A 123,377-nucleotide genomic window follows, 5' to 3' on the forward strand; every position below is an offset into this window, starting at 1 on the left:
GACTAACATAACATAATAAAATTAAATTAAAAAAAAAGGATCAATCCAACAAAAGGACCTAACAACTGTAAATATCTATGCATCCAAAAGAGGAGCACCTAAATAAAGGAAATATCAAGAGACGTAAAGGGAGAAACTGACAGTAATACAGTAATAGTAGGGAATTTAACATTCCACTTACATCAATGGTGAGGTCATTCGGGCAGAAAATCAATAAGGAATCAGTGTCTCTGAATGACACATTAGACCAGATGGACTTAAGAGATATGTACAGAACATTTCACTCAAAAACAACAAAATACACATTCTTTTCAAGTGTACATAGAACATTCTAAAGGATAGGTCACAAGTCAGACCACAAAACAAGTCCCAAATATAAGAAGATTGAACTCACATTATGCACCTTTTCCAACCACAACAGTATAAAATTAGAAATCAATCACAAAACTATAACTGGAAAAAAATACCAACAAATGGAGTCTAAACCTATGAACAACCAGTGGCCAACAAAGAAATAAAAGAGAAAACCAAAAAAAAACACATACAAATGAATATAAAAACACAAGTATTCAAAATACTTGAGACACAGTGAAAGTAGTTCTAAAGTGGAAATTTATAGCAATGTAGGTCTACCTCAAGAAACAAGAAAAAGCTCAAATAAACAATTTAACCTTACACCTAAAGGAACTAGAGAAAGAATAACAAAGTTTAAGGTTAGTAGAAGAAAGGAAATCATGAAGATCAGAACAGAAGTAAATGACATAAAGACTAAAAAGACAATAGAAAAGATGAATGAAAGCAAGAACTGGTTCTTTGAAAACAAAACTAAATTCAACAAGCCTTTACCCAACCCCATCAAGAAAAAAAGAGAGAAACCCCTATAAATAAAATCAGAAACAAAGTAGAAGTTGTAGCAACCAAAACCATAGAAACACAAAGGATTATAACAGACTACTATGAAAAAGTATATGTCAAAAAACTGGACAACCTAGAAAAAAATGGATACATTCCTAAAAACATCAAATCATCCAAATGTGAATCAGGAAGAAACAGAAAATCTGAACAGACCAATTATTAGTAATAAAATTGACTTAGTAATTTAAAAACTCCCACCAAACAGAAGTCCAGGACCAGATGCATTCACAGGTGAAGTCTACCGAGGATTCAAATCAGAGTTAAGACATACTCTCCTCTATTCCAAAAAAACTAACAAAAACAAAAAAGAAGAAAAAAAGAAAAGCTTTCAAATATATTCTACCAAACCAGCATTACGCTGATACCAAACCAAAGACACTACCACAAAAGAAAACTATAAGCCCATAGCCCTGATGAACACAGATGCAAATATCATCAAAAAATATTAGGAAACCACATTTACCAATGCATTAAAAGGATCTTTCACCATTCATTATCAAGTGGGATTTATTCCAGGTATGCAAGAATGTTTCAACATTTGCAAATCAATCAACATGATATACCACATTAACAGAACAAAGGATAAATGAAAAAAGAAGTACACACACACACACACACACACACAGAGGATTTTATTCAGCCATTAAAAAGAATGAAAGCTTTCCATTCACAGTAACATGGATGGAGCTAGAGAGTATAATGCTAAGTGAAATACATCAGAGAATGACAAATGCCATATGACTTCACTCATATGTGGAATTTACAAAACAACACAAATGAGCAAGGGAAAAACAATAAGAGAGAGAGAGAGAGAGACAAGCTGAGAAATAGACTCTTCACTACTGAGAACAAACTGAGGGTTACCAGAGAGGAGGTTGTGGGGTGGGTGGTGGGGGATGGGTGAAATAGGTGGTGGGGATTAAGGAGTGCACTTGCTGTGATGAGCACTGGATAACCTACAGAATTGTTCAGTTCCTATACTGTACACCTGAAATATATAACACTACATGTTAACTATACTGGAATGAAAATAAATGAAAATAAAATTTTAAAAAATCTTCAACAACTTTTAATTTAATGTTATGAAATCTGATTTAAATTGAAGGTACTTTCATTTTGCCGGATTCAGCTTTCACATTTTGTAATAGTGGCATGTCAAGAGATGTGCAGCAGAACAAGATATATTAAAAAAGCAGTTTACATACCCAATTTAATATTGATTATTTTCTCATAAAATAAAAAATAATTGGGAAGAATTACATTTATAATTCAGTGTGCTAGTATTTTAAGAGCATACGTTGCCCATTCCATTATAGTTTTCTAAATGATTATTTTGCTGCTACCCAAGGTTGCTGTGAAAATAAATAAGAGATGAGAACAATGAGAATCTCAATTAAAACTTAAAACCCTGAGTTTTAAATGCCTATCTGCAAAAGAGAAGTATTATTCCTCTTCTGATTGGTATTGTAATAAAACTTTCTGTGTCCTAAATAAATTAATTTAATTAAATGAACAAAAAATAAATGTATATATTTAAAAATATAGATATTGTTCTAAGTCTCTTAAGATTTTACTTATTTTATTTTATTTTTTTTTAAAGATTTTATTTATTTATTTGAGAGAGCGAGAATGAGAGAGAGCACATGAGAGGGGGGAGGGTCAGAGGGAGAAGCAGACTCCCTGCTTAGCAGGGAGCCTGATGTGGGACTCGATCCTGGGACTCCAGGATCATGACCTGAGCTGAAGGCAGTCGCTTAACCAACTGAGCCACCCAGGCGCCCTTACTTATTTATTTTAAAGAGAGAGAGAACACAAGCAGGGACAGGCAGAGGGAGAGGGAGAGGTAGACTCCCCGCTGAGCAAGGAGCCCAATGCAGGCCCAGTGGGGGACTGGATCCCAGGACCCCAGGATGATAACCTGAGCCAAAGGCAGACACTTAACCGACTGAGCCACCCAGGCGGCCCTGTCCTAAGTCTCTTAAACCAAAGTCTTTGTGTAGACCAGTTCCACAAAGAGGACAAAGACGGAAAAGATGGGCATCAATTATAACCAGGGCCTATGTCCATATAAATTTATACACTTACACCCTTTTCTTAGGTGAATTAAGGAAGGACACTGACACATTCATTTACAACTTACTCTAGGCATCTGCCCTTACTCTAGTAACTCCCCTTACTCTAGGCCAAATGGTTTTTGAAGTTATCACCCCTGCTGGAAAAATATGGACTTTTGACTGCCCAAACGCCAAATGGACATTTCACAAAACAGAAATTTAATCTACACACACACACATCCGAAATTTAGAGAGTTAGTGCCAGGAAGTTATATGCTGAAAAAATACTGGGATATAGAAATAGAAGTAGGCTAGCGGGAAGCATAAACATGATGGAAACACTCTCCTCCCTACAAAGACCTTGGTGAGAAGAATCAGGAAGGAGCTTATGACTTTTCTCCTCTGGTACTCCCACATTCAAACACACTTTTCGGAGTCCCTTATGATATGTTTTCAGGAGAAAAAGACTAAAATGTGCTGGAAACTGTCCCTTAGGACACATTGTCAGGTGTTTGCTCAGCTCACCCCTTCACTGTGTTCCCACCCACAGGGACACTCCCCTGGCTGCCATGTTTTCACTCTGTGCCCCCAACGACTGGCCACAGCCACACAGACCAGGGTACCATGGCAAGACCTTTAAGAAAAGCCTGACCCACACTTGGAGGCCTTAAGATGACAGTTCACTTGGTCTGGTTTCTTGCAGCAGGGTGCGGACTTGCTTGCTGAGGGGAGGCACTCTGCAGTTGCCATGTGAGTGACAGCCATGCCTGCCCGCCCAGCTATGTGGTAGCAGTCTGGCAGGAATCAAGAACAGAAATGCAGAGTAAGTAAACACTTAGGAACCCTCAGAGCATTTTGACAGAGTAACTTTATGACTACGGAATCTAATAATAAACACGAGGACTCCTTTGTTTCATTTTGGTGTAATTCTTTTTTTTTTCTGTGTTTCAGCACATACAATTTGAGAAACACTGCATTTCAATGAGACAGAAGCAGATCAGCAAAGGTACAAGACAGAGGCAGATGTTTGTGCCAGGGTCCTTGGTTCCAGTCCACTCCTGAGGCCTGATGATATCCATGCCCTTAGAGTCCCAAAAACACTCCTGAATCCTTATAATGCGCATGTGGTGTTTTTTTTAAAGCTTGCTCAGGCAATTTTATGGGCCTTGAAACTAGTCCTAATGAATACATTCACATGAGTTTCTGAAGAGGCAAAAAGCCCTGCTGGTCTTCATCCTAGTTTCCTCAGAAGTTCTCCTAACCCAAGATGTCATCAGAATAATCCAAAGCAAGTGTCACCTTTTTGCTCTCATCCTTGGTCGGACCCTTCACTCTAAAATAAAATCATTCTTTAAGTGGGACTCACGGAGAAGAGAAAGAAGGGAAGTGACTGAAATGGGTGAGTGAGTCAGTGAGTATGCACGGAGAGCCTGCAGTGCGCACTCACTGAGCTCAGCCATACGGGCGGGTACACTGGGGATTGCACATACAGATCCCCACCAGATGCAGCTTGCACCACAGTGGGAGGAGAGATACACCCAACAATTAAACAAACCAATCAACAAACAAGGTAGTTTTAGAGAGCAAAAGGCGAGGAGGGAAACTGTACACAGCAAAGGAAACATACCAGCCACTCCAAACTACAAGCTAAGGCAAGGAAAAAGGTGAGCCAGAGGAAAGAGACAGATTCTTATAATAAATATCACTTACTAAATGCTAACTCTGTGTCAGGCCTGCAAAATATTTTAAGTACCCTCATAACATCCCTAGGAGATGCCATCGTTATCCCTATTTTACAGATGGGAAAGAAAATTCAAAGGTGTTCCCTCAGTTGCCCGAGATAACAGCTGGTAAGACAAGAAGACATGAATCTTAAAAATCCTACCTCAAAACCCATACTCTTAACCACCCATGGAGAACAAAAAAGTGAACTTCAACCCCACGAGTATTTTCTTGGTTACTCACAACAGTCAGGCTCAGCCATTCTCACTTCTTGGCAAAAAGAACTGTGAAATCCCTTCAAATATACATTCCCTTCTGAAAATCAAATGACAGGGCCTCCTGCTCAGTGAGGCTGGTCTGCATTGGTTAGGAGAAACCAACAGTAGCCAAGGGCTTTGGGTCACATAAAAGCTATTTTTGCAAGAAGCACCTCACAAAATGGAACACAAAGAAGATTGGATCTTATGACATTATTTCCTCGAGCCATGACAGGGAATGGCTTTAAAATGTCTCATAAAATCCTGTCAAAAGTACAAATGGCACAGACCTTCAACAAGTTGAACAGCACTAAGTGAGTCACTGAGTATCTGCGTGGGCTTGCCAACAGCCAGAGGAGCCTGGGGCTCAGATCCTTGTTTACAGGTACTAACAAATCCATCACAACCCTCTATTTGAGCCACGCCCTCCTTCTCTCTAGGGCAAACCTTTCTCTCCCTCCCTCTCCTCTTGATAGGTTAGTGCACCTGTTTTCTAATAACGGTTTCAGATGACTGAAATCATCCATCTTTCTGGACCTTCCTGGTAGGCAGATTCTGAATTTAGGCCTCCATAACTAGCTCGAGGCAGTTTGCTTCACATCCAAGCAATGAACAAAGATGAATGCAAGAGCCCTGGGTACCAGGAGATATCAAATAGATTTATAGATTGGTGGTTCTCATGCAATTTTAAAAAATAAAACATCCAGAGCGCCTGGGTGGCTCAGTCGTTAAGCGTCTGCCTTCGGCTCAGGTCATGATCCCAGGGTCCTGGGATCGAGTCCCACATCGGGCTCCCTGCTCAGGGGGAAGCCTGCTTCTCCCTCTCCCACTCCCCCTGCTTGTGTTCCTGCTCTCACTGTCTCTCTCTGTCAAATAAATAAATAAAGTCTTTTAAATAAATAAATAAATAAATAAATAAATAAATAAATAAATAAATAAAAATAAAACATCCATTCCAACCCCACTATTGTAGAATTCACAGCAGTCTAAGATGATTTTTATTAACTTTACCTACATACTGTCTATAAAATCAAAGTACACTAAAGCAATTAATATTGTCAAGTACTTTTGTAGCTTTCAGCAAACATACCATGTGCTGTTCATCTAAGAGCTAGAGTTGACCAGATATAACTGATAAAAATATTAAGTGCTCAATAAACCTCAGTTATGTACCAGATCCCATCAGACTAAGGGTCACCACAACTCTATGGTGAAGGTAGTATTATCTCCACATTAAAAGGAAAAAATAAAATTGAGGCTTCAAATGTTTTCCAAGGGTTAAAAAAAAAAAAAGAGGAAGCATGATTCAAATTTGAACCCAGCACCTTCAACCTCAATCCTTCTGCTAGAGTGCCCAGGTATATCTATTTTGTGAAACTATTAGCAACAGCTACTTGAGGGAAATCAAATATTTTCAAAACCACTTCAAAATCCACAGCAGACTTGTTTTCTCCTAGCCTGGAACAGAAGGAAAGTTTCCCTATGGTTAAAAGGCTTTGCCAGCCACGGAATGTTCCAAGCCATATCCAAGCCAATTCCCTCGCAGAGCTCTGAAGTTCCTCTTAACAGTAACCACATCCTTTGTCTGTTATTCATTCTGATCAGCATTTCCATAGAGAGGATGGAATATCAGAAATTGATGGCCCAATAGGCCTAAGTCCCACCATAGCCACCAGTTGAGGAAGAACCTCCTTGTAATTCCCAAGGGTCAATTCTTTCCTCAATGCTCCTGGGCCAGATGAGGCCCACCTTCAATGCAATCTTTGCACCAGGTTGGCCCCTGGCTCCCTGGGGCTGTAGAGTTCACTGGCACCTCATCCTCTGAGCCTTTCTGCTTTCTCCACAAACATCCCTTTCCCTAGGATGCACAGGCCATGCCATGACCCCACATTTTAAAGATAATTCTTCAAGTACGGTGTTCTAGCCCCTACAGGAAACAAACTCCAGGTTTTACTGATTAGGTGATACAGAGCCTCTGGTCAGGTTAAGTAAAGTCAGATTTTGGTATCTCAGGAAAAATGATACTGACCAAAGGATCTGTTCATCTCTTGGATTCACTAGTGGACCAAAAACTGGAAGCTGAACCAACTCCTGAAAATAAAGCCTATGTAAATCTCCTTTACACACTCCTTTACATACTCAATCACACACTCCTTTACTCTCTGTCACATACTCCCTCTTCCTCCCATTGGTCATGTTATCAAGCAGAGGCCAGAGGCAACTATGAATCTGTCAAACCACCAAGCAGATCCCAGGAGAATGGATCACAGGCAGGGATGCAGCAGAGAGGGTCCTAAGTAGGGTGGAGCATTACATAACATGATCTCTAAGATCCCTTACATGATTTAAGGTCTCAGTATTTGTTAGATGTTTTGCTAGAAACCGTTTGATACGCTCTCAAATACTTCCAAACACATAAACACATGAGCAAGTCCCCAGGCACACACGCAGCAAGCCGTGTCACCTACTGTCTTAGAGCTTTGAGCTTTGGAGTTGGATGATCCCCTCTTCTGCCACTTTACAGGTTGTGTGACCTTGAGCAAATCACTTAACCTTTCTGAGACCGCCCTCATCTGTCCAGTGGAAATATAATGGAACCTGAATCCTGGAGTTGTTGGGAGACTGAGGGAGAATAGTATACATTATGAACTTAAACACAGTAAGAATCTAATTAATACACCATAGTTACTGATAAGGCTGGTCTCCTTGTAATCCCCTGACATGCCATATTGCTTTCTAAATCTAAGTCTTTACCCAAATTATTCTCTTCTAAAAATTACATTGACATCCCTCATTATTTTCCCATACTACAAAGCCCAGTGCAAACAGGGATCATGTAGACCTAGGGAAAGAAATCTAACTCTAGTATAGTCCTTGATTTTATCAAAACCTGAAATCTACATTTGCTTTGACCCATAAATTTTACTTTTATGAACATAGATGGATACATGAAGACATATGCTTGAGGATATTAAAAACCACTGTTTTTAGTAGCTAAGGACTAGAAACAACCTAAGTTCATCAAAAGGGAACTGGAAAGTAAATTATGATACTTGTATACAATGCATAGTCTCTGAATTTTAAATAGGTGGAGCAACTCTACCTGTGTGAGCAGATAACCAGCAGTCAAACAAGAAGTGGTGGGAAAAATGAGTAAGAATAAATGTAGTATAGTAATGCTTAGGTTTTAAAAAGAGAAGAAGAAATCCTACATGTATATGCTTTTATACGTTTCTAATACCTCTGAAGCTAGCTACCTCTAGGAGAAAAAACTGGGATGCTGGGGTCCAAGAGAAGACATTATTTTTTTACTGAATACCTATTTGTAGTATTTCAATTTTTACCATGTATTAGTTTTTCAGAATAGTTTAAGGTTATTAGAAATAATTCTTTAGTTCAAGCATCTCCTTCTCAATGCCACAGTCCCAGTGTACCCTCAGACCCTGGTGGTCTCTCCTTCTCTAAGCCTCTAGAGCCTTGCATGTGCCCTGATCTGCTCTCCTGAGGCCTTGACCAACCACCTGTGGATCACAGTCATACCAACTGGATGACTGCTTGTAAAAGCCTAACACAAAATTACAGTGTCATAGGGATAATACTACAACATAAGTCCATGAATTTTTAAGTGTGCTTTCTGGAAAACTGGAAAGCTGAAAAGCCTTTGAATTAATCTAAGGTCCTTATATTTAAATTTTGTGTGCTCAAGCTCAAATACTTGACAGTCTCTCTAAGACTTTATGAAGCAAAAGTCAACGGTGCTTCTAAAGCTATCAGGTCCCTCTACCTTCCTTAATGGAACACTAGCTTCAAGGGCACTGGGGTGAGCCCCTCTCACCTGCTCTCATTACTGACTCACAATACATCCGTGCACCGAGAAGAGAGTCACTAAATCTTAACACAGTAAGATGCACATGAGTTCAAGCCTGAAATCTGAAAAAGAAAGTATTTCCCCCACACCAAGACCTCTCTTGGTGGTAAAGTAATGAGAAAGAACAAGCAACCTTTCCTGGGATTATCTGCCTCTTTCCAACTGCCAGCCTGTGAAACAGAAACTCCAAGGGAAGTTATGAGAGCACAAGTACGTAACACCCAATCTGCCAGATCATTATTGCCAAACAGGTTTTGTTGTTTGTTTCTCAAATTATTCCATGAGTTTTGTTTTTAAAAAAGGAAATTCCATTTTTTTTAATCCTATTTCCACAGGTTTTGTCTTAGTTGTCAGCTCCATCCAAACTTCCCCTTACCTCCCAACCACACACTGATTGAGAAGACAAAGTTCTCCAGGACCAGGGCAGGGAGAGGACAGAAGGCTGCAGGATGAAGCTCAATTCATTTAGATCTGAAGTTCACCAATCAACCTTGTCAACCTTAAAAATAAAACAGCCAGTAATTTTATTAGCAAAATGAGTTTATTTGGCAGCAGTGGAATTGCAGCTTGGAGAGACATGGAAGCTATGGTGAAACCACAGGCAAGTCTGAAGAGACAGAGAGAGGTCAGATTTTGTTCGGTTTTAGGAGGATATTGGGGAGTGATGTCTTTAACAAAAGCATTTGGAGATGAACAAGAGTTGGAGGTGGTGGTGGTTTCTCATTGGCTGCAAGCAATGGTTAGTGTATAGTTACTGGGGCAGGAAGGGATCTGCCTTCTTTTTTCTTAAAAGCTGGAGATGAAATTCCTAAGTGAAAAATGTCCTTCCTTGTCAACTTAGGAATTACCTTCCCTCCTCCCGCTCGTTATGGAGACTATAAGGAGTGGTAAGTACATCAGAGCTCCCCCTTCAGGGCTTGCTGGCTCCATTTTAAACAAGGTTTCTGGTATTTTCACAACCTACATGGGCAGATGGTGTGTCTTCATTTGTAAAAATTTCTGGATTCCCAACAGATTCCTTTTCCTAAAAGTCCCTGCTGTTCCGAGCTTGATGAGAGATATCATGTCCCAGGTAAGTAGAGGCTTGAAGTCAGAGGGAACCCAGGTGCTGCTGAGGAAGGGGAGGAAAGATCCTCCAACACTAACCGCCTCTCTGTTCCAGCCTTTGGTCAGGAGAGGTTGCTGACATCTCTCTTTCTAGAAAACGTCTCAGGAAACCAAACCTGTTTCAAATGTGGCTTCCTTTAGCTAAACTAGTGTCTCTAAGAATGTTCCAGGGAATGCCTATTCTACAGGATGGAACGGCCATGGACTAAAGATTCTTTAGTCAAAGTCATGGGAAATGCTGTAATAAACAAGGACTGGCAGATTTCTTTATTATAAGACTCAAAGCTTTTATTATACAGTTTATGAATCTACAAGAAGGGAATCTCATATGCAGTATGTCTTGCTTACTGGACCAGGAAGTCTCTGAGCAGATCTTAGCATGGCTCCCATCACTCAAAACACCCTCTGAGAACTATTCAGCCTCAAGAAATCAAAGGGACTTTTCAAATGTGTCTGTCTAGCTACATCAAGGGACTGGGGAAAATGTTCTCTAAAGTCCTTGTCATTTCTGATTCTATGGCCAGCTTAACACAGCAAAATATCAGAACCCACCATTTGATGTTTCATATTAATGGGTCCAAGACTTTTTTATTTAAGTCAGTAAAAATAGTAAGAACAACAGCAGCAGTAACAAGCTAATTTACTTGTTATTGAGCATGAATCTGCCAGGTCCTATACAAGGTCTTCTAAAATCTTCTTCCGTGCCCCAGGAAGGGGGTTTCCCGTTTTACAGATAGGGAAAGTGAACTTTCAAGATGTGAAGATACAACCAAGTGGTGGCAGAGCCAAGACTGAGCTTAGAGCTCCTAACCACGTGTGTTATACAGAACCAGGACTGTGTTAAAGGAAACGCAGTCCCTTGAAAAAATCCTGGGGCCAAAGAGGAGGGGGTGCTCTTCCAAGGAGCTATAGTACCATGGACACTAGCATAACAATGGCTTTGAAAACTCCTTCCACATTCCTATAGGGAAAAGCACAGATTTGGACACTTAGTACACAATGGATAAAAAGCTCTACATAATGTCACCTTTGCTTGAAAATATTCAGCCCTCAGAACAGAGCAAATACAGAGAGAAAAGGAGAAAGCCAAGGAGAAGGAACAGAGGAGACAGGAGATCAGGGCCTATACATACACACAATCAGTGAGAAAATCCCCCAGGCAGGGAAAGACTGATCCATTTTGTGAGCCAGTGTCGCCATTTTTTTCTAGCTTTGGGGATAGCCACAACCTAAAAACTACAAAACACTTAGAAGCCATCCCCTCTCCCTTCTCCACCCTCGTCACATTCAGTACAACAGTAGAGTCTCTCACTACAGATGAGCCGGTACCAAATTCTAGGGCCACCAGAATAGCTTCTGAACCCATCCACGTTAGCTCGTCCAGGATCGGAGCAGAACCAGACCAGCTTCTCATCCCCTTGCTTTTCATGTCCACTCCATGTAAACTAGGATGCCACTTCATCATGTCAGACAGCATGACTTTAACTCCAGGAAGGGGGCAAGGGAGGAAGGGGGTAACAGGGGAAGGAGAAAGGTCTATTTTTTAAAAATAAAGAAAAGAAAACTGAGTAAATCAAGTAATTTTCAACTTCAGATACAACCTAGAAGGGTGTACTCCTCTAACACCAAGAGCTGAGAAACATGCAAATCATGCATCTTTAGGATCCCTGCTGTCCTGTGGCCTTCTAGGACTATTGTGGTGTACTCTGCTCCATCATTTGTCTCCTATATAATAAAAAGACCTTTTTATTTCAGGAAGGAAGGGAGGGAGGGAAAGGAAGGAAAGGAGGGAGGTGAAGGAAGAGAGGGAGAGGGAGAGGGAGAGGAAGGAAGGAAGGAAGGAAGGGAGGGAGAAATGGCAGTTCCATGAGCTTGGGGGATTCAGAATTATGTGAGTTAGATTATCTAATTTACTCCTCACAACCACCCACTGGAGTTGGTATGATCCCTAAACTCACAAAATGAGGAAACAAAGGTTTAGAAAGGTTGAGTCAAGGTCTGGTGGCAGAATCCCTGCACTCCCACATTCTCTCTGTCCACTGCTCTGTATGTTCGGTTGAGTCATATTTACTGGTAGCATTTGCCACCTTCTTGGACATCATTTTTTGTATCATCTAGGGGTAAAGCAAATGCTTCATTGAGGAGCCAACAGAGGGAAAAATCTCCTTTTTCAGACATATCAAAGTCTTGGTGATGTCAGAATTCAGAGTAAGCTTAGGAGGATTATGATTACAGACTTATCCAGTTCTTCTCCTGTTATGGGAAGGTGCTTTTTTGCTGGTGGGATTTAAGCTGGAGAAGAAATATCTCTAAAAGAAAGCCTAACCCTCCTGCATTCCAACAAGACACCCCCCACCCCCACCCCAGAGGAGCTGGCACTGAATTCCAGAGCTGCCAGAAACTATGCCGGGTAGGAATTTATAACCTTTAGTTTTCCTGGCTCCTCTTAATGTGATTTTTCCCTGCAATGATATCTCTGAGTGATGAATAATTGACATAATATTCAACATGTATGAAGATCAATGTGATCCTAAGGCTATCAATCTATCCATTTTAATGCTTCCTTTGCCCACATCCCTGATGGGCCCAGAGATGAATGGGGGAGGAGAGATCCTGCAAAGCCTGGGGGTGAAGGTGACAGAACAGGCTCAAATTACAGTGTTCCCAGGATTGTTTGCGGGTGGGGAGAAGAACTTGGACTCAGCAGCACCTGGTTAAGGCTCCCTGGGGAGCCACTAGTCAGGCAGAGAGGCAGACTCCAGTGATGAATGGACTTCTCATGCCCTTATTTCTTAGTGTCTTTTCTCTTCTGAATCAGAAGATGACTGGAAAAGAATAAAAATGCAGAAATACACATGCACAGGCATGCTTATGCACACAAGCGTGCGTGCACACACACACAGAGGCTTGGCAAAATCCTGCTTAGGTTCAGAATCCCTGCTAGACTGTTCACTCTTTAGGTTAAACTACAGGATGAATTTTGTCTCTGGAGTAAGAAAGATAAGGAGAATCTGTCAAATTTGGGAAACATGCTGTTTTCAACAAATCTTGCATGAATAGAAATATGTCTAAGCCTTCTTTTAATTCTCAGGAATCATGAGACCAATCCAAGAACAAGCATATGTTACACTATTAGGCAATTTATCAGCTTGCTTTAATGAATAGGGTCCCATTTAACTTGTTTTACAGTAATAAAAAGCTTCTTAGCCTTTAGAAGACCAACATGTATAAAGACAAGATGCTGAGGTTACTATTACTATAATTATTCTGTTCCATAAACTTTATTTAACATTTCTAGTATCCCTATAAAACCCATTTTCCCCAGTGGCCAATGGAACACCAAGCATGTTTCTAACTACCCTTGTGCCATTTGGCAATCATGATTTTGAACTTCTCATCTCAAGGTGATTAGATCAGTTATCTTTTAAAATAATCATGAATATGATATTCATCTAATACAATCCCAAAATATTAAGAATCTCAGTCATTGGGGCAGAATTGACAGATAATAAATGATCTCTTACTCACATCAACATTGTGCTTCATTCATTACCTCATATAATCCTCACACCAACCCAGAAAGTACGTTGTCATCCCTACTTTCTAGATTTTAAAAGGGAGGCTAACAAAGTATCAATTATCATGCACTAAGTAAGTAGCAGAACAGAGTTTGGATCTCACTCTCTCGTCCTCTGTCCTTCTGACATCAAGCTCATGCCCTTAACAACTATATTATTGCATATAATTTCTAAGTAGCCAAACACAAATGCATTATTTCAAAGGAAATGATGGAAGGAAATCATTTGTAAGCTTATACCTTCTAACCTGTGCCCCAAAAAGTTGCCATCAGCTTTTTTATTTATGATAGTTCCTAAAGTAATAAAAATGATAGGCCTGTGCTAACAATCCCAAGGGATAGACAACAACAGAACACAATCTTCCTTTATTCCCCAGGCAAGTCAGAGCCGACTGGTTGCTTCAAGAAATTTGGACCCATTAGCTTTAGGTAGTCTATGAACCCCATCAACTTCTCTGTACCTACATGGATTTTTCTGGGATAAAAGTCCACAGCTTTGACCAGTTTCTCAGAGGGTTCTAGACACTAGAGATAGACAGTATTCAGATCCTGAACCAAGAAAAGATACCTAGAATTTCATCTTCCTCACAATGAGGGAGGTACCTACCAACAAAGCAACATTTTAAGGAATTAAGAAAGAAGTTATACGAAAGGTGCCGTGATTTTTAACTTAGTAATAACTGCATATCTGTATTCATGTAAACAATATAGCTCTCTGAATCCCCTCAAGCAATGTTTGAGACTTAGCCTAGTTCATCAAGATTCTTCTGCATCACTTTTGGCCTTGGGCAGTCTTGTTGGCATTGAAGCAACACTTAGCTTTCCCTAACCCAGTTATATTCTTGACCCCTTTGTTACTATTTTAGGAGTAGGAGTAAAATTTCAAAGTATATTGTTAAGTGGGAAAAGCATATCCATCACCCAGCCACCCCATCCCTCCCACCCCTCACCACTCCAGGAACCCTCATTTGTCTCTTTTAAAGAAGAAAAGGAGGAGGACCAGTAGCAGCAAGGGAAGATAGACATTTTCTTGTTTTTTTGTATAGAACATCTCCTGAAGTTCACACACAAAAATGCTAACACTGGCCTCTCCCAAGGAAGACAAACGAAGAAGGACCTATTTTACTGTTTACTTTCAAAACTTGAATTTGAAATCATGTATATGTGTAGCTTAAAAAGTACTTTCAAGGCAAATCGAAGAATAATAACATTTATCTACATTTTCGATTCAGTTAAACTCATCACTTATTTTTTTTTAATATTTTATTTATTTGACAGAGAAAGACACAGCAAGAGAAGGACACAAGCAGGGGGAGTGGGAGATGGAGAAGCAGGCTTCCCGCAGGGCAGGGAGCCTGATGTGGGGCTCGATCCCAGGACCCTGGGACCATGACCTGAGCTGAAGGCAAACACCCAACAACTGAGCCACCCAGAAGAGCCCCATCACTTATATTTTTCTTAACTGAAATACATGCCACTGGAAGTTAAACAGCTTTTTACTAAAATCAATCAGAGGAAGTCACATGAATCAGGCACATGAATTGTCACACCTACTTCTTTGTGCTTAAAAAACTATCAACTACTCCAAAGCATTTAGAAAGACTTGCCTTTAGGTGCAATGGGTGGCGATCTGTATGTACAATACCTTTTGTTTCAATGTTACAGTATAGTTTGACCTTTTTGAAGACATTTTGACCAATAATAAGATATCCACATTTTATACACACACACACACACACACACACACACACACACACACACACACAATGGAATATTACACAGCCATCAAAAAATGAAATCTTGCCATTTGCAAAGACATGGCAGAACTAGAGGGTATTATGCTAAGCAAAATAAGTCAATCAGAGAAAGATAATTATCATACGATCTCACTGGTATGTGGAATTTAAGAAACAAGGCAGAGGCTCATTGGGAAAGAAAGGAAAAAATCGAACAAGATGAAACCAGAGAGGGAGACAAACCATAAGAGACTCTTAATCATAGGAAACAAACTGAAGATTGCTGGAGGCGAGAGGGGTGGAGGGATGGGGTAACTGGGTGTTGGACATTGGGGAGGGTATAGCTATAATGAGCACTGGGTATTATATAAGACTGATGAATCACAGACCTGTACCCCTGAAACAAATAATACATTATATGTTAATTAACTGAATTTAAATTTTTAAAAAAGGAATAAAAGGTATCCACATTTAATTTAGATCTACCTAAAATGGTGCTACCAAACAAATCTCTCAGGCAAGCTTACAATTGAACAGATTCCTTCTGTGGACTCTAAGTTTGAATTTGATGAGTCAGAGACAACCTCTGATCTCTCCTTACTCATTCTTCTGCCTGGTAAATCTCTTTCTTTTGATATTAACCCTTAAAAGTATCTCAAATTCAGAAGTGTTAAAATGGAGGTGAAGAGAACACACACACCCACCAGAATAACAAAATTTTAAAATATAGGCAGTATCAAGTGTGGTCAAGGATACAGAGCTGCTGGAACCCTCATGTACATCCAGTGGGAATATAAAACAGTACCATCACTGTAAAAAACAGTTTTGTAGCTTCTAATGAAATTAAATAACACACACTTATTGACCCAGAAATTTCACTCCTGAAATATTTCTAGGAAAAATGAGTGTATATGTTCACAAAACACATGTATATGAATGTCCATAGCATCACTATTCATAATAACCAAAGACAAAATGATTCAAATATCCACTAGCAAGAGAGTATATTAACTACGGTATATCTTGACAACAGAACACTTCTTAACAATAGAAAAGGACTTCTACATGCAACTATTTGGGTATCAAAAACATTATATTGAAGATATCAGTCACCAACAAAAGAACTGTATACCATATGTTTCTATTTATATGCAATTCAAATCAGACCAAAATATTCTCCAGTGATAGGTATCATAGCAGCAATTGCCTCTGGTGGGAAGGAGGGGGTGCCTGCAAAGGGAAACAGGGGAAGATCCTAAAGTGATGGAAAAATCCTGCATCCAAACCTGGGTGATGATTACTTAAATGTATGCGTTTGTCAGAATTCATCAAGCTGTACATTTAAAATTTGTGCATTTTACTCTGAAAGTTATTCTTCAATAAAGTATTGCTAGCATTTAAAAGTGCAAAAAAAAAACTACTTTACAATCAAGAGAATATGTTATATAGTTTGTGAATACCTAATCCTCCCAAAATGAGATTGAGACAGAGAGATCTGAGCAATCCTAAAAGCAATGAAATAGGAATTCAGTAAATGTAAATATCATCTGAGTTCAGAATTTACTTGACTCTGGCAATTTTCTTTCTTTTCTTTCTTTTGGAACAGCTGGACTGGATTAGTTTTCTCTGGAGATCCTAATCTTTGAGAATCTGATTCACATGATGACCCAAACTCTAGAAAAATAACTATACACACACCACTTTGCATAGGATCCCAGAGGGTCATATATGATCTTATGGCCATCTACAGACGCTAAGAGAGGCTAAAGAGATATTCTTTTCTGACTTTTCAAAATTCAGAGGTTTCTTGTTAAAGCTCTTATCTTCTAAACCAAACCAATGGCCTCTAAAATGCAAATTGGTCCACTGAAGAATGGAAATACATATTAATTAAAAAAATAAGCATTTATATTTTGCTAATATTTAACCTATATGGAATCAGTGAGAGATACAATTTATAAATAAATACATATAAGCTAGTGTTTCCTGCTCAAAATTTTCATATAAAAAAAATATGGGGCCACCTGAGTGGTATGGTTGGTTGAGCAGCCAACTCTTGATTTCTGCTCAGGTCATGATCTCCTGGTCATTGGCTTGAGCCCCACTCCGATGTGCAGTGTCTGCCTGAGTTTCTCTCTCCCTCTCCCTCTGCTCCTCACCACTAGGCTCGAACTCTCTCTCTCTAAAGTAAATAAATCTTTAAAAAAATGTTTAAAAAAATATGATCTAAAAGTATGGATCTCAGGGCACCTGGGTGGCTCAATAAGTTAAGCGTCTGCCTTCGGCTCAGGTCATGATCCCAGGGTCTGGGATTGAGCCCCATGTTGAGCTCTCTGCTCAACAGGGAGCCTTCTTCTCCCTCTCCTTCTCTCCCTGCCACTCCCCCACTTGTGCTTGCACTCTCTCTGTCAAACAAATAAACAAAATCTTTAAAAAATAATAAAAAATAAAAATAAAAGTATGGAACTCAATCTCCTATTTTAGATCTTTGAATTTTTCAGACCTTTGAATTTCATGAATTGTACCCACCCAGCCCCAAAATGGAGATCCACAATATTTAGGGGATTTGTTGTTGTTGTTGTTATTTTGCCTTTTTGTCTTAGTGGGGAAAAGAGAGTAATATCTTACTTACCTTTACTATCATTTTTTTAGAAAGATAACAAGGGGCATCTGGCTGGCTCAATCAATAGAGCATGTGACTCTTGATCTCAGGATCATGAGTTTGAGCCACACTTGGGTGTAGAGATTATTAAAAAAAAAAAAAGATCAAAAAATATAACAAAGGTAGGAAGGATATAGTCTCTGTAAAAAACAAAACAAACCAAAAAGAAAACTTTGAAACAAATTCCACTTTATGAATAACAAGACATTCACTTGATATAGAGGAGCCTGAGAAGATGTCAAAATGGGAGGACACTACGCTCACCTCCTCCCATGGATACACCTAGATAACAGCCACATGAGTGCAGCTAACCCAGAAAACTACACAACCGGCCAAACAGAGTCTCCATGGTTAACTGTAGTGAGAGGGCCACACTGAAAATTGTAGGAGAGGTAGAGGCTGTATAGGGAACCAAACTCCCAGCAAAACTAACCAAAAGTGGGAGGGACACCACAAGCACAGAGAAGAGAGAAGAGACCCCAACCAGGCACCCCAGACACAGGGGACCTGCACTGGGAAGATAAGTCCCCATAACATTTGGCTTTGAAAACCAGTGGGACTTAACTTCTTGAGTTTATACAACCAATGGAGTTTAATTCAAGGTACTTTAATTTTTTTATTATTTAAATTTTGTTAGTTAACATATAGTGCAATATTGGTTTCTGGGGTAGAATTCAGTGGCTCATCACTTACATACAACACCCAGTGCTCATCACAACTGCCCACTCGAATACCTATCACCTATCTAGCCCATCCCCCACCCACCTCCCTCCATCAACCCTCAGTTTGTTCTGTGTCATTAAGAGTCACTTATGTATGGCTTGTTTCCCTCTATCCGTTTTTTCTTTTCCCCCTTCCCATATGCTCATCTGTTTTCTTTCTTAAATTCCACGTACATCCAGGTACTTTAAAAGTCAGCCGACTCAGCTCTGAGAGAGCCATAAGGAAATAGGAAACTGAGTCTTCACCCTTAAAAAAGGCAGCATAACAAACAACCCCACTGAGAGATCATAGAAGCAGCGGTGTGGAAAGCACCTGGAGTATAAGGGAAAAATATTTACTAATCTCAGAACATGTGCAGGAGAGGCAAGGATCCTTAAGAGAACAAAAGAGTTGTCTGGTGCCATTTCTCCCCACCCCCATAACCTAGATAAGCTGACACCTGCAAAAACCAGCTGGAACACTCTCCACCTAGCTTGGTAAAGCTGTATCACACCCCTGTATTCTCCTGCGGATCCACCCCCTCTGGGCCTTCCAAAACAATGCCTCACATAACTCATTCTACAAGCAGGCATGACAGCAACCAGTGCCCCAAAGTGACTCCTGCCCTGGGGAGAGGGGAAGATAACCACACACACCAACTCAACTGCAGCCCCAGCAGTGGGGTGGGGGCAGACGTCTAGTCTGACTGCAGGCCATACCCACCAAGAAAGCCTTTAAGGGGATAATGCAGGGGAGATCCCTGCAGTTCAGTGTGGTCACAGCCCCCACAAATGGGCTAAGGGCAAGCATTTGGTCTGACCCAACTATAAACCCAAGGAGGCCCCAGACTTCCCCCTTGAGAGCACAAGGATCAGACCCCAACCACAATAGGCAAAGAGTCATTGCGGATAATTAGACCAAAGAAAAATGTGGCTCAGCCACAAGAACAGGGTGCATGCAACACACATAGGAGACACCAATGAAGTGCCTGGTTTTGGTGAGCAGGAGTCATTGTCCTACAGGACACTAAAAGCCCCCTTCTTCAAAGGGCACTACTTTCAAGATCAGGATATATAGCAGACATTTCTAACACAGAGAAACAAAAACAGAGTTAGACAAAATGAGGAGATGGAGGATTATGTCTCAAATGAAAGAACAGGACAAATCACAGCAAAAGAGTTAAACGAAATGAAGATAAGCAACATGCCTGATAGAGAATTCATGTAATAGTCATAATGATACCAACTGGTCTTGAGAAAAGAGTGGAAGATGACAGTGAGACCTTCAACCAAGAGATAGAAAATATAAAATAGAACCAATCAGAGATTAAGAACTCTAATTCTGAAATTAAAAATACACTAGAGGGAATCAAGAGTAGATTAAAGGAAGCAGAAAAAAAAATCAACAAGTTGGAAGATAGAGTAATAGAAAGCAACCAAGCTGAACAGCAAAAAGAAAAACAAATAATAAAAAATGAGAATAGGTTGGGGCACCTGAGTGCCTCAGTTGGTTGAGCATCCGACTCTTGATTTCATCTCAGGTCATGATCTCAGGGTCGTGGGATCAAGCTCCATTTCAGGCTCTGTACTCAGCATGGAGTCTGCTTGTCCCTCTCATTCTGCTCCTCTCCCCACTTGTGCTCTCTTTCTCTCTCTTTCTGTCTCAAATAAATAAATAAAAACTTTTTTTTTTAATGAGACTAGGTTAAAGGAATGCAGTGACATCATCAAGGGTAATAACATTCATATTATAGGGATCCCAGAAGAAGAGAGAGAAAAGGGGGCACAAATTTAATTTGAAAAAATAATAGCTGAAAATGCCCCTAATCTGGAGAAGGAAACAGACGTCCAAATCCAGGAGGCACAGAGAGCACTCAACAAAATCAACCCAAGGGGGACCACATGAAGACATGTAATAAATAAAATGGCAAAGAGTGGTGATAGAGAATTTTAAAAGCTACAAGAGAAAAAATAGTAACATGCGAGAGAAACCCTATAAGGCTATCAGCTGGTTTTTCAGCAGAAACTTTGCAGGCCAGAAAGTAGTGTAATGATAAGTTCAAAGTGCCAAAATGAAAAAAAAGTGCAACCAAGAATACTCAAGTCAGCAAAGCAATCGTTCAGAGTAGAAAGGTAGAGTTCCCCAAATACAAGTTAGAGTTCATCACCACTAAACCATCCTTCCGTGAAACATTAAAGTGAATTCTTTGAGTAGAAAAAAAAAAAAAGGCCAAAATCAGGAATAAGAAAATAAGGAAAGGAAAATATTTCACAGTTAAATACTAACATAATAAAAGATGGGGCACCTGCCTGGCTCAGTGAGTAGAACATGCAACTCTTGATCTCCGGGTCCTGACTTCAAGCCCCATATTGGGCATAGAGCTCACTTTAAAAAATAAAAATAAAAAAGGATGTCAAGTATGATATCATATAGGTAAGACCTGGGAGGAAGGGGTGGAGAGTAAAAATTTAGTGCTTTTAGAATGGGTTCAAACTTAAGCAATCATCAACTTAGTATAGACTGCTATATGTAAAGGATGTTACATATAAACTTAATGGCAACCACAAATCAGAAACCTGTAAAAGATATGGAAAAAATAATAATTCAAGCATATCACTAAAAAAAAAAAATTCTATCAAACCACAAGGGAAGAGAGCATGAGAAAAAAAATAAAAGAACTACAAAACCAACTATAAGTAACAAAATGGCATACCTCTCAATAAGTACATTAAATATAAATGAATTAATGCTCCAATCCAAAGACAAAAGGTGACTATATGCTACCTACAAGAGATTCACTTCAGACATAGACACATGAAAACTGAAACTGAAGGGATGGAAAAACATTTATCATGCAAAAGAGGCTAAAATAAAGATAGGGTAGGAATACTTAGGTCAGACAAAATGACTTCAAATCAAAGACTATAACAAACTGAATCCAACAATACAGTTTAAAAATCATTCACTGTGATAAAGTGGGACTTATTCCAGGGATGCAAGAAAGATTCAAATTTCACTAATCAGGGGCATCTGGCTGGCTCAGTCAGTGGAGGTCTAACTCTTGATCTTGAGGTCATGAGTTCGAGCCCCACAGTGGGTGTAAAGATTACTTAAAAATAAATAAGTTTTTTAAAATATTTTATTTATTTATTTGACAGAGAGAGACACAGCAAGAGAGAGAACACAAGCAGGGGGAGCGGGAGAGGGAGAAGCAGGCCTCCTGCGGAGCAGAGACCCCTACGCGGGGCTTGATCCCAGGACCCTGGGACCATGACCTGAGCTGAAGGCAGACGCTCTACAACTGAGCCGCTCAGGTGCCCCTAAATAAAATAAGTTTTAAAAGAACAAAATTCACGAATCAACTGTTTATATATGACATTAACAAAGCCAAGGATAAAAACATGATGACCTCATCAGAGGCATCAAAAGCTTTTGACAAAGTACAACACCCATTCATGATTTAAAAAACTCCTAACAAAGCAGGTTTAGAGGGAACATATCTAAACATGATAAAGGCCAAACAGGAAAAACCCACAGCTAACATCATACTCAAAGGTAAAAAACTGAGAGCTTTCCCCCAAAGATCAGGAATAAGAGAAGGATGTCCACTCTCACCACTTTTAACACAGTACTGGAAATCCTAGCCACAGCAATCAGATAAGAAATAAAGTATCCAAATTGCTAAGGAAAAAGTAAAATTTTCACTATCTGCACATAATTCTATATGTAGTAAACCCTAAAGACTCCACCAAAAAACCACTAGAACTGATAAATGAATTTAGTAAAGTTGCAGGATATAATAGCAATGTACAGAAATTCATTCAATTTCCAAACACTAATAATGAAGCAGCAGAAAGAGAAATTAAGAAAACAATCCCATTTACAATTGCACCAAAAATAATAAAATACCTAAATAAAAATAATAATACATATAAACTTAACCAAGGAGGTGAAATACCAGTATTCAAAAAACTATACAACACTGATGAAGGAAATTGAAGATGATACAAACAAATGGAAAGATATCCCATAGTCATAGTTTAGGAGAATATTGTTAAACTGTCCATACTACCCAAAGCAATCTACAGATTACCTATTAAAATACCGACAGCATCAATTTAAAAAAAAGTAAAATAAAATGCCAACAGTATCTTTCATAGAACTAGAACTAGAACAAATAATCCTACAATTTGTATGGAACCACAAAAGACCCTGAAGGCCAAAGTAATCTTGAGAAAGAACAACAAAGCTGGAGGTAAAACAAAATCTCAGATTTCAAGATATACTATAAGGCTGTAATAATCAAAACAGTATGGTACTGGCACAAAAGTAGACATAGAGATCAATAGAACAAAATATAGAATCCAGAAATAAACACACAATTATATGGTCAATTAATCTACAACAAAGGAGGCAAGAATATGCAATGGGAAAAAAAGAGTCTCTTCAGCAAATGGTGCCAGGAAAACTGGACAGCTACATGCAAAAGAATGAAACTGGACCACTTTCTTACACCACACACAAAAATAAACTCAAAATAGATAAAAGACCTAAATGTGAGGGGCCCCTGGGTGGCTCAACCAAGCATCCAACTCTTGGTTTCCACTCAGGTTGTAATCTCATGGGTCCTGAGATCAAGCCCAGTGTCAGGCTCTGCACTCAATGGGGAGTCTGCTTGAAGATTCTCTCCTTCTGCCCCCCCCACCCCCACTCTTGCTTGCTCACTCGCTCTCTCTCTCAAATGAATAAATAAATCTTAAAAAAAAAACTAAATGTAAGACCTAAAACCATCAAATTCCTAGAAGAAAATATAGATAGTAATTTCTTTGACATCAACTGTAGAAACATTTTTGTAGGTATGTCTCTTCTAGCAAGAGAAACAAAAGCAAAATTAAACTATTGTGGGTATACCAAAAGAAAAAGCTTTCACCTACCATAAGAAACCAGCAACAAACCATCAACAAAATGAAAAGGTAACAGAGTGAATGGGAGAAGATAAATGTAAATTATAATTCTGATTAGGAGTTAATATCCAAAATATATAAAGGATTTATATAACTCAACACCAAAAATAATCCTATTAAAAAACAGGCGGAGGACTTGAAGAGACATTTTTCCAAAGAAAGCATACAAATGGCCAATAGACATAAGAAAAGATGCTCAACATCACTAATCATCAGGAAAATGCAAATCAAAATGCAGTGAGTTAATCACCTCACACCTGTCAGAATGGCTAAAATCAAAAACACAAGAAATAACAAGTGTTGGTGAGGATATGGAGAAAAAGGAACCCTCATGCACTGTTGGGAATGTAAAATGGTGCCCCTGTGGGAAACACAGATTCCTCAAAATATTAAAAATAGAATTCCCTGCAATCCCTATCAAAAGACCAACAACATTTTTCACAGAGCTAGAACAAACAAAATTTGTATGGAACCACAAAACACCCCAAAAAGCTAAAGTAACCCAAGCTGGAGGAATCACAATTCTAGATTTCAAGTCATATTACAAAGTTGTAATAATCATAACAGTATGGTACTGGCACCAAAATAGACACATAGATCAAGGGAGTAGAAAACCCAGAAATGAACCCACAATTATATGTCAATTAATCTTTGACAAAGTAGGAAAGAATGTCCAGTGGGAAAAAGAATGTCTCTTCAACATATGGTGTTGGGAAAATCGAACAGCAACATGCGAAAGAATGAAACTGGATCACTTTTTTACACCACACTACACAAAAATAAATTCAAAATGGATTAAAGACCTACAAATGAGACTTGAAAGTAAAAATCCTAGAAGAGAACACAAGCAGTCACTTCTCTGATATCGGCCAAATTTCTTTCTAGATATGTCTCCTGAAGCAAGAGAAACAAAATCAAAAATACGCAAACAATGAATCATGGAACACTACATTAAAAACTAATGATGTAATGTATGGTGATTAACATAACATTAAAAAAAAAGACTGCATCAAAATAAAAAGCTTCCGCACAGTGAAGGAAACAATCAACAAAACTAATAGGCAACCTACAGAATGTGACAAGATATTTGCAAATGACATATCTGATAAAGGGTTAGTATCCAAAATATATAAAGAACTTATAAAACTTAACACCCAAAAAGAAAATAATCCAATTTAAAAATGGGCAGAAGACACGAAAGGACATTTCTCCAAAAAAGACATCCAGATGGCCAACAGACACATGAAAAGATGTTCAACATCACTCATCATCAGGGGAATGCAAATCAAAACCACAATGAGCTACCACCTCACACCTGTCAGATTGGCTAACATCAACAACACAAGAAACAACAGGTGTTGGCAAGGATGCGGAGAAAGAGGAATCCTCATGCACTGTTGGTGGGAATGCAAACTAGTGCAGCCACTCTGAAACACAGTATGGAGGTTCCTCAAAAAGTTGAAAATAGAACTACCCTATGCACTACTGGGTATTTACCCAAAAATACAGAAATACAAATTCAAAGGGATTCATGCACCCGGATGTTTATAGGAGCATTATCTACAATATGCAAATTATGGAAACTGCCCAAGTGTCCATTGATCGATGAATGGATAAAGAAGATGTGGCATATGTGTACACACACACACACACACACACACACACACACACACACACACACAGGAATATTATTCAGCCATAAAAAAGAATGAAATCTTGCCATTTGCAACAACATGGATGGATCTAGAGAGTATTATGCTGTGAAGTAAGTCAGAGAAAGACAAATACCATATGATTTCACTCTTAACATGGCATTTAAAAAACAAAACAAATGAACAAAGGGACAAAAAGAGACAAAACAAAAAAAACAGACTCAACTATAGAGAACTGGTGGTTGCCAGAGGGGAGGTGGGTGAGAGGATGGGTGAAATAGGTGATGGGGATTAAAAGTACACTTACTGATGAGCACTAGAAATGCATAGAATTGTTGAATCATTATATTGTACACCTAAAACAATATTACATTCTATGTTAATTATACTTGAATTTTTTACAAAGGTATTTGCCAGATTTTTTTCCAGACTTTACTGGAGAAAGAAAAACATCTGAAAGCAGCTCTAGTGCATAGCCTTAAATGCTGGTCTTCTGGAAATCTCAATACTTTTAATCTGCCTCCAACAAGCTCACATACGTGGAAAAGAAAGAGCTCAATTTTTTTAATGTAAAATATTAATTCTTTTCTTGCAGAATAACAGGAATTTTACTTTGACTATAGTTGAGAGAAGGAGTGGATCCAAGGGTTCTTGCTTTCTTTCCACCTCCTATGGCTATTTAGAAGACTAATCGAAAACCAGGAAAATACTTGGTGATTGATTAAAGAGCGCTCCAGGACTTACGAAACAAGAGAAAATTCATAAGCGTCTCCAACGTAATAATCTGGAGTGGCCACAAAAACCCGTTAAATACAAAACTGCTCATAGGTACTTGGGACTGAGTATCAGTACCCATCAAACACTGGAGCAATTGCTCCTCACCTGGATTGCCCTACTTCCCCTGCTAATGGTGGGGTAGGAGATAAATAAATATGGCAATGCCATTTACAACAACGTGGATGGAGCTAAGGTGTATTACACTAAGTGAAGTCAGTTGGACAAAGACAAATACCATATGATCTGACTCATATGTGGAATTTAAGAAAGAAAACAGACGAACACATGGGCAGGGTGGCAAAAGAGAGAGAGGGAAACAAGCTCTAAGAGACTCTTAACAATAGAGAAGAAACTGAGGGGTTGATGGAGGGAGGTGGGTGGGGGATGGGCTAGATGGGTGAGGGGGATTAAGGAGGGCACTTGTGATGAGCCCTGGGTGTTGTATGTAAGTGATGAATCACCGAATTCTACTCCTGAAATGATGCACTGTATGTGAACTGCCTAAAATTTAAATAAACAAACAAACAAAAACATAGCAATGGGAGGGCTGGGAAATTTTTTGTTTTTAACCTGTAGACCAGGGGTTGGCCAAATGCAGCCTGCTGCCTGTTCTTGTATGATCTTCAAGCTGGGACATGGTTTTTACATTTTTATCAGTTCAAGAAAATCAAAAGAATATTCCATGACACATGAAAATTATGCAATTCAAATCCATGTCCATGAATAAAGTTTTATTGGAAGACAGCCATGCTCATTCATTTACAAATTGCCTCCTACTGTTTTATACTCTAACAGCAGAGTTGAGTAGTGGCCACATGGCCCACAAAGCCTAAAACATTTACTATCCGGCCCTTTCCAGAAGTTTGCCGATCCCTGCACTAGACTGGTACCAGAAAGACAAAAGACTATGTTCTTGTTGTCAGTATTTGGTTATTTTGCTGCCCAGCATCCATCTCCTTCCTTCTGCAGGCCCACCCCAGTTCCTTTCAGAGGGAGGCCTTCCCTCTCAGCACAGTCCTTTGGGTGGGGCCCACCTCTGTAAGGCCAATTATTAAGCCAGTCCCCTTGGATTCAATAGTGGGGTTGGAGACACTTGTCTCAGTTAGTCCAGAGAGAATCCCGGGACTTTCAAGGGTTCTCTCACTTTTCCCAAGGACATGAACCTGAGATGTAGAATAGGAATCACTGGTTTCAGGTTTGAACTGAGCTAACACAGAGCGAAAAAAATGCAGGCATAGAAGCAGAGACACACACCAGATGCCTACTACATGGTTGGAGCCTGGATCACACCATATCTGAAGCCAAATACACTCTTCAATTCGAGACAGTTTTGCTCTTATTTGAATTTTATCTTCTGTCACATGAAATTAAAAAAAAAAAGTAGTCTTCACCAATACAATTCCATTTCCATTTGATTCCTGACAGCACCCAGGTCCACAGCATTAACACAGGAAGGCTCTGTAAATGCCCATGAATTGGGATGACAGTTTGAACAGTTGAGAGCTAGGAAAAGGAATCCCTGCAGTCCTTTAGGTGTACAGAGGTTAATAAACACAAAGAATGTAGAAGCCTCAAAGGCAAGTCAAGTTAAAAGTAACAGCAGCAGGGGCGCCTGGGTGGCTCAGTTGGTTAAGCATCTGTCTTTGGCTCAGGTCATAATCCCAGGGTCCTGGGATCGAGTCCCTCATCAGGCTCCCTGCTCAGCGGGGAGTCTGCTTCTCCCTCCCCCTCTGCCTGCCTCTCTGCCTACTTGTGCTCTCTCTCTCTGTCAAATAAATAAATAAAAATCTCAAAAAAAAAAAAAAAAAGAAAAGAACAGCAATATCAATGATCATTGACTGTCAACATGGGCGCCACATTGTGGCACATATTGATTCAATGTGATGTCTTACAACAACATATTAAAACTCCATGGAACAGAGAAACAGATGCTGGGAGGTCTTATTTGTCACACAGTTAGAGGAGGAGATTGAAGCCAGGTCTGCCCAGTTTGAAAGCCCATGCTCACAAATGCTTTGACTATTAGAGGTCCTCTTCCTCAGACACAGGTCCTCTGAGGTAAGGCAGCCTACCAAGGTGACCTAAAAACTGGGGTCAAGGTGTACTGATGATCCCTTCCTATGTGACCTTCAGCAAGGGACATTTCCACATCCCTATTTCCTCACTTATAAAATAAGGTGGTCATCCGCCCATATCAAAAAGTTGCCTTGAGGATTCAAAGACCAAAAAAAAAAAAAAAAAAACACCCATAAAGCTCCTAGCACAGTAATTGACACATCCCAGGAACCTGAGAAGTACCCATCTTAGGTTCCCATGCCTGGGCTGGGTCAGGGTGACCCTGTTGCCCTGAAGCCTCTTCACAACCACAGTTCAGCAGAATTCATTCCAAAGGAACATGCCCACACTTAGCTGCTCTTGTGGGACCCAGAGCAGGCACTAAACGCTGAGAGTGTATCCTTCACTGGCTCCTAGTAATGAATTGTGCTTTTAACCAGCCTGACACAGCCAAGCCTCAAGCTCCCAAGCTGAAGCACATTAGCATACACAGCCCCATTTACTGATAAATACATGTGATTGGTTCCAGCATGTCACCGTTTTATGGCTGCTTCCTGTCTTGGGGCTCAAGTGATGAAGTTTTATGCAGTTGTGGTTTTTTTTTCTTTTAACTGGAGCTTGAGATTTCAAGAAATGCAAAATTTGTGTTTAATTTGAAATCTCTCCTGGGTTTGCAATCCTTTGGTGCATTTAAAGGGAAACGCGAAGAGGGAAAGAATGAGGGTGACATCTAATAGATCAACCCGGCTAAAGAAAATCAAGGCAGCTTATCTCATCAAATGAAGGAAACACCTTGTCACATGTCCTTTGTGAAGACTAGGCCATTCTGTTGTCTTTCTGGGATGCTGTGACCATGCCTAATGGACCAGGGAAGCAGAGCTCAGGGTCCCTTACCCTGGACAATGGATGGTCAATGGAAGCAACTTATTCTGATATCCATCGTCTGTGAGATACCCAGCCCTGCAACATACTTGTACATGACCTTGGTCAATAATTTATGTAAGTTTCAATTTCCTGTTCTGTGAAAGAGGTATAAAAGTTCTCAGTTCATAGATATGACCGGATACTTGGCTGCAGTCAAGAAGACCACATGAGAATCTCCAGAAGTATAGATGTGCACACATGGAAGATCAGCAGGAGCCCCCAGTGCTCTACAGACAGGGCAGTAAGTCTGTCCAGAATGCTACTGACAGCAGCCCAAACAGATTTCATCATCCCCATCTTTGCCCTCTTGTCTCTTAACTCATGCTCAAGTTCAGAGAAGCCAGCCTGGGTGTCTGCTTGGCTAACCTGCCTGCTACAGGCAGAGAGAGAGGAAGTGTGACACCCCTGGAAGTAGGGCACTACCCCACACCACAGAGAGTCCCATGAAGATATGCACCAAGCCAACTCTCCCTGAGTTGAGACATGTCCATGACAACAGGATGGTTCAAGAATAAACAACCTGACACACAGAAAGCCCTTAGCAACCGACTAAGAATGCAGCAGATGGCCAATAAATGGCAGCTATTATTATTGCTATAATTAGCATTATTTTTAGCAACTACCACTCTGGCCACCAGGGGTGAGACAGGCAGGTGATAAAAACAGACTCATTTTTTATGAATTCATGATGAGGGGTCATGAGGAGAGGGTACAACTATAGACAGTCAACAGAGGCCAATGCCTCAGAGGACTAATACCTAAGAATACCAAAGCTACTCCTGGACCATTTTTGGTATGTATCATAGTCCACCTGGACACTAGAGGACCATCTCCAGTTCTGCAGCAAACCTGGTGCTGTTATGCCAGGGCCTTCCTTCCATTTTAGATTCCACCACACCATGAGCGGGGTCCTCAGCTCTGCTCATGAAGTTTCTTCCATTTGAATGATTTGCCTCAAGTCCCAAGTGTAAGCAAGATAGATCTGAGGTCCTCTGAAGTTAACATGAGGGCTCAAACCTTATAATTTCAAAAGAATATGGGTATGCTTGTACACTGTTTGCATCAAAAATACAGAAGTCTCAATATTAGCTCAGTGTAACTAGGCAGAAAATGAAGGTTGACATGGCAATTAATTCTTTGCATCTCTCTGCTGTGTACAATGGGGATTTTTTTAAGGGCAAAATTCTCACCATGGTTCAAGCCCTATTCATCAGTGGCTTTTGAACTAAAATCAAAAATGAAGTAATACCTTGGAAACTGTGGTCTTTGTAACATCCTAAAAAGGGATTATTCTCTTCAGTGTGTGATTTGAGTTGCTTCTAGCAGTCCTAAGATAACTTTGTATTGCTTGGTTCTTCCACATAGCCAAGGTATATGATCATGTGTTAATGATGAACCTGAGGGCTTAGAGGACTCAGAAGAGACATCACAGTCAAGAAAAAGCAAAAACAAAACAAAACAAAAAAACAAAAACACCCACACATTCAGTGTTGGGTAAGATTTAGTGAAATTAATAGAAAATTAGCATTGTGTTTAAGGTACTATAACCTAGAATATATAATTATTTAAAGATACTCCACTTCCCCACTATGCCAGATCTTTCACCCATCGTAATACGTTCAAAGTGTAATCCAAGTTATGATAGTGACAATGCAAAATGATGGGGATTAATTAATCAAAATTTAGTTAAAAGTTAATATACTGGGTACTCATTCCTTCATCCAAACAGTGGCTATTCAGTGTTCCCATTTGCTGGGAGAAGTAATGTGTTCTGGAGATGCAATGAAGAGAAAAGGCAGTCAGGGAATGCTGGAAGTTTCCAGACTTTTGGAAGAAAAACACAGTGATTATAGAAAGAAATGCAAAATGTAGAAGTTATCACTGCTAACAGAAGGGTAAGCTCCCCAGGTAAGACAAATACATTTTCTTCAACCAAGTGTAGCAAACAAGCTGAGAAGCAAAGAATATGAACTCGTACCCGGGTCAGGAGTGGATGAGGTAGGTAGAGAGGAGAAGTTTTATAAGGCAGTCATCTAACTTGCCTTATCCTCATTCCTTCCAAGGAAATTCCAAAGCCTCTGAACATCATTGTTAACTGGGAACTATTTATGTCCCTAGACCCATCCTTCGCATGCCAACCAACTGAAGGACAAAAATTCTCAAGTCCAGTGCTATTGTTTAAGCCTCTATGAATAGGACAAAGAAGATTATACAGATGACAATAAGATGTGGTTCACCCCTGCCATCCAAAAAACCCAATCTAGTTTTGCAAACATATCTATAAACAAAAACCTAACTGTTAAAAATCTAACCCTCATACATTGCTGGAGAGAATGCAAAATGGTACAGATACTCTGGAAGACAGTTTCCAAAGTTGCCAAAAAAGGAAGTTTCTTTCGAAACTAAACATGTTCTTACCATATGATCCAGCAATCACACACCTTGGTATTTACACAAAGGTGCTGAAAACTTATCTGCACACAAAACCTGCACTTGGATGTTCATCGCTGTTTTATTCATAATTGCAAACACTTGGAAACAAGCAAGACATTCTTGTAGGTGAGTAGATAAATACATTGGTACATCAAGACAATGAAATATTATCCAGTAAAAAGAAATGAGCTATCAAGCCGTGAGAAGAGATGGAGGAAACTGAAATGTATAATTCTATGTGAAAGAAGCCAATTTGAAAAGGCTACTTGTAAAAAATCATCCTATATAATTCCAACTATCTAACGTTCTTGGGAAAAAAAAAGGCAAAACTTGGAGACAATAAAAAGCTCAGTGGTTGTGGGGAGGCAGAGCATGTGAATAGGTGGAACACAAAGGAATTTTTAGAAAATTAAGAAAATACTCTGTATAGTATAACAATGGGTACGTGGCATTATATATTTATCCAAACCCATAAAATGTCCAACACCAAGAGTGAACCCTAAGGTAGTCTATGGACTTCAAGTAATTATAATTAATGGAGGTATATTCTTGTAGTTATCTTTGCATTTCAAGGACAAAGCCTTGGCTAATTGCTAGTATGTCTAGCAATACACATTCTGGTGAAATATACACATTCTGGTGGGGGCTGTTAATAATGGGGGAGGCTATACATGTATGGATACAGTGCATATATGGGAAATCTATGTACTCTTGATTTTGTTATAAACCTAAAACTGCCCTAAAAAAAAGAAGAAACATGGGGTTTTCATTGGGTCTTCACAGGGAGTAGAAATTGGTGAAAAAGTGAAGAAATATCCCCAGGAAGATTTGATGGAGGAAATAAAGTCATAGATAAGAGACTGAATATCCAGTGTGATTGTAGCTGAGGAACTGATCGAGTTAGCCAACTTCTGCCTAATCTGTACCCAAGGCAGACAATTATGACTCATCTCCATTCTATTCTTTTCAGATTTCTAAAAATTTTTCTTTCCAGGCAACCAATCCTGAGAAGTTGAAATACAAAACTTACCCAGCAAAATGATGGCACCACTAACAGAAACAAGGGAGAGAGGAAAGAGAGCTGAACTTTGAGGGAAACAGAAAAGACAGATTTAATCTTTTAGTAAGGGTATGGCTAGGAGCAAACTAGTAAAATTCAGCAAGGCCTGTTAACCTGGGAACCAGCGTCAAAAAGGTGCTTCCAGATCAACATTCACTCTCAAGCCCTCTTTGCTATAGGAAAACTACAAACTACAAAACTTACAAACTTTGGATGGGGATGAATAAGCTCTTCACTGAAGAGGCTTCAGAGTTGTGGAGACCAGCAGAAGTATGCTAATGGACTGGATCAGGGTTTTTCAAACTTCATTCATTAACTATTCATCAGTGTGGAAGAGGTAGTAAGAGACATACTAGCAATTAGCCAAGACTTTGTCCTTGAAATGCAAAGATAACTACAAGAATATACCTATGTCAGGGGCACCTGGGTGGCTCAGTCGTTAAGCGTCTGCCTTCGGCTCAGGTCATGATCCCAGGATCCTGGGATCGAGCCCCACATCCGGCTCCCTGCTCAGCGGGAAGCCTGCTTCTCCCTCTCCCACTCCCCCTGCTTGTGTTCCCTCTCTCGCTATCTCTCTGTCAAATAAATAAATAAAATCTTTAAAAAAAAAAAAGAATATACCTATGTCAGTTAAAGGCTACCTAAGTTCAGGCTGTGTGCTGCAACAAAACCATCTATTGGATCATTTCTGTCTCGTATTTTTTTAAACACTGGACAATGTGTAATTGAGTAAAATTTACTGATCATGAACCAGACCATTCTAAAAGATCTATGCTCAAAATAACTCTCTTATACAAAAAATACCTCCAATATATATATATATATATATACATATATAAATATATGTATATATATAAAATATATGTCTCATTTTCATATATATATATATGAAAATGAGACAGAGAGGTTAAGAAATTCCCAAGGGTCACACTAGTGGAAATGGTAGAGTTGAGATTGAAACCCCATCAACCGTGCTCCAGGGGCTACCCTCTAATTATCAGACTATGCTGGCTGGCCAGAGAGAGTGGAGCCCCTCTGTGGAGTGAGGTCATGGGAGCTTGAGCTGTGAGGTGGCTAAAGGGGTCATGCACAAGAGGGGAGGGTCTCTGGAAATCCAGAGTTCTGATGGATGGTATATATGCCATAGTTACACAAACATAAGAAACAGCATTTAACTAATGGAGATGGTTAAGGTGGGAACTTCACAGGTGAGAACATTATGGGATTAAGCATTTTCAAAGAATATAATTTAATATATAGTATATAAACTAACACAAATTCAAGATAGTATATCCGCATGGTGAGTATACGGGGGCGGGGGAAACAGGTTGTAAGGTTGTATTTATTTACTGGTCAGAGTTTGGTACGGAAAACAAAAACCACTCTAGATATCTTGAAAAGACTGGGATTGAATTCAGGGATTAGATGCTTACAAAAAAAAAAAAAAAACAAATCACTCCAAGAGTTAGCTAAGTGTAATTTAAAAGACTGCCTCTAGGCATCTGTGAGGGTCTTAAGTCCTGCTCACCCCAAGGAGTTCAGCTCTCCACCTCTGAGACCACTTCCTTCCCCTTGGTGTTTAGTGAAACTTGTGACTAGCTCTGATCACTTATTTCTTAGAGTAAGAGACATGCATTGCTTCCAGGTCAGAGCAGTTGATTGCCAGGACAACATCCCTCCACCCCGCTTCATCCCTCTGCCATAGCACCCGGCAAAGACTGCGTTGATGGCTACTTCATCTGTCTCAAGATTAGAGTGAGGACACACAAAGCACAGCCCCTCGCCAATCCACATGGGGCAGAGAGCATAAACAAGAAATAAACTTTTGTTACGATAAACCACTTAAGATTTTGAGGTTGTTTGTTACCCAGCAGAACCTCACTTAGACTGACTCAAACAGGTTCTGCCTTGAAGATGATCAGCTGTCACAGCCACCATCCAGGGAGCAGGAACTATGATTGCCAGGGAGCTACCAAGCGGTAGCTGTTTCCGTGGCTACCACCACAGCTGAAGCCAGACAACAAAAGTAAAGAACAAACAGTGATCATGGAGTCCAGCTGCTACCAACAATCACACTTATTGGCAGCACAAAAATCTCAGGGCAAACAAAAAAATGGTCTTTGCCTCCCTACTACCTTCAAATTCTCAAGGTCATCCGCTGGCCAGGACCTAAATTCCATCAAGAATCTGAATGGCCAGAGTGACAGGAGAATGTGGATTTTAGCTTCCTCATCCACATGAGGGAGGAGTATGGGACAGAGAAGGTGATAGACACCAAGGGCCAAAACACAAGAGTCTCAAACTTGCTTCAGGGACCCTCTGCCTCAGAACCACTGGGCGTGCCTACCACCAGATGCCAAAAATACATAGTCAGAATTCCAGGGGGCTGGGCACCCGCATTTCGACAAGGACCTTGAGTAATCCTCATACACACTGTAGCTGAGGTCCTCTTGACTATGGCCAAGAGGATTTGCCTATAAAAGAGAGCCCCCCAAAAAAAATCCAAAGCAAAATGGCTCCTACATGAAAATTATTTTACTATTTTAAAGACTGCTATAAATTCCATGTTTCTTACATAGTTTTAAGTTGGAGATCATGAAAATTTCATTTAGACCTCAAAAAAGTAAAATAAAACCCAACTCTTTCATTTCACAAACAAGGATAATAAAGCACAGGTTAACAATTTTGCTTCAGATGAAGATTTGTAGCGAGACCAAATGATTGAAAACCAAATAAATTAGATTTATCCTCAGAAGTCAAGTCTATTCACCAGCCACCTGAGTATTACCTGCAGAGAAAACAGATCTTGGGAAACCGTTCATCCAAAGCTACAAACGGCTAGGCCTCAAGCCATAGACATATTTTTTTTCTATTTATTTATTTTTTATGTAGTGTTCCATGATGACATATTCTTTTATTATATACTATGTACTCCTTTAACATTTGAGCTAACATCTAAACTTTGGGAGATTTCACATAAAAATCTGTATACCCAGTTGCCTTTTTTTTTTTAAGATTTTATATATTTATTTGACAGAGAGAGAGAGAGACAGTGAGAGAGGGAACACAAGCAGGGGGAGAGGAAGAAGCAGGCTTCCTGCGGAGCAGGGAGCCGGATGTGGGGCTCGATCCCAGGACCCTGGGACCATAACCTGAACCGAAGGCGAATGCTTAACGACTGAGCCACCCAGGTGCCCCTCCAGTTGCTCTTGAAAAATTGAAAGAGCTGACCATTTGGGGCCCACATTCCCACTGGCTCCTCTAGAAAGCAGCTGCCAAACCCCTGCCCCAGCTCCAACATTTGCTGCAACTCCCACCAGACCCACTGTCACCTGGAATTTCAAACTGACAGTCGAGGTCCATTTATCGCCAGGCTTGTCTTTTTTACTACTAAGAAAGATTTCTTCTAGTTCAATCAAAAGTATAGTAACAAATATAGACAATGATGCTGTGTGAATTCCTAGACCTTCCCATTTCTTTCCCCCAACCCACTGCCTGGCCACTAGGGACAATTTGCCACCGTGGCTTGAGAGTATCTGGTGGCTTTTCCCACCTGAGGACAGATTTGAGGCATGCAGTCTGAACTCCAACTGAGGAGAGCCCCCACCTGGTCACCTGCACAACAGCAGCCTGGGGAGCTCACTAATTCTGTCTTCTGGCAGGCAGGGCAGTTAGACGTGCTTCTCCATACAGAATACCACAGCGCTGTGTTTGAGGTAATTAGTCTGGCTCTAAAATTAGCAGTTAAATAAATGTTAATGAACAGCTGTTCCCAATAAACAGAATAAATTGAAATTAATAATTGCCGTATTCATTTAACAAATGAATTACCCACTTTTTAAATACACCGACATAATGTGTAATCTCCTGCCAAGCCAGGCCAGTCTAACAAAATTTATTTAGTGGCAAAATAGGGCAGACTGGGAACTTAGCAGGCAGATGCTGTGCCACCCACCCTAAAGATACCAAGAAAACAGAGGACTGCTTTGCTTGCATCTACTTTAAAGGTAAAAATAGCTGACTGACTAGGATCCAAACGCGAGGGAGAAGAGAGTAATTGCTTTTTGCTGAAAGTAGGATAAAGTTGTGCCAATGTTTCTCAAAGGGACTTGGTTCTGACACCCTCACCCTTATTTTTTATTGAAGGTACTACTTGCTCAGGAATCTTTAAGGAACCCAACTGGACAGTGTCAAAGAGGTAGAAACCCGCTAGAAATCTTGAGTTCTCAAGCAGTGAGAAGGGCATGAGCTTGGGAGGGCCAGCTCTAGTCCTAACTATGCCCATTACCTCAGCTTCCCCACATGCCCGAGGGAAACAACAGGTTCCTCACGGGATTATGATGAGCTTCACCTGAGATCATATAGGTCAAATAGCGTATTTATCTGCCACATAGTAGTTGCTTATTGGAGGATCATTTCCCCCTACACTGATTCCAAGGAACCAGGTTGCAAATAAACTACACCTTGATCTGCTTGAGCCTCTGCATTCATCATTCATACAACCACCTTTCACTGTGTCAGACTGTTCCAGGAAGGGATGCGAACGTGAACAAGGGCTCTGCGTGGAGCTGTTCATACACAGCCGTCCTCATGGGCCAGACACGCTGGTGAAGCCTGAGGACTTGTAGGTGAGGACCCTCAAGGGAGGAGAGGCGGTCAGGGGGAGAGCGGCTGCATGGCTATCACTGAGATACCAGGACCTGGGGGAAACACCTCCCTGCAAGGAGCCCACAGCCTGCCTTGAGAAGATCTCCAGGAAGGGCATTCCAGAGAAAGAGCAAAGGTAAAGATCTTAAAATGAGAACATCTGGCACATTCCAGCAAGAAGACAAGTGTCATCAGAGTATAATGACACTGTATGAGTCCCATTTTTGAAAGGCCACTCCATGTGTGTGAGACAAAAGCAGCAGGAAGGAGAGGGGGTAGGAGGCTCTTACATACAGTGGCTTCAACACAGGTTCTCCAGAAATTGCCACGACCTACCTCCTCCCATGCAAAGGGGTCCTCACCATCCCAGGAACTCCCGTAGCACCCAGCGTTGGCTACACGATACAAGGTCGATATTGACAGAAGGTGGGACGGCGAGTACTAGCTGAGTCCTACACTCTCATCCCCACTAGCAGCTGGCCCCGAAGGCAATGACTGGGCTGTCTGCACGACCCTTAACCCTCCCATTCACTCCTCTGTCCCTCTCCCTACTCACAACATCCACAGCTCTCATTATCAGAGTGCTGTGCATATGGAGAGACTCAAAAGGGTGGTGTGTAAAATATTAAATGGCCACAGGCATGTGTAGCGTTTCAGGTTGCGTAAGAAATCTTAGCCAGCCTGGTTGGAATCCCAATGCTGCCATTTCTTCCTGGGAAACCCTGGCCAATTTACTTCCCCTCCTTGATGTATTGGTTTCCCCATCTTTGGAAGTGGGGAGGACGGTCCCTATCCACCAAGAAGGTCAATGATAACACGTAAGAAGATCTTTGGACATGAGTATGTCAAGCATATAGGAAATGCTCAGTAAGTGTCAGCTGGTACCAATAGGCCCTCAGTACACAGAGTTCTTCTCTGATTCACACAAATCCCGTTGCCCCGATGATGCAGATGTAGCTATGTAGGAAAGAGCTGCCTTCCAAACTAGAAGCGAAATTAGTGGTAAAATTACTTAATAGACAAGAAGTTTGGAGTTGTAGATAAAAACTAATTTATAGATCTCCTGGCAAACTCTTTAATCTCAACAGGCATTTCTTTGAGGCCAATATGAGGGACCCCAAATTTTCCAGTAATGTAACATCCAGTGTAGGCAAAGGTAAGTGAGCCAGAACTCTCACCCACAGATGGAGGAGGTAACCAATAGGATAACCAGCTCAGAGGCAAAGTTGGCCTTAGCTGATAACACTGTGAATGTGCGTCAATTTTGACTCAGCAATTTCACTTCTCAAACTCTCTTCCTTCCGAAGACACCTGATACCGTGTGAATATTTAAGTCCTCCCCAAAATCGCATGTTGGAATCCTCCCACCCACTGTGAGGGTGTCAGGTGGTGGGGACTTCGGGAGGTCATCCGTGGTTAGGTCATGGAGGTAGAGCCCTCAGAAACAAGAGACCTCACGGAGCTCCCTAGCTCCGCCTGCCACGTGAGGACCCAGCAAGCTGTCAGCAGCCTGCAGCGCCAGAAGAGGGCCCTCACCAGAGGCAGACCATGCTGGCACCCGATCCTGCGCTTCCAGCCTCCAGAAATGGGAGGAATAAGTCCCTTTCATTTGTAAGCCACCCAGGCTGTAGTATTTTGTTACAGCAGCCTGAAAAGACTAAGAAAACACCCAAGTGTGCACAAGAAACATCCAAGGGTGTTCATGGCCATACTACTAATACTGAAAAGCTGAAGATAACCTAAGTGATTTCCCCTGGAGAAATAGCTCAACCAATCACAGTATTTTGGCAATGTGGAACACTATGCAACCACGAACAAAATATAAAATTGTGTGTCCTAACATGCGAATATCTCTAAATGTACTAAAAAAAAAAAGATGAAAAATTCTATGTGTGATAATGATCAATAAAAATAATGCGACTTACTTTTATACACACACGTTTGCATGACAGAATTGCCAGTTGCCTTCTCCGCTGTTTTTTCATAGCAGAATCGTGACTTTATTTATTGCAGCAATGAATTTGCCTGAAAGACTACAGCTCCCAGGATCTCTTGCAAATAAGTATAGCCTAATGACTAAATTCTGGTCAATGAGCTGTATTCAGAAATAAGTGCAAGTAAGACCTCCTTCCTTCCTTCCCCGTCCAGCCTTGGACGTGGAGAGAATGAATAATGCTCTTGCCACCATATTGGCCCAGGAGGTGACCCTGAGGATGGAGAAAATGGACAGAGGCTGGCCGACAGGTGCCTGGATCCCTGATGACACCTGCGAGCCTGGACCGCGTACACCCAGACTTTCCTTATGTGACAAAGAAACTTCTAACTTACTTAGGCTATTTGTATCTGAGTTTCCCTATCATAGGCAGCCAAATCTAAATCCTCAGCAATACAGAAGCCAAATCCAACAGTCTGCAGAGAGACTTTCAGTTATCATCTCTGGGGAAAGGAGGGCAAGCCTGCAGTCACAGAGAAGGCCAAGGAAAATCCAGCTCTTTCCCATTTCAGTTTTTTTTTTTTTTTTTTTTTTTTTTCATGTATCTGTACATCTGAGAAATGATTTAAAATAAAAGGGCAGCATCCATGTTAAATGAAAATGAGGGGCGCCTGGGTGGCTCAGTCGGTTAAGACTCTGCCTTTGGCTCAGGTCATGGTCCCAGGGTCCTGGGATCGAGTCCCACATCGGGCTCCCTGCTCAGCGGGGAGCCCGCTTCTCTCTCTGCTCCTCCCCCTGCTCGTGCTTGCTCGCTCTCTCTCAAATGGATAATTAAAACCTTAAAAAAAAAAATGAAATGAGGGAACGAGGCAGAGGAAGCAGCACCTGGCAGGGCTCAGGGCCTCAGGTGCTCTGGAGCTGCTTCTCAGCAAGCTACCCCGCCGCAGCCACAGAAGGGCTGGGCTGTCTCAGCAACTGCCTCCGCAGGGGACTCTCACCCTCACTTCAGCTGGGTAGCCCCTCACACACTGCACCTGCGGACTGACCGCCAGAAACCCCCAGCGGGCAACAAGCCTGGTTCCTTCCAGAGAAATAGGAATCCCAGCTGAGATATTTGCAGGGCTTTGTCGTCACTAATCATTAGGTCCCAGAAGGTGAGAGGTTCATTCACTTGCCCTCTCAGAAGTGTTTTGTCTTTTACCACCACTATTTCTAAGTCAGAGGGAGGCGTATGGATGTCACAAAGATGATGTCATGTCGGACTTCTCCTGTGCAGTAAGAGCGATGCCCTACAATTCCATCCTGAGTCAGCCAAGGGCCTGGGAAGAAAGCGTGACCTACATATTCTGCTGCTCTTGTGGACCCCCACACCCCAACCGACAGAGATAAGGGAAGCAAACGGAGTATGTCACTAAGATTTCACATCCAGTCAACTCACATTCACCAAGTTCAGATTATGTATTAGCAAAATCAGCAAGAAGCCCCAGATGTCTCAAAAACAGAGCAGAAATGAAGAGCAATTTTTCCTGATTTCAACATGTCTGACCTCTTTTGTTCCAGATTTGGCAAAACCCCAAGCCTGAAGAGCCAACCATCAACGTCCTCTACACACACACCTGGGAAGCCTTGCCCGAGCAGACCGGAATCCTAATAAATCAGCATCCCCCATCTCAACTAGGCATTGGACCAGCTCCAGCAATTCTACTGTTTCAGAAGGACCACATCTTCACGCGTCCCAAGTCTCACATCTTCCACCTTCAGTCCCCCTGTTACTCGGCGGTCCCTATCAGAAAGACAGTGCTAGCCAGCAACTCCCCCACCTGACACTGCAAATGGAAAACCTCCCTGCATCTATACCCATCTCCTGGTTCGGCAGTCACACAAAGCAACTGCCACCTGTCTGGTGTGATTCATCTTCCTTTGCATCTCCATCATGCTTCCCAACACACGTTTACTCCAGTGAAGTAGAAAGGCTGGTGTTGTTAAGAGGAGACTGGGTCTCCTAAGAAATATCAGGCCAAGTTTCCCAGAAGAAGCAATGCTTGAACAAAGATCTGAAGAATGAGGACAAGTTAGCTTGGGCAAGAAGTGGGAAGAATATTCCCGGCAGTGGGGATTCACAGGCCCAACGACAGAACAACGTGTTCACACAGGACTTCCAAATTCATCTATTAGAATCACCCATGTATTTTTACTTGCAAAAATAAAATCCTCCTGGCACTTTCTTAACCACCAAGTCATCTTCAGCTGGTAACTATATTCATCTGTTCAGGCTGTTATAACAAAATACCACAGACTGGGAAGCTCGTAAACAGAAATTGATTTCTCACAGTTCTAGACGCTGCAGTCCATCATCGGGGCACCAACATGGTCAGATGAGGGCTCTCTTCCCCGTCATAGATTTCTTCTCATTGTAACGGGAATAATCACGTTCAGGAGGGCTCCACCCTCATGACCTAATCACCTTCTCCCCAAGGCTCCACCACCTAATACCATTACCTTGGGAGTTAGGATTTCAACATGAGTTGGGGGAAGGGGGAGACACAAACATTCAGACCATAGCAGTAGCCAATACACACATGTGGCTAGTCTAGTTAAAATTAAAAAGTTTAATTAAATAATATAATTAAAATTAAAAGTTTAATTAAAAGTTACAACTAAGTATTCAGTTCCTTAATTGCACTAGCCCATTTCGTATTGGGCACTACAAAAGGAGAACATTCCCATCACCACAGAAAGTACTATCAGGAGCTGATCTAAACCACTGGGAGCAGAAGAGTGGATCTAAGATTCAAAATAATGTTTGTTTTTATTTTTAAATGTATTGTTTGGGTTAATTATAGGAAGATTAGTTAACTCCTGGTCTTTGGTTAATATCACAAATTTAGTGATCAATATTCTTCTACAAACGTGTTAACAAATGCTGTTTTCCTTACAAATTCAAGTAGTTTCCAAGATACAAATCCACAATCCTCAGAAGATAACTCCTTAAGCCAACCACTGAGTATTACAGAAAAGTTCTTTGCCCTTTTTAAGTGAACACTTAGAAATTTACCTTTATGCTGAAAAGATGATCAATAGAGATTTCACTCAAATTTTGTTTCCCAGTGTCATTATCCTCTATCTTTTCCTTTATGTCTCTAAATAAAGGATAAAGAATAACCCAAATTCAAAAATACTTGTGTTGGGGCGCCTGGGTGGCTCAGGTCATGATCTCAGGGTTCTGGGATCAAGCCGTGCTTCCACCACGCTCCCTGCTCAGCGGGGATTCTGCTTCTCCCTCTGCCCCTCCCCCCACTAGTGCTCACACTCGCTCTAATAAATAAATAAATTTTTTTTAAAAACCTGTGTCAATATCCCCTTTACTCAGCATTTCTCATCGTGTGCCGCAGAGCTTACAGCTTGTGGTTTCAACTCTAACTAAAGCTCTATTTTGGGGTTTAAAACAGTTTTGTTCCAAAGCTGTGAGAGGAAGAAAATGTGGTAAATACGTGGCCAGGTGGCTGGAGGGCAGAGCGGAGGACACGGTTAAGATCAGTCGGGGGAGCAGACATGGGCCAGGCTATGGAGAGTTTTCACTTTAACCTAATGAGCAGTAAGAAGCCACTCAAGGGTTTCAAGAGTAAGAAGGAACACGGAAGCAGGAAAAATGAGACCAAATTTGAATTGCTGCGCAGAGAGCAAGAACAAAGAACCGTCTGGAGGAAGACCAAAGTAAATACGGACACACCTGTGGGGAGGCAGGTGCAGCAGGAGTTGAGGGTCCACACTGGGGCACGAGCCGGAGGGTCACCACGCTTCCCGAGTCGTGAGTCAAGAAACCACGATGACACATGTGCAGTCAGGGGAAACCAGACAGAATATGTGAAAGACAAACAATCCCACAAACCTAGAGTGTGTGGTCATCCCCACAACAGGAGGCTTACTGGAAATATTGCTAGGTATAAATACTGATGAATACTCAAAAAGGAATATGTTGAAGGAGAATTCTTGACTAATAACTCCCATGTCAGGATTCCAAAACAAAAGTTTATCATCTTGAAATTTTAATCCCCGCAGGATTCAAGACTGCATGACTTTCCCCTGAAATATTAAAGCAACCCTAACTTTGTTTTCTATATGCCACTCTCCTCCCTTATACAGAAAGACCAGGATAATTTCCTTTTCTAAGAAGAGGCGGTAAGTCTGGGCCATTTATAATCCTCGGATTCTATAGGTCTTGGCAGACCACAGGGCAAATTCAACCCACAAACATGTCTTTTTTTGTCTGAATGATGCTTTAAAAGAAATTAAGAACTAGTTTTCAATCAGAAAATTTCACAGAGAAATCTGGAATACTTTCTTCTCTTGAAAAAGCACATCTGACCAAAAATGGGGCTGTCTTCATACAAGACAACCAACAGCTAGCAACGAGTGCAAGCTGGTCCTTTGAAATCCAGAGCCCCGCTCCAATTCGTGGGGGTCTCCACTGCCCACACATGGTGTAGGTGTTAGAATTCATACCTGTTACCCAGCATTTGTGTCCTCGCCAGCAAGGGACTTTTGTCCCTTGCCCTCTGCTGGCAAATCCATGCAACTGCATAAAGCTACCACATTAGTCCAGCTGGCTCATTACCAGCCGCAGTTAGGTCAGCCTCTCAAAAACAAAATTCTTTCACCATATTCTTGAACTTCTTCTAGCATCACATGATAGGTGTTCACGAAATACAAACTGAATTTGACTTTAACAGACAACCATTTAAGAAGCGAACAGGCATGCCAAACATACAAATTGCTCTTATTACGTTTAAGATTTGCGAAGAAAATTCAGAATTTTGACATTTGCATAACAAAGCCTTGTGGGTTTTTCCCAAAATAGTCAGTTTGAAATAATTCCCCCCCATATCCCTGAATGTGATTAACACATACCGATTTAGTCCTCAAGTTTAATGAGCAACACTGCACTTAGCCACCCCAAAGACTGGAAGCGTACCTTCTTGTCCCAACATGGTGCTCAAAGGAGCTGTGTCACAACAGAAAAGGGGCCAAAACACAAGAGGCTCTTTGTCCCTGAACTCATGCTAAATGCAGTTCTCCAAGCAAGGCATATCACTACCTTACAAGGCCTTCCCAATCAGCATGCAAAGATTTTTATAGCCCACTCCAACTTAACACACTTTGACAACTTAATTTTGTTTTTAATTTTTATCTATTTATTATGTTTTTTAAGTAAGGTCTCTACTCAACGTGGGGCTTGAACTCACGGTCCCAAGATCAGGAGTCGCAGGCTCCACCGACTGAGCCCGCCAGGCTCCCCTGACAGTTCTATTTTGAAAGACATATATTTAATTAGAGGTTTCTGCTCTATTTTTACCACCATTCTCTTCTCTCTAGAAGATAAAATATGACAGGAAAGCCAAGCAATGCTTTGATCCCACCCTGCAAGTTAATCACCACATTCCTAACTAGCAGCAGAACAGCCCAAGAATGTAAAATGCCAAATATTTTGCAGCTGAACTGAAAATCTAAAGGTAATTTGCCAAGTGCACCTAATCAAATTAAAATTTGAAGACTAAAATTAAAAGACTTCCGTGGAAATACGATAAACCCCACAGGTGTGTAAAACCAATCCGAATTAGCAAAGCTGAGAAGTCAAACGCTCACAGAGACCATTTCATGCATTACAAGTACAACTCGGGGTCCCAGCAGAGCCCTGGCCCATTAAGCAATTAATTAATCTCAAAGAATAGTTTTTGCCTTCAACTACATCTATTTGTTTACAAAGAATGTATTCTCATCTTTTAAACCACCAGTTTCCTGGGAGTCCCTGAGACCCTTACAGGAGGCCCACGAGATCAAAACTCTTTTCTAATAATACTAAAATGTTATTTGCCTTTCTTACTCTCCTGCTTTCATGAGTGTACAATGGAATTTTCTAGAGTCTACATGATGAATGATACTTCAACAGACTGAATGAGAAGCAGATAGAAGAGAGCTGGATTCTCCCTATTGAACCAGGTATTAAGGAGATTTGCAAAAACATACAATACTCCACACTGCTCACTAGATTTTTTTTCTCTTAGAAAGTGTAGTTATTTCTTACAAAAAAAAAAACTATTATGTATATTAAACATACCTTTAAATGAATTAATCTTTAAAATTTTTCTCAGCTTTTAGTTTCTAATAAGGTCAATATTGACAGACACAACCCACATCAACAAAAGCTCCGAGTGGGGCCTCAATAATTGTGAAGAGTGTCAAGGGATCTTCAGACCAAAAGGTTACAGAACCACTGTTTTAAACAGATATCCAGTTGTTTATTAGATTAAGCAAGATTTCTGAAGACTGGTTTCATCTTAAATAATCTTTTTTGCATCACTAATGAAGAGGGGTCAAGTTTGAGAATTTGGCCCTCAAAGCTTCCCCAAGGCCTTGGCACCCGGGCCCCAGGCCCCACCTGCCAACCCTACAGTCTTTGTGTCTTCTGTTGAAGCATTTCCATTCCATCCGCTTGCTCAAAGACCGTGCTGTAGGAGGATTACAATCATCACGACCCGGCATTTTTTCCACTGGTGAGCGTTTACCGTTTGCTAGACATGCCGCCTGCAAGATCTCATTAAGAAGACCTCAGAATAGTGCCTAAAACGTGTGAGCCCTCATTCGACGTTGGCAGTGACGGGGGTGATGGCTGCCTTACAGTAATCCAAAGTCTTCCTCACTTACGGGTAAGGAAGCGGAAGCACCTGTTACTTGCTCAAGGGCACACAGCTGAGGATCGGCAGAACCCGGATTCCAACGCAGCTCTATCTAAATCTCAAGTCCAAGAGCTCAATGCTTCTGCTGTGCACCAGCGTTTCTCACACTTCACAGCGCAGATGAATCATCTGAGGTTCTTAGTAAATGTAGATTCTGACTCCGTGACCATGGGGTAGGACCTGGGATTCTGCATTTCTAACGAGCTCCCAAGAAGGCCAAACCTGCCGCTCAATGCACAGTTTAGAACACTATACACCTGCCCTCTCATAAGAATCTTTAACTTTTTTTTTTATCTCTGTGTTCGTTTTCCTCTGTCTACAATGAGATGTCTTTATCCCAATTAAAAGTATTTTTCATCTTTGTCCCATTCAACAATAGTCCCTAGCCTTCATTCCACCCCTATTTTTGCCAGTTACTCACAGGCACTCAGCAACTTCCTTTAGAACATCACATTGACTCTTTTTCCCATCAGCTGAACCAATACCTCCAGCTGTCGCCAGGGGGCACTGCTTGCTCATCAGTAGTTCAGGCTCGGCAGCAGTGTCTTGGTAGAGTTGAGTTACCACACTGTGTCATTACATGAACTTCTATTAAAAATGGATGGGAACTGGAAAACTCAAATTGCAGGTGGTGACCAGAAGTATAGGTCTCAAACACAGCACAAATTAAATAGCAAAAGACATCAGTAAGCACACCAAAATGTATTAAAAACTATCTGGCCTTGGTGGAGTGTAGGCTTTATGACCGTCAACTCTGTTTGTCCATGTAAGACAAAAAACAAGACCAAGAACTTACTTGATTCTGGGGCACCTGGCTGGCTCAGTTGGTAGAGCATTCAACTCTTCATCTCAGGGTTGTGAGTTCAAGCCCCACATTGTGCACAGAATTTGCTTAAAACAAACAAACAAAAACTTGTCTGATTCTAGGAAATATATCAATTATTAATTCTAAAGACAAGTTACTGGGTTTTTTATAATATTTATTAATTGCACTTTGAACAGAGCTCTGCCCCACTTTTCCATAGGTCACCTCCATTCACACTCCAGGCATAAAAGCCACTTATACCACTTTGTTACAGATATTACACAGCCAAAAACAAAGATTCATTCATGATGGAATCTACTAGGATCCCATTCACAACTGGATATATATATATATATATATATATATATATAGGTTTATTTCTAAATATGCAGAAATATATATGGAAAGTCTTTATCAAAGTGTTTTATATAAGCAGTCCTGTCTGTCCAATGAGAAAATGTCTAGATTCTAGTCATTATCACAGGAGAAATAACTAATTCATATCAAACACAGAGACAGTGTCTATTACACACATTTCTACCATTCCCCAGGAGCGGACCCCATAGCTCCCTTTGATAATTCATTACTTAGAGTTACAGTTATTAGAAAGAAAATTTATTTTGGAAACATTAATGTTTTGGAGCTCAAATGCCAAAGATAGACCACCTCGGATCAAATCCTAGGCCTATCACTTACTGACCACATGATTTTGAATTAGTTACTTCATGAAATGCAATGCTCAAGATTCAGTGGGCAAAGACCTCGTAATGGATAATGTGAAGAACTCAAGGATTCAATATTCCATTGTCCAGGTAATCCCAGGACCCACATGATACAGGAAATGCAAATGACCGTAGCAAGATTTAAAAACCCAGTTCAATGATCTCCAGTGTCATGTGACATTTATGGGCAACAATGGCTCTTTAGTCATTGCTAAGTCTGGTTCTAAGTAAGGATTATACCCAAGTTTGATGGGAATGGCCTGACTTCAATCAGTGACGTGAAATCCTAAAAAAATCTCTTCCTCCTAAATTTATACCCTGTTCCGTACAAACACGTGACAGAACACTCAGCATCCATTTTAAAGATGTTGATCAATTGTTCAAAGTTATTTATGACAGAATATGAAAAAGCAAATTTACAAAGACATCTAGTTTCATCTTTTCAAAATTACATACGAAATATATTTGAAAATATGCATATAAAGTCATCTGGGAGGTGTCACATCTCTTTTCTCCCTTGCAGCCTCCCCTGAGAAACCCAGAAGCTCTCCTGCCTCTGAGCTTTTAACCTCTGTTCTAGATTCTGTCAGTGACGGATATACCCTAGAGTTTCCGAGACGTACCTCACAAGCCTCTATAGTAAGTGAAGGGGGCTCAGATAATAGGACCATGATTCACTCAACTGCTTCAAACAGAACAGCTCTCATTTTATCTGTGACAGATATTGGGCTCCTGCCTAAGATTTCATGTGAAGAAAGATTTTCCATAGCTAAATTAAGAGTCAGCACCATTGACCACAGTATTAACTTGGTACTTGCTTTGCATTTCTAATGGTATTGTTTTTTGCAACATGACGGATGATCTTTCACCAAAGTACATACTGTCTCCTCAAAGAGACTAGCTTCAAAGACTTTACAAGACCTCAGTCCTACTGCCTTGATTTACCCACAGTTATATAGAACGGCTTCATAGAGTCTTGAACAATTGAGAATACTTCCACTAGGACATTCATGTTTACAGGACACTGTTAGATAACCAACAACCAAGATAGGTGTATCAAAGACTGGGACTCAATGGTCTACAGATCTCCACTGGCTTTTCTCATGACGCCTGAAATCCTGTTTTACTGTCATCTTCCACCCAAAAGCACATCCTTCTCAGAAGGATTTGAGAGAGCCCGAGCGTGCATAAGTAGGGGGAGAGGGAGCGGGGAGAGGGAGAGGCAGGCTCCCCACTGAGCAGGGAGTCTGATGCAGGACTCGAACCCAGAACCCTGGGATCATGACCTGAGCCAAAGGCAGAGGCCTAACGGACTGAGCCACCCAGGCACTATTATTACCCCCACCATGTGACTATTTCTATTTAAATAATTTAAACCAAATAAAACTTGCAATTCAGTTCCTCAGCTATCTTAACATTTCAAGTGCTCCATTGCCACAGGTAGCTAGTGGCTACCATATTGGCAAGTAGAGATATAGAATATTCCCATCATCACAGAAAGTACTACTGGTTAACATTGCTATCAAGGCCACCAAGTTTATCATTTCATAAAGTGTTCTGAAGAACACTAGCCTGGTAAGATGCTATAATGTTGGCTAGGTTCATCTAGAAAATTCTGCATCCACACCCCCTGCCTTACATATCAGAGTATTAACACCATGGAACTTCAAGACTCAAGCTCTAGCATCAGATAGATGTGAGTTTGAATTCTAGCTCCACCACTTAGAGCAGTGTGACCTTGAGCAAGTCATTTACCTTTGAACCTCAGTTTCTTCATTTGATGAATGAGAATAACTGAACTCCTTAGTATCGTCACAATGAGATAATCCACGTAAAATTTAGCAAAGTGCGTCACAAATACAAAAGTTTCAACAAATATAAACTCTAATAGTTATTTTTTTTAAGTGCTGAGAAGTCCTATTTAACTTTGTTTAGTCCGGCATTTCCCAAATTCACTACCACCGAACTTTTTTTTTTTAGAATACATGGAAGAGAGAATAATACCCCTCCACCAAAGACGCCTGTGCTCTAGGAACCTGTGAATATTTACCTTACATGGCAAAAAGGACTTTCCAGCCGTGAAGTAAGGATTTTGAGATGAGAAAATGATCCTGGATTATCCGGTGGGCCTGATGTAATCACAGGGGTCCTTTCTATGAGGGAGGCAGTAGGCTCAGAGTCAGAGAAGGAGACGCCATAAGAAAAGCAGAAGTCAGACGGGGGTTTGGAGGGAGATGCTGTGCTGCTGGCTTTGCATATGGAGGACAGACCACAAACCAAGGAGTGTAGGCATCCTCTAGGAGCTGGAAAAAAAGAAGGAAATAGACTCTCCCCTGTGGCTCCTGGAAGGAATGCAGCCCTGCTGACACTTCGTTTTAGGACCTTTGGTCTCCGGGACTGTAAGATGGTTTGTACTGTTTTAAGGCACTAGGTTCATGGTAATTTATTACAGCAGGAATAGGAAACCAATAGAGAATACCTGAAATCATCTGTCCAGGTACTGATGTCCCACTGGGAGACTTACCTGGTAGGACAAGCTGGAACCAGAATCAGGAATCCACCGTCTAGCCCAGTCCCGCAGTTAACCCACTTTGTAACTACTATCAGGTCAAAATCTCCAGGGTGCTTCACTTTCTTCTACAAAGTGATGATATTATCAACTCCTTCACCTTAAAAAATTTTTATGACAATGAAAATTAGAGACCTACTTCATGAGAGTAATTCCAACTTGCATATTTCAACTCCTGTCAATCATAAGTACTTAGCAGGGGAGTAAAATAATGCATAAAGTAGAAAAGTTTTAGAAGAATGTCCTGAACTTTCATCAAGGATTTATAATGAAGGGCTGAAAAAGATTAATTTTTTTAACGCACTCAGCCTCAAAGCTACCCGAACCAACATTGTATACCCAGTTGAAATATTTGGAACCAACTCCTTGCCTTCCTTCCCCTCCATCCAAACATTTCAAAGATTTGCAGTATGATAGTCATTAAGGATGTTTAACAAAATTTTTTTAAACTTTCTTTTCCTGCCAGAGTCAACAGGAAGGACAAAACCTACAGATCGCAAGAGCTGCCTCTCCCATTTTTAAAAGAAAAACAAATCCCAGACTCAGGGATGGCAACGTCCTTTCTTCTTCCTTAACCTGCTGCGGAAACCGGGTGACCACCACACCTCTGAACACTGCACGTTCCTTCCCCTGCTCATCCTGTGCTGGGAGGTTTGTGACAATGCCAAGCGCCACCTGCTGGATTTGGCGGCCATGGAAACAGCTTTAGTCAGTGCCGAGGAAATCATCCCATCAGGATGGGCACCCAGGTGCCAAGAGTAAATACAAAAAACCACTGAATTGTACACTTGGCGCTGCTCGTATGGCATGTGAATCATAGTTGAATCAAGTTCTTTTTTAAAAAAGGTCGAAGAAATGGACATGGCAAAGGAACTGTTTTTTTTTTTTTAATTAGATTTTCCTCTAAATGATTGGACCTGTCATTCCTTAAGGACCAGCCACAAATGATATCCTAACAAAACAAAAGAGCTGGAGCCAGGGATGGGCTGACTGTGTCCAAAGCAGGATTTTAACCATTCTGGGCCCAAAGAAATATTTCAGTCTTTTACTTGCTGAAAAGACTCTGTCCTCCTAAGACAATGTGCACCAACAAACACCGACCTGTGTCATCTTCACAGTGGTGACATCAATCCCTGAGACTCCAGGGTCTTTTTGACTGGGCCTCTCATGACATTATAACAAAGATCATAGCTACAATTATCATTTGCATTTTAACAACAGAAAACAAACTCATTAAAAAGAGATCAAAGAAAATACATCACGATATCCACCACAGCTGTGTTTCAATGGGACTAGCTAGGAGTGATTTTTTTCAAGTTCTGCCTAAGCAGGCAAGATGCATCCTATATTCTTACCATCCTCATGCTTTCCAAAGAGACTTCACATCCACGTCCAAATTTTATCGTCCATAAAAATCAAAACATGAATTATTCACAAAGACAAAAATCCCTAGCAGGACAAAGTGCAAGACGATGGAAGAAACAAGAAGCCACTTGGCCTCACGGATCCCAGCCCGTGCCCTGCTAGCCAGGAGCCAGTGGCCTTAACAGGACAAGTCACGTCCACGGTCAGAGCATCTGTCTTCACAGCTGGAAAATGAAGCTTTGACCCACACAATGCAGAGGGGCCCCTTTCAGATATAACAGTCTCGTTTTTTCAGGGCAGGGTTCCGATCTCCAGACTCGCAGTCTGTGGAATTTGAAGTCTACAGGATAGTCATCCAGACAGTGGACTTAAGAGGCACATAACCAACAGCAGAAACAGGAGGAGGGGTGCTGTTTTGCAGGAGTGGCCACCTAGACCCAGCCAGACCTAGTCAACACTTACCTTAGAGACAGATTTTCACTCAGCCTGCACCTGAAGCCTGAAACAACCCTCCATGACCCTAAACCCGCAGTAATGGGATGTGCCGGTCAGGAAGACCCCCAGCCAAAGTGACTCCACACCAACAAGGTAACTGTGGTCCAAAAAATGGCATGACCGGGGCACTGGGGAAAGCAACCCTCAACACAGCAAAGCCGTCAGCAAAGAAGCAAGCACCAACAGTGCACCGTGACCCCTCTTCAACAGTGGGAGGGGGAGTGTGGGGATGGCAAGGAATTTGGATCGCTGAGGGCTAACTTAGAGTGCCCGCACAGCCAGAGCGGAGCATGCTCAGCAAACTCCCCAGCTGGCTGCAGCTGGCCAGCAAAGCCCAGCCCGATCCACTCTGCGCCTCCCAGAGCTGCACCTGCCATGTTCAGAGACTGCACCTACAGGCAGAGAGAGACCTTAACTCTCGGAGACCTGATGTCAACCGTGCTAACTTCTCTGATAAGAAAGAGCTGTTTTCTGCTGGGTGTCATACAGGGATACCGAATACACAGCACGCATGAACTCCACAAATGCTCTAGCCGAGACGTGCAGGGAAGGGCAGGGCTGAGGTCCTGGCTTAGATTTCACATCTGCAGGAGGCTTTTGCCAGACGCTCACCACCGACTCTTGGTTTGCTCCAGGTGCCCCCACTCAGGCCCCCACAACAGCCAGCCTCTTACAGCCCTGTCTCTGAACTTTCCTGTAGGTTCATGCCTCTACCTGGATCGCGGCTCCTTAAGAAAAGGGACTCTTCCACCACCTGGGGGGCCAAGGTCTAGCACAGATGTTTGGTGTTCGGCACAGAGGAGTGGCCTGGTAAATATTCACCGAAAGGAAAATACACAAACTTTATATTCCCAGAGCCAATGGGCTCAATACCTGTTGTTGAACTGAACTCTACCAGCTTCAGAATCGTGATGAACAGGAAGTATCCCACAGCTAATTCTTTAGGAGGGCAGGATAGCACACTATTTGTGGACACCACTTCTGGGTCCCTAACTCTGGGTCCTGATCCCAACTCTGTCATCTGTTGGCTGTGAGCTCTACAGACCTACAGGCAAATAATTTCGGGTCTCTGGGCCTCAGAGTCCCCATCTGTAAGAAGGCGGTCGGAGCAGCCCCCTCTCTAAGAGCTGTCCTGAGGATTCCGTGGGTAGAACGTGGAGCACCAAGGTTGGCACTGAGGACTCCCCCAGTAAATGATTGTTAGTATCACTCACCATTCCCTGGACCTGAACTATGGGGTAAGCTTGTCCCAGCCCCGGAAGAGAGCCCACTCAGCTCTGCTTTTATCAAAAGCCACTTTAGCACACCTGAAACTAAGGTAACACTGCAGGTTAACAACACTGGAATTAAAATTTTTTAAAAGCCACTTAAAAACATGGCCACTAGTTTGCTTTGTCTGGGTTCTTTTGAAGTTTAAGCTGGTTGCGGTCCTTTACAACTTGAAATTTTTTTAAAGATTTTATTTAGTTATTTGAGAGAGAGAGAGAGCACGAGTGGTGGGGAGGGGCAGAGACAGAAGCAGAGTCCCCGCTGAGCATGGAGCCCGACACGGGACTCGATCCCAGGACCCCGGGATCATGACCTGAGCCAAAGGCAGACACTTAACCGACTGAGCCACCCAGTCACCTCTGCAAATTGAAATTTTTTTTAAATGTCTATGCCTTAAATTATCTGTTGTTTTATTAATGCTGCTCCATTACCAGGGCTTCCCCTTAACATCATTGCTATAGGTGGTATCCCTGTCAGGAAAAACAGCCTGGCGCCCGCGGAGGCTTTTGCTGGGAAGGAGGTGGTAGCTGCACTGTTTCTGGGGCCTCGCATGAGTGTGGAGTAGAGGGAAAAGACTTTGCTGGGAGTCCATTTCCAAGCTGGGAACCAGCACCAGAGACAGCAAATTCTGAGACGTCTCCCTTTCTCCCTGCTGCCCTCTGATAATCCTCCTTCCCTGCCCAGGACTGTCTTTTGGTTTGGTCCTTCTAAACTGCAATCCCTCTCCCTGGCTCTATCCTTTGTTTTTGTAGAAACAGTCTCAGATTAGAATATCCCCTCTACTGGAGCCTCCTGAGCATTCTAAGAGCAGGGACATATTTGCTCTTTACCTTTACTCCATCCCAAATAACTCTTAAAAAAAAAAAAAAGCTTTATCGAGGTATAATTTACATACCATAATATCCACTCATTTTGAGTGTACAAGTCAAGATTTTTAGCACATTTACAGAATTGTGTAACCATCCAATTTTAACACACTTCCATCACCCCAAAAAGATCCTTTGTGCCCATTTGCACTCACTCCCTTTCCCACCCCTGGCCCCAGGAATCACTATCTACTTTCTGTCTCCAATATTTGCCTTTTCTGAACATTTCATATAAAAGGAATTTCACAACTGTGGTCTTTGTGTCTGGCTTCTTTCACTTAGCATAGTATTTTTGAGATTCACCTCTGTTGTAGTATGTGTCATTCTTTTATATTGCTGGATAGTATTCCCTTGTACAAATGTAGCCATTTGTTTATCCATTCACCAATGTGGGCATTTGGGTTGTTTCCAGCATTTTGGGGGTGGGGAGGCTACTTCTGCTTTTCATCCCATATAACTCTCCTTTTTATTTCTGTATTGTATTTTTTTTAAAGATTTTATTTATTTATTTGAGAGAGATAGAATGAGAGTTAGAGAGCACAAGAGGGAAGAGGGTCAGAGGGAGAAGCAAACTCCCCGCCGAGCAGGGAGCCCGATGTGGGACTCGATCCCGGGACTCCAGGATCATGACCTGAGCTGAAGGCAGTTGCTTAACCAACTGAGCCACCCAGGCGCCCCTATTTCTGTATTGTATTACTCAGTCTACCTCCCCCACATAATTTCTCCCCATGATCCCATCAAACAGGAAAGGGATTCAAATACTAGGTAACTCCCCAAAATAAATAAAAACAGGGAAACCTGACAAATGTCCATTATGCATACAACTTAATCCTGTATTAAAGTTAATGTGTTATCAACAAAATCAACTTACAAATAAGAAACATGCATATAGTGTTTTTTTTCCTTTAGGTTTGCTAAATTACATTTAGCCTTTAAGTGGAAATGATATTAAAATGAAGAAAAAGTGGACACAAGCTACAGATCACACTTGTCAGTACCTAGAGGCCCAAGTGCTGATAGATCAAAAGAGAAACAGAAACTGGGACTTGGTACTGGGGCTTGCCAAAGGAATTTCTTTTTGCTACAAGCACGTAGTCTCATTTTGATTTCTATGGTTAATGATGATTCAGGAAGAACACTCAAAAACTCATTTCTAGTTCTCAGAGGGTTCAGAAAATAATAATATGTATGTGTATTTATACACATACGGGCACATATACATGAGAGAGAGAGAGCAAATGTGCCTAAATGTTAATAACCAGTGAATCTGGATGAAGTATATATGAATTGCATAAGGTCTTGCATTTTTTTCTCTAAGTCTGCAATTTTTTCAAAATATAAAGTTAAAGTGCATTACCTCCAAAAACTGTGGAAAACTCAGGCTTCCCATCCTTCAGGCCAAACATTTGGTCTCTAGCTGGAGCACCAGGGGATCCTTCCCCGAGTCCATTTTAGTAGACTGGGGGAGAACCACATGACTGACGGGCCTTCGTTTCCCTAGCTGTCTTTTAAAGAGCAGACTTTTGTGACGTCAAAGCCTTCTGGAACTCATTTAGCTGTCTGTCACGTGTCTTCGGGAGCCTGGAGCGTCCTAAGCTTTAAGCCATGATGTCAAGGAGTCTCTGTCTCTGGTCCTGAATGGATGTCCTCCACATACACCAGGTAGTCTCTAATTCACACCATGTCCATTTGCTCCAAGTAGTGCTCCAGAAGTTTCTCTACAAGCCCCTCGCCCCTGTTTTCCTCCTTAGAAGATGGCGTGGCCTCTTTACCCCCACAAGGGGTACTTTTGGGGTGTGCGCATATTATTTCCCTGGCCATAGCGCAAACTGAGGGTTATGGCAGTTGCTGGGACAAGGCACTGAGCCAATTATTGTTTCTGAAGTACCCTGACTTTTCAGAGGGAGAGGGAAGGCAGACAGACACAAAGAAACCCAGTGCCACAGACAGCCTTTCCAAAAATCAGGAGCTGTTTATTCCATCCGTTCTTACCGGGTGAGGTTGGGGCTTTGAGGAATTCTGAAGTGTCATCCCCTTACTTTCCAGAGACAAATTGGTGAAAGCAGAGCTAGTACCAGAACCCAAAGGTCGTACTCGCAGCCCAGCACATTCTCAGTGCCCGATACTAAGCATTTCTGGTTCAGCTACACTCCGAGCAGGACGCATCTTCACGGCAATCCCACAAACCCCTTTCCCTGAACAATTCGCCTCTGACTCCTCCAGAGCATCTTTCCACTGCCCACCATAAAGTGTCAAGACTAGCACTAGGATAATTTTTTTTCTAAGAACTTCCTCGTTTTCCAACGTTAACATGTAACTTTTTTTAAAACGCCTTAAATGCCTTCCACATAGAAATTGTTTTTCTTTTATTCCTCTTGTCTCAGTAAACCTTCTAGGAGTTCTCGCTGCAAAGCAGCCTCTCATCACTTGTTTTGCCTTCATCATCATCACCACCTGTTGAAATCGTATTCCACATAGTCTAAGTCGGAGTCTAAAATCACTTCTAAAAAACTCACAATAGTTGGATACACTAGACTAAACCTGTCTGTGATTAGATTTTTACATAGGTCTTCTTTGCAGTTTTCGTTTTCCTTATCCAGCTCTGTGCGCTTGACCTCAGGTGGCGGCTGGTGGGTAGGCTGGGTCAAGGCAGGAGCTCCTCAGTGCAGGCGGAAAAGCAGCACTCGTTCTTGCTTTAAAACAGGGCAGTCCCCCCCCACTTCCCGCCCAACCCGCAACATCCACAACTGCCAGGAACTTGTTGGAAATGCACATTCTTGGGCCTTACTCCTGACCCACTGGATCAGGTATGCAGGTGATTCTGGGGCAGGCTGGAGTGCACGAGTCACTTCTCAGCCGCAGTGTTTGCTGATTTACAGACTGCAGTCAAGATTTTAGAAACAGCTGGTTGAAAATAATTGCCTGACTGGCTCATGACCCCCCAGGAATACATCCCACTTACACGTATGTTGTCCTCATTTATCATTTATGAGTATATGGGGTTTTAGCGCCACAGGGCTGGCAATGTGACACAAAGCTTGCTAATGAGCAGCACCCAAGCGTCCCCACTGCCTGCCGTTCAGTGCAGCGGTGATGTCTCGCATGCAACAGAGCAGAGGTGAGCAATCAACCTTCTTCCACATTCGGCTCTCAGGAAACAAACAAGGGGGAGGGCCCAGAGGTGTCACTGGACACTCATGACAGTGTATTTATTTCCTAAGCTAAAGAGCTGAGGCAGAAAGACAAAAAGAAGCAGACTTCTGTAAGGACAAGCTGTGTGGGAAAGGTGATGCTGGCAACCGCCTTCGCAGGCTCCAACTCCAGCACCATGAACACGTCGGCTCATCTCCACTTTGCCGGAGGGTACCTGCCCTCTGACTCTAAGGACTGGAGGACCATCGTCCCGGCTCTCTTGGTGGCCGTCTGCCTGGTGGGCTTCTTGGGGAACGTTTGCGTGATGAGCGTCCTCCTTCACAGCGCCTGGAAAGGAAAGCCGTCCATGATCCACTCCCTGATTCTGAATCTCAGCGTGGCCGATCTCTCTCTCCTGCTCTTTTCTGCACCTGTCCGAGCTACAGCATACTTCAAAAGTGTTTGGGACCTCGGCTGGTTTGTCTGCAAGTCCTCTGACTGGTTCATCCACACATGCATGGCAGCCAAGAGCCTGACGATCGTTGCAGTGGCCAAAGTATGCTTCATGTATGCAAGTGACCCAGCCAAGCAAGTAAGTATCCACAACTGCACCATCTGGTCAGTGCTGGTGGCCATCTGGGCTGTGGCTAGCCTGCTACCCCTACCCGAGTGGTTCTTTAGCACCACCAGGCTTCATGCGGGTGTGGAAATGTGCCTCATGGATGTACCCCCTGTGGCCGAAGAGTTCATGGCCATGTTTGGTAAGCTCTACCCTCTCCTGGCATTTTGCCTTCCATCACTCCTTGCCAGTTTTTATTTCTGGAGAGCTTATGGCCAGTGTAAAAAACGAGGAACTAAGACTCAAAATCTTAGAAACCAGATGCGCTCCAAGCAACTCACAGTGATGTTGCTGAGCATTGCTGTCACCTCGGCTGTCCTCTGGCTCCCTGAATGGGTAGCCTGGCTGTGGATATGGCACATGAAGGCCGGAGGCCCGGCCCCACCACAAGGTTTTATAGCCCTGTCTCAAGTCCTCATGTTTTCCATCTCTTCGGCAAATCCTCTCATTTTTCTAGTGATGTCAGAGGAGTTCAAGGAAGACTTGAAAGGCTTATGGAAATGGATGATAACCAAAAAGCAACCGACTGCCTCAGAGTCTCAGAAAACACCAGCTGGTGACTCAGAGGTCCCTCCCGACAATGACCCATCTCCCGAGTCCCCAACATCCATCCCAGAAAAAGAGAAAACCGGCTCTCCCTCCTCTGGCATAGAGAGAAGTGAGAAGGCACAGATCCCCATCCTCCCTGATGTAGAGCAGTTTTGGCATGAGAGGGACACGGTCCCTTGTGTGCAAGACAATGACCCTATTCCCTGGGAACATGAAGATCAGGAGACGGGAGATTCTGACAAATAGATTGTTTCAAAGCAAAACAAATTGTGATTATTGTATTGACTTGTCCTGCTGCTTGTCAACACTACAGCCTTTACCATATACAACACAATACAATTACTAACGCTAGGAATTACAAAAATGCTTCCCAGTATGCATTTTCAAAATGTGCAATTTGGTAAGTAGAACACCATGGTAGGGATAATGATTGCATTTCAGAATTATATCCTGGCTATCCAAAGAGTTAAACTAAGTGTTGTGTGAAGAAGATGCTTCCGGCACACACACTAGAAATTCCAGATATTTTGTCCCTTGTTCACAATCGGTTTTACTGGGTACTCCTTAGGTCCACCCTGTCTGTACTGGGTGGAGCAGAGCCCATCTTTGCCAAAAGCTGAACTCCTTTCCTTTTACTTTCTTCCTGAACCTGCTAGCCTTAACGTTCCTTATCAAACTTTCATATAACCAAAACTCAAAAACTACTTCCACTTAAGAGATTTTAAAAACATTAATGAATATTAAGGAGTTACCTTCATTTGCTTAATCCATGTAGAATTTCCATGACTGAAGGTTACAAAATAAGGAAGGACCACCACCTTAATTAATGGGGACTGATTTCAAACCATGGCTTATTTTTGCCTAAGTTTAAGTAAATCCACACTTCGCCTTATCCTAAACAACCTGCTTCACTTGTCTTTGTAAAGCCACCTGTCTTCAGTTTCTAAGTCTGAGGATTTTAGCAGCTTAGCATGACATTCTAAATTCTGATATGGAGAGAGAACTTTTAAAACTGCCCTTCTTTCTCTTCCCAATTACCTGTTCCTCCCAATATCTCCTTTCAGTCAAGATAAATAGAAGCTACAGTTAATGATAAAGGTAGTAATTGCTGAAGGCAACCCTCAAGTATGAAGGAATAGGGATGGTCATCTTTCTTGTTAAATGGTACTAAATGTCTCCTGAACACTGAACTTGAACCCTGCCCAAATACCTAAGGGTCTTTGTTATAAAGATGATCAAGAGTAACAGGAAAAGTGTATATTATTAAAAAAAAGAAAATCAGTAAGAAAAGAAAAACTCCATGGACACAAGACAGAATTTGGCTAAGAACAGAAAACAGCACAAGGGCGATGCAGAAAGAAAAGCAGTGCTATTAAATTTTGTGTTCCCAAACATACTACCAGTATAATTCGAGTAAAAGGCAATTAACTATTCATTTTACAGCAAGGTAAAGTATACCCAATAAACATAATGATTATGATACATTTCTTTTCCTGTTGGCTATAAGGACACTTATCCCCAATTCTTGATTACTTTGTAATGGAACTCTGGGGTATTAAGGGGTTCCCTCAGAAAAAAACTGCCTTTAGGCCAAGCCATGGAGAACTTAAAATATAAAAATATGCCATGGATGGAACTTTTATCTTTAAAAAAACGTTCAGTCTGTGGGTTTTTTGGTTTGTCTTTTGTCTTTACAAATGGTTGTGGTTTGCTTTTTCAACACAGAAGATAGGGCTGTTTTCATTTTACTTAGTTCATTACAAATTTTATTTTAAGGCTCACAAGATCACAAAGTACAATTTAACCCAAATATCCAAATATTGTTTTGTGAGACAATAGTTATACAAAGGGAGTACCTTTAAAATTGTCTGTGATGAACTATTTGATTTCAAGACTGTTCATTATATATAGTAAATGTTGGATGTAAGCTTCCAGTGTTTGACATTTTAACTTGTAAACAAATAAAAACAATTGCTTTATTTCAGATAGTTTTGGAGACTTAAAAAGCTGTCTTTGTCTTGAATGCTCCTTTCAAAATCATCATTTGGCACAATGGAGCTTTACGGGGAGGTCAGACCTTAACACTGATATAGGTCTCAGGGTAAACTGAATCAAGTATTTTTAAGGAGTTTGCTGGTAAGCGCCAAGTCAAGATGGACATTTTGAGACACAGTGTAATTACAATGACCTTTTCATTAAGAACCTAATACACAGTCCTGACTTGATCTTTTAAAGAAATCTGCATAGTAAAGTTTGATTTGCACCTTAAATGAACAATCAATCCCAAATACAACGGAAGTAGGAAATTAGAATAGATATCACCAAACCATTTTTTTTTCACACTTTGCAACTGTGAAAAACAGAAAGTAGTGAGTGGGCAAACAATACTATGTGGAATTTAGAAAAATAAAACATTCTAGAAAGTTCACTTTTGTAGGTTATATTCCTATAATAGTTGTGTTCCTTTTGGCAAACATTGCAGTTTCATTCCTCACAGAACTTAAAAGCCACTCAGTGGAATTATAAAAATGACCTTCGAAAAAAGGGAGAAAAATATCTTAATTTTCAGTTGTAGAGGTTAAGACCTTAGGTAATTTCAGTTTCCTATACATAATTTCTGTGGCACTTAATATGCTTAAGCTAAGTACTAAGTAACCTAAGTGTGAATGAGTCTGTGTATGCACGTGATGTGTGTCTGTGTGCACATGACATACAAATACAGATCTATTGGTTCTTCCTCATTTTATGTTTTGTTGCAATCACAGCTGGTGTGAGATAACAGGGAAAACAAATTATCCAGTTTAACATATTTTTCTTAAGCATTTATGCAGTACTCTGAAATGAGAAATCTATGAAGGAAGGAGACAGAGGAGTCTTTAAACTGGGGAGGTACAGCTAGAAAGAGCAAGTGGGGGTCAAAGGTGGGTATCATGGTATGATATGCAGGACCCACTGAAAGGATGCCAAGAAGGCATCAATCAGCCACATGTAACATAAAAAGACAAAAACAAGAGAATAACAAATCCGCATCTTCTTGCTACGAAGCAATAAGATATTGCTGAGAGACTGAGCACCAAAGTGGTTCTTTACATTCCTTCCCTTTTATACTGCAAATAATTTATTATATTCAAACCTTTAAAAACTACGTGATATTTAAGATGTAAAGTCAACTTTCTTTGTGCCAAATTACATTTGCTACTGCTTTTAAGAACAGGTTTAAAAGAAGTTTTTTTAAAAAATTCTTTAACAATAATCATATACAATCCACATATATAAAAAGGGTTGGTTTATTGTAGTTCAAATACATAAACTGAACATTCAAACATCTTAAAATTAAACTTTAGAAACAAAAGTTTAACATTCAAACAGGAGTATAGTTTACAGGGAACACCCAAGAAAGGTAATTTGTTGTCTAATCCAGAATATTGATAAAGATCACTTAATGGTAAATAAAATGTGTTTAACCAGCAGTCCTATTCTGGCCAATATGTTAGTTATGACCATGGTTCCATACCTGAGAAGACATTACTAAATAAATCTTCTCTTAGGCTAAACAACAAGACTTGGCCTCTAATTCTGAGGGGATAATCAAAGCACATAAGTGAACAAACAAAACTAAAGTGTTCTTTAGAGACAAAGGTAAAAGTATGTCCATTATAATAATCTTAGCCTCTGGAAGATAAGAATTCAATTTTCAGTGTTTTCTCTTTTACCCGCTTTAAAAAACAAAATCAAAACAGAACAACCCCCAACTTAGGTTTTCTTGGAGTATGTGGTATTTGCATCCTGCAAGTTCAAACCACAAATGCTCTTACGTCTTGCATGTTTAACACTGCTAGAAAGAACGTCACCAAAAGTCACTGACTTCCACACCTCATAAAAGGATGATTTTTAGCTTCGAGATTTTAGATTTACTAGAGACAGCCTATATTTGAGTATGTATGTCAGTCATGCCACACAAGAAAAGCATAAATTATTTCCAAAGTGTTCTCTGTTCAGAAACGGTTCACGAATGCTTCTCCTTCTGTTCGTCAGATGGTTCTGCAATAGTTTGACTAATGCACATACATGTAAAAACCTGAAAATTGGCTCATGCAAGCGTTTTGAATGAAGATCCCCCTGTGGAAGAGTACTGAGAATTATTTTGTTGATCGTCTCGTGGGCTCTGATGCTGTGGGAGGCGGGGGTGGACCCCGGCGGTCCAGGTCATCCACATATGCCACAATCAGTTTACGCCTCTCCTCGGGCACACAGTCTAGTACTAGATACCGTTTGTCGTTCTGCAAGATTTTTTCTACATCTTTCAGGTGCTGATCAGATTCCTGGATTAGCTTTTTGGATCTGAAATAAGAAAAGAAGTCCAAGAATTACTGACTGCTGTTCCTAGGTCTTTCAGAAATGAGCTGGAAATGTCCATCTAGTTCCTAATCGTGTTTCCATTTTATTTATTTATTTTTTTAAGAAAAATTTCACTGCAGTGGTCACCTTTGTAAGTCGCCTCAGCAAAGACTCCAAGGAGTGAAAGGGCCTCAGAAGCTGAATTACCCTCCCACCCCTACTGGTGGTCCCTCCAGATCAGGGCTGAGGGTGGGTGGGTAAATCTTGCCCGTGCTGTACCTGTTCTGTGGATGAACAGAGGACTTCAGTCTGCGGGGCTGCCAATCCCAGCATCTCTCACAAGCTTTCACTTTCACATCTTTCACTAAATTAACTATAAAAATGTAGAAAGAAGTCTTACTTCACATCTAATTTAAAAGCCCAAGCTGATGCAAAACATTAAGGATCCTGACCAAAAAAATCCAATGACAAAATACCTAAAAACCACACCCTCAGCACTATCTATCCTCCCGTGCACATACCCTTCATTAAGATGTTTCCAATTTTTCTCTTAAAGGAAGAAAAGCTGGAGCATGAAACAAAACTGTTTCCTGTGCACTGACTGCTAAGCAACGTTAACTTGTTTTCCTGATGGTAAACTGTTGGGAATGTGGAACTACCGGGCATGTTACAGAGAAATCTTGTTTCAAAACTCTGACTTTATCATTTAAAATTTTTAAAGTATCCAGCAAACTGCTATCATCTGGAAAAAAAAAAGTTTTTGCTGAGCTTAAATAAGATGATTTCAAGCTTTCAAACTATTCCACAACAATGAATAGTCTTCACAGGAAGCAAAGATAATGGATAGTGAAGGATTATTTTAAAAGTCTCTTCACGAATACAATTCTTAAATAGTTAGGGGTATTCCTAAAAAAGCAGTGAAGTAAAAACAAAAGTGTGTTTAAAAAACTGGATGGGTGGGTAACACAAAATAAGAATTGACATCTGGGCCCTTTCTTTAAAAAAAAAAAAAAAAAAAGGTAACGTAGATATGGGCTGTATTTGGCCTTTGATAAAAGTTGGCTTCTTCTTATTCCTAAAAATTAATAATGTCAACATGTGTGTGAATGCAAAGAATGCTTTGACCATTAGAGTAAGAACTAGTAAAGACAATGACTGCTGATATGAAACATTTCATTGCACACACCTATAGGTTATAAATTTGGTCTCTTTCAAAAGCGTCCTGAAGTCAGCTTTGGCTGTGATGTATTTGTCTCTGATGTATTCCTCAAATTCTCTTTGTTTTTTCTGCAAAAAGACAGTAAGATTAGGAGGAAAAAAAAAAGTCCAAATTAGAATCAATTATTTATTAAACCAGTTATTTGTAAGTCACATTATAAATAATTCAAAAGAAAAAGGCACTAAAGTGCATTTTTGTTCATGTAACATTTCCTAAAATGCAAGACGCGCAATGTACATTTTTAAGGCCGAAAGAAACCAAGAACAAGGTCCCATACACTGTATTAGTAGTAGCTAAGACTCGAGGGGGGCTTGCTAGGTGCGACACTGCTGAGGGTTTGATGAGGCTATCTCCTTTCATGTTCCTAACAACCTCAAGTGGTAGACACTCTTAAAAATAAGAGATTAAGGGGTAAACGTACCTTTCCTACAGACTGTATTTATCTCTTCCAGCACAAAGACAATAATGTGGTATGACTTTGGGAGAACCCCAACTAACAGTCCTAACTTTACTAAGTGATACTGAACATTTAGCTCTTCAAGTAAGGGAACAGGAATGATGCGTATAAACTCTTTGCACAAAAAAGTAAATAAAATTAAATAAAATTTAAAAAGACCTTATTATTGTCAACTGTAAACAATCAGTGAAGTTAGAAACTGAGACTGGACCTGTCAGTTATCAGTCTACTACTCTTTCCCAGCCGTGTGCACTTTGTGGACCGCACATCTATAACCCAACTTATTAAAGTAAATCTATGGGGGCTGTGCACTCTAGACTCGGAGAAACCAACCAGACAAGGAGAATGAGGGGGACAGGGAACAAATGAAAGGCAAAGGGCTAAAATAAGACAGCAGTCAGCTACGCTTCCCTTGGCCTCATTCACTATTTCAGAAGCCAGCTGACTTCGCTTCCGACACAGGAGGCAGAGTGCGCCAGAACGAAGCTCGGCTTCTAAAACTTCACTCGTCTGGCGTTCCTCTACTCCAGTCTCTGGAGCATACAGGAACAAGAGGTGGTGTTACGGCGTTCCGTCAGCATGGCTCAGGGGCTCGGACAGTCTGGTACCAGCATTAATGTTATCTACCTAGTGGGACCTGACTATACAATGAATAAAAACTACAGCTTCATTAAAGTGCTAACATCCCCAAACACAGGCTTGACCCCAAGGATTAAATTTTTAAGTTTATCCTGTGCTTTCTTGTTTATGTATCATGCAAGACAGAAAATATGAATTTAAACTTCAGATTTGTTTCTCATACACTTAAAAGTTAGTCACTTAAAACCATCAATTTCATTTTGGTCAAGATCCTAGAGGTACTGATTGAAACCCAATTAATATTTATAAACTGACAGTAGCAAATCTCAGACAAAATCCTCTTACCCTGTCACTGGAGGAGAACTTAATGCACCGAGGATCTTCCTTAATGATTTTTTTTACTTCTTTCCATGTGGATGTTAAGGTAATCTTTGAAAGGCAAGTGAATAAAAAACATAAATACAACTCACTTTTATTGAGAGGGTCAAACGGCAGCACATATGGTACGTGGTATCACACACTGACCTGCCATCTCTTGTAATGCCCAAAAGTAATTGGACAGGGAAGCAGCTTTAATGCAATTTCTTTTAGGCTTGCCACAAGTTATTTTCATGGCCACATTTCAATATGGCCTGAGACTATCACCTGCAAACCCTGTGTCTCCATAGGTAACACCATAACTTCTAAAGAAACCATCACCAAAAAGAGATTACATAATCAGGAGAAAACCTGAACAGAGGGTACACACTGCCAAAGGAGCGGGCCATGGTGCCAAACTGAAAATGGAGCAAAAGATGGAATCTATTAAATATCTCCTCAGGAGGGATCAATGATTACACAGCTAGGGACATTATGAACTACCACAGGAGCAGAAACAAATGTTGAAACTGCAGAAGGAAGTAATTTCTACATAGTAAGGATGCCACGAACATTTTACTTTAAAAAGGAAAAATAAAATCAAAGTAGAAAGTGTCATAAAACTCATGAATTCTGGTAATGGATCTAAAGACCATGACGCTAATAATCACATCAATGTTTTACTTTTGGAATTATTCATGAAGGCCCATCTAGATTAAAACAGGGAAAATAAGGGACTTACTGCAGAAGTTTCATCCAGAAGTTGCCTAAAGTGCTCCCTCTTCTTTTTGGTAAGTGCTTCAATGTGTTCATTAAAAAGCTTCTCTTTCTCCTCTCTTTCCAACAAGGATCCAGATTCCCAACGGTGATCTTTCCGCAGAGTCCTCCGAGTATCAGACCATGACACATCTGAAGAACGTACCTAAAAACGTACCAAAAGATTGTATCACCAGAGACTTATCTTCTCATATTTCAACAATAAAAGGCTTATTTACTTAATTTAGGAATGATACATTTAAAAATAAAAGAAACTTCTGCTGATTCCACCTTAAGCAGTCACTGAAAATCTTTTTTAAAGCCAGAAAGCCCACTGCTCAGAGCTTCCCTAAACTGTCAAGTGATTTAGAGGTGGAGAAGGATGAAGAGAAGAACTTCTATTTAACATCTTACCAACTTTCAGTAGGAGAAATGGATACAAACAGAACAGGAAATATCTTACTGTAGTACTAAAGAGGTCACAGGAAAAAAACAACAACAACAACAAATCTTGAGCTCCAATGTGTACTTATCAACCACATACGGGAAGTGACACTTCCAAGTATAAGCAAGAATTAACATGGCTATCGAGAGAAGACATGGTGGATCAGGCTGGCTCAACAACCAGCAGAAAGGTATGCTTCATGGCTTCAAATGGCATCACCAGTTATTACTAGTCACACTGCTGCCAATGCTAAAGAAATATGGGAGGCTGAAAAGACAGGTAAGAAAAAAGAAAAACACGAAAACATTTATTTAACCAACATTTATCAAGCATCTATAAACGTGTCAGCTGAACACGGAGCTTGATACTGGAAAAACAAATAAGACACTATCCCTTCCTTCAAAGGACTCACTTTTTTAAGGGAAAAGAGGCGTATAAGTAACTGCAACTGCATGTAGTAAGGGCTGCAGAGGTGTATGCTGAACACAGGGTGGCCAAGGGGAACAGGAAAAACAAATCCGCCTTAGATGGGTCAAGATCAACCTCACAAAAGAGATCTGAGTGTGATCTTGAACAATGAGTTTCTAACTGCAGCGGGAAGCATCCTACCTGGAGGGACTGGCCTGAGCAATAACAGGATTCATTAATGTAAGTGTGGTTCGTTAGAGGTTAAGTTCAGAAAGGCTGGAGCATAGGGGGCAACAGAGGAAACCAAAGAGCGTAACATAATATGAAGGTGAATATGAATAATATGGGGGAGTCAAGCCTTATATATTATGCTAAGTAGACAGAGTTTTAAATGTAGGTGACCACTAGAAGCACAGAGAACCTTCTCTGCAAGCCACAGGGAAAGTGACAAAATCATTTGGTTTTTATGATGACTTCTATGACGGCGGTAACGGGTGAAGTAAAAGCAGGGAGAACAATCAGGGAACGACTCTAACTGTCCAGAGAACAAAAAGAGTTAAACGAAAACAGATCATCAGAAGAAAGGGAAGAAATCAGAAGACGTGACAGTAGTAATGAAAAGGGCCCTTACAAAAGAAGAGAAGAGAAACAGGAGAGACGGTGACAGGGAGAAGGGATGAAACAAGTAGAACACCAGAACGGCCTTGGGCACTCACTGTACAGAGAAAACCCTACACACCTCAACAACCCTGGGTGATACAGAAGGGTTTGTCAAGAAAATTCCAGGGTATCTCCTGAGGTCAGTACACCTCCAGTCCTAGATCTCACACCATCTACATGTACAATAATTCATCATCACAGTGATGACCCTAAATCATCAAGAAAAAGGTTTAATTACGTTCAGCACATTTTGTTTATTACTACGGCATGTCAGTGTGTGATAATTTAAGATGACTTCCATCAAGAATAAAGAAGTTATCTTTGGGACTAAAAGATTACAAATTTTTATATATACAAAATATCTAACCTCTGAAAATGTTAAATAACTAGGGTTTTCCTATTCTAATGGTGCTAATGCCAAGAACTCCATTTTAAAACACCTTATAGAACTTACCAAATTATATCTCAGAGTCAATTTAAATATGAAAATTTTCACTAACGAGGTAATGTAATAGATCTCTCATGTCCAGTACTATAAAGGGGTGAGGGGGAAAGCAAGAATAATACATACCATGTCAGACAAAAGAGCCTTGAAATTCTGGATAGCTTCTTCTCGTTTGTGTTGCTCTCTCTCTCGATCTATTTCTTTTGTTTGTTCTGAACGAGCCTTTTGAACCTCTCTTTCTCGTTCTCGAAGGCTTGCCTCAATGCGGGCTTGCCTTTCAAGCTCCTTTTCTTTTTCTGAGTCTAAATTCTGTAAAAGTAAAATTACAGGATCAAAATAGGTTTCCACAGAATAACTAGTTTGCCAAAAAGAAAATTTCAAACCTGGTTTTTACCAAGAAAATTCCTAAACGCTATACCTCATTTCCATACCAACTACTAGAGATCTTATATTAAGAATACCAACAAGAAAAATTCCAAATCCCAACCAGGAGTGAATACCTTTATAATATAGCAATTAAGAATTTTATTATTCCATGCTTTCAGTACAAGTAAACACAATGGTTACCTTGGCTATTTTTTCAATATACTGTTTGAAAAGGTCTTCTCTCATTGATGAACTGTCCACTGCTTTGTAACGTGGATCACTTTCTACTTTGTCTTTCACTTTGCTCCATCGAGACTGACTGTCCAAGTGATGATTTGATAACAATTCAAAGAAATCCGATTTAATCTGTATTTCAAAACATGTAGTGGGATGGGGGGGAAATGTGCCATGAGAAATTCCTCCTATGCAAACGTCTGTAACCAGAAAAAACTATTCACTTACCTTGAAGATGGGAATAGTAATAACTTTTAAATGCATTTATTTAGAGTGGAATAATTTTTAGAATTGCTCTTTTAGGAAAAATATAAAGAACAACACATATATAAGCTCTCATTTAAAATCTACCAAGTTCAAGATAAATCATTTTCTCCAGTGAAATTATTCAAATGCAGAAAAAAATCTTAGGTTGTTTTTAACATTTGCATTTCAGAACTGCCATTTTTTTATAAGAAATAAGAACTCACATTTATTTTTAGGTAATATTCAGGCTTATGAACTGACAGTAAACTATGCATTAACATCAAGACACTAAGAATGACTTATTTTAAAAAGTACATGAGTAACATTTTTTGTTACGAAAAGGGGAATTTAGAGCTGAGCACAAATAAAGTCTCATTCATTCGAAACTTGAAACTATACTGAAATGTCTAAAAACAGGTAAAAAACGGTAAATTTTTGTATTTTAGTTTAAAAAAAGCAATGTTTGCACCCTTACATATAAATTACAGAATTTCTATGGTCATAATCAAAGCATTACATAAACTATATTTAGATTTTTTTGTATTTAGCCATTAAATATGTATGCCTTTACCATTATACAACCAATCAAGTACCAAGTTAGTAACATTATACCAAGGGTATGAAATGGTATTAATCCTTTAGTGTCAACATATACAATACTTAGAATCCCTCTCCCAACTGCAATTCTCATTTTTTTAAATAGGGAAGAAAGGGATAAACAAGGCATTTATTTTTATGCACCTTTGAGGACCTGTTTTAAAATTTAGTCTCATTTAAATTATCTTGTACTCCTACCAGGGGAGATACTTGAGGTAGCAGTCAATTCAAAAGAGGATTCTGGCCATGTCAAGAACCTCTTCCCCCCATAGGGGTTAAACATGTTGGCTTCCCACCTGACCAGGGGAAGGAGAAATTAGGAATGGAATCATTCCTTCTGCCTATTCCAACCCTCACTTGAGAGGATTAAAAGGGAGGATGATGTCCTTTCTGGAAAACATGGTAAGGTTGTAAAAAAGAGTTTCCCTATTAAGAGATTTTTTTAAAAAGACAAGAGCTAACCAACTGTGGATTTCTTTACTACTGAACTTAGCTCTTGCCTTTGTTTGGAACAGGAAGAAATACTCATAAACCCAGTATTTCTAGACAGTAAAAAAGAAACTAGTTGATAGAGTGATTTTACAATTTTTCTGTTCATCTTGTCTACTTTGTATCTGACATGATGAACACCCAATTCCTAGATGCATATAATTACAAAGCAAAATTGACAAAATTTGTATTAAATAAAGCATGCAAGCTCTATCAAATAGGAATCTTTCCAAGCCATAGGAATTTATATTGATTTAAGACAATTTTCACATATTAGACACGAAACCTATAAAGTAAGGATTATCATACAGGTTTTAAAAAATGTGTGATGTATAAACAAAGTGAACTTTAAATGAAGTTAAACTTCCTTTCACTGTGCATACTACCGTGACAGGCTATTACATGGCTTACCAAAGCTGCTATTTGTATGGGAATTATTTAACAACTGAGTAAATGTCAAAAAAAAAAAAAAAGTAAGTTACCACTAGCAGCAATTTAAGGCCCTGTATCCCCTATTTTCTTCTGTCTCCAAAAGGAAGTACCTTACCAACTAGGCTGTTCAGTTTAATAGGGAAAAATAGTCTCCCTAGCCTAATAATGTACTGTAACAAAAATATTTAATTTGTTCAAAATGAAATTTAAGGGAGGGCAGAGAGAAAAATGCCAACTTTATGAGAGGATTAACTCTATTATATGCAACTTCAAATGTGTTGTTCCAAAAGGTATGTTACTTGAGCCAGAATTTTATAAAAACTGGTTATAATAAAAAATTGTAATAAAATAAAACAAAAACTTGAGGGTAGCTATTTTGGCAAGCAAAACAGCCCAGTAAAATAAGCAGAGTTTTGGGGCACCTGGGTGGCTCAGTCATTGGGCGTCTGCCTTCGGCTCAGGTCATGATCCCAGGGGTCCTGGGATCGAGCCCCACATCGGGCTCCTTGCTCAGCGGGAAGCCTGCTTCTCCCTCTCCCATTCCCCCTGCTTGTGTTCCTGCTCTATCTCTGTCAAATAAATAAATAAAATCTTTTAAAAAAAAAAAAAAAGCAGAGTTTTAGGGACATTTTTTATAAAACTGAAAATAACCAGTAAAAGCTCCATGAAAATGATTTTACCCTTTAGCTTAAAAATGTCTACTGAAGGAAGCAACTTCACCAAAAATCAATGTCCTTCCACAGGCTTTTGACTCAGCAAGTAATTACCTTTAAACCTTTACTATTCAGCTATTAATTGCATTACCTCAATGCTACAAAGAGCAGCTAGAGAATCACAAGAAGAAAGAAAGAAACTCCAATATACCAGCACCATGCTACTAGTACTAATCCTACCATTCAATCAGTTAAAATGTGATTTTAAAAAAATGGTATAGACAATATACTTCATAAAAATAAACATTTACTGTACAGTAAAAGTCAAGAAGAAAGTGGTAAAACTTCATTAACCAGCTACTTCTCAGAATGTGAATATAAAATATACTATATTTAAACCCTTAGAGATTTTTGTTTCCATGGCCTACTTAGTAATTTTGCATTCTTTAAACTGGCTGAGAGAGTTTCACTTTAGTAATCCGGCCTCTTTTTAAAAAATTAAGTAATGATACAAAACCAAACCTGTAATTTAGAGAATTTTATAATCAAAAGAAAATAAAGCTGAATATATTAGGTTTATTTAGATGTAATGTCTATTTAATTTATTTCAATTAACACATTCTGGGCACAACTCTCATTGCTTCATAAGGAAAAAGACTAAAAAAATGTAAAGTACCGGAACTGTGGGAGGCAAAGTCACCACACAGAGATACCAATTCTTTCCTCACTAGTGAATCCCATAATACTTTGCGTATCAGTGTTTGACAGCGGTCAGACTGAACTGATTGAAAGGCAGTACAGCACAAAACTGTAAAGTCTATCAACTTGTTATAAAACAGGATACACAAAAATAGTGACAAAAAAAGTGTTTAGAAAAAGAACATTAGTTACAAACGCAAAGACAAAAACATTCAATTTGTATAAAAGCAATCACACAGCAGCATTCATTTATTCACTTGGTTTTCTTTAATAGGTTATTACTAAAAGTCAAAAGTAGCAAACAATTCATTAACATGACTCTAATTCAACACTCAATTTTGCACATTTCCTGAGAAGCATAATCATTTGAGAAAAAAAAAGTTGACAGTGAAAAAATTCTGGAAGGATCTACACTGAAGCCCAATGTAGCATATAATCAGGAAGTTTCAGGTATTTCCGACAAAAGTCATTTCACCCAATACTATTGCTATTTACAGTGAAAATGGCTTCTTCTCAGTAAGAGTGGTATTATTTCCCTAACAACATTTCTTAAAAGAAGCTGTGATGTTTTAACTTTCTGGGCTAACGGGCCATTTTAAATGTCAAAAATGATTAGGCTTCAGAGGTCCTTTTTCTCCATTCACAAAGCACACAGGGACACTGAGGAGAGTGGCTGTGTGTTCTGACGGCTCACGCACCACTGGTGCCATCCCCACCAGTCTGCTTCTCCAGTGGTGGGCTCCCCTCCATTCCTGACACTGCTATCACATGACATTTGGAATTTATTAATCTTTAATAGCTGACCTTTATTTCTGATAAGCAATAATTTATATGTAAGATATGTTTACTAGAAGATGAGAAAGTCACTAAAATGCTATCTTTTAGAAAGCAAAAAAGATAAAAAACCTTTTTGAAATTTAAAGGTTACTGCTTATTAAGAATCTTGAAATCTTAGCAGGCACCAGTGAATAAACAGACCTAATAAAAGTCAGTTCTGGGTTTACTGGGCATCTCAGTATTAATAAATTGTAAATGCAAAATAAAATATAAAGTACATCTAGGTAGTTTAGTGAAGTTATTAAAATAAACATCTTGGGGCACCTGGGCGGCTCAGCTGGTTAAGCGTCTGCCTTCGGCTCAGGTCGTGATCCCGGGGTCCTGGGATGGACCCCAACGTGGGGCTCCCTGCTCGGCGGGGAGCCTGCTTCTCCCTCTCCCTCTCCCCTTATTTGTGCGCGCGCTTTCTCTCTCTCTCAAATAAATAAATTTTTTAAAAATGAAAAATAAAATAAACATCATGGAAATAAAGGGACAATTCACACATATAAACGAATATAAAAGTTAACTGATAAAGCTAAACAGTAAATGTGGGTCCCGTAATTTGTGCTCATGAACAAGATTAGCAACACAGCTGCACATCAGTCCCTTCCTACTCACACCCCATCAATCGCACCCCCGGGACTAAAACCATCTTACCTTCTCACCTCTGGTCTTCGAATCTTCTTTCTCTTTCTTCCTTGCAGCTGCCACAAATTCATTAAACAAGGCTTCTCGATCTTTCATCTTTTCGATCGCTTTGAATCTTGAATCTTTAGCATGCTTGGCTGCAAATTCACTAAAAGTAGCTCTGTAACAAAATGGCAAGTGTGCTAACTTTGGTAGAGCTATTTCTGCTTGTAGAAAGTGTATAGCAGAAGATACCATTTTTCCAGCAAGAGTATGTGCCAAAGAGCCACTGAGCCCCAACATCTGCCCAAACAGTAAACAATGAGCTACAGAAAAGAGTAAAAAAGGGCTAAAGGGTGAAAATGTGGTTAGCGATTTGTATACTAGCAGCATACTGTGGGATAACACATCAGAGAGCAAAAAAATGTATGTGCTCCAAGAGACTTCAGAGCTCATCTATTTTCACACTAGGAAGAGGCTCAGTCTTGCTTCCAGCCGTGGAGTTAGAGTAACTTTATTGAATTAGCTCTCCTTCCAGCAACTATGAAACAGGACAAAATACATGAAGCAACTGATTTCAAAACAGTAGACAACAGGGAGAGTACTAAGACTGAGGAAAGCCCCACTGCCCTCTGCGTCAGGACAATTTCCCAAGAAATTGTACTCCAAGCAGAGTACAGTGGCCTCAAAAGTCAGAAGCAGTGAAGATCAGAGTTCGGGTGCTAAAATGGCAGAGGAAAAAGCTATAGGAAGAAAGTACCCCGTAAGTATACCAAAAAGCAATTCCCCGTGAATGTATGGCCAAGGCTGGACTGCAACAGCACGCCCCCCACCAAAGTGCTACAGGGGTAAGAGCAAAAAAGAGATCTTAGAAGTTGACAGTACAGAAAAAAGAACAGCATTAGGACAATAAAGTCCACAAAAGATGAACTAGGGAGACAAAGCTGGACCGCTGAAAAGCACCTTCCACCTTCTGAGATCCACACTAACAAAGCCTTAAATCAAAACTAAATTAACATAATCAGCCTGTAATAAAGTGAACTGCCTGTGAAAACAAAAATCCAGAATTTCCAATATTAAATCAGAAAACACTAAACACACTAAGAATGCATAATCCATACCAAAAAAATTTTAAATCAACAGAAACTAAACCCAAAATGCCCAGATGTTGTTCTAGGCAGAGACAAATTCTTTAAAATTATTATAATTATACTGAAAGGATTAAAGCAAAATAGGTTCAAAGAACTAAAAAAACAAGGTCTTAATGAACAAAAAAAGGGAGTTTCAGCAGAGATACAGAAAACAGAAAAAAAGAACCTAAAGCTAACTGAAAGGAAAAATTCACTGGATGGGCTTAACAAAGGAGGAGACATAGAATAAAGAGCCAGTGACTCCAAGTTAGATCAGTAAGTTATCTAATCAAAAGAGTACACAGAAAAAAAATTAGGGGGAGGAGAATAGTCTCAGAGATGTGTGCGATAATACCAAACACTTTAAAATAGATGTAATTAGAATTCTGAAAGAGAAAAGAATGAATCAGAGCAGAAAAAATGCTGATCAAAAATTTTCCAGATTTGATGAAAACATCAATGTACAGATATGCAAAAAGCACAGCAAGCTGCCAAGCGGGCTATATAAAAACATGAGGCCTATGAGGGCTAATGAGGCTCAGCATAAAAAACATTTTTCTTCACAAATAAAAGGCATTTATATAGCCTTCACACGTTTGAATATACCTCACTATTTGAAGCTTTCCCCTTACATAATAATTTGCTCTTATAACAAATACTCCCACATTTAGCATGTTTTTAGAGGGGAAAAATAAACCTTACTTTCTCCTTTTTAAGAACTATTTAACTATTTCAACACACATATAAAACACATCTTCTCAGGTGTTAAAGGTTCTACTACAACTTTCATTAATAAAGAAAAAGTTGGTTAACTTCAGAAATTAGAATTTAAAACATCAACTGAAAACTAGGAGTACCACTCACAGCTAACATTTGCTATTTTTACGCTTTGGCAACCAAACCCAGATTATAAAAATCTTCTACATGCAACTGTTATTACTTAGAATACCTAATTTCATTAATTCAACATTTTTAACAACAGGATATATTGTAAACCTAGTCTGAATAATGGAAATGTAACTTTAATAAAATTTTGAAGTAAAAATTGCATGTCCCAGAGAAGGGATCACATGTAGCCCATCAAAGTTTCTTTTCATGATAAATTAAGCACCTTGCATTATAGTTTTAAGAAAGAAGAGCAATTACGATTAAAGAATAAACCTTTCTTTAAAATGTAAAATCATCTTATAAAAGTGAGAATTATTTTATAGCTATTTCTATTACTTGTAATAAAATAGGTAAAATAATTATTATTTTTTCACCAGAAAAGAACAAGATGAAGTTTTAGCATTAGATTCAGATAGATTTTTATATGACTCATCTCTTAACTCCAAAAAGCACTGCTTGGTAACAGACATGTTACCCTTTTCTCTCAGGGAGAGTTGAGGGTGGACAGTAGTAGTAGGAGACCAGTAAGAGTAGAGGGACCAGGACTTGACCCTACAGGAAATGCCTTAAGATTTCCATCAAAATAGAAAAAAGACAAGAGAATGGGCACTGAGGTAATTCTCCCCATTCTTTCCCTTAGAATAAACTCCAGGGCTTCTTATCTACAAATTCTACTAAAAAGCTTTGTTGATAGTAGTCTTTTTCCATTACAAAGTGGACTTAAGTTAATGGGCACTATTTTCTCCATTTTAAGTTTTTCCTCATTTTCTGCCACTCACTAAAATTGGTGCTAATCTCTATTCTAGTGCTGAATGTGTTAATATAACAATACAGCACAATGTCCCCAGTGCCAAGACTTCTAGTTATGTGCCTCATGGCTTTATTTTTTGAAGTAACTTGCAAAGTACAGATCACTCCAATGATTCTATGAGCCCCAAAAGAACACCAACAGGATACTGTGACACAGCAGGACTTTGTCAAATCCACAAAATGGAAATCTCTTCAGAGTCTCAGTTATTGCCAGATTCATACTGGTTTTGATAAATAGATACATTTTGCTCAATCACTTCAAAACAAGCTGCAGACATGCAGACATCATGAGATTTCATCTATAAATATTTCGGCATGTATCTCCCTCGGAGTAAACCTTTTCCCCTCCACAACCACAATACCCCAAAAAACTATGAATTCTCTAATATGTAGTAACAAATCATGTTCAAATTTACTCAAGTGCATCCCAGTTGCAAGTACCTGACCCAACAACTCACCCTTCTGATTAACCAACAGAAAGGCCCAAGACCCCTCAGAGAGTCTAAAACTCAATTACCCCCTGACAAATATTACATTCTTCAGAGCCACAAATACTGTTAGCTTCATTGTCTGAAATGCATATTAATGCCATAGGTTTCTCTTCATGTTTCAAACATAAAATTGTAATACCAAATACACTTTCTCAAACAACATCACTCTTAAATCTCCAATGACAAAAGTAACTGTTTAAACAAGATGAATTTTTATAAAAACTACCATTTAACCCAGATGCTCTGTGATTCTACCCTATAGTTTTGGAAATTCTCCATGTTATGAGGTGTTCACAGCAGCCTAATAATACAACTGTTAAAACTAAGCCATAAATAAGAAAGTAATTCTCCCTTGCCTAATCTGTGCTTAGCACCGGAATCTAATTGAAATCCCACATTCACTTGCGCAAGTTATCTAGTTTACTCTTACTTTCCTCATCTGCAAAATAGGTATGAGAGGAGTCCGTTAATAATGTGTTTCAGTTTGTACTTTAAGTTTGTACATATATCTTTAAGTGCACATAAAATAGCCACGAAATGATGCCATTATTGTTATGATGCTATTCACAGAAGTTTAAAATGTCTCATCTTCTTCAGCCCATTACGCGTACTCACTACCCATTAACAATCAATTGAAAATGTCAGACAAAAATATTATCTAGACAAGAGAGGTCCTTCACCACTTCAAGTCCATCAAAATAATGTCCCTGTGCTGCAAGTTATTAGGTGTAAAACTTTAAGATGGAGACAGATTTTTTTTTTTTTTTTATAATCATTTACCAGTTTCTAGAGAAGGAAATTTATTCCCACAGGGAAGCTTTTATAACAAAGGTACCCTTCTTGAAAACCAATGCCTCTCACAGGGCACAAGAGATTCCTCTAAAGGAAATATATTAAGAATGAAAATCAGAAATGCAGCCACCAATAATCAAATAATCCAATTATCCAAAAGATACATATTCTCTTAGCTGATCTTAGGAGAAAGCACATAAAATATTTTGAAATGTTACAATAATGAACCATATACCTTGGATTAAATTTTGCTTCTTCCATCATTTTTTTGAAATCTTCCTTGGCTTGCATTATTTTGTTTTTCTTTTCCCTGCGTTCTTCCTCAGCCCTCGTCTTTACATACTGATCAAATACCTATCACAAAAATAAACCAATTTGACAAGTTAGTCTTTCGTATAAATAATTTAATTACCAAACTACAGAATCTGTGAGAAAATACTAAGTCAGTATCTTTGTCCAAAATGTAATAGAAAAATACACTATAGATACCTCAATTATATGCAGATTATCTATAGCAAGTCTCAGAAGCCCTCTGTTCAGATTTCCAGAACAAAGTTAAAAGCCCCTGTAATTTTCATTTTCCCTGATTACAAACTGAATACATGTTTACTAAAAAAAAATTTCAGGCAATATAAAATGTATAAAAGAAATTATAGTCCTTCCAAATCTCTTCTAGAAAAAAACATCAGCAGTATGGGTTTAAATTTATTTCTGTGGTTCTCTTTAAGGCATAACTATTTTCACCAAAATGTAATACTTTACATCTATAATATTTTCCCACTTAATAACATATAGACAAGATAATAAACTGAACATGCACACCTATTTCCTGTTTTCTTCAAATGCCAAAAAATGCCAATAGAGGATTTTTTTTTTTTTTTTTTTTAGATCACAAACCAACAAGAACAGGCCAATGGGAAAAAGAGAAAGAGCAACTCTCGATGGTGAAAAGCACATGGATAAGTAGTAAAGGACTTGGAGGACATGAGAAAGCAGACCCTAATTTAGCAGTCAAAAAACAAAGAAATCAATTCTTTTTTTTTAATTAGAGACTCCTCAAACAGCTCCACAGGTGACAGCACCAAATACCCATAGAAGTGAGGGTAGAGTATAACTATACTAAGGTTCTTCAAGAATGAGTCAGTCAGTAGATCCCCCTTGCCAACTTCATGTACCGGAGGGCATGTCACTCCTGAACCTCAGTAAAAGGCAGGTGATTAGTCTCTAGAACAAAGGATGGCAACTCACAATCTGCCGGCCAAATCTGGCCTGCTGCCTATTTTTGCACAGCCCAAAAAAGTTTTAACATTTTTAAACGGTTAGGAAAAAACACACTAGAAAATTTCATGACATTTCATGACACATGACAACTAAATGAAATCCAAATTTTAGGGTTCGTAACTAAAGCTTTATTTGAACAGTCATATTCATTCCTTTACATCTATCTATGGTTCCTCCTACACTAGAGCTGCAGAATTATACTATAGTGACAGAGACCAGATGGCCCCCAAAGTTACAATATTTATTATCTGACCCTTTATGTTAAAATTTTGCTGATTCTTGCTCTAAAAGGTAAAGTGGTATCTCTGGCCTGAGTTGGGGGGGCGGGGGAGGGACAACATGAATTAGAAATGAGGCATACCAGAGAAAACAGTGAATTAACCAGTTACATACCAAACATAAGACACAGTTCTCCCAGAACAAAAGCAGTAAGGACTGTGTCCTCTCATCAGGACACTAAAGGTTCTTATCAAGAATCTGACCAGCCTAAAAATCACCTGCACCAGGAGATCCTCAACAAACTGGCTTAAATCACCCTACAGCAGGATTTTTCAACCTCAGGACTTATGGCACTTCAGCCAGATAATGTTTAACAGCATCCATGGACACCAGATGCCAACAGCAACCCCTCAGTTGTGACAACCAAAAATGTCTCCTGGGGCAAAAGGGCCCCTGATTTGAGAAGCAAGGCTTTACAGTAAAGCCAAGTTATGGGAGCCCAATTAGATGCTCAGAGTGCCCAAAGAGCATTTTAGTGCTTCATTCCTAATCATGAGAAGTCCAGGTCTCTTTAAAGACATCTAAGGAAACTCTCCAGCATGAAAAATAGAAACCAAAATAGAAAACAGAAACTGTGTATAAAAACGAAAACTTAAAAAAATCCTCAACAATCTCATAAAACTAAGATACTATAACCATAAAACAAGAAAAAGAAAAAAGAAATCCTAGAAATTAAATTATGACAGAAGAAATGAAATATTAAAGGATCAGACTATAAAGATGAGAAAGTCACCCAAAACGTTTTTTTAAAAAAGGGCAGAGGTAGAAAACAAGAGAAAAAAAACTTTAAGGACAAGCCCACCAGGGCAAATTTAAACAGGTGGAAACAAATCAAAAAAGCAATACAAGAAAATCTCCCAGAACTGAAAGATACAAATTCACATACTAGAAGGGCCACCAAGGGCCCAGCACAATGGGCCCCTTCCACCAAGGCACATAATCACCATGAGATTTCAGAACTCTGTACACTAAGAGAAGGATCCTACATGCCTATGAAGGAAAAATAAACACGTCCATAAACAAAGGAACAAGTAAAGATGGATTCGAAAACAATGAAAACTAGAAAAAGCAACATCGTCAAAATCCTGAAAAAGATTTCCAATTTCAAATATCTTAACCAAACAATTCCAAATTAAGGATATACAATAAAGGTGTTTTCAAATATGCAAGGCTTCAGAAATTTATTTCCCATGCATGTTCTCCCAAGAAGCTATTACACAGATGAAATGCGTCAAAACGGAGTAAACCAAGAAAGAAAAGACTTATGATGGAGGAAACAGGTAAACCCTCCCCCCTCACACCCCCAGCCCACCAAAAAGAGAGAAGAGGGAGATCCCAGGATGATAGTAAAGATTGGTCATCCTCAAAAATGACAGCTATACATCAGGTGTCGAGGGCAACCAGTCCAGAATGAAGCAAATCAGAAGGCTCTGGGAAGAAATGTCTTCAGAAAGATAAAACTGGGGCAGCACTCTAATATTTTGCCTAGCATATCTTATATAACTATTTGACTCTTTAAACGTGTGCATGCACATCTTCAGAAAAAGTCGAACAAAAAATGTTTTCTTTAAAAAACTTCAAACTTCTTTCCAGGTCAGGCCATATATATCTACTAATCTTTAATAGCTATACAGAAATATCTACAATTATCTCACCAGTCTCCTGCTAGGCATGTAGGTCATTTTCAGTACCCTCTAAATATAGCACTGCAATAAATCCTGAAAGCATTTGCATGCTGACGGAAATGGGAAAGAGGGCTCTTTTCAACCCCTCTCTCCTTTCTTGGTACATACTTTTTCTTTCTTTTTTTTTTTAAAGATTTATCCATTTCAGAGAGAGTACACGGGGGACGGGTAGAGGGGGAGGGGAAGCCAACTCCCCACTGAGCAGGGAGACAAGGGGGGGTCAAGGGCCCCAGCCAAATGAGCCACCCAGGCACCCCCTTGGTATGTACTTTCTTATTTGTAGAAGTAATAAATTAGAAATAAAACCCAAGTGAATTTATGTTAACTTTCTTTTCAGAAGCTCGAGAAAACTTCACATCCCCTCTCTGGGATTATCCCACACCAAGGTTAGGAATTAGGAGTTCTGTTATGCTTCCAAGTTTCTCCTAATTATTTGTGTCATGCCTCCCAATACACTTGGGCTTTATGTTCCTACTTTAAGCAGTTATTTTCTTACAACATCAACTTGTGAACAAAATGTTGTAATTAACACCATGAAAGTTAGTAAGTTTTTAAAAACTTCCTAGTTGACTTTTATAGGTATAATCAAAACCATCCAAAATAAAGGGCTATACACTGTCTAAGCCAAAGCAGCTTCCAGGGTGCTGGTAATATTCCATTTTTTTGCTTTTTTTTTACATCACTTTATTGACGTATGATTGACATACAAAAAGCTATACACATTTAATGTATACAATTTGGTAAGTTTGGAGATAAATATACATCTGGGAAACCACCACAGTCTATGCCAAAACCATATCCATCACCTCCAAAACGTTCCTCCAGCCCTTTTAATTTATTCTTATTTTATATGTGGTATTAAGAACACTTAAGATTTATCTTCTTAGCAAAACGCTGAGCATCCAATACAGTACTACTAGCTATAGGCACTATGCAATACAATCCTCTAGGACTTAGCTGTCTTGCATAACTATTTATGCGTACTTTGTGAAACTTGGGATTTTTAGACTTTTCTTTATGTATATTTTTCTTCAAAATATAAATTTGTGAAAAGTATGGGTGTGATATTGTGTTGTAAGAAAACATAAAAGTAAAAAAAAAAGAACAGAGAAGCAAAAAAAAGAAAAAAATATATATTTGATAAACAACGAATGAAGTATTGCCATTTGCAACAACACAGATGGAGCTAGAGAGTATTATGCTAAGCAAAATAAGTAAGTTAAGAGAAAGACAAATATCGTATGATTTCACTCATACGAGGAATTCAAGAAACAAAACAAATGAGCAAAGGGAAGAAAGAGTGAGCAACAAACCAAGAAACAGACTCTTAACTATAGAGAACATGCTGATGGTTACCAGAGGTTGGGGGGGGGAACGGGTGAAATGGGTGATGGGGATTAAGGAAGGCACTTGGGATGAGCACCGGGTGTTGTATGGAAGTATATATTGTGTACCAGCAACTAGTATTATACTATATGCTACCTAACTGGAATTTAAATAAAAAAGAAAATATATGTATTTGGTCTTCATCCTGGCTCCTGGCCAGAGTTCCCAAAACCCTTATAATTTCCTAAGTGTTAAGAACAATTTGATGTTATTCATAACAAGGCCCTTTCACCTATACCTAAGTTAGTGTCAGTGAAATAATTTCTGGAAAGCTTCTAGATAACCACAGGTTGGCAGACAGTCGCCAGTGAAACCAACCACGTCATTTGAGCACTGAAACTTCCAAGGGCTGTGACTCAGTCCAATCACCAATGGTCAATGACTTAATTGATCATGCCTATGTCATGCTGCCTCCATAAAAATTGTAACCAAAGGGGTTCAGAGAGCTCCTGGCTTGGTAAACACTTCCATGTGCCAGGAGAATGGCACACTCCCAACTCCACAGGGACAGAAGTTCCAGCATCCAGGACCCTTCCAGATCTCACCCTATGTACATCATCTGCTGTTCAACTGTATCCTTTATCGTATCTTTTATCATATCCTTATATTATAAACCAGTAAACATAAGTGTTTTCCAGAATTCTATGAGCCATTATAGCAAATTATTAAACCTGAGGAGGGTACTATGGGAAACCCTGATTTGTAGCCGAACTCAACAAAAGGGTGCAGAACCTGGGAACCTACTACTTGTGATTGGCATTCAAAGAGAGGGCAGATCTTGTGAGACTAAGCCCTTAACCTGTGGGATCTGACCCTAATTCCATGCAGACAGTGTCAGAATTCAACTTAATGGTGGGTCAGCCAGCTACTGTCAGAGAACCGACTGATGTGGAAAAATACCTACACATTTGATGTCCAAGTATTCAATGTGTAGAGAAGTTTTTCCTTTTCAACAAGGCTCCATTATTTGATTCTCACTTCAATTTAATTCAATTTATAATTTGATACTGACGCAGTAAACAGTAGCCAAGATGGCCAGTTGACAGTCAGTAACTATCCTGGTAATGTATTACCATATTCTAACACTATCGATCTTAAAAAGCTCTCAATAACACATAACTATATTAAATGTTTATTTTTGAAATAAAGTATTTATTTTAAAGTGTTAGCCTAACTGGTCTCTATATCAGAGCCTAAAATCCTGCATGGAAATGGTATGATTCTGTTGAAAAATGTTATTCACTTTTAAACTTGTCAAACATGGGTGCCTGGGTGGCTCAGTCGTTAAGCATCTACCTTTGGCTCAGGTCATGATCCCAGGGTCCTGGGATCAAGCCCCGCATCAGGCTCCCTGCTCTGTAGGAAGCTTGCTTCTCCCTCTCCCACTCCCCGTGCTTGTGTACCCTCTCTTGCTGTGTCTCTGTCAAATAAACTCTTTAAAAAAAATAAAATAAACTTGTCAAAACAAAAAACAAAAACAAAAATATTTCTGACTCCTTAAGTTATCTTTTATCAAAAACAAGATTATATAAAGAAAATCTTAAGTTAAAATTTACAGTTACAATTATATAAAATACTTCTTCTATAATGATGTAAGATATACATAAATCCAAAGAAAACTAGAAAAGGACAGAAGTGAAAGAGATGTACTTTTAGGTTATGAGACAGTTCCAATGAAATTGTTAGTTTTTTTAAATCAAAACACGTATTTCAGAAATGAAGTTACAAAGTGCAAATATGTAACCTAGCACTTAACAGGTTTCTCCTTGATTTTATACTCTTATGCAAATAATAAAACTAAGTACTGAAAAAGTACATGGATTAATGCCAAATGTTAGGTTCCCCATTCATTTCTTACAACTGCAGTTGTAAGAATTCTACTCAAATGGCATGAGAACCTTTAAGTAAAATTTTTATTTAAATAAAATAATGCTTGGTATTTTTCCTCTTTTTAACTATTACTCCTAATACGAAGTAACACCATCAGTTTACCAAATGCCTCCTAAATTGGGAAAGAATTTTAGCTCTCAATACATGCTTGTAATTTAACTCAGTAAGAAACTGTAACACTCAGTAGCATGAAGAGAAAGTCTCAAAAATTTTCAAGTACACCTCCAGAGATATTTAGGTTAAGCATTGTTCCAGGCATTACACATACAACAATGAACAAAACAAAGTTCCAGCACTCAGAATTTATATTCTGCAGTAGGAGGAGACAGAAGATAATTTTAGATAATCAGAGCTATGAGTGCTATAAAGGAAAGAAGGCAGAGATACATTGATCAGAAGGCATCTGCACAAGCACCTGAATGAGAGAGCATATACAGACACCTGGGGGAAGAACATTCCAGACTGAGAGAAGTACCAGAATGTGCCTTACTTGTTAAGGCATAAAAAAGGAAGTGTGGCCAGAATGAATAAATCTAAGAAAAGAGCTTCAAGAAGTATGCAGTTAAGAGTGTTAACCATAAAGAATTTCAATTTTATCCTAAATGAAATGGGAAGCCCTGGATATTTTTTAAGCAAGGGAACAGTAACAATGCCTTAATCTGTCACTTAAACTTTAAAATTAGTGTGGCTGCCATGTGGAAAAAGAACTTGACTATAGAAAAAGCAAGAACGGAAGGAAGCAAAGATATCAGTCAGAGGCTACAAGGATGCTGAGAAATGGTCATGGTGCCTTGAAATACAGTGAGTGGCGGAAATGGTGAATAAGAAGTTGTATTTACAAGCTTTTAGAGGTAGATTTTGCTGACAGACTTGAAATGTGCAATGGGGAGAAGTAAAGAATCAAGGCTGATTTATACTTGATAGGGTCATCAACCCAGGAGAGAATGAGACCATCACACAGTTTAAAACAAACAAAACCAAAAAACCCTACTATGCTTGAAATGCAGATGCAAATGTATCTGGAAGTCATGCTTTTCTATTACACATACAAAATATATGTCTGGCACACTATAAATGTTCTCTCATCATAAAATTTTGTCATGAGACCTACATGCATAATGGCACAAGCAGTGTAGAGAATTATTCCAACTGTTAAATTGTCAATATAAAGGACGGACTATCAAATGAAATCCTGTAGCTCAAAAGCCCTATAGCAAGTGGTTCAACATACTCACCATTCTAAAGAGATCACTGTCTGGGTGGTCCAGGTAATTCAGAAACTATGTAAGTTGAAAGTGTGCAATGCTTTAGAGGAAGAAGCAATCATTGTAAGATGGTATGTACTGCCATGGGAATCAATGGCAACTCAGTAAGAGGCGACTCTAATTCATGTTAACTCTAGTTCAGCAGACACCCTCAAGTATCCATCAATTCTTTAAGTGTATAACGAAAAGACATTTAACAGCTGCCACTTAGATGTAGAATGTACACATGAAACGTAAACATGTCTTTGAATGTTGTCTATCTACAATACACACACTCTCATACATATATATTGGCACTAACAGGAAGGTTAAAACACCAGTATCCAATCATAGTCCCATCAGTTGGGTAAGACTGTAGGTGTTTCTTTTTCCTTTCCATCCATCTGTACTTTTCTTTTTCTACTCTAAATTTGCATCATTTGCCCAAGAAAAAGTAAATTAAGCACAATGAAATGCAATTTGAAAACTTTAAATACAACCTCAGCATGTATGAGGCATAAAGACAAAATGCTGATGAAGCAACAGCCACGTCCATAATAAAGGCAAAACTAACGATTTAAATGTCCACATAGTCAGGAACTGTGTTCTCAGATATAAAACTATGTTTCTAAAGTACTGTGTTACGGGGCGGGGGGAAGGATGGTATTTTATTCCTTACATTTTTAAAAATTATGCTGCTAAGGGATATACATTTCTTAAATAATGTTATTTTCCTTTTACCTGTTTTCTCTCTTTAGGATTGAGAAGTAAGTACCGAGGATCAAAAACTATCTTGTGCAACTCCTTCTCCCATGTTGAAAAAGCAGACACCTTTAAAATAAAAATGTATTGCCTCATAATTAAGTTGGCTCTAAAAACATAAAGGTCATATAATTTTCCTTGAAATCTACAGGACATCTGCTTAAAAAGGAGACATCATAAAAACCATACTGAAGTTTCCATCACTAATAAATGACAAGCAGTGGGAGGCTAGCAACAGCAAATTTCCACACTAATTGGCTCTGAACATTTCTATATTATATAGAAATAACACACACTTAATTAGTCATTAAAATAACCACTACTGTGTGACATTTTAAAAATCAGTACATCAAAAAAAGCCTTGAAGATTTGCATTTTGATTTCCCAGGCTTTCTCCAATCTTGTGAACAATGTTGTGATTTTAAACTGAACAAATATACTTATTCAAATGAATATGTAAATATGTGAACCAAAAGGCTGAAACCCCCTCTCAATTAAGCTTTATTAATAATATCATAAAATACCAGTTCTCCTTTAACCAAAACCATTCTGGGAAGTATTAAAGAATTATATATGCCTTACCTATCCCTCGTAGTCCGCCATTCTGTAATAATACTCTGTTAATACTCATCTTATATTACTCACCAAAATGTAATGACCCAATAAATGTTAAATGTTATTTGTATTTAAAAGGATAGTAAAATGGCATTTAGTTAAACATGACAGGATGGGCCAAGAAAAAGGCTGTTTGAGAGAGTACAGTAATTTGATAGGCTTCCCTTATCCCCCCCCCCCAACATGAGCACTAACCTTAGACTTGACCTTTTAGCAAGACATATTTATATTACTTATACAAAACAGAAATATCTCCCCCAAAGATTGTTTTCTGACCCCTCTCTCTAGCAGCATGTCCTTGAACTGCTTCATTCGGGCCTCCAGAGGGACAATGGCCCTTTCTCGGGCAGCTTTAATTTCAGCTTCCATCGCAGCTTCTTTCTCTGAATCAATGTCTTTATTATCGTCTCTCCTATAAAAAAAATAAAATATAAGGCATCAACTGACAAAATATTAATATGGAATCTTACTAAAATCTTTACATCAATGGAATACTCAAGACTCACTACTGAGCAGCATATTTTTGGCAAAAAAAATTACATTGAGGGTTTCAAATGAACTCTAAGGGATAAGCAACTTCCATTACAATAATAATAAAGTTACAATGAGCTTCTAATGATGTTACAATGGCTATATTGTTGTGCTGTCTCTCTCCCTGATACACAGAATAAACTACCTTACTTTCAAAAACAAAAACAAAAAACTAACATTGCAGTAAAACTCTATGTGTTAGAAACAAACAGCACAAAATGTAATTTTTAGTTCTTGAAATGATACAGGAAAAACAGTATTTTCCAAAATGTTTTACATTATAGATACATAAAATATTTCTTAATTTAATAAAAATTGGATAAATCTTAGTAATCTCAAATATTCATTTTGAAAATAAAATGAAAATATCTGCAAACTTGGCCATTTGGATATGTGAGATATATACCTTACCTACCTGACATCTTTTTTACTCACTTTCTGGGTGGTAAGTTGAGATTTAAGTTGAAGGACAGGTCCCAGAGAGCAACATAGGCCCAGGAGTAGTTAGTTGGAATTACAACTGTTCACCAATGACTAAACTACTTCTTTTTCCTCAAAAAATGCACCTCAGGGCTAAGGACAACCCTGTTGATGTTGCTCTCACTCAAGTGAGATTGTAAACATGAAATCGAGTCACCTCTCAAACATCTGCACTATGAAGAAGGCCCGTTCATGTGAATAATCCAAAACAGTAAGTAATTCAATAATATTCGTGTGTGTTTGGGCAGATCTTCCTTCTTAAATATGATCTAAGTATAAAAATAAAATTGGTTCATATTCCCTACACAAACTTAAGGGAATCAGGAAAACAAAACATCATCAATTTCAAAAGCATGCTCTATAGGGAAGTGAAGGTAGCCCAGCAGATTTAAATGGAACTAAGGCTAACCCACAAATACATGTTAAGTGAGAGGTAATTAGCAACTTAGAGAATGAATCAAAAGAAATAGAAGACACAGTCCGTGACCTGCAGGAACTTAGCGAGATAGTCTGTGACCTAAGATATGCACAAAACAAACAGGTAAAAGTAATTTGCCAAACAATATACCCTCTTATAATAATTTATTTAAAAACTATTTAAATAAAGAATTAAAAGACATCCAAGAAATATAACTAATGAAAACAAATAACCTTTATAGAATTACACTAAATGGAAATGTCACAATACAAACTATCACTATCTATCTCAATAAAAGAAATAAAGAAAAACTAAGCCAGGAAAAATAGGCTTTTAACTTTGTACCTAAATAGAGAAGCTCGGGCAATCCACATAAAGGACTTCTTTGACATTCTCCTGATAAAAGCAGTTAAAAACCTTACAGAGTTGTCTATAAGAACAAACAATTAAAAACAACCTAAAAGTTTAACATTGTAGGAACATCCAAAATTATGGTTATATAAACAGAATGAATACAGTCATTTATAACTATTAAGAAAACAAATGTTTTATTCTACATTTTATTTAAGGACTCAAAATCAGTTGATTACAACTAATATTTACATATTTGGTCAAGAACTAAAAAGTCAACTGCAAAAATGAAAATAGCTATGTTACTTCGGTTGATTATGAGTGACTCTCTTTAATATCTTAATTCCTTTAACATTGTTGCTAACGATTTTTTAAAAAGAACCACCCTTCCGAGGGGTTGTCTTACTGATTCCTTTGCCATAATTTGGCTGCATTCAATCTGTCCTTTTTAGATAAGGACTACGGTTCATCCAGTTCCTAATAATGTCGTCAAACTTTCCTTTTTGCTGCTAAATAATGGTCCCATTCCTCCCCCACCCACCCACGTCTAGCCAAGCCTTTCATCCCCCATAATTAGAAACATTCATATGTTACCCAATTACAGAGCACTGGCCAACCTAATGCTCCTGCTTATGGCAATCTCTTTCTCCCAAAGCATTTTCTAAGCTCACAGGTTCCCTCTTCACCAGGTAGCAATGACACAGACTCAAGGACTGGCTAAGGGACAAGTACATAAAAAGAGAGAGAAGTCTGTGTGTCTGTATTTATGAAATTTCTGGAATGGTGTCTTTTGGGGTCTACATTAAGGAGGAAATTCAATTTTTTTATAAAATTCAGGCTTAATGAATGTCTGAAAATAATTTATCATCTAATTCCTAAAATGTCACTTCGCTTTATAATACTTTTTTAAGTAATCAAGTATTTAAGTAATCAAGTATTCTGCACATCTAGCAACAGAAGGGACACCATTTCTACATTCTAAAGCAAAGCTTTCTAAATATTAGGCCTTAGCAAATCAAGACTTATGTCTCCTAAAATACATATTACCTGTCCCAACCACAAACCGACTGGGACCTAATAACTTTTGAAATAGTATTATAATCTCCCTGAATTACATGAACTGTAAGTATTACTTACTTCCGTTTTTTGGCTTTAACAGGTTCATCTTCATTAAGTTCTTCCATTAATTCTTGTTCTTCTTTAACTGTAAGATCAAATTTAATTAAACCTTGTCAGAATAAAATTCGGCAAGCAACAATTTAAACATTTAAGTCTGAATCCTAGCAACTACCAGAACACTTGCTTTAATAGTATTAAAAAGTAGCTACATGGGCGCCTGGGTGGCTCAGTCAGTAGTTAAGCATCTGCCTTCGGCTCAGGTCATGATCCCAGGATGCTGGGATCAAGCCCCGCATTGGGCTCCCTGCTCAGTGTGGAGCCTGCTTCTCCCTCTCCCTCCCCACTCATGCTATCTCTCCCTTTCCCCCAAATAAATAAATAAAATCCTAAAAAAAAAAGGTAACTACAATCTATAGTTTACTCACTTGCACTCATAGAGAATTGCCATTTTTGGATGGACAGCATTGTGGGGGTCGGGTGTCCTGGCAAAAATATATCAAATATTATTATGAATAGTTACATGCACATATTACACAATATTTTCTTTTAAAAAGTTACTGTTTATATAAAATACCCATCCCATAATACTCTCTTTTATAAAATATTAAACAATTCTAAACTTCCTAAATTAATCTTCCCTTTAAACTTCCAATTCATTTGAAATGTTTATTCATGAGATATATTTATCAAATAACTGAACTGAATATTTGAAAACAGTCATAAAAACAAAAGCAAATCTCATACCTCCTTGGCATAATTCAACACTAGGATTATAAAGTATCATCAATATCACAGCTATAAAACAGATACTGCTGAAGGGAAAAAATGGTGCCTAGTGACTTTACCACAGGCAGGCAAAGTTTCACTGATTTGGAAATGACTTACAGGCAAAAAATGTAGCACCACATATATATAACCCATAAAGATTGCTCAATTATTAGGACATATATTTGGATTGATTTCACTGGAAGTATTAGGTGATTCATTTATGCTTCTATAGCACATGGGGGGTTCTATAAAAACACAATCATGTCAATATGAGGGCAAATTACCAATAAAAAACATGCAATAAAAATTATGTAAAACTATCTGTGTCCATTATATCTACTGAAATGCTGTCTGAACACAAGGTACCTTAAAAGACAATCTCTTAATAAAGTTTGTTTCTCTATTGTCAGGAATAAGGCTTTTATTCCCTAAATTTCATCTGCTTGAAAAGAGTAAGCTTTTGGGGCGACCACGTGGCACAGTCAGTCAAGCGTCCAACTCTTGATTTCAGCTCAGGTCATGATCTTGGGGTCATGAAATTGAGCCCTGTGTTGGGCTCTGCGCTCAGTGGGGAGTCTGCTTGGGATTCTCTTTCTCCTTCTCTCTCTGCCCCTCCCCCCACCCCACCCCCCACCACACACTCTCTCTGTCTCTAATATAAATAAATCTTTAAAAGAGTAAGCTTTTATAACTTTACAAAATTTTGAATTTTATAAAAATTTAGTAAACAATATTTTTAAAATACTCTGTACAATTCTGATTATTTCAAAAAATATATTACTAGTTATAAAAAGTGCTAAGAGAATCACTGAGGAGTGTTTTAATATTTTAAGCAAGCACAGAGCAAACCTTAAGCAGAACCAACATAACCTGGACTAACTAAAAATCTTGACGAGGACAGTAAGTTAAAAACAATATACATGTAAATATTTTACAAAGAAGTAATTGTCCAAACTTTCTAATTTTTAATATCTCTACTACTGAACTCAAACTAGCATGACGGTCTATTTCCCATTTCTCAAATTTCTTATATTCCTTGAAAACAGCAAGTTTCCTTCCTAAATGGCCTCAAATTTTCTGTAAAAATATTAAAAAAATAATAAAATTAGAGGATAAATTCCTAATTTAAAACTTACTTAGTTTCTTCACTTCTTCCATTCCTTTTTTATGAGGAGGCTCCTGAATAATTTTGTCAACATCTGCCCTTCCAATCAGATCATCAGGTCGGTCCCACATAGAAAGACGGGTGGTAGGATTATAAAAGAAGACCCGCTCATCACCAGTCCAAACAACACACCTACGAATTGATTCAAATATCAGTTTCTTCTGTTATGGAACATATTTGATAGGTAAGTCTTTTACTGTCATCCTGCCTAAAGGAGAGGTGGAGGGGTGGTGAGGACACCTTCGTATTTAATAGTTACAGGGCCAAATATAATTTTTGGAGGAGAGAACTGAATGGCTAAGGTTAGAACAGCAGTTCAGTATTTTAACTGAGAAAAACCAAGACAAGCAAAGTAATTCATAATCAGTGGTTAGAGCGCTCAAGAACTTGGTGTAGCTGGCTCAGTCTGAGAGTGTTACATTTTAACCTATCACAAAGGATGAATTCAATGGCAACAAATAAGAATGCTATTAAGCAGTTCTAAAACTAAAGAACAGACCACAGCACAATACCTATTATGTAATACTTCTTAGTATTTCTTACCAAATCAGAATTTTAAAAACTCAAATGCAACCTACTATGAAGTCTTTAATATCTTACTATATCTGGTATAAAAAAGAAGAAATATTGATTGCACTATGACACCAGAGCCCACTAGAGCTCACTGTTCCTGTTCATTACAAGAAATTCAGACAAAATAGAAAAAAAGAGAATGTAAGGACTGTGTACAGTTTTTAAAAATAAATATAAGTATGGAAGAGAGTTAATATTTACAGCAGCAACTGCAAGGGTGTAAATTTCCCATTTTTCCTCCCTTACACCTCTGCCCTAAGGGCCCCCAGTCACACGGTACATGATGGTGGCAGCACAGGCAGTGAAAACTCCCAATAGAAACCAGGTACTTATGGCCAGATAATGACAAGTTCATCAACAGCTGCCAAGCCAAGCTGATCTAGATATTGAAAATATCAGATAAAACCTCTATTGTTGAGAAAATCGAAGACTTTAAAGCAGCAATTATAACTAGAGTTCATGAGATGAAGAAAAAAAAAACTTGAAAACAGTTCTCATTAGAGAAACAGAAACTGCAAAAAAAAAAAAAAAAAAATTTAAAGAGGAAAAACAAAAAAATGAAGCAAAGGGAAAAAAAAAAAAGGAGACAAGGCAAGAAACGACTCTTAACTACAGAGAGCAAACTGATGGTTACCAGAGGGGAGGTGGGTAGGGGGACCGGGATTAAGGAGTACACGTGTCACGAGCACCGGGTAATGTATGGAAGTGCTGAATCACTATATTGTACACCTAAAACAATATCATACATTAAAATAAAATTAAGGGGCGCCTGGGTGGCTTAGTCGTTAAGCGTCTGCCTTCGGCTCAGGTGATGATCCCAGGGTCCTGGGATCAAGCCCCACATCGGGCTCTCTGCTCCACAGGAAGCCTGCTTCTCCCTCTCCCACTGCCCCTGCTTGTATTCCCTCTCTTGCTGTGTCTCTCTCTGTCAAATAAATAAATAAACCTTTAAAAAAATTAAATTAAAAAATTAAAAAGAGAAGAAGAAAAATACACAACTGAAATTAAATTTCTTTAGATTGGCTCAAGAACAGAATGGAGATGACAGGGAATTATCAGTGAACTAAAAGTACATCAGTAATTACCCCACCTGAAGAAAGAGAGGAAAAAAAGAATCAATAGGCTTTCAGGAAACCCAAGGGACTATATCAAAATGCCTTACATAAATGTCACTTACGTAGATGTTTAACTTTACTTAAAAAAAAAAAACCTACCCTAAATTTTCTACGCCGGCTTCTAAATATGTCACACCACAAACAGGGGAACAAGTCCAATGACGCTGGATGTCTTACCAGAAACCACAGAGGCAAGAACAAAGTAAAGCAACATTCTTAAAGTTCTGGGGGTGGGGGGATGAAAATGGCTAATGAAAATGTTCTAAAACTGAATATGGTAATGGCTGCGCAACTCTGTGAATATATTAAAAATCATGGAATTGTACACTTTAAATGAGTGAACTGTATGGGATGTGAATCATCTCAACATACTTGTCATATTTTTAAGAAGCGGCTAGACAAAAAAAGTATATGATTCTTGACATGACATTCTACAAAATACAAAGTAATCTAAAATAACAGAAAGCAGAAGGATCCTTAGGGATGGGATTAAAAGGAGGGATGCACAACAAAGGAACACAAGAAAACTTTCAGGGTTACTGGAAATGTTTATTTTAATTGTGGAAATGAAGTTCAAATATTTCTGCTCATCGTACTTAAATTTTACTTAAGTAACACAAAAAAAATGAGAAAATGGGGGCTCCTGTCTGGCTTAGAAAAGCATGCAACTCTTGATCTCGGGGTTCTAAGTTCGAGCCCTATGCTAGGTGCAGATTATTACTTAAAAATAAAATCTTTTTTTAAAAGTGTGAAAATGTATAATGTACTACTAAATCAAAATCTTTTGTGGAAATGGGACTAGATGCATTTTTTTTTTTGTCATGGAATCCAACAAAAAACCAAGGCTCAGTGATCATAGGGAAAACAAAACACTTCTACTTTTGACCTCTCTTTACAATTAATTTTAAGCGCAGGTGTGGGGGCCCTTGGGTGGCACAGAGTTAAGTGTCCTGACTCTTGGTTTCAGCTCAGGTCATGATCTCAGGGTGGTGAGATCGAGCCCCACGTCCAGCTTGGTGCTCAGCATGGAGTCTGCTGAGGAATCTCTCTCCCTCTCCCATTGCCCCTGTTGCTCATGCTCATGCACTCTCTCACTCACTCTCAAATAAATACATCTTTATAAACATAAATAAATAAAAGCAGGTGAGGGGTAAACACATGTTATATACTATGTTCCATCAGAATATAATCCTGAGAGGGGAACATGGCTGGCTCAGTCGGGACAGCATGTGACTTGATCTTGGCATTGTGAGTTCAAGCCTCACATTGGGTGTAGAGATTAAAAATAAAATCTTAAAAAAAAAATTTAAAAAAAGAACAATCCTGAGATACTTAAGCCATCTTGACAGATGTTTAACTTTACTGCGGGGAAAAAAAAACGACCCTAAATTTTCTATGCCAGTTTCTAAAACACTATTTAATTATTAACAGTAACTACTTTAAGAAAGAGATGCTATTTTACTAATTCATGCGGGTTTCAAAACACAAAAGTGTGCTAATATACTCCATCAGTCCTAACAATAAATGTGGAGTGAGAAGCTGTCAGAACATTTTAGAACTAAGAGAAAAATTATGAACAAAGAATTCTTGTACCAAAAAACTGCCCTGTGCTGGGGCACCTGGGTGGCTCAGTCTGTTAAGCATCTGACTCTTGATTTCAGTTCAGGTTATGATTTCATGCATCATGGGATCGAGCCCTGCATCGGGCTCCAGGCTCAGCAGAGCCTGCTTGTCCCATTCCCTCTCTGCTCACTCTCTCTCACTCTCTAATAAATCAATAAAATCTCAAAAAAAAAAAAAAACTGCCCTGTGCTAATAATATGGATGTACGCATGAGAAAATGTTTAGGGATGAAGTGTACTAATATGTGCAACTTTTAACCTATCAAAAAAATGACTGGCAGATGCACTGAGAGATGGTAAATAAATAATAACGCAAATAGAATAAAATGTTAATTGTAGAAGCTAGGTCAGTATATGGGGCTCACTGTTGTAGAAACATCCTTTCAACGTTTCCATAGGTTTCAACTTTTTCATAATAAAATACCAGAGCAAAAAGCTCTGGAAACAACAAAAACCTACAGAAACACGAGAGCAAATTAATTAGTGGCCCCGTACTATTCTCAGTATATGCAAAAGTGAATAAAACTTGAAAGATCAATTTTCCTACATTAAAACCCAATACAGAGTATACACAAAGAAAGCACGGCAAATACAAGCAGCCCTCACTGTGCACTCTGCAGGACACTGTAAAAGTAACTGCAAGCTAAAGCTCTAGGATTTAATCTCAGTAAACAATGGAAAAACCAAAATTAGTCCATAACCTTTATTTTTTTTAAAGATTTTATTTATTTGTCAGAGAGACAGAGAGCACAAGCAGGGGGAGGAGCAGGCTCCCACTGAGCAGGGAGCCTGATACAGGACTCGATCCCAGGGCCCCAGGATCATGACCTGAGCCAAAGGCAGACGCTTAACTGACTGAGCCACCAGGCATCCCAGTCCATAACCTTTAAAAACTTTTGTCAAAACATTAAAAACTCTCTTAGACCAGAAACTAAAGTTTACTGATCCTAAGGAATAAAAAATGCTTCTAATTTTGATCTCTCTCTATTTTAAGGAGTCAAACTAATGCTGTAAAATACCATGAAAAAAGAAATCCCGATACTGAAGGAAAATATGAAACTTGATGTTTTACACTTAGCTTAACTCTAAAGAAACAGTTACTTCAAGAACAACATTTAAAGATATGAGGAGATAGAAACACTAATAAAAATCTGATTATCCAAATGAAGTGGCATAGCCTGCTTATTAGCTAAGAAATTTGTTGTGTCTCCTTTCTCCTCTTTTTCCTAAGTAATCTCTACACCCAACATGGGGCTGAAACTTATAACCCCGAGATCTGGAGTCACATGCTCCACCGAAAGTGCCAGCCAGGCACCCCCTGAGTAATTTGTTTTGCTTAAAGTTAGCATTTACCCATTTTATAAGAAATAGAAAAAAATCAAGGAATTAAAGTTCTACTGACAATACATTTTTCTCTGACAGAACCTGGAAAATAATTTACACAAGCAGTTACCTTACATGTATTCACATGGACTATAAAAGCACTAGGAACATATAGTTGCACTGGGGGGCGAGGGACAGTCCCTAAGAAATACCTAGAACGTAGAAGCTATAAATAAAAGATCAATAAATTTGATCTCATTGAAATACAGAACTTATGTGTGACAAGACATCAAAACAATAACCAACAGGTAGGGAGAAAGTATAATGTATGTAAAAATCAAAGAGGTTAATAGCATGCATAAAAAGGTCTCTTATGGGGCATCTGTGTGGCTCAGTAGGTTAAGCATCTAAATTCAGCTCAAATCATGATCTCAGGGTCGTGGGATCAAGCCCCGCATCTGGCTCCACACTCAAGAGGGAGTCTACTTATCCCTTTCCCTACCCCCCTCCCCAGCTCCCTCTCAAATAAATAAAATCTTAAAAAAAAAAAAACTCTCTCCTATCATTAAGAAAAAGACAGGTCCATAAAAAAGATGAGGGAAACTGTGAAGGAAGCAATCCACAGCTAATGAACATGAAATAAACTGAATTACACCAACATTCTGAAAACACGTAACGGGAATCTTTTTCTCAACAGGTTACAAAAGATTTAAATAGAATATGCCACACTGGTAAGAGGGAGAGAAAACTGGTACTGAGGCTACTGCTGGGAATATTAACTGGCACAATCCAGCCTGCCCCGCCCCGCACCAAAACCTGAGGTCAACCTAGCAGTATCTACGGAAATATTAAATAACAGTATCACTTGATTCAATTTCACTTCTAGGAATCAATCCAACAGAAATACTTGCATGTGTTCACAAAGAAATATGTACAAGGATGTTCTAAACAGCAACAGCAACTTTTGTTAATGCGGGGGGGGTGGATAGGAAAACCTCATCATCCACTTACAGAAAAATTCTGCATTTACAGAAAACTATGCTATCACGTAGATTTATATTTACAAAAATAGCAAAATTTCTGAGATATATTTAGTAAAAACCACTGACGAATACAGTTTTTGAGACACTTTAAGATGCATGCACACCACACATACAACTCTGTACACATGTACACAAAACAACAAAGGGTCCAGAAGGCATATGTAACCAAACTTTCATTAATGAGGCTTGGGGAAAGTGGAATTCTTTAATTTTTTCCTCCATTTAATTCTTTCATATTGTATGTTTTTATGGATTCACATATTCTTTTCTAATAATATCAGATTATCGAGAAAATAACTGAAAGCAGGACACAAAAACCATAGATATAAAACATACAGAAAAAGAGGTTTAGAGGGTGATAAATATAAGAGACTTGACATGCAAATAACAAATGTTCCAGAAAAGGAAAAACAAACAGATAAAGAGAAGCAATAATTAAACAAATTCCAAAAGAAATTCCACTAATGTGGGGACAGACTCAAATCTGAAAACTGATGAGAATCCACGAAGCTTCAGACTGGTGGGGTTTGGAGGTGATGACCAGCTTTTCATGTACAAAACTCAAACTCAGAAACCACAACCTAGGAACATATTCTTGAAATAGACTGTTTCCATAACTTTGATTTTGGATCCAGGTAAATATTTTGCTTACTTATTTTTTAAAATGAGGCTATGTATCAAGTTGGTGGAATGAAATATACAGAAGACAATTATTCCAAATGCCTTTAAAACACAGTAATTTGACTACAAATCCCTGGAGTGACATACCCTGGAAAAAAAAAAAACAAACGGGGGGGGAGGATAATAAAGGTTAAAAAGTGTCTTCAGTGTCACACTGTTAGTGACAGTGCTGGTACTACAATTCTGTGACTTGTGTGTGAGAAAAGCAAATGAGTAATTATGTTGCTATCACTCAGCAAAAGGATTAAAGGATTTTGAGCAGGAAAGGGGATGCTGAATTAAAACAGATGATGAGGTTCAGTAAAAACCTTGTAAATCTGAACTGCAAGTAATGATATGAACACATGATGTATCTTTAAATGTGTGCATCTTCACTCTGTGTCTACCAAAGAGGTCTAAAAATAACGACTTATTCAGTAATAACTATCCCTAGATCCTATAAATGCCACGTCCCACAAAAAGCAAAATGGCCAAATCTAGGTCTGAGACAGGAAATACATGAGAAAGCCAGGAACACCTTTTGTCAGAGTAGAAAACAAGAAAGGTATCAAAGACAGGGTTACAACAAAAAACCCCAGTCAACCTTAAGAGGCTTCACCCAGCTCAAGATGAAACAACTGAACTTCAGTAATGATAACAGATGGAAGCAAAGAAAATGTATTTAAATCTATGAATTTGTATTACTCAAACCAACTCATTCTTGTGAAAATCTCAGCACTACTGACATTTTGGGCCAAATAATTAATTCTTGTAGGGAGCTCTCCTGTACCTGGTAGGATATTTAGGAGCATCTCTGCCCTCTAACAACTAGATGCTACAACGCTATTAATCGCTTCCAAGTTATGACAACCAAAAATGTCTCCAGACACTGCCAAACATCCACTTCTGAACTAGTCTTGCCAAAAAGATCACATGTGAATCTGATCAGGTCTCTACATATACTTGCTAGTTTGCAAGAAATTCAGGAATAGGAGACTAAAACAGTACCAAGGGGATGCAACAGTAACATTCAGACTGAGTCTCCATAACATATTTATTTTTTAAATAACAAAAACAGAAAGGAAAAAGCAATGAAAACACAATGAAGGGAAACCTATAGATCACAAGATGTAAGGAAGAACTCCCTGCAATATGTGGACTGTACGTGGATTACATGGGCTGGAGCAGAAACAGGAGAGAGCACTGACAAAGGGAGAAGAAGAAAAGGGAAAACCAAACCAAATAAAAGAAATAAATTAAGTAAATGAAGACTTAATGAAAAAATAAACTTAAATACTTTACACAGTTCTATAAATACAATCATGTATGTGGGCATATGTACAAAATTAACTTTTAAATTTCAATAAAAAGGAGATTCAGGATCTCACAGCAGTTCAAGTCTATAATTATGTACAATAAACATTAATGGACAGTACCATGAAAGGAGAAAGACAATGTAGCAATTGAGTTTTAAGAAATAAGAACAAAATATTCATTCATTAGATAAAAACGTCTACTTGGCATGTATTTTTTTAAAGCACCTTTTATTTCTAATATGATAAACCATGTAACAATCAAATATGGCAAAATATGAGCAAACAAGAATGAAATAAAGTAACTTACTAACTGAGCCAAGTACATACCATGGAGTACCAGGAATAGGGGTAGTAGCTACTGGCTTTGCCTTCTGGGCAGCCTTTTCTTCTTCAGTCATCTCCTCCTCTTTGGGCTCCTATGGGAAATAATGTTACTCCCATCTCATTAGTATCATAAAACTATATCTGAATCTTACACAAATACAAGTAAAACTGTGAATACCTCAAAGTGCAACCAACATAAGGTCTGTTACTAGCATAGTGAGGACCCTGAGTAGGAATTGCTAAGAAAGTTCTAAATCCTTGCTCCCTAGACAGAGCTGAATTCTACAACAGCAGACCCCAGCAACAGCAGATGGTCCTATCTTACAGACTCACTAACCATCTGCTTAGGAGCAGAAATGGAGAACTAAGGATAGAAAATCAGATGAGACCTCTTCATTTAAGGTTATTTCTTTCTCTTGCTAACTTCCTTACTAATAAAACATGACTACCATTAGTCCCTCACTGAATAAAGAAAGCTTCCAAAAAGCAGAGTTTTAGTGCTCTACAGAGATCACTGCATGCCAGGAGAAGACAGATAAAACATCCCCCAAATATAAAATTGTACATATGATTTTTACCATGTGCCAGTCTATAAATCAGGAGGTTGGGATTGGGGTCAATGCCCTGGCCCAAGGTCCTTTCTTTCTAGGGGCCTTGGTTTACTCTAAGAAGTAATTTAATGAAACTTTCACAGGAAAAACTGAATTACAAACTTCAAAGAACCCCAAAATTTCAGAAATCAGACTAAGGACAATTATCTAAAACTGTATCAGATGGGTTTTCAATTACAAGTAAATTGTACCCAGCAATTAATGCTGGCTCCCAGGTTAACAGGTCATGGCCCTTTACCTCCTTTATCTCCTTTATGGGCTCTTCTTTAGGGTCCTCCTCCTCCGTCTCCATTGGAAGAGGTTCTTCAGAAGGTTCTTTAATTGGCTCTTTAATCTTCTCCTCTAATTTTTCTATTACCAAGTTAAGACAATGTCACTCAATGGTTTTTGGTGTAATTTTCCAAGAACTTTCAAATTCTAAGCAATTAAGATATTCCATAACTAAAGTTACTAACCACAAAGATAAAATGTTCTTTGTACCATCAATTTCAATATAACGTACTGGTCAACTTCAAATACCTTGCTATACCATCAAAAAACTGTCACTAGAAAATAAATCACTGACTGCACAGGGACACAGTCTTTCAAGTCATTCGCATATCCTTTGTAGCAATGATTCATTTTGCTCAAAGGGACAAGATACTAAGATACTTAGAAACAGGAACTTGTGATACAGAAAATTATATGAATTTTCCTCATCCAAGACTCCAAGGGCCTACATTTCTTTCTTTAGAACAGACGCAATACAGACATCTCTTCCTGAGAGTACTATCAATCTCAGTAATTACACAGGAGAATAATTATGCAATTCCTAATACAGAAATATATGTGTACAGATGTATAATTTAATTTCTCCAGATGGAAAAATCATGGACAAATATGTTAAGTGGAACTGGCTTTTTAAATACATCCAACAACTATGGAATTAGCAAATTCTTCAAATGTGTTAAAAAAGGAATTAACTCAGAATTTCAAATAGCATTCAATTTATTGTATCATAACTTTTACTACATCTCAACAAGTCATGAAAACTATACCTTTTTCCTTTAGCTCTTGGGGTTTTTCCCAGGTTGATTCTAACGTTCTATTATTATAGTAATACGTCTTTCCATCCGCTGTTTTATACTCAGTCCACTCAGAAACTGCCGTCGCTCCAGCTAAGGTAGCAGGGGAAGCTGCAATAGCAACCTGGGGGTGTATCATAGGTACGATAGGAGGGGCCATGCCTGGCAACACACCTAAAAGAAGAATAATACAAAGTTAGGTCCAAGTATCAAATTGTATAGCAAAATGAAACTTTAAAATATGAGCTACATCTTTCTATTATACATTAATAAAAGAATGAGCCAGTTGGAACAAAAACAACTCATATAAAATGTGATTTAATTAATTAACACTATTTCCCTGGTTTAGTTCTAAGATCTAAATTCAATTAGATTCAGAAATTCAACCCAAGAAGTACCTTAAGAACAGTCAAAAATTTGGATTGAAGGTATGATGAAGTCCTAACAATAATTATAAAAATCATGACACATTCTGTACGTGTGACGAGAAATATATTTTTATAAAGAATTTCTCAAATTCTAATGAAATCAAGACAACAAACATATTTACTGAGCATATTTCCTGAGGCAAATTACTTTCTAGTTCTAAGGTACCTAAAAGGGTATGAATAAAATTCTCAGTTTTAAGGTAAATGACTGAGTTTATTATCAAATCCACGTTAATATAGTGATTAAGTTAGATGTCTCTGTTAACTCTTTGTCAGTTTAGTCTTTTCCCTAAAAAAAAAAGGCAGTTTCTTCTGTTTTTTAAAAGATAAGCCAAAATTAGTATTTTTTTTTCCAAGACAGCTACACAAGCTGACATTATACAAATAATTAAGGATATACAAATCCAAATTGAAAAAAAAAAAAACCCTCATATCCTATTCCAGAATTTAAGTTTCAGGTAGCTATCTTCAGTAAGTTTCAAATGTAAATTTATACTATATACACAAATATTCACACACATATACTCACTAGCATGCAAGCATAATCACATCACTTTACACATGGAAATGATTTTTTTATATTTAACTTAAAAACACACATCAAAAATAAAATTAAATGTTATGAATATGAGAATGAAGTTGTTTACACTTATTACAAAAATTAAGATATAAAGTGATCTGACCTTATTTGCTTTTGTGAACCAAAGAAGCTAATACTACAGGCAATTGGGAAAATTAAGTGTTGGCCAAATATGACAACTGCATTTATACTGCTCATTAAAAAGAAAAATATAAAAAAATCCACTCACTTGGGCAAAAATAAATAAATAAAAGGATAAACAACAACATTCACTACCATGCCAACTTACAGACAAAACAAACTAAGATGGTTTTAAAAATTACCGGTCTTGGTGGTAGCGACTGTCTTTACATACGGGCAGCTGACTATTTGCATCATTGCTACACCTGTAAAATGGATAAGCAAGCATACGTTGGAAAGCTGCCATGGTATGTCGGCTACCACTGGGATTCAGGGAAGTAATTTACCACTACAATTTAGAATGCTATTTCCAATGAAAAAGACCAGGAATGGAGTAGAATTTCTTTTTGTTTGACATTTTGTGGGAAGTGGTGCCAAATCCAATGATAACTAATTCTAAATTATAGCATCAATTACCTTTTTATCAAACCAGCTCTGATAATATTTGAAGGAGTCTTGAGAGTTTAAATTCAATGAAGGAAGCCCCTTCATTACAAATATATAACAAGTTCTCATGTGGGACATTTTCCCACAGGACATCAAACCCATGCTGCTGTTGCTTAGATACCAGTGAAAGGCAGATGCAGCATGACACTGACAAGACGCTTTCTCTGTGCTGCTAAGTGGGAACTACATGCAGAAGCTGAGGCATGGAGCATAACCATGCAGAAGGAGAAAAAGAATAAAATGGGACAAAGAGGGGTACGAAAGAAAGGAAGAAAGTAAGGTATGAGATGGATTCAAAATTCCAACGCAAATAACATTTTAAATAAAAGGGCAGAGATGAAAAGAAGGGTAGCATTCAACTAATGACAAAATATCCATGTTTAGGACCTGCTCTATGGAATGTCACAGGCCTGAAACAGTGTGGAAGCAGGCTAACATGTGAAGAAAAATACAGGCCCTTTAGTAGCACTAATGACTACATGGGCTGATTGTTCAGAAACCTCTATTATTTAAGCCAAACTAAAGAAGCAGCACTTGTATCAAAGAATGGAAATTACGTACAGTTCTTAGAAGAATGAAGACTCATCATGATGCATTACAATGGTGATAAAAAGGGAATGAAAGGAAAAGCTGGAAAACTAAGACTGATTAATTGAAGAAATCCAAAATTAAGTGTGAATTAGGAAAAAATTTTTAAAGAAAAAGGCTGAAGGCTGAACGCAGGAAGAAAAGGGGTTGGGAGACTTAGTTTTAATTCCTATTTGTTTGGCTGAAAAAACTAAACCTAGTTTAGTACCAATAAAAATTTAAAATAATATACTATTTTCTCCACTAAAGTATAGGAAAAGAAATTTCTCTTAGAGTTAAAAACTGAAATTAAACCCCTGGGTTTGTAAATAATGTACCTAAGTTCACGCACACACACACAAAAATACTGCCAATTTTTGAAAAATGCCTTTAATTTCTTATTTACTATTTTAAGTGAAGAATATTAGAGCTAAACTTTCTATTACCTCTGAAACATAAAACAAAAGCACTGGATCATAAAAGCATGCTGAGTTAAGTCGTATGTATGGTTCTGTTTTCCCTAATGTTAAAAGAAAGCAATGGAAAAATTCATTTGGTTAAAGAAGTTACACCACATATTAGGTTTAAATTAGTATAAATACTGCCATCTGCAGGACCACTGAACCTAATAAGTCAGCCCTGGAAATTCAATTCTTAGAATACGTGAACTTTTTTTCCCTCAAACAATGTTCTCCAAAACCACCCCCCAAAAGGTAATTTTAACTATTCAACTTAAAGAGAAGAAAATCAAATCTACTCATATTTAGGCCTAGGTGCCATTGTTAAGGATCAACTGGGCCAACACAGAACTCCTATATTTGACTGACAACAAAGAGACCATACTGAAAGGTCATACGTGTTTCTTTTCAAGCTAAAAAGATAAACTTAAGGTTTTCTTTGAGGGTAATTTCATACACAGGACTCACAAAACTGCCACACATCTAAATTTTTAAACCTCTATTTAAAGGGAGCATCTGGGACGTCTGGGTGCCTCAGCTGGTTAAGCATCCAACTCTCAATTTTGGCTCAGGTCATGATCTCTGAGTCATGAGATCAAGCCCCATTTCAGGCTCCATACTCAGCAGGGAGTCTGCTTGAGGATTCTTTATCTCCCTCTCTCTGCTCGTGCTGGCTCTTGCTCTAATAAATAAATTTAAAAAATAAAATTTAAAAAAATCCAAAGGGAACATCTATTCAACTTTCCTGTAACTTTATTCTCAAGTTATGTTCTACTAGGAAATTAGAAAATTCCATTGAGCATTCTGAATAGTTCTGATGTCAATAAGTTTCTTAAAATTCCAAGTAAGATTTTATAGTCTTAGACTTAATTCTTCCACTCTTTTCCTTCATCTTATTTGATTATCTTTTCCTTAATCATCCTCATTAAAGACATACACTGCTATTACAGGGAAAACTTAAAGCTCCAGGATAAATCACATCCAAATCTTTCCTGTTTACCTTACTGCCAAATTGATAAAAAGAAACAAAAAGAGATCAATCCCACTGTGTATAAAAGATTTGGGGAAGAGAAAGACAAGTCTTTTCCTTTTTTTTCCCTCCCACTAAAGCACCTTGGAGAACTGAGTTAAAAGGGAAAATGAGAAAATGAATTCATAATATCAAAGATGCCTTACCATATAAACAAATATTATTATTTTCTATAAAACATTAACTCTTTAAGGAATCATGGCATCTTGGACAAAATTTTACAGATTATCTAACTCAAGCTCTCTTCCAAATGACCTACAAAATGACATTAGTGACTGTCATTTATTAAATGCCTTTTACTGCTAAACTTCATAGGTACCACCTCGCTTGATCAAATGGTCACCATCATCTGTTTTAAAACGTAAAGATGGGGTGAGGGTCAGAGAAGACCATATCAAAACAGGCCTATAAGTGAAGGGATTTTATTGTGATAAAATTCCACAGTCTATAGAAATGAATTTTGCTACTCTTTACCTTTCACCCACTGGTCCCTATTAAGAACCTCCAAAGCAAAGCAAAAGTCCATTTACAAAACCTCTCAAATACTTCGGTAACATCACTATGCTATGCCCCAATCTCCTCTCTACAGAATTCACAACCCCAGCTTCTTCAGGTGATTCAGAATCCAGTATATGGTCTGAATACTGTCCCTGATCCCAAAGCAGAGCAAGACTGTGAAAGCTTATGACCAATGTCAACCTAGTCTCCATGTATCACCTGGTTTTCTACCAAAAGTATATCCAGAGGCAATTATCCAGCAGCTTGTCTTAAAATCTAATTTAGAAGAAGGGTAATCCCTAGTACGAGGAAACATTTTTGGTTTTCTTCTTACTTTTAAATGATTTGAGTTTCTTAAACATCGCATATTGGGTATTTAATTATCTAACACTACATCAATAATGTGCAAAAGGTTTTCCTTAGGGAAAAAACCTAATTCTTAAAATTTTTGGTTTCTTTCTTGCTAAGGTGCAATACCTAAGTGGCTGCTTCTTTTCCAAGCAGTCACAAGGAAAAAGACAATTAGAACAATAGCGATATTTAAAATATGTACAAATCTAAGAAACAGCCGGACTACAACCCTATTCTTACGTAAAAACTAGTACAATAAAACAGCAATAATAGCATGAAGAATATGAAACTGGGAGACAAGAGGCCTACATTCTATCCATCTTTGCTACACACTAGACCTATGAACTTGAGCTAAGGTATAAAAGCTTCAAACTGTAATACTAGGAGAACAGACCATGGATTAAGGGTTAAATGTGTTTGCCAAAAGCATATGCATTCAAATTAGGATGCCCGACACTATCCCTGTTTAATCCCTACAGGAAAAATTCTATGCCACAATCTCACTATACCTATTTAAATGTTTAAATGATGCAGGTTATACTTCACTTCACTTCATGTTACAAGGAAAAGTTCTGGTTTTGCTTTAGATGAATTTCTTATAGTTAAGTGATTCACATTTTCTTCCCAGTATAGTACAGTTATTAAGAGCATGGTATTCGGGTCTGGAGTGCTCAGCTCATATCCCAACATCATCACTTATCAGCTATGTGACCATGGGCAAGTAATTTAACCTGTCTGTGTACCTACCTCATACGATGGTTGCAAAAATTAAATTGAGTTATTACATGTAAAGTGCTTAGAACAGGGCACAATATATAAAATCACTCAATTTGTATCAGCTAGTAATGACTTGTAAGTTCTCAACTTCACAGACTCAATCCTTTAAAGATATTGCATTTGAACATAGTTACATGAAAAGATGATCATTTTTTAATTCACTGAGGCCATTATCCAAAAATGAGTGGAACTTCAAATGTGGCTCTAATTTTAAGACATGTAAACAACAACAAAAAAAGGACATTTACCAAAACTGAAGAGAAAATATTGCAGTTAGCCATGAATCTTTCAAAAAACATTTCAAACAGGTGAGATTCAAGGCAAATTTCAAATGCAACAGACACATGAGAACAAACTAACTGACAATATGAAAACATAGCTGGAAAGGACTATTAGAATCTATTGGTTTACCTGGAAGTGGAATTGGCATGCCAGGAAGGGGAACACGAAACGGAGGTACCATTACTGGTGGAAAAGCAGGTATTGCTGCTGCTGGCTGAGGTACTGAATGAGGAACAGCAGGAGGTAACGTCTGGGGATGCGGCTGGGGAACAGTTTGCACAGGTGTGGCTGTAGGAGCAGGAGTTGAAACACTAACTGTAGGCGTGGCAACTGAAACAGCAGAACTTGGGGTCTGATCTTGTGTTGTGGGTGCTGATAAAAGATAAAACAAAAATATGTATCACTCCTTCATAAACCATTTCGCTATATTCATTCATCATTCACTCATTCAGTAAGTATTTAAGGGCCCATTCCATGCACTGCAAGAAATTTGTAACAAGGTCTCTTGTCTTCAAGAAGCTTGAAAATAGGCGGTTAAATGAAATACAAAAAATAACTAAAATACAAAGTGAAATGGGATAATAGTACAGGAGTGTAAATCAAGACACAAAGACCATTTCTAACTGTGAGAGGTACAGAAAATTGTACACTGTGATGACAGGCCTTGAAAGATTAGGATTTCAACAAGGACAATGACAAAGTAGGAGGAGAAAATAAGCAAGTAATGGGAAAAGTGAGTAAAAGCAAAGAGGAGATAACAAGGAATTATTTAGAAAATACAAAGCAAGCAGTCAACTAGTAAAACACTAGGCATATCAAAAGAACCAGTGAGTTATGGCTGTAAAGGCAGGCCAGAGGCATAAAGTACAAGGCTCTGGCAGAAGACTAGGGAGTCGGTACTTTACTGGGTAGTGAAAAGAAAGAACTAAGGTAAATGCACAAAACTGACCTAATAGAATGCACACCAAAATGTAGGTACTCACTACATCTGTGTATGCCTTTCACATTTTGCTACATATCCTTCATTAGAGTTTAAATTTTTTTTAAGAATGCATTCATGTGTTATTCGTGTGACTTCGTGAGCATGAAAGAGGTCTAGGGGAGGCAAAATGAAGGTTTCTGTATGGAAGAGAATTAAGCAGTGTTCATCTGATGAATTAATCTGACAGATGAATGGGAAGAAAAGGAAGAACAGAGGTGGGAAAATCAACTTCAACCTATCTGGAACTATCCAAGCAAGGAAAAACAGTGAGAAAAAGATATGCAATAACTGATGACTGAGTATGAACAAATGGAGTAAAAAACAAGTTGCGTTTCTCTACAATTATTTCAAAATAAAAAGGTAAAAAAAGAAAAAACAATAATAACTCATGTTTCCAGTGTGAGAGACCAGGAGAATATGAAATTCGGGATAATTTGATTCTAATACATTATTTTTAAGCAGCAAAAATAAAACATTTCATCTCTATCACATTTAAAATCAAACTGTGACCCAAAAAATAAAATTTGTATTTTATACTTTTTAAAAAGTTTCAGTTCTCAAGTATTATAAAACATTTTTGCTATTTATTTATAACCCACTTAGTTCCAAAACAAAATTCATTTTGGTAACTCATTGGTAACAAATACTTCATTTTTAAACTACCTATACTGGACTAAGAATGAATTTATCAAATTAAATGAAATAAAATAGTGCATTCCCAATCTTTATGCCAATTTTATTCTAAGGGAAAGCACACTATTGAATACAAGCCACCCAATAATCCACCTGACAAAATTTGTATCTTTTTTCAGCTCCTAATAATGAAAAACTCACTTAGGCTGGGAAGATGTGAGCAATTTCATACTTGTTAATGAGGGACTCACCTTGGCTAAATAGACAGCAGGGCCAAACAAGTATCTTCAGGGGCCCAGGAATGAATTGTTGGTCTAGCATAGACCTAGCCTTAGGGTACAGTATCATATTAATATAATTTTATAACAGTGTGAAAAATACAAATTACATGCAACATTTGCCCAGTCCCATAAATATACCACTTAGCTTCTGTAGTCTACTGTAATGGCTGAAAATATGTCTATTCTTCCCAACTTCCCTGAGAAGGAGGATTTCATCAGCATTTCTCACAAACTTGCACAGGATAAAATGAGTTTATGCTCAACTGGGGCTAAAATATAAATTTCTTAATTTTTATTTCTATTCACCCGCAGGACTATAAGGCAGTTCATACAATTACATTTTTTTAAATGTTATGTAATAATACTTAGATATAATCAGAAGTACAATAAAAAGTACTATACTCAGGAAAAGAATAGGAGTTACAAAATCATCAAATTTCAAATGGAAAGGAACACCAATGGAGATGGCAGAAAGTTATTCACTCAACCCACTCCTCCTGCTGACACAGGATTTTCTAAATCTGATTAGTGGCCATGAGTCATGAGAGGAAAGACATAAAGGCAATGAAAGAATTCAATGGGAAACTGGGAGAATGGGAGCTAGAACTTAATGGTCACTAAACTCCTACTAACACCTTTTGCTAAAATAACTAGTGAAAGGCTAGGCCCCAAATATACACCTAATCCAGCCTCAGATCTTAATTAAAAAAGACAAGTGACTACAACAGATGGAGAAATACTAAGACTGTAGTATGACAACACTTCAGGATACTGAATCAAGTGAAATAAAAACAGACATCAGGAATACTCAGAAAGAACATCAAAAGTGATGGTTAAGGGCAGTAAAAAGAACATGTTTTTGCTATTCTGTTCTTAGAATAAGGGCCTCCCAATTAGTGAACGGCAGTGCAAAAAATGACAAACCAGAGTTCTGAATAGAATAGTTCATAGCAGCAAGACAGCTACAGACCTCTGGACAGACCACTCTGATACAGAAATGGAATACATATACGACAGTTAAAGTATTCTGTTACCAACCTTCTTTAAAACAAAGTACTACCACTTCTCCTTCCTAAGAAGGAAGGGAACAAAAGCATAAGCAACACAGAGCCTCCACACAGAACTGCAATGCTTTTATTAATCTCCTTCCGTCATTACCACCACAGGTACCCCATAAAAACTGGCAGTTTCCTGCCTTACCACACAGGTTTTTAGAAACACTAGCCTATGAGAAGGGAAACCCCTAGCCAGCTAGTAACTGCCAGTTATACTTCCATATCAGAATTCACCTTAGCTAATCAAGATGTAAAGCATTATTTACATCTTCCTACTAAGTGCATTTTCCCCCAACCTGTCTAAACTATATCAAGCACAGCTATTAAAAAACTGTCTCTGTATTAGGTGTACCTTACTTCTTCAGTTACTCCAATCCAATCTGAATCTACTATGATTTAATCTCTCTCACATATTTCTTATAGGATAAAAGACATTAATAATTCCCAAGTCCCTGAAGCCTTCTTTTCTTATTCTCATCTATTATCCAGGTAGCAAAATAATCCAACTTCTAATCACTTATAGGGTTAACTATGTATCTTCATACCAGTATCAAAACAAAATAATCAAATCAATAAAATCATTATTTAAATATTTTGGGGCTCGGGCGCCTGGGTGGCTCAGTTGGTTAAGCGACTGCCTTCGGCTCAGGTCATGATCCTGGAGTCCTGGGATGGAGTCCCACATCGGGCTCCCTGCTCAGCAGGGAGTCTGCTTCTCCCTCTGACCCTCTTCCCTCTCGTGCTGTCTCTCATTCTCTCTCTCTCAAATAAATAAATAAAATCTTTAAAAACAAATAAATATTTTGGGGCTCAACCTCAGCCTGAAGATTAAGTAGTACCATATATATAAAAATACAAACAAAAGCCTCCCAAAACTAGTAGTGTTAATATTAATGACAATCTTTTAAGCAAATAAATAATTCTTCTCTTCTCATTCCTAAAATCTGCTATAATCCCCTCTCATCTTTTTAGGAAAGGTCTAACCCTGGGGCCTCTGTGACGTTATACATGAAAATTCTCTTTCATTTCTGACTGCTTCTATCTCCGCTCCTCAGACGTCTGCCTGTATCCCATTCCAGGACCTACCTACCTCTACACAAAATTACTAAAAAGTTCCTAATAACTTTTCCTGATTTCAATAACTACCCCCTCCCCCAAAAAAAGAACACCAGAAAAATGTTCCAGAACACTGCACTTATACTGGACCCCTGGAACCTACCTGCCTCACCCATATGACTAGTTCTTAAAACTCTTCATAACCTGGTCTCACTCTGAATAAATGTGTTAACCAATATAAACCACCTCCCACCTCAGAAGACTTTCTTAACAATCCCATAAATTGCATTTTTCCTCACCTCCTGACCTTTGTTTATGCTGTTCCCCCTACCAGAAAGATCTCTCTTTACTTTGAAATCTACTCAAATCCTACCACACATCCTTCATGATCAATCTCAATACCCACATAGTCTGTCCACCCATTACTCATCTCTCCCTTTTCTTAAATTCCTACCGTCTTCTATTTTCACTGTGTAACTGGACACACTACTCCCTAATTGCTCCACATACATTATTCTCGCCTCAGTTAGAAAAACTGAAAGTCCTATAAGGCAGGAACAAAGACTTAACACTTATTTTACAAACCCCACAGCACCCAGCATTACTGTTGGCCGAGATGGAATAGCTACCTCTGCACTTCCCAGTTTAGCTTCATGAACGCCAACAGGACAAATAATTTCTTCTACTAATTTAAATTCCTGTTCTTTTTTTAACCCAGAAGTCTTAGTGTCAAAAATGTATTTTAAGTAACAGCAAGGATAACACCTGAAACACTAGGATCATTTTGCAATGCAGTCCCTACTTGTCCATTTCTCTAGCCCCTAAATGAAAATACATGCTGGCTGGTACTCACTTGATACTGTCTGCGAAACCGAAGAGGCAGTTGTTGTGGTAGAAGTGGTAGAGGATGGGGTGGATGATGATGTTGAAGTGGACACTGCAGGTGCTGGGCTACTGGTTGTAGGGGTGGAAGCTCCTACTGCTTGTGCTTGTACTTGCGCCTGCACCTGGGCCTGAGCTTGGGCCTGCGCCTGAGCCTGTGCTTGTGCCTGAGCCTGGGCCTGTGCCTGGGCCTGGGCCTGCGCTTGAGCTTGTGCTTGTGCCTGCGCCTGAGCCTGCGCCTGGGCCTGGGCCTGGGCCTGCGCCTGGGCTTGGGCCTGAACCTGAGCCTGGGCTGCAAGCATAGGTGTCAGTTCTGACTGCTGAATAACCTTAACTCCATCTGGTTTGGTCCATGCAGATTCACGTGTCCGAGCATTATAATAATAAACCTGCAGAGGAAGCAAAATCGTTGGTATCCCAGAATCTGTCAACTATCATTTAAAAAAAACACTAATGCAACTATATCCTGTCTTAAAAGGTATTTTAAAAAAACTTAGAAAAGAGAAGTACATGGAAATTGGCTGTTGGTGTATTGATACTAGAGGTAATTTCCCCCTCCTTTCTCCCCTTCCCCTAATTTTCTATAATGAGTGCTCTGTATTTTTAACACAAAAAGGAAAACCAAGGTTGTATTTTGTGCACAAACTTAACTGAGAAGGCTTCAGACTGCTCTCCTTAGAAAGCCTTGCTTGCAAAGTTGGCCCTGACTGGCATGTGGACACCTGAATTTTAGAAGGGCTCCCGCCATTCCCTGGAAACCCTCAACTCCTTGGCTCAGGCAAGCTTCCTTGGTAGACAACACTTCACACGTATTCTCACAATTCCATGCTGGAGGAATTAAATTGTTCAGTGTGATTCCACTGAGGGGACTCCTGGAAGCTTATGCTTGGTTTCCTCCAGTTTTCGCCCCATACACCTTTTCTTCTTTGCTGGTTTTGCTTTGGATCCTTTCACTATAATTAGTCTTAGCTGTAAGTACTACTATATGCTGAGTTCTATGAGTCGTCCTAGCCAAAACCAAACCTCATTGACACTATTTAAAATACAAGCTTCCAGAATCACAGGTAAACTTATGTAAGCACTCCAGGCAACCTTATGTCTGTGCAGAAATCCAATCCAGGGAGGCTTTCTTGGAGTTCTACCCTATCCAGTGCTTGTCTGAGACTCATATTCATTGGCAAGGATACTGTCACTTATCTCCATTTGCCAGAACTCTTAAATTTTACTCTCTTGTCACCAACAAGATAACGACCTAAATACATTTTAGAATTTACCTTCCCATCTGGAGTTTTATTTTCAACCCATATCTCCTCAGTAGGAGGCAATGCTGGAGTACCAGGAGCAGTCACAGGAGGCATTCCTGGTGGAAACATCATACCCGGAGGAGGAGGCATGGTTCCCATGGGTGGAGGCATAAAAGGTGGTCTCTGTCAATTAACAAGAACAATAATGGTCACTTGTATTTATCTTTTTTTTCCCTTCAAATGACTAAATTCTACCCAAAAGTAAAGTACTATAAGAGAAACTAGTTTTATAGCCCATTCAAATACATTCATCTACATTGTATAAGACAAGTTTCTCTTTAACAAAAATGATACTCAAACAGACTAGAAAGGAATACATCAAAACACTAACAGGAGTCCTCTCTGTGTTACGGCATCATGGATGAATCAATCTTGCTTTTTCTTTATACTTTAACAGCATTATTTCATACACTGGGTACTGGATTATTTTCAAAAGGAAAAAACTGATTTATATGTCTTGCTGAACACCAAGCACACCAATGCCTCCATACCTCACCTACAACAGGAACCAACTGTAAAAGAAACATTATTTTATAAATAACACAGCAATAACTGAAAAACCAGCTATACATAACCCTTTATTCTCTTTTCCCATTAAGAAGTAACTATAAGGTAGGAAAATAGTCATCATTTCCTTTTTTTTCAAGTAATACTAATAATGTAGCTCAAACATACAAATACCAGGAAGTTTAAAAGACATGGTAAAAGCTGACCATTTTACTTTTAGTGAAAATAAGAATTTAAATGGTATGTATTACAATTTTTAAACAAATTTCCTGGAACCATTACTGATCTAATCCTATCTCTGATAATTCACTTATTGTCATTCTTCAAAGACTGCTGACACAAGACCCCAAACCAAACAATTTAAGTGAAACTGCTACATCTTATTTACTAAAGCCGAAATGTGGCCTGGTATTTTAAAAACAGATTCTGAACAGGAATTAAAAAGATTTCCTCTATAATCTATAAGTTACTTTAAAATTCAATTATCCAAAGCACCTTAATCTGTATAATGGAAGGGACACTATGCTAATAATATGAAATTGCATTTCCTTTTCCTAAAACTGTCTTCTTCCCATATTCCAGCTTTTTCTGGATTCAGTTTAGTCTTTCCAGCAACAGCACACAGACCCTCATTCTATGAAATAACTACCCCAAATATGTCTCATGCACCATTAGCTGGAAAACATCTGGATTTAAAGTAAAACTACACACTTATCCATCAAGACCAAGAAAAGTATCAAAACATTAGAAAATATCACATTACAATAACTGATTTATTTCCATTTGAGGGTCACATTAGTCCATTACATTTTATAATATTCTACAAGTAGATTTAAATCTTAAAGGCACAAGTTAGAATAACTCCACGTATTATTACAAGTTGTACCAGAATCAGTAGGTCAAAAACCTATTTCTTATTCTAATCTTCAAGGAAATATAAAACCATTTAACACTTTGTTGGGGCGTAGGAACTATCCATTACTTAGAAGACAATATAATTATTAAGCAAAATATTAAAACTCTGTGTCTCTTCCATAAACATAACCCTATCTAAACTGAGTTAACTTCACTTAAATACTACCTCATTACCCTTTTCTATTTTTAGTAAGTTCATTCTTGATTATCTAAGCTAATGGAGGGCAGATGACAGCACTGTATTTATTTGGTTTCAGAGGTATGCAGGCTGGATAAACATGAGAACAGATACATACTCAAACAAAAAGAAAAAAAACAATCTCAAAAGTAGACATTTGAGAGTTGATACCTTCAGGACACCATTTCAGACAATAACTGAGTCTACATAAACGAGAGAGGAATATTATGCTTCAGGTTAAAATACCAGAAAAGTATTTATTTAAAGAAATCCCACAATAATTCCATTTCTAAAATTTTAAGATAATCCCTTTTTTCCCCCTCAGGGAGAGAAAATCCAAGTATTATACTTATGTCTTTGTTGTCACTTTGTAGATTCTATCCTAAGCATCACTTCTGGGGAGAACTGCTCAGAAATATATATACATATATTTACATTTATTGGCAACATGTATCACTGAAAATAAATTTCACCCACTCTATATATTAAGATTTCAAATTTCATATCCCATAAAGACAGATTACTAAATTCTCAAGAGATAAAAGCATGTAAGAAATACATTGCTGAATCCTAGTTTTATATGTATGGTTTTCTATCACCATCTAAATTCCCATTCTGAATTTCTATACTAATTATGTTTCCACTGCTTTTGGACAAACACATTAACAGATGGATGTTCTCTTCAGCTCCCCCTTTCCTAAACAGTGAAACGAAGAACTAGTTTTTAAGCAAAACTCACTGACAAACAGCAAACTCTACATTCTTTACCTGGAGGTGTGGAGGGCCCATCGGTGGAGGAATCCCTCCTGGAGGAGGCATTGGCGGCATATTAGGATCAAAAGGAGGACGTCCAAAAGGGGGCCGTGGTGGTGGTGGAGGGCCTCGCATCATACCAAAAGGTGGAGGAGGTCGCATAAGAGGTGGTGGGCCTCGCATCACTGCATTTGGTGGGGGAGCCGGGCCTCGGAACCTCAAGGCCTGCTGTTGAGCCATCCTGTGTGGGAAAGCAATGTATAAATTTTTCCTTCTCAAAATTACAAAATGTAGCTATTGATCTCTAATTAAAATCAAATTTAAAAGGCCCTTAAGAGCAAGTGGAGTTGGAAAGTCATCATTTTGCAAACATGATAAGTGCATCAGTAAGAATGATAATTGGTCACCAAATCCAGGAGGAAATTTGGATAAGGATGATATTTGGATGGTCTTAAAATGTCTCCCCACATGCTATTTACAATTGCAGGGTAGGATGAAGAACTACTAACTACATACTAAGGAAGTTGGGCAACAGCCTGACCAAATGATCAAAATTACTATCATCTAAAAAGGATAAATGGATATCATGTGACTTAGAGGGACACAGTATCACCTATTCTGGGCAAGAATGTATAACCTCAATCTAATAATGAGGAAATATTAGACAAACACAAACTGAGGAATGTTCCATTTTTAAAAAGGGAGAAGAAAGGAGGGGTGCCCGGGTGGCACTGTCAGTGAAGCGTCCAACTCTTGATTTTGGCTCAGGTCATGATCTCAGGGTCGTGAGATGGAGACCCGCATTGGGCTCCAAGCTCAACACAGAATCTGCTTCAGATTCTCTCTCCCTCTCCCTCTGCCCTTCCCACTCATGCATGTGCTCTCTCTAAAATAAGTAAATCTTAAAAGAAAAAAAGGAGGAAGGGGAGTGTATTCTTTACAAATGTCAATGTTATACATAAAAGACGAAGGAAGGCTGTGGAAATGTTCCAGATTTTAAAGGAAGCTAAAGAGATGACAACACAATACTAACTCCAGACCGGATTCTGTACTAAAGAGATGAATGTTATACAGGACATTTTGAATTAATGGACAACACTTGTGATATGGAGAATAAGTACTGTGTCAGTGCAAATTTATGAAGTTGATAACTGTGTTGTAGTTAAGTATCTCCATTCTTAGAAAACAGACACTTAAGTATTTAGGGGTGAAGGGCCATGGTGTATGTATGTTACCCTCAAATGGTTCAGAGTAACAGAGAGTATGCATATGTGCAAATAATAAAGAAGAGATAAAATATTAACACTAGGTGTATTACCTTCATTTCTGCACCTTTTTGAAATTACTTCCAAATACAAAGTTTTTACGGGAGAGGTAGGTAGCAGCTTAAGAGATCACAAGTATTCTTTAATTAAAGGAAAAGCCTTTCGCCACACTGCGCCCCACCCCATCCCTCAATCTCTAAACACCCTGGTTTGTTTTCTCCATGGCACTTAAACAGATAGATAGTATCACCTAAGATTGTATTATCTATCTCCTCTCACAAATGTTTCTTAAAAAAATTATTAATCCTGCTTACTATGTGTCAGGCAATGCTCTAAGTTCTTTTTAAGTCATTTAACCACCGTAACAACCCTATGAGATGGATGCTACAGTTGACCCTTGAACAGTACAGGTTTGAATTGCACAGATCCACTTACGGGTGAATTTTCTTCAATAAATTCAGTACAATACTAACTTATGTTCTCTTCCTTATGATTTTCTTAACATTTTCTTTTCTTTAGTTTATTGTAAGAATACAATATATAACACATATAACATACAAAATATGTGTTAATCAATTGCTTAGGTTATAGGTAAGGCTTCAAAACAAGAGCAGGCTATTAACCTTTAGTTTTGGGGGAGTCAAAAGTTATATTCGAATTTTCAAATCACAGAGGGTTTGGGGGTCAGCATCCCTAATCCCCACAGTGTTCAAGTGTCAACTGTATGATCCTCATTTTAAAGATGAGGACAGACGAGATCGGGCGTGTTCAGGGTGGTATGACCTAGACTTAAAGATGAGGACATTAAGGCACAGGAAAGTTAAGTATCACTTGTCCAAGACCTCACAGCTGGTTCAGTAGTAAAACCAGGATTTGAACACAGGCAACTGGCTCTTAAACACTACACCACACTGTCTATATAAGTCCCTTTAGAGCAGGAATTCTGTCTGTCCTGCTCTCCTGTATATTCCCAGCACAGAGTTAGGTCTGCACACAGTAGGTCTCAGTATGTGTGGAATCAACCAATAAATACCTAGGTGATATCGTACTTAAGCTACCTTATAAGTAGGGTATGGAGAATATTATAAAAATTATTTTTAATATAATTTGCCTTAGTCTTCTCAGTAGCTACTTTAACTCTCTCTTTTATATATGAAATTTACATTTCTGTGCTCACAAGATTAACAGTTATATTCCTTATGTATGTTTGAAAATAATCATTTTTATATTCTCCTCACCAAGCTCTTCCAACTTTCCTACATTTTCAACCCTCTGCTTAAGATTATCCTCTGAACTTTCTCTAAATTTTCCACAATGTAGTTCAACTGTCACAAAAAATCCTAAGAACCAAGATGCCTTCCTTCCATGAGAACACTGGGATTATAAACACATCCAAGAACTACTATACCAAGTGTATTTAACCAAATTTGCAAATGATCCTGCACTCAAGGTTACAAAGTACGATGTAAAAATGGTGACTACAAAAAGGATTTTATCAGAATGATCAGTCTTCAAATTATATGCACTCCCCAAAGACAACCACTGTTACTGAAGGAAATCTTAACCTTTGAGCAGAAAAAAAGTTAAGCACCAAGGAAAAATACTCTGTTTCAGCACTGAGTTAATAATGTACCTTCATCTTCTGATTTCCTTGGAGTCTGCCTCTCCCTTTTTGAAAAATTTACAGTAATTCTTTCTTTAGAATTTCACTTACTAGTTCTAGCTTGAAGTTAAGCATTTAGGCTGCAGAATTACAGAACAGTCAAATCAGGGCTCTGCCTCTTGTTGTAGGCTGGTTACATTTTTTCTGAGCCTGAGTATACTCAGATGTAAATTAGCAGGGGAAGAGAAATAAAACTTATCTCCTATCTCTCCGTTCAATGAGATAATGACTATAAAACATTTAGGATAGTTATCTGGTACACACTAAACTACTTTATCACTACTTTCCTTCCCCCACAAAACCTAGCACAGTGCTCTACTTGAAAAGGCACTTCACTGTCAATTTGACTCAACAGCTTAGCTATGAAGTCTGCCACTAAAAATGGTAACAAAATTCACAGAATTTCCTCCATCAACAGCCTAAAGTTGCCATCTTCTGATGTTAGATCTGTATGGCACACGTGCTGAGCTCTCTATACCACTGTTTCATTCCAAAAGCCTTTACTAGAAACTGCAAGGAGGAATAAATGAGCTAATAAAGCACTGGGAACAGCACCTACCACTTAAGTCCTCTGTAAGTATTAGCTATTATAACTGTGGCTATAACGTCAGTATAGTAAGATTAGCAAGTGTTAAATGGCATTAATATTAGAAAGTTAGCTATACTATAGTGTTAGCTATATTATTATAATTACTATTATCAGACTCCCTATAACCTGACCCCTCCATAATTGACCTCTCTATAGACTCCAGTCTTCTTTTTTGATCAAATACTTCAAAAGTTCATTACCTTGAAGCCTCTGCCTGGCATGCTTTTCCCAAGATGTTTACATAACTGGCTCCTCATTATTCAGCCTCAGTTCGAATGTTACCTCAAACTCTTTCCCCATCCCAAACCTCTCCTAGCCCCTCTCTGGCTCATTACCCAGTCTGAATGTTCAATTATGATAAATGCTACGAAGAAATTTCTCACTTGTTTACTTTTGTATTATCTCTACCCAGTAGTATGTAATTTCCCCTTAGTATACTGCTGCAACCCAGTGTTGATAACTGTTCAAGCATTAGTCTTTTAATAATGATATTATTATGAAATGGAAACTGTGGCAAGTTACATGGACAGTATTTGTACTAACTCTTTTATGCTCACCACAAACCCAATAAGGTTAACTTTGGCACCATTTTTACCAATTTTTTAAGGCAGCTGGCCAGTGGTAGGACCGCTGTATTCTTATTCACATTTTACAGTTGAGAAAATTGAAATTGCAAGTACCTTGTCATAAGACATAAAGCATTAATAGGTAAGTAAACAAAGGCCTTGGATAAAGGATCTATACAAATACGACTCTATAAAAGTTTCTTAATGGTCCCAACCATTAAGGGATGGATGGCATTTGGATCTCTGAATAAATTCTGTCTACTGTGGGTTATTTGTACCCCTATCACTTTCAACCTTTTTGGAAAAGAGAAGGCTACTTACATGAATAGAAAAGCAATTTTTTTTTTACAAGAACAAATGTACTTCCCTACAAGTATTCTATCCAGATATGCAATGTCCCCAGTGGTGAAGACAACACTGCAATTCCTTTAATAGGAGCAAAAACAGAGGGATGCTATTGATGGGAGTCAAATTAAGTAGTAAGACTGTGAGGAGACCTAGACCCAGCCGATTACTCAATGACCCTGCGCAAGTCTCTTCACACTTGCAGGCTGATCATTTGATGAGGTTAGTTTAATTTAGAATTTAGACCAACCTTAATTAGCATGGAAGGTCCTTGAGAACAAAGGTTTCTGGTCAGCTTCAAGGCTCTACAGTACCTGCCAGCAGGTACTGAGGTCAATGACCATCACAAAGCACACACTAAATATAGGTCCAAAAAGGAAACCATCTCTCAATCTCCTTTATTCATTTATTTACCATATATCCACTGAACACCTCATTTGCCAGGGACTATGACAGACACACCATGATATACGTAAAGGATAACAATACAAAAACTAAGCCTCCATTTCTACCATCAGAGAAGCCACATAAACAGGTGATTTCTCTTAAACCCTGAGAAATGCTAAAATAAACTATTTAAGTGAAAGAGTTTTTACAATACACTGTGGAAGCAGAACTTCCAACCCAAGAGGCCAAGGTATAAAATATGTGCAACAGAACACCTAATTAAAAACCCTATTCAAATCAGTTCTGCAACAATGTCTAGCTATTATTAATAAAGTCTAAAAGGCTACTCATTGTAAAGCTCTAAAATGCAAAGTAATGTTCCCAATATGACAAGCTAAGTAACTAAGTACCTCGAGATCACAATAAGGAATAAACTTTCCATTACTAATATCGAACCACCCTGACAATGCACTTTGATCACTCATTACTGAAGTGTACATATGGGGTTTAAAGGATGTGAAATTCATTTCTGAAAGAAAACAAGATTTTATTCCTGTCAAATAAGGATTTTTGTGTGTGACGATTCAGAATTTAGAAGACATTTTTCCTGAAACCTTGGGTAACAATACCCATTTCTTTATACAATGTCATCTTGAGCTCCAGACAATACTAAAGAGTCCTCATAACCTACACTGCTCTTTTTCATGTTCAAATGCTGACAATGGCACAATTCAGAATGAGAGCTGAACATCTGAAATGACATTTTTCCCATGCGGGGGGGGGGGGGGGGACCAAAAATACAAAAAGCTCCGTACCTCTTGTCCCCAAATATCACTGACTAAAGAATTTTACTTTATCAAGACACTTTTACTGTACCAAATCTTAATTACAAATTCCATAGGCACTGAGATACCAGAGGAAGAAAGGTCACTGCACTCTTTAGGGCAATGGCGTAAGCAGAAGAATGGAACAGCGATCCAGACTGCAGGCTCTGGAGCCCGACTGCCTTGGTTCGAGTCACTTCCTGGAGCCACAATTCCACCAATGCGACCTTGTCCCACTTCCTCAACCTCTACGGGGTTCAGTTTCCTCACCTGTAAGATGGGCAAGTAACTTAACTGAGGAGGGGCCTGCAAAATGACAATAGCAACTACTCCAAAGGCACACAGAAGCACGTAACAAACGGCTGTTGCTACCGCTGTTATTCACAAATGCGGCATGAGGAATAAAAGGAGAGAAAGGAAGGAAACACACAGGAAGTTCAGAAAAGCAAGCGATGTGGGGATGAAGGCACAGGGCAGACGTGGAGACCCCCGAGGGCCGCGGAGGGCGTGGGGAATGCTGAACCAGAAGTGGCGAGGAGTCCCCGGGAGTTCAGCGCGGAGCGGAAGGGGTCGAGGAGGAAAACCGGGCCCGCGGCGGTGCGAAGCCCAGACGAAGGCTGAGAGGGGCCGAGGCGGAGGCGGCACGCGGCTGAGGCGGGGCCCCAAGGCGGGAACGCCGGACCCCGCCCGCAGGCCGCAGGCCGCGAGGGGCGCTAAGGACCCGCGAAAACCGCAGGGAGCAGCCGGACAAGGCGCAGGAGGCCGCGGCCCAGCCCCGGCCCGGCTCTCTCATTCAAGCCACCTTCCCCTTCCCCCTTCGCCAACCCCATGCGGTCCTGGCCCCGAGCCGCCGCGGCTCCTCCGTCCACCTCCCACCGCGGATCTCCACGCCACAGGCCTACCCCCTGGGACTCCACTGTGCTGAAATGTAAGGGAAGGCAGCGCCCCTTACCTGAGCTCCCCCGGGTTGAATCGCTCACCGTCCCCCCCGTCCCCGCCACGCTCCGCCATTACAGAGGGCCGCGTTCATCCACCCGCCGACTGAGCGTCCCCTATTGGCCGGACGGATCGTCAATCCCGTGCGAGCGAGGCGGAGATCGCAGAGATCTATGAGATGATTGGTGAAGCTTTCCATCAATCCTCGGGCTGGGGGCGGTATCTGTCTTACGATTGGTGAAAGGGCCCGCCGACTTTGAAAGCGGTATCGAGACAGCCAGTTGATTGGTCACTCGGAGGCTTTATGGGAAATGAGACTTGAGCACCGAGGAACCGCCGGCGCCCTCTCGCGGTAGGGAGAACTAGGTCCTCCCACGTCCTCCGGGCTGCGGTAGCCACGTGTCCGCCGGCTTCCAGGAAAGCCAATTGTGGAGCCATGTTGGCCACATATTGGCAATACTGGCTCAGGCAGAGTCCCTTTCCGTGCGAGAGCCAATCAAAAAATCGACCTGGGTCGCGCCTAAGCCAATCGCAGAGTGGCTGTGGAAATAAGCTATTTCCCAGCTTTTCAAACTCGAGTCTTAAGCGATCACGCGATTACAGCCGCGTTATTAATAATAGATCACTAACTACAAAAGTACCTCCTAAATTGTATTGCCGGCTGGTGAGTGTTATAAGTTGCTGTATTAAGACAAGCTGGAGGTGGCAAGCCTCTGCTCAGTTTACAGCGTATAAAGCATCTGTCCTTCAGTTTCGAAATAGGCTTGTCTGAAATCAGCACATCCTGATACCCCGAAGGAATTCTGTTTATTTCTTTTTTTATTAAAGGGGAAAAATCAAAAATAAACCTTTAGACTCAGATATCATAGGCATAATGAAGATGAACCCTATCTATCATTAAGGAACTCAAAATATTAAAATAAGAGATAATTTTTATTCACACGCAACAACAGGTACCACGTACGGTCCTAAGTACTTAACATGTATTAGCTCTTTGAAGTCTCATAAACACTGAGAGGTGGGTACTATGAATACCCACAGTTTATAGATGAAACTGAGGTACAGAGAAGTAACTTCACAGAACCAGTAAATGGCAGAGCGTGACCAAGGCAGTGAGGCAGCAAAGCCCCATTCTTAAGCACCATCTCCAAGAAAATTGAAAACATACTCGCACACAAAAACTTATGCAAAGTGTTGATAGCAGCATTATCTATAATAGCCAAAAAGTAAAATCACCCAAACGTCCAATCAAGTAATGAACATATAAAAAAGTGCTATATCTAATCTATACATAGGAATATTAGTCAGTCATTAAAAGGAAGTACTGATACATGCTACAACATAGATGAACCTTGAAAACATTTAGCTAAGTGAAAAAAAAACAGACAGAAAAGGCTACATAGTGTATGATTCCATTTATATTGACTGCCTGGAATAAACAAATCCAAAACAGACAGAAAGTAGATTAAGGATTTCCAGGGGGTGATGGCATTACTAATTGGTATGGGATTACTTTTTTGGATGATGAATATGTTCTGGAATTAGTGATGATTGCACAATTTGGTAGTATACTAAAATGCATTGAAATGTACATTTTTAAAGGGTGAGGTTTATTCGATGTGAATTACATTGCAATAAATACCTGTCATATTGAACCCCAGCAAAATATTCAAGATCAATTATGATAAAATGTAATCAGGACTGAACCCAGTTCCGAGGTGATCAACTGGTGAAGGAAAGAATGGTTAAAATTTCAGTAAATATGTGACATTCAAACAAACTAGAGTCTTAAGAGTGAGAGGTCAGGTCCCTTTTTCAACGTCAGCCTGCATCCCCAAATCCTGGCAAACTATTCTAGTTTGCCAGAGAATAACACTGGTATAGATGGCTGAGGACAAACTAATCCCCACTGCTGGGGGAGAAATA

The 123,377-nt window shown here is 39.0% G+C and overlaps 2 protein-coding genes across 6 annotated transcripts; one reads left to right on the forward strand and one right to left on the reverse strand.

Moving 5' to 3' along the window:
* Positions 1-57,159: 57,159 nt before the first annotated feature.
* On the forward strand, positions 57,160-58,416 carry GPR151 (G protein-coupled receptor 151). Its single transcript, XM_025892345.1, has one exon. It carries the CDS (start codon positions 57,160-57,162, stop codon positions 58,414-58,416), a length of 1,257 nt encoding a protein of 418 aa, XP_025748130.1.
* Positions 58,417-61,439: 3,023 nt separating this feature from the next.
* On the reverse strand, positions 61,440-121,591 carry TCERG1 (transcription elongation regulator 1). 5 transcript variants are annotated; one of them, XR_012382096.1, is made up of 24 exons: positions 121,468-121,591; positions 114,892-115,117; positions 112,494-112,646; positions 111,191-111,608; positions 106,460-106,702; positions 102,064-102,126; positions 100,706-100,906; positions 99,907-100,019; positions 99,061-99,149; positions 91,053-91,213; positions 89,574-89,630; positions 89,167-89,233; positions 88,024-88,074; positions 86,526-86,661; positions 85,614-85,703; positions 77,343-77,461; positions 73,027-73,177; positions 68,402-68,566; positions 67,961-68,143; positions 65,863-66,042; positions 65,109-65,192; positions 63,695-63,795; positions 62,788-62,881; positions 62,377-62,511 (listed from the first exon to the last, which is right to left on the reverse strand). XR_012382096.1 is itself a non-coding variant. In XM_073905498.1 (23 exons), the coding sequence occupies exons 1-23, from the start codon at positions 121,524-121,526 to the stop codon at positions 62,310-62,312; spliced, it is 3,312 nt and encodes a 1,103-aa protein (XP_073761599.1). In that variant the 5' UTR covers positions 121,527-121,591; the 3' UTR covers positions 61,440-62,309. The 5 variants fall into 5 exon arrangements, 4 of the variants coding, with proteins under 4 accessions (XP_073761599.1, XP_073761600.1, XP_025748142.1 ...); XM_073905498.1 differs by lacking the exon at positions 62,788-62,881 and having other exon boundaries at positions 61,440-62,511; XM_073905499.1 differs by lacking the exons at positions 62,788-62,881; positions 102,064-102,126 and having other exon boundaries at positions 61,440-62,511.
* Positions 121,592-123,377: the final 1,786 nt, after the last annotated feature.

This window comes from Callorhinus ursinus, unplaced genomic scaffold (assembly GCF_003265705.2).
Source record: "Callorhinus ursinus isolate GAN/ISIS: 27379988/994484 unplaced genomic scaffold, GSC_fseal_2.0 scaffold23, whole genome shotgun sequence".
In the NCBI taxonomy this organism is placed as follows: domain Eukaryota; kingdom Metazoa; phylum Chordata; class Mammalia; order Carnivora; family Otariidae; genus Callorhinus; species Callorhinus ursinus.

Bases quoted from the DNA above. Each gene is read 5' to 3' on its own strand.
- GPR151 (XM_025892345.1), top strand. From the start codon at position 57,160: ATGCTGGCAACCGCCTTCGCAGGCTCCAACTCCAGCACCATGAACACG.
- TCERG1 (XM_073905498.1), bottom strand. From the start codon at position 121,526: ATGGCGGAGCGTGGCGGGGACGGGGGGGACGGTGAGCGATTCAACCCG. The intron at 86,662-88,023 runs GTACAAAGTTAA...TTTTTTTTATAG, and splicing joins GCCCGAGCTTCTCTATTTAG to GAGAGACGATAATAAAGACA. The intron at 68,567-73,026 runs GTAAGATGGTTT...TTTGAAATACAG, and splicing joins CGAAGACCAGAGGTGAGAAG to ATTAAATCGGATTTCTTTGA.